Source organism: Gigantopelta aegis, chromosome 2 (assembly GCF_016097555.1).
Source record: "Gigantopelta aegis isolate Gae_Host chromosome 2, Gae_host_genome, whole genome shotgun sequence".
NCBI lineage: Eukaryota > Metazoa > Mollusca > Gastropoda > Neomphalida > Peltospiridae > Gigantopelta > Gigantopelta aegis.
In genome coordinates, this window is record NC_054700.1 from 28,107,784 (window position 1) to 28,251,962 (window position 144,179).

At 37.6% G+C, this 144,179-nt stretch overlaps 3 protein-coding genes across 4 annotated transcripts in view; 1 reads left to right on the forward strand and 2 right to left on the reverse strand.

The window, feature by feature from the left end:
• LOC121388011 (neuronal acetylcholine receptor subunit alpha-10-like) overlaps window positions 1–6,929 on the forward strand; it is a 38,302-nt gene extending 31,373 nt beyond the window's left edge. The window contains exons 5-6 of the mRNA XM_041519210.1: window positions 3,546–4,081; window positions 6,245–6,929. Coding sequence (XP_041375144.1) covers window positions 3,546–4,081; window positions 6,245–6,846 — 1,138 coding nt within the window. The 3' untranslated portion in view covers window positions 6,847–6,929. The remainder of the gene's footprint in view (window positions 1–3,545; window positions 4,082–6,244) is intronic.
• A 10,388-nt stretch (window positions 6,930–17,317) lies between these two features.
• LOC121383428 (cytosolic carboxypeptidase 1-like) lies at window positions 17,318–93,610 on the reverse strand. 2 transcript variants are annotated; one of them, XM_041513449.1, is made up of 25 exons: window positions 92,879–93,610; window positions 91,316–91,412; window positions 86,072–86,202; window positions 83,541–83,608; window positions 76,925–76,991; window positions 73,614–73,760; window positions 71,609–71,740; window positions 70,487–70,618; window positions 69,304–69,450; window positions 59,504–59,740; window positions 56,444–56,556; window positions 55,312–55,419; window positions 53,915–54,642; window positions 53,026–53,172; window positions 50,697–50,778; window positions 41,047–41,203; window positions 40,602–40,834; window positions 37,700–37,853; window positions 33,504–33,575; window positions 31,921–32,029; window positions 27,513–27,642; window positions 26,765–26,902; window positions 23,137–23,313; window positions 20,774–20,925; window positions 17,318–17,939 (listed from the first exon to the last, which is right to left on the reverse strand). In XM_041513449.1, the coding sequence occupies exons 2-25, from the start codon at window positions 91,357–91,359 to the stop codon at window positions 17,756–17,758; spliced, it is 3,789 nt and encodes a 1,262-aa protein (XP_041369383.1). In that variant the 5' UTR covers window positions 91,360–91,412; window positions 92,879–93,610; the 3' UTR covers window positions 17,318–17,755. The 2 variants fall into 2 exon arrangements, with proteins under 2 accessions (XP_041369383.1, XP_041369391.1); XM_041513457.1 differs by having other exon boundaries at window positions 92,755–92,887.
• A 13,404-nt stretch (window positions 93,611–107,014) lies between these two features.
• LOC121377584 lies at window positions 107,015–125,703 on the reverse strand. Its single transcript, XM_041505645.1, has 2 exons — window positions 125,612–125,703; window positions 107,015–108,508 (listed from the first exon to the last, which is right to left on the reverse strand). Exon 2 carries the CDS (start codon window positions 108,485–108,487, stop codon window positions 107,189–107,191), a length of 1,299 nt encoding a protein of 432 aa, XP_041361579.1. The 5' UTR covers window positions 108,488–108,508; window positions 125,612–125,703; the 3' UTR covers window positions 107,015–107,188.
• Window positions 125,704–144,179: the final 18,476 nt, after the last annotated feature.

The following is a 144,179-nucleotide window of genomic DNA, read 5'->3' on the forward strand; positions in this document are numbered from 1 at the left end:
ATATATATTTAATATATTTGATATTTATTCTGGCTGTATCGATCCTGAAGTTAAATTCCTTGCAAATTTTCGTATTTTTCTCACAGAGCCCTGGGAGAAAAAACCAACCTAGATAGTGCAAGCACAAACCAGTATTGATCTCGAAACTATATTCTTGGCAGAAATGTGATTTTTCTTCACTGACTTTCAAGCATTATCGATCCCAACGCTATATTCTTGGCAGATCCGAGATATTTCTTTCGGCTAGTTAGACTAAGGTTAATCGACACTGTCGATAGTTTTCGATCAAGCTTGTTATAATTTTCAAAATGTACAAACTGTGGTCCAGTTTTAATGACAAACAAACGCATCTCCTTATCAACATCCCCCTCTCTCTGTCTATCCCTTCCTTTCTTTTTTCTTCTCTCTCTCTGCCTCCATCTCTCTCGTTCTCTCTCCTTCTCTATCTCTCCTTTCTCTCTCTCTCTCTCTCTCTCTCTCTCTCTCTCTCTCTCTCTCTCTCTCTGTCCGTCTATCTCTCTCTCTCTCTCTCTCTCTCTCTCTCTCTCTCTCTCTCTCTCTCTCTCTCTCACACACACACACACACACACACACACACATACATTTCCTCTCCCTCCCTTTCATTAACATTACTGTATGAATCAAGAGGGTTTATTTTTCTTATCCTATTCTTTATTATTATAATCACAATTTATAACACAAACAAACAAATCCCATCAATAATGTTAAGAGTAGTGTATGTGCTGGGGGTTTTCCTCTTTGTTTTTACTGCGGGTATTCCCCCCCCCCCCCCCCCCCCCCCTGCTGTTTCGACTTTCTTCTTGGCCACTTTGACTGGTATTTTCAGGGCCATTTTGTCCAAGTGCCGTTGTGATTTGTTTCCATTTACAATGACAGCTAATTAATTACTTAATGCATAAACCGTAATTCCAATCATATAGCATTATTACACACACAGTCAATTACACTGCTGTCTTTGTAAAATATGTTTAGACAATTTGTTAGGTAATCATTTGTTTTAATACAATATTTTTTGGCATGGTGATACGAAAGTGTGTCTTTTTATCTATTGCCAATAAAGATGTTGTATTTTGTTGGGTGCCCAGCCATGTTGGTATCAGGGGTAATGAAAAGGCAGATTTTGCTGCCAAGTCTGCTTTGGATTTGCCTCATGCCAGGGTTGGTTTACCTTATACTGATTTAAACTTAATATCAACAAATTTATCTTTTCGACTTGGCAACGTGATTGGGACGGTGAGGTTGCGAACAAGCTTCATGCTATCAAGCCAGTCTTGAGAGAGTGGCAGTCCTCCTATAGACAGTGCAGGAAGGATGAAATAGTCTTGACCCATTCATTTATCTTAAAGAAAGATCCTCCGCCTCAGTGTGAGCATTGTCAGTGTCTTCTGACTGTGCGACACATTTTGGTGGAGTGTAAGCATTTGTCACAACTCAAAAAGATTTATTTGGACAAAGAAATGTGATAGAATCATTTCGATTCCATCCAGAACTTTTATTGCAGTTTTTACGCGATACTGAATTTTATTCTAAATTTTAATTATATCTATCTGTGATATTTCTAGTTTTACACAGTCCTTTACACTGTGTTTTTATTTAACTGTTCAATTTTTATATTGATGTTGATCATCACTTTGTTTTTCCCATTAACATAGTTTGACACCCACTAGCCGATGTATTTTTCGTGCTGGGGTGTCGTTAAACATTCATTCATTCATTCATTCATTAATACAATTTTATACTCTCTTTTTTTACATTAATTTTTGTCATTTCTGTAACCTTTTACTGTCTTGAAATATTTAATGTTTGAATATCTAATAATAGCCTTAACTGAAGCCTATTGAACAATATAAAAAAGTGTGTGTCCTTTCCTGAACACAAATGTTCAAATCCAGTACTCTGGTATATGCCATGCTAAATAACCAAAGCGTAGCCATACTTGAAGAAAACTACTCATAGTTATTCTACCATACCTATGCATTGTAGAAATGTGATTTGGTAATTAGTATGCACTGTAATTGTTTAACAAAATGCTAATGAAATCTGTCGGATCAAACAAATGTGTTTGGGAAAACTGCATTTTTGTTTGGACAAATTCACCTTGCTGAGATGCTTGTGAAACTGAAGTATATGCACAGCAGAGGAACTGTCAATATTATAATTTTAGAGCATTTAAAGTCATCTGCATAATATAAAATAAACAAAAAGGTTACTAATTTTTGGTTCACACTCTATGACTGTATCCAAATAGAATTCTACACAACAAAAAACATACAAGTGTTTAAGCGCCCATTTATACATTATTAAGTTTCTGTATATATGTATTAAATTCATAATCATTTTTCACCACAAAATTGCATTTGATTTTTTCACCCTCCTGAGACATTTTTACAACCTCTCCCGTGAAAATGCCCATCCGTTAAAACTTCCTGCAATACCCGAAGCAACAATTAAAATGCGTTGTATTTTGGTTGCTTGTACAATATTATTATTGCTCGACACTAATGGGTCTGATTGGCAGGGCTTTGTTTTACGAAACGATCTTAGCGCTACAATCACTTTAAGTGCATAAAGTAGCTATGCACTTAAGATGATCGTAGCGCTAAGATCGCTCGTAAAACGGGGTCCAGGTCAACATGTTAATGAATAGATGGCGGGCGTTAGATTACCAATTAACTACTTCCTACTGTACATGTAGATATGGATATACATGTATAAACTGTATCCTTACAAAGTTGAAAATGTAGCACTGTGATAATATTCAGAAATGCATTTGACTTTACTATAATCCAATTTCACTTGGTTCGAAGGGAAATGTTTTGAGGTCGGCATGTTTATACCGCATTTGAGCATGTTATTTTAAGTATGCTTATTTTGGACAAAGCGATTATCATCTTAACTTTGGTGCTAAAACCCTATATACAATTTAGAAAATATTTGATCTTTTACTGTAACATGACGGGGTTTTTTTCTTCCGGTTTTTGGGGTGGGTAGCTAGGCAGGTTCTCAACAGGTGGAGCAGGAACCAATTTTCATGACCAATCTATTCAGCTGTAACCTCACGTCTCGAACGTAACCCTAACTCTAACCCCTAACGGTAACCTACCATGTAAAGACGCCAAACGTTTTTATTTCTTCCGCAGTTATAAAAGTATGATGAATTAGAAACCTAGAGGTGAACTGTGTAGTGAGACCAACACATTAAACGCGATATATTCATTTTTAATTTTCAGTAAAAATGGGTTTTTTAATTGGCGTATATCGCGTTTTAATTTTTAAAAAAACCGGGATTTACCCAATACAATTTCATAAGGATCAATCACGTTTTGCAGAAAATTTAGATAAATGAATGAATGAATGGTTAACGACACCCCAGCACAAAAAATACATCGGCTATTGGGTGTCAAAGACCTATTTACAAATACGCACACGCGCACACACACACACACACACACACACACACACACACACACACACACACACATAAATGTACATGATGAGTTTCACGTTATTTTCTTTGATTGTAGTGCTGCTGGCTACACAGATGGGTTAATGGCTGCCAATGCTATGGTGGGCTCCAACGGCAACGTCTTCTGGCCCGTACCGGCGAAACTCCAAAGTTCTTGTAAAGTGGACGTGACATATTTTCCATTCGATATTCAAAAATGCAGACTAAAATTTGGTTCGTGGACATACGATGGATTTCAGGTTGACATCTTAAATCGAACCTCCGAGGTAGACATTTCTAATTACGTTAACAATGGTGAATGGGACCTCATAAGTATATCGATAGTGCGGAACGTCGTGTTCTACGCCTGCTGTGAGGAACCGTTCCCCGACGTGACGTTCTTCATCGTCATTCAGAGGCGGACGTTGTATTACATGTACAACGTGGTGTTTCCCTGCGTCATGATGTCGGCACTCACGCTGATGGTGTTCTGTCTGCCGCCAGACTCAGGAGAAAAGATTGCGCTAGGCATTACTGTCCTGCTAGCTTTCTCAGTCTTCATGCTGGCAGTGGCCGAAAACTTGCCAGAAACATCGGAATTTGTTCCGCTTATTAGTAAGTGATTCCACATTTTAAAACATAACGTACATTGAAATTGCCAAAATGACGGGATACACATAAGGTACATGGTCTTAAAGCAAACTTCTGTCAATAAATTGATAATACAGTGAAACCTCTCAAAACCGGACCCTTCGTAAACAGGAATTTACGAAAAAACTGACGTTTTTCGTCGTCCCATTTTATATCTCTGTGCACAAGAGAACCTCTGTAAACCGGATACCTCTTAAAACCGGACTTTTTAGTTGGTCCCGAGCGTGTGCGGTTTAGAAGAGTTTCACTGTATATAAGAGAGAAAACTGAAATGATATCTGAAATTATTTGCTTGCTGTTTCAAGTGATACATGTCCAACAATAATAGTTAATGATGTCCTTTGCAAGGATGGATTCAGGAAATTTCGAAATGGGTGCAAAACAGATTTCGATTGGGAGGAGGGAAACGCGGCTCCAGAAAAAAAAAAATATGAAGTTGTTTAGACGACTTCTGATATGTTTATGTCCGGAGTAAAATAATGCTTTCTATTCATATACGTAATAGTTTTAGAAATATTTTAATTTCTCCAATACCGATACTTCTCGATGAATAGGTACGATAAAGTCAACAATGCTTAACTTGAAATTTTCGTCTACAGATCATCAGAAAGAAAATACACCTTGAGCGTACAAGCTAGTCTTATGTATCATGTTATCGTAAATCTCCAAAACACTTTGTTTAAAAATGTGGTAACTATCACACTCTGCATTCACCGGTCTAGGTGGCGTTGTGGTTAGGCCATCGGTCTACAGGCTGGTAGGTACTGGGTTCGGATCCCAGTCGAGGCATGGGATTTTTAATCCAGATACCGACTCCAAAACCTGAGTGAGTGCTCCGCAAGGCTCAATGGGTAGGTGTAAGCCACTTGCACCGACCAGTGATCCATAACTGGTTCAACAAAGGCCATGGTTTGTGCTATCCTGTCTGTGGGAAGCGCAAATAAAAGATCCCTTGCTGCCTGTCGTAAAAGAGTAGCCTATGTGGCGACAGCGGGTTTCCTTTAAAAAACAGTGTCAGAATGACCATATGTTTGACGTCCAATAGCCGATGATAAGATAAGAAAATTAATGTGCTCTAGTGGCGTCGTTAAATAAAACAAACTTTACTTTACTTTCACTCTGCATTCATGATTTGTAGGGGCCCAGTGGTAAAGCGCTCGCTTGATGCGCGATCGGTTTGGGATCGATCCCCGTCGGTGGGTCCATTGGGCTATTTCTCGCTCCAGCCAGTGCACCACGACTGGTATATCAAAGGCCGTAGTATGTACTACCCTGTCTGTGGGATGGTGCATATAAAAGATCCCTTGCTGCTAATCGAAAAGAGTAGCTCATGAAGTGGCGACAGCGGGTTTCCTCTCTCAATATCTGCGTGGTCCGTACCATATATCCGACGCCATAAAAACCATAAATGTGTTGAGTGCGTCGTTAAATAAAACATTTCTTTCTTTCTCTCTTTCTTTCATGATTTGTATGGTAGTCAACCTTTCATTTATTTACCCAGGGAGAAATCATTATAGCATAAATCATTATAGCATAATAAATAAAAACGTTAAAGTTAAGTTTGTTCTGTCTAACGATACCAGTAGAACAAATTACTTCGATTAATCATCGGCTACTAGATGATAATTCTCACGAAGTCTTAGAGGAAACCCGCTACATCTTTTTATTAGAAACAAAAGGCACATACCACGACCGTTCATATGCCAGTCGTGGAACCCTGGTTGGGAATGGAAAACAAAGAGTAAGTGATGATACAATAACTGATTTGATCTGTAAAGAATAATTCATTTCTGGATTCTGCAGTTATTCAGTGATATTACAGTTCTTAGTGATGTAACAACTGTATATTGTCCCAACCAACCCAGCGACCCCTACCCCCCCCCCCACCTCCACCCACCACCCCCCAAAAAAGACCCCCCCCCCCCCCAAAAAAAAGCCCCAACACAAAGCAAAAAACCCAAACAAAACAAAAAACTATCCTGATAATAAAATAAAAGTGAGATGAATGTTCGGCTACTGCACCAAATTATTATGCTTATTTATCTCAACGTGATGCGCTCATCATAATACCCGCTGGGCATGTTTAGTGTGCTGCTGCTGCTGTTTAATTCATGTTCTCTTTTGTAGGTATTTACTTAACAATAGTGATGGCGTTGACGTCGCTGTCGGTGATAATGACTGTATTCGTCCTCAATCTTCACCACAGAGGACCGGACAAGAGAGCCATCCCGTCGACCATCCGAAAGCTGATGTTTGGCAGCAACTCCTCGCCTAGTGCGTTTCGGCAGCGCAACGACCGCTACAGGTCCGCAGAGGGAAACTTTATTAGGAATCTATCGCTAAAAATGACTTTAGAAAACATTGCACACGAACTTAGAGATGAAAGAAACAGAGAAAACGGCGTGCCGGAGACGCTTCCCAATGATACGCATGCACACACTTTACAAGGCCCCGAGAAGGAGATTAGGCACGTGTTTACGTCACCCGATTACAGTCATCAAAAACATATGAACTCCAGAGGTCGAAACAACCCACGTTCATACGAAGATGTTTTGTTATCACTCACACGGATATTAGACAAACACGAAAATGAGGAGAAGGACTACGAAATAATGCAAGAATGGAGACGTCTAGCTCAGACCGTCGATCGAATACTATTTTTTATTTTCCTCTTTGGGACTGTTATATCAACTTTTGCCGTTTTAGTAATAGCCCCCGCCACTCAGTAAATAATGTTTGTTTTACAAAATGAGCAACTTGGGAAGATTGTATATCTTACAGGCATTGGTAGTGGAGGGACGGAGCAGGGCAGTGTCCCGATCACTGAAGATTATACACTCCTTCCGCCTCTACCCCACTTGAAAGATGAACTAATATGTAAATCCCCTCATCTAGATGTGTATAGCTTCACACATGGCTATTAAGTGAAATATTATTTTGCAAACAATACAGTTATTTTGCATTTTATATATATATATATATATATATATATATATATATATATATATATATATATATATATATATATATATATATATATATATGCATGTTAATAATATAAATCATATAATATAAATATCGTACATTAAAAATAAGATATGGTATGAACAAATAGTTCCTTTTTTGAAACGGCCCTTGTTAACAATGCCAAAAACAATTGTAACGAGTTACTGTTTTGTAATAATGTAACTAATAATATGCATATTATTTTCTCTGTATTTGCATATAATTAAATGATAGTCCAACCGAAAAGTCTATTACATTTCCAGAATGGTGTTGTTGTTGGTTTAATACAAACAACCAGCAGCTGAATATTTCAGCTATGAGAAGTTCACACGAGTAGTACACCCTGTTACGGGTCATATTGGTCAGTTCACACGAGTAGTACACCCTGTTACGGGTCATATTGGTCAGTTCACACGAGTAGTACACCCTGTTACGGGTCATATTGGTCAGTTCACACGAGTAGTACACCCTGTAACCGTTCATATTGGTCAGTTCACACGAGTAGTACACCATGTAACCGTTCATATTGGTCAGTTCACACGAGTAGTACACCATGTAACGGGTCATATTGGTCAGTTCACACGAGTAGTACACCATGTAACGGGTCATATTGGTCAGTTCACACGAGTAGTACACCATGTAACGGGTCATATTGGTCAGTTCACACGAGTAGTACACCATGTAACGGGTCATATTGGTCAGTTCACACGAGTAGTACATCCTGTTAAGAGTCCACATTGGTCAGTTCACACGAGTAGTACAACCTGTAATGGGTCCACTTTTGTCACTTCAAACGAGTAGTACACCCTGTTACGAGTCCACATTGGTCAGTTCACACGAGTAGTACACCCTGTTACGAGTCCACATTGATCAGTTCACACAAGTAGTACACCCTGTTACGGGTTTACGTTCAGTTCACACGAGTAGTACACCCTGTTACGAGTCTACATTGGCCAGTTCACATGAATAGTACACCCTGTTAGGAGTCCACATTGAACAGTTATAATGCAGTGTTCGGTTTCATTAAAACGCAGAATAGGTTATATCCAGTAACAGACTTAACACACGAAAAATATATTTACCTGCTATTCACACACACACACACACACACACACACACACACACACACACACACACACACACACACACACACACACGAACGACAATGCAGGGTAACGCTCATGACTCGCTTATGTATTAGGTTGGTCTGAGATTACATCATAGGAAATTCAACATGGCCACCAGTACTGCCACCAATTTACGTTTGTAATATAACTATATAACTTGCTTTGCAATAAACCTGTAATACTACTTTTTTGTCTTGTCATAGATTTTAAAGGATAAGGTATTGATATAAATGATATAAAAGGTTGATAAGATTCAACGTTACCCGAAATTCAACTAACCAGTAAAATCTCTTTTTTTTCACATTCATAAACTACATGTACAATTGGTTGTTACAGGCACAGAATGCTGTACAGTTAAGTTATTTCTGCTACTGAGTGGTACACAGGTTGACACTGATGCACACACTATTAAGTGCATGATAGGTATCTGAGAGTACCACATATCACTGTACTGTGATTTCACGTATATATTATGGCATTTTGTCTATATAAAATCACAATACAGTGAAATTTAATAGTTTAAAAATAAAAAAAGCGCATTGCAATGAATACCAGCCTGTGACCATTCGCAGATGTATACCATTAGTACAGCAATGGCTGTCTTACGTGTCTACATATAATTATACTTTGAAAAACACTAACATTTATTTCATAATTAAACTGCAGCGTTTGATTTGTATGGTGCTATTGTTCGGTAAGCATGACCTTTGTGGCGCTAACGGATTTCCTATCTCACTATCTACACCAAATGTCAAACTAACCAAACAATGTTCCTTAAATGCGACAAGGTGTCTTCCTTTCTAGCCATTCCGTTCCTTCCTCGTACATTTATTTACAAACGTTGCGAGTCATCTTTGAAAAATATATGTAAATTCTTTGTCCAAACCAGATCTCTCCATTAGTATGCTCGTAAAATGTGTTAGGCACACACATTTTTGAAATAAGAAGGCGAGTATGTGAATAGGCTAGACAAATCGATGTGAACTGACAACCACTGGGGATGAATCGCAGGGATGAGGTGATGTTAGTTGGGACGAGCTCACTACTGTTCGTATCAAACGGACATCATTCCCTCATTACCTCGGTCCCAGCAGAATGGAAACCATAACAAACATCCGCATTGATCACACCACAAACATTCAAATAACGATAAATACACATTTAGTTGAATCTTCAGGAGTCGCTTCCAATCGTTATACCAACACAAACGATTGGCCAGCCTGAAGTTGAAATTGTCCATTACAAAGTAATGCATATAGGGAGACGAGACGGATAGAAAAATATGCCATTCTACTTATACTCGTAGAGAATCACGTTCAATTGGCCATACTCAGAGTAAGCACTTGAGATTTCTCTCACGCTATTCAAATAAAGGAGAACGAAGCGCCGGCAAATATCTTTCTCATTTAAATGTTAAAATCCAAATTTTTTTTGCTCGGCTTGACGTGTATTATGATGGTAATTAACCGACAAATGGAACTCTCCACAACAATGATTCATTTCATCTACGTGCTTATATAAAATTAAGGTTCAAGCAAGCTATCCTTGGAATTTTATTATAAATAAAATAAGTATTTATGACAATCTCGTATATAAAAAAGACCCCCAACCTCTTCTCCCGACCCCCTAAAAAAAACCTCAACCCCCCCCCACCCCCACCCCTCAACACAACACATGCAAAAATGTAACAGAAAAATAATGCATAAAGAAAAGTAAGATTTAAAAGGCACTTTATTTGTTTAGGTTTACATGTCCAACATCAAGCACATTTCATTCACATATTTAAACATATGCTCACAATATCAAGTAATTTTCCATCTGACGAACGTTGAAAATTACAACCAACAAACTGTTGAAGTTCATGTCCTTAACCACACAACTAATTCTACACACATTCACGGTAAACATAACTTTTCCTGCCCATTGATTAAGTCATGGGTGACATACACGTTTCTTACAGCACCATCACCAAAACAAAACCGGCAACTTGCTCAAAGAAAGAGTTAAATAATTACCAATCTATCCACATGGGTTAAAGATAATAGATTCAATCAAATAATAACCGGAAAAGGAAATGCCAAGTAATGAAAATACCAGGCACGTGGATAATAATAATGATAATAATAATAATAATAATAATAAATAAATAAATAAATAAGTAAATAAATAATGCATTATCACGTTTTCGTTTCTTAAGAGCAGAGGCATGCGACAGGATATTTTGTCATAAAGCTTATTTTGTTCATCTGGCTTCTACATGGAATTCCTGTAGTTTGATTTAAAACACTATCGGCGAACTATTGCCGCATTATTGCGATTGAAATAGATGCAGGGTACCATTATAATTGATACTTTTGGGGGGAACTGAAAGTGATGCCTGACCAAATGTTTCTACATTAATTTTCAATATAAATATAGCCCAGTTATCCTACAGGCTACCGACAGCAGCACAACAGAACTCTTCTGGCTGGCCTGTTAACCACAACTGTTGCAGCCTTCAAACTTTCATCATATTCAAACTGGGTACCACAAAAAAAAAAAAAAGACGTTCAATTTCCCGAACAGATAATAATACCATATGCTTGAGAACTTCAGCAGCATATTTACCTTCCTTGGTGAGAATCCTGTTGGCAACTCTTTGCTCCAATCTGATCAACTTCATGTTTTCTGGGGGTTATCGTTATGTAAATATGCAAACAAGAAGAGTTGTGTTATTGATAGGGCAGCTGTATGAAAGGACAATCTTTGTATCTCCTGCTCCCCATCACTTCCCTGAGACTAGGTCAAGCTGTTAGCTTCCCATAGCATGTCAATTTATATAGAATCAGCATGATAATATCTTAACGACTCCTCACAAATTAGGGGATCAAGTAATCACTCCCTTCAATTTGTTTTCACCGTGTTGTCTGTTATTTCACAAGTGTTTTCACCGTCTCCTAAATATACATTTTCTCTGAATTGCTTTAAATGCAAGTGGTTGTGGCATTTATATTTATGGTTAACAATGTTGATCAAAAAACGTTTTGTTGTAGCTTTTGCAAAATACATTACTATTGTCATCTAAGAGATTTAAACTGGGAGGTATCCACTGCTCTATTAAGTGACCGCAACCAATTCATATTACTAGATACTATGAAATAGAATTGTATAAGCACAAGATCTACATTGTACATATGCATTTTAAAAATATAATTGGATTTGTAGAGGCCTCGGGGAGAACAGTTTTGTACAGAGTTGTAATACTTTAAATAGAGGGGAGAACAGTTTTGTACAGAGTTGTAATACTTTAAATAGAGGGGAGAACAGTTTTGTACAGAGTTGTAATACTTTAAATAGAGGGGAGAACAGTTTTGTACAGAGTTGTAATACTTTAAATAGAGGGGAGGACGTAGCAGGGTGGTAAAACATTTGTTTTATGTGTGGTCGGTCTGGCATCGATCCCCGTCAGTGGGTCCATTGGGCAACAGCCAGGGCACCACTGCGGTATGCGGTATGTGCTATCCTGTCTGTGGGATAGTGCACATAAAAGATCCCTTGCTACCAATTGCTAATTACTAATTTTCTATCAAAGACCATATGTCAAAATCACCAAATGTTTGTCAACATACAGCCAATGATTAATAAATCATACATTAACCTTCTTTAAAATATAAATAAATAAATAAGTAAATAAATAATAAATAAATAAATAAATAAATAAATAGTAATAGCAATTATATTTATTATTATTATATGAAATACTGTTATGCCATTTTTCAGTGTTGTAAAAAATGTAGCTGCCAGTCACTAAAAAATTTCATTAACTTTTATTACACTATTTATTTGACAGTTTTAGTGGAAGACATGTACACAACAAGAACAGAGGGAGAGAGAAAAAGAAAAAAAGGAAAATTGAAAAAAAAAAAAAAAATCTGTAAAAACCCCCCATAAAACTGTAGATCACACTCAGAAATTCAAATCTAGATGGTACTTAAACAGGCATAAATAAATAGACTGACTACTGAAAACAAAAGAGAATGTAATTATTTTATGGCTCTTTGTACTGAGGCCATTTGACATGATACGGACATTATAAAAAGGGGAAAATGTGTGTTAGTCACTTTTATTTAAATCATAAATGGCTTGTACACCAAATACATAATATGTATGTTTAGATGTGTAACCTATTTACTCTTGAACATATCCTTTATTTTCTAAAAAAAAAAAAACACACACAAAATTATTTTAAAAAAAAGAACAAGGTTCTAGCAATTTAATAAACAACAGCTGCATATTTTTAATAAAGACATCTCCAAAATGTTAAGATTTAATTAATTTTTAAAATGTCCATTAGAAGAAAGAAATCCCATGCACAGAATGATTGAAATTAAAATTACTTCATCTTTCGGTTTTGTGTTTTTCATTTCAGTTATTAATATTCAACTTGAAACAACCCAAGGCAAGCATAACCTCTATGGCAGACTTTAATGTTTAAGGTGCGAGAGCTTGATTCCGTCTCTGCATGCCCCTAAATTAAATCAGAGGGATGCAAAATATTGTGCCCCTACTTTGATCAAACCATGTTTTCTTATCAGTGTGATAAACCTTGTTTGACTGTTACCTTTGTCTTTGTTGCAGAATTCATTTTAAAGAATTTACAATGGTAACAGTTACATGCATCAGAATAACATGAGTACCAGTGAGGTACATGATACACCCATCAGGAGTTTGATGGAAAACCATAGATATTAATGAATATGTTACGGGTATGATTCAATTCTAATTATGTGAAATCCTTGCAATGGGATGAATGAACAGTTTGTTTTGGACCAACTACTGATGATACTGTATCCATTGAAGAAGGTGCTGTCTGATTAATGAAGTCCTGACTTCATCAAAGGCTAAACAAGATTTTCCTATGATGTTCAGAATATAGACAAATTATTTGATTTATTTGTATCACAGTAACCTAGTAATTGTATGTGACACACCACCATCCCAAGTTGTTCCTACATGTGAGGTTTGATGGTCCTGTATGCAAGATATGATCCGGACAAGGATTTACTGTTTTTTGTTGTAAACTGTGAAAAGTAGGTCACAGTGACCTAGTAATAGTATGCTACACACCGCCATCCCAAGTTGTTCCTACATGTGAGGTTTGATGGTCCTGTATGCATCTGTATGCAAGATATGATCAGGACAAGGATTTACTGTTATATGCAGTAAACTGTGAAAAGTAGGTCACAGTGACCTAGTAATAGTACGCGACACACCGTCATCCCAAGCTGTTCCTACATATGAGGTTTGAGGTCCTGTATGCATGATATGGTCCGGACAAGAAAAAGTTAACAGACAGACGTACAGACAAACGGACAATGCCATACTATAATACGGCCCATCTATGATGAGTGTATAAAAATATGTATCTAGATTTGAACAGATTCTGGCTTTGATAGCAACATAATCTACATTATGATAAAACTACATTATAACAAATTAGTAAATATGAACTGTTCCTGGACCATTTGCTTGTGTGAGACTCATACGGCCAAGACAATCACTTGGACTGAACAATAAATTAATAATTCAATGTATTTATTCAGGAAGAAAAGCAAATTACTTTTAATCCATTTAATCAGAAGTGCAATTTCTTCCCCTTTCTAAGCATTCCAAGTGTGAATTTTCACAATCCTGCTTTTCTTAAAAATAGGCTTATATAAAAAAGACACTGAAGTGAATAACATGAACAGTAATTGTTCAGGCAGAAACATGTTTTTCTCCCATCAACTGGTTAGAAAATCAGGCACCAAGGGATCTTTTATGTGTAGAATAGAAATAACAGAACAGCACAGTACATAGAACAGTACAGTACAGTACATAGAACAGTACAGTACAGTACATAGAACAGTACAGTACAGTACATAGAACAGTACAGCACAGTACATAGAACAGTACATGTTACAACTGCCTTTGATTTACCAGTCTAAACACACTACATGGGTGTGGGGGGGGGGGGGGGGGGGGGGGGGGGGGGATGGCAAGTTTGTGACAAGTATATTATCACCGAGTTACATCCTGACTGAGAAAAGGAAAAAAGGAAATTTATTTATGACACACTTCCCCTGATTGTTTTATCATTTAGTGAACTTTCTTTTTAACTCAACATAAATGTAAACATTATTCAGTTAGAAATAAACATTAAAGTTACAAGAACTGCCACACATTACAAATATTACATGAATATATGGAACACATGTATACAGATTATTACATATTACACAACATTTAATAGATAATACATCATATAGTGTACATGTGTGTGCGTATTATGATCACTTATTTAGGTAATAAACCATGCTACGTTTAACCCTTTGTGGATACGTTAGTGCTGGTTTTACTCTTACAAAGTGAGCTTTACAAGCAATAGGAATCAGAGACTGTAAAACTTAAAATTATTTGTGACAGTAAAACCAACATAGATATCCCCATTCTAATTTTCTAATATCCCCATTCTAATTTCCTAATTTTTCAGAAAGAACAAACTGTTCACAAAAATCTATAGTCTGTCCAGTACTGGTACAATTTTGTTTTGTTTTTTTTGTTGTAAATAATTTCTGTTTGGTTTGATATAAGAAAAAAAGTAAAACTGTTTAAGAAATAACCACAAAATACTATTTTTGTGTGCAATTTAGAAAATAATCAGCTTAGAAATAAATAACTTGTAGTAAATTCTATAGTATGTAAAAAGGCCACTACTATTTTTTAAAATCATACATCTGATAAATAAAATACAAGCAAATATAAATGCAAATATATAAAAAAAATTATGCATTACAACGGCTTCTTCTAATTTTATTATTGTTTTAATAACCATAATGCAGATATTGAATTTTTGGACTTTGGTTTAGGATGCCGACAGCCGGAATTGTAAATTGATGTAATATAAATATTTTGTGATTCCAAGTCATAGTTACAATCTTATGTTTCCATCCCAAAATCTGGGATCTGCGGAAGCATGAAATCCTGTTAAATGCACAGCCTGTAATTTCAATCATAATTACTTATTTTACTTGTTCTGGCCTTACACTAGTATATTAACATTCTATATTGTTGTCATTCCTTTTAGCACCACAAACACACAACATAACAACATATACTACCACACACAAACCCTATTTATAGGCTGGTGAACAGAATTTTTGTAAAATCACAAATGTTTACAGATTTTGCCTATAATTGTTTTTTTTTTTTTTTTTTTTAATAATATATAATTTTGGTTGATTTGTTTATATTTTTAGTTTCACAAAGTCGTATCATGTTACCAGAGGTAGAAGTAAATGAAGCGAAGGCACAGCAGAATTATATAACCCGGGTTGTTTACTTGACAACACAGTGATATAACTCGGGTTATTTACTTGACAACACAGTGATATAACCCGGGTTATTTACTTGACAACACAGTGATATAACCCGGGTTATTTACTTGACAACACAGTGATATAACCCGGGTTATTTACTTGACAACACAGTGATATAACTCGGGTTATTTACTTGACAACACAGTGATATAACCCGGGTTATTTACTTGACAACACAGTGATATAACCCGGGTTATTTACTTGACAACACAGTGATATAACTCGGGTTATTTACTTGACAACACAGTGATATAACCCGGGTTATTTACTTGACAACACAGTGATATAACCCGGGTTATTTACTTGACAACACAGTGATATAACTCGGGTTATTTAACTGGAGGTAACCTAGATAAAAGCACAGCTTGGCCCTGGCATGACTGCAGTGATAAACAAAATACAGGTTTAACTTTTTGATCTGCAAATAACTCTATATTTTTCAACATCGAGATGCACAACCCATGTTAAAGAACCGTGTACATGTAGATTCTACAGAGTAAACCTTTAGTATCAATCACCACATACATAGATTGTATACTGGACTTGAACACAATGTCATATCCACACAAACTGTCATCACTTCTGGCCATTGCAAATTGAGCCCATATATGCCCTACTAAAGACACCCTGTCCACTCCATACAGGTGTGGATCCAGTTTGTGAGGGGGCACCAGGCATGGTAAAAGTTTTTTCCCCCCAACAGGCCTTTTTTTAAAAACTCTTTGATGGCAGAAAAAGGGGGGTGCATGCCCCTCAGTGCCTCCTCCTAGATCCGCGCCTGCCATAGATGGGCATTTAATATATTTGTTTTGTTGTGTACTGTAAAATATAGATCACAGTAATGAAATTATGCTATACTATACACTGTGTTCCGGGTACTACGAAATCAAGTTTGATGACTCTACATAAATGCTCCCTACACAGTATAAATTATTGCAGCAGGCAAGATATTTTAATTAATGCTCAGTGGTGCATGAAAACTAGGTCATAATGAGCCAGCCATAGTATGCGACTCTTCCTATAATATACTATTTTATTATCCATATGGTTCAACACAACCGAGTTAATAAAAACCATATGAAGCACATGTGTAATAACAAGTAATCAAATCATGCAATCAACAAATGACGTAATTTTAGGAAGCGACATCATGACATGTCATTGTTTTTCCAGTCTTAGCTCTGTGTATATGTGAAATTTGTAATTACATTTTATATTTCATGACTAAAATTACGTTCATTGTAACTGGATTTTGTTTTGTCATTGGTTGTTCATTAGATGTAATTTTCTATAATGATGTTGCTTACCAAAATTACTTCATTTCGTCACCAACTAGTCACATTTGAACTATCTTTACACGGTCTTTGATATTCATAAAAAAATAATAATAAGGACAATAAAGAAATTATTACACTCACGTGGGAGTCGTATGGACTTTATGAAACTCGTGTCAGGATTCATGCATTAATCAATCAATCAATCAATCAAAATCTCTCTATCTATCTATATATATATATATATATATATATATATATATATATAGATCTCTCTCTCTCTCTCTCTCTCTCTCTCTCTCTCTCTCTCTCTCTCTCTCTCTCTCTCTCTCTCTCTCTCTCAGACAATACAAGAATCCTGACACTTGTTTTGTCAAATCAGTATGACACATAAGCTCATATAATAATCTTTATATACATACGATATAGTTACACAGCAGTCATGGCTAATATTTGTAAAGAAATGAAAATCTGTAAAATAAAAGACAATAGAGACAGTCAGTAATCGTTCATTTGAACTCAAAAGAGTGTTGGATGTGAAGTTAAAAGGGTACAATTGGCCAACAATAAACACACTTTAGGATAGAGAGTATAATATAATATAACATGTATGTACACACCGATATATCACCAAATGTACAAGATCCGATTATAAAATTTAATATTAGAATTAAAATCACTATATGTATGTACATGTATGTCATCAGCATTATCACAGTATATTTGATGAGTTTCATCATCAGGACTTGAGCCCTCCTTTTGTACGTATTATCAACGCAAAGTACATTTCACGTGATGAGTATAATCTTTGCTGTAAATGCACCAGGTGGTCGTCTATGGCAAGTTTTCTTCATCATTAGCCTCTTCGTCATCTTCCGCATAATCTTCCTCGCTGTCTGAGCCATTGAGGTCCATATCGAAGAGACTAGTTGCCCCAAGATTTAATTCATCATCTTGATAGCTTCCACTGACAGTGGTAACACTTTCAAGAATGTCCTCATCATCTTCAATGTCAGTTCTGAAACAAAACAACGTAAACATAATATTAGTTTAATAATCACAGGCCTTGAACTTAACGACGGCACCGACGGCAATTGCCGTGGTTGAGGTATAAATTGCCAGAGGCCAGGAGCATCACTGATTGCACATAAGAGCCGTCGGTAACGCTCCTCAATAATTGCAAACAAATTTCCACCTGGTGTACATTACCTGCCAGTATATAACATTAGTACATTTAAAATATTTCTACATAGAGCAGAATAATCTTTCAGTCTTATTTATTTGCTGCAAAAGTCTTCTCTTTTTTTCAATTGCCATGGGCAGGCTTAATTTGCCGTCGGTAGTCCATTTCACTCATGGCAATTTTGCTTTAAATTGCCATGTTAGACAAATTCTTAAAGGAGAGGACAATTAAGGCATTTGGCCTGGTATGCATATTCAACGATATATAATGCACATTATTGCTTAATATCAACACGTATAATCGTATAGTTAATTAATAAAATGGTTAAATGTGATGGCTATTATATATAACGGGCGCAGCCATTTTGTACCATCTCAGTGAGTACGCCCTCTGGCGAGCTGGTGGTTACGTAATACTTAACACGTAACGTCAGGAATGAGCCTTAGAACTAGAGAAACACAATCTACGAATTTTTTGCGGGATGATAAATAGTCATACATTGCAATGTTCTGTAATAATACACATCCCAGTAAGCCAGCAATAAGTATATCCAGCACTATATATATTATTTTTCAATACAAAATAAAATACCATTATCAAAGTGGCTACACAACAAGTCGAAACAATTAACAATGTTTTGCCCATGCATTAACCTACATGTACATACTGAAATGATACACAGTTAATTGGTCTATGCTGTTAGTTGCTTCTACCTGTGATTCCTGATTGGCAGGTGTGTATTTGATTGGTAACCAGACGAGCCAATTAATTGACTCGGTCTAGACACAAAAATACATACCGGTATTGTGAAATATTACCTGTCGCCCCTAAAATTGTAATGGACGTGGTTTATTACTGTAAATAGTTCTGTAAAACTATTGATTAAGTAGACTTTTCCATCTAAAACCACAGAACTGACCAATTACGTAGTCCCAAAGAAAAGAAAATTATCACTTGGGTATCGTGGTTTGTCGTTTTTGCTCCAACGTAGCATATCAATAGGCCTAATAGTGTACATTTTTTCTTTGGATTATTAAACAGAGAAAAATACTATAACCCCATTTTGTTCCGTTAATGCAACTTGAAATATATTTGATTGATCAAAGAGAAGCGCCTTGTCGAAAATTACTGCTTTTGTTTACACTGTACATACAGGAGATGGTCAGGAGCTGACATCACTTCGCCCCAAGCTATCCCACCGGACGTCACAAAAACAAAACAAAATGGCTGCCCCCAGTTAGCAGGAATAATCATGTTTTTTTATTAACTAAAATTACACGTTTTTCATTTGCTAAAGTGTCAGTATGTGTTGGTGGTCCGGGTATGCATCTTTCCAACACATAAGGCTCTTGTTGGAGTTTAGTGTACCTTTAAAGTGTCAGTATGTGTTGGTGGTCCGGGTATGCATCTTTCCAACACATAAGGCTCTTGTTGGAGTTTAGTCTACCTTTAAAGTGTCAGTATGTGTTGGTGGTCCGGGTATGCATCTTTCCAACACATAAGGCTCTTGTTGGAGTTTAGTCTACCTTTAAAGTGTCAGTATGTGTTGGTGGTCCGGGTATGCATCTTTCCAACACATAAGGCTCTTGTTGGAGTTTAGTCTACCTTTAAAGGCATTAAAGACTACACTGATTCAGACATGTGTAACTTACATTAATTCAGACATGTATAACTACATTGATTCAGACATGTATAACTTACACTGATTCAGACATGTAGAACTACACTGATTCAGACATGTATAACTTACACTGATTCAAACATTTATAACTTACACTGATTCAGACATGTATAACTTACACTGATTCAGACATGTCTAACTTACACTGATTCAGACATTTATAACTTACACCGATTCAGACATGTATAACTTACACTGATTCAGACATTTATAACTACACTGATTCAGACATGTATAACTTACACTGATTCAGACATTTATAACTACACTGATTCAGACATGTATAACTTACACCGATTCAGCCATGTATAACTTACACCGATTCAGAAATGTATAACTTACACTGATTCAACATGTATAACTTACATTGATTCAGACATGTATAACTTACATTGATTCAGACATGTATAACTTACAATGATTCAGACATGTATAACTTACATTGATTCAGACATGTATAACTTACAATGATTCAGACATGTATAACTACACTGATTCAGACATGCATAACTTACACCAATTCAGACATTTATAACTTACACTGATTGAGACATGTATAACTTACACCGATTCAGACATTTATAACTTACACTGATTGAGACATGTATAACTTACACCGATTCAGACATTTATAACTTACACTGATTGAGACATGTATAACTTACATTGATTCAGACATTTATAACTACACTGATTCAGACATGTATAACTTACACTGATTCAGACATGTATAACGTACACTGATTCAGACATGTATAACTACACTGATTCAGAAATGTATAACTTACGCTCATTCAGACATGTATAACTTACGCTCATTCAGACATGTATAACTTACGCTCATTCAGACATGTATAACTTACACTGATTCGGACATTAGTAACTTACACTGATTCAGACATGTATAACTTACACTGATTCAGACATGTATATCTTACACTGATTCAGACATGTATAACTTACACTGATTCAGACATGTATAACTTACACTGATTCAGTTGTATGTGATTCTTGCAGTGATTGACTGTTTTTCAGGCTTCGACGTTTGTTGTATGTCAAAAAAGTTTTGGACATTCGAACGAGAGCTTCACAAAACTTTTGGCCCATTTCTTCCAAAATGCGTGTGTTCATGTGCTGATCCTGCAATATGGTAACCAATTAATAAATAGGAACTATAGTCCATCCCACAGGGAAAGCCTTTTTTCATACTATGTAATTTACTACAAGTTATTTATTTCTCAACTGATTGTTTTCAAAAATGCACACAAAAATAGTACACCAAAAAATGTGAAAAAATGGGCCAATCAACATGATAAAGTTATACACAAAATTTCAGCTCAATATCTTGAGGCATTATGAAAAAAAAAGAGTCTGGAAAACACATTTTCGTATCTCCTAGCTCAGTGCAAGGGCCATAACTCTGTCAAAGATGGATAAATCGCTTTGAAAGTCAAATGTCATCTCTAACAGTATACATGTATGATAAAGGTACAAACCAAATTTCAGCATTAAGAAGCATTATAACAAAAACATCCGGAAAACTGTTATGTGGAACAGACAGATGGATGGACATGCAGACAGAAGAACAACCTTTCTATGTACCCAAGCATGTAGCAGTGTAGAAAATAGATCCATGTCACTGGACCACATTTAAATGGACCTGTCAGTGTACATGCTGCATCAACCATGCATGCATGTTCTTCAAAATATTATTTTTTAAAATGACTGAGAATATGCAAGCAGTGAGATTGCCCAACAACCATCTATTGTCCGAACCAAATTGTTAACAACTACGAAAAATTACTCTCCTACCTTTAATTGCCGTTAGATTTCCTCCAAAGTTTGTCCAGACAGAAATCTTGAAAAAAACATTACAATGACACAGATTTCACATACCAGTTGATAACTATGTCACCTATATCGACTTCACTGAGAGCGCATAGGGCAAAAAGCATGTAATTTTGTGCCACCTGCCATTTTGACTTTTTGGGGAATATTCTTCAAGAGGGGCGAAAGGATAGGACTTAATCTAACAACGTCATAACATGTTATGATATAAAAGCAAACGTGATGACGTCATATTATTATTATTATTTTTTTTATTATTATTATTTTTTTTTAATGATACCACTAGAGATCATTGATTTCATATTAATTGTGTCACATACTTTGGAGGCTTTCACCCCTCGTGAAGAATATTCCATAAACAAGCAACATGGCAGACGGCAGAAAACTGCATGTATTTTTCCCTATGCAATCTCAGCAAAGACGATATCGGCGACATCGTTGCAGTTTCGTGTGTGAAATCTGTATATTTGTAGTGGGTTTTTTTGCGATTTGTGTCTGGACAAACTTTAGAGGAAATCTAACGGCAATTAAAGGTAGGAGAGTAATTTTTTGTAGTTGTTAACAATTTGGTTCGGACAATAAGAATGTTTTAATACCAGTGTACAGTGCACTCTTACAAATATACTGTTTCCAGCATGTGTAGAGTTATTAAATGCATTTATAATGATACTTATTAGGTGGTGTAAAATATTTAAAGTTATTACAACTTTATTAACGTTAAATTAAGACTTCATTGAAACCACTTTCTTAAATTAACATATTAAACAGAAAAAGAATGGCACACAAAGATCTTGTGAAAACACTGTAATTTAAATTAAAAGAAAACAAATTTCTAAACTGCACATGCACTTATGTTTGCAAGTGAATTAAGTGGGGTCAGGTCATGCAATGTATATACCGAGGGCTGAGTACTGGAACTGGCTGTGTCCACTATTTACAAACATTAGAGAAGTCAACAATTTTATAATTTATTCTTTCGGTGTAGTTACTTTTGGAAGACATGTGTAATAGACATTATGTCTAGCCATATAATTAGAAAAAATAAGTAACTTTGTTTTTCTTTTGAAAAATTTTAAATGTTAAAACTAGTTGGGCTAATGTTTAAAAAGTAAAGTTTATTTTATTTAACGACACCACTATAGCACATTGATTTTTTATCTTATTATCGGCTATTGGACGTCAAACATAAGGTAATTTTTTTTAGAGAAAACCCGCTGTTGCCACATAGGCTGCTCTTTTATGACAGGCAGCAAGGGATCTTTTATTTGCGCTTCCCACATGCAGGATAGGACAAACCATGGCCTACCCATTGAGCCTTGCGGAGCACTCACTTAGGGTTTGGAGTCAGTATCTGGATTTAAAATCCCATGCTCCGACTGGGATCTGAACACAGTACCTACCAGCCTGTAGACTGATGGCCTAACCACGATGCCATTGAGGCCGGTCCAGGGTTAATGTTTAATACCAGCTCTTGATGTGTACAGACAGATTTAAGTGGCTTACCCTGTATTTTCCCTGATCACATCCACAATAGCTGCTCTCCATGGTGTAACTCCGGACGATGCCAATATGCCTCCATACCACTACTCTGGCTGTTGTTTCTTTGGATCTCTCGACAACAAAACTACAGTTCTGAATCGAGAAGCCTGGAGCACTTGTTTGTAGAAGTCTCGGCAATGTCTAGATAAAATAACACGATTACAATGTAGAACAGATTTAAGAAGTAAAACGAAATAAGTAAAATTTAAAATATAGAGCATCACCCGTTATAATTATCAAGAAAATGACAGGAAGGCGAGTAAAAGCAACATCTACAATGTATAAATATAACTTCCAAATAATAATATTCTATTAGATAGTTAGGCTAGTATAATTAACCCCCCCCCCCCCCCCCCCGTATTTCATTATAATCCAAGGATAGGGGGTAGATGGGTGGCTCTGGATTGCTATTGATTACATTAGAATAGGGACTTAGGACAATAGGAACAACCTTAACACCAAACTAGGATTTACAAACAGACAGCATGCACAACTGCAACAGTGCATAGGGTGAATTGACTAATGATAACAATGCACCCGCCCCCATTTAATGGCCCAGCACGTACCATAATAAGGAGCTGGACAAAAGAAACCGGCTCCGAGTACACAAATTGCACTGCACCCAGGGGAAGGTGGACAAAAGAATACCAGCCTACCCTATCCCACCCCCAAATACTTGCTGCTGGTGGTCTACTTGGTACTTGGTGACACTGAAGAGGAGGACGTCATTAACTGCAACAACAAGATTTGGAAAAACCCCGGAACGACAGCACCTTGCCTACCGGTGTTTACACAATTGGACGAGTCTCCCCTGGGTTGTCATGCAATGACCAGAAGCAGTCAAGCCCTTTTAAGGGCCCTATGGGCAACCTAGGGAGACACAACAGCATCATAGAGGTCTAACTAACGAGCTACTCTCGATTCACTAATGTTATATTAGCTCCGGAACTTTCTTTTTGACCGACTGTTCAAAATTGTACCCAAATTCCTCAATCAAACTTGTGCACCTTTTCTCTTTTGGCATAATTCTCACTCCACTCAAAATTCCATAGCACCATTACCCCCCCACCCCCCTTTCCTGTCCTGGATGGAGGAGCCGGCCGAGGCCGGCTCTTGTGCCCAAGACAGGCGTGCGCTACAACAGCTTGCTCTGAATGTGCATGTAAAGCCCTATGACATGACCTAATAATATTCACAGTTTCATTTTAGTTGACTCACTAGTTTGATATTACAAAAATGTTGAAATATTACAAATTTATTTTCCATATGGGCTCAAATATATGGGGTATTATTTTATTTTTTATATCTGCACAATGTGCACATTGCTTCTACATGTACAGCCACTGATTGGTTGGTTTAAAAATGGTGATGTTTGGTTGGTTGGTGAATTTCACTTTCTTTCACATAATGCTTACATTCAAGAACCAGATTAATTACACAATCATACATTATACTATCTACAAAAATTTACAAAACATTTTTGACTCATCTGTTTCATAAATATGAAATGGTACATTTTCATAAGAAACATCCATTCGCCATTGGAGGAAGTCTTTCAACAGCCTTGTTCAACCCAAATAGGAAAGTTTGTAAATGGTTGTTGACTTGAAAGAGTAGTTTCAATAACCTCTCCAAGTCTCCAATTAAGTGAGCAGCACACTGACAATGGGCAGTGGGTGGCAGTCTGCCTTCACCAGAGTGGAAACAACCACTGAATGAAAAAGGAAGGTTGATCCAACAGTCTTATATGAAGATGAGGCCATGCACAACCACAGTTATCCGGTAACTAAAGCTGCTGGGTATACTCCTTGACCACAGCGCTCAATTTCCGTGGAGCTTCCGTCGGACTTGGTCACAATCAAAACCACGGACCACCTGGCGACTGAATCCCTCCTCTGGCGAAACACCTGCCAAATAGGGGACCTCATCGATCACTGAGCCTGGCATAGACACCTCCCCTGAACCGAAGTTCAACTCAGGGGGAAAAAACTCCTCTTCCGAAGAAGACTCCTTCCTCAAAAAGATCACGCTGTGCGCCGACCCCTGAGGAAGTGATCCTGCATGGGTATATCGATGCCTTGCACCCGAATCCACAAACTGCTCTACCCTAGGCCGCACCAGAAAACCAGGTTGCGTATATATGTGTATGTGTGGGGGGACTTGTGGCAATGCGACCGAAGTCGGTGCCTGAGAGATCAACATCATTTGAGATGATTCTCGCAGCAATGCCATGAACTCTCAAAAACAGCTTCTTGGGCCCCCCTTGACTGCTCCTGGAGTCGGCCAGTAGCCATCGGGTCCTGAGAACAAGTCTCAGCCCAGGGAGACGAGGGATACTTCCTTGAACCCCTACCCCGATCGCACAGGTTAGGATGGACCATCGGGGTAGGAACAAGAGCCCCTAAGAATGCCAAAGTCTCCCGTATCCCTGCAGAAGCAGAGAACGGGACTGGTGGGGCCGGCTCAACTGACTCTTTCGGATATTTATATAAATATGAACTGGAACATTTCACCAAGCCCTGGACCAAGTGCACCACATTAAGATTCATCAACACTGGTGACAAGACCTCAAGCATTTCACCCACAACAGAGCAGAAAACCTGTTGGCAACAGACAATCCTCCACCAGAAAATTGGCAGGCAGAACTGCGGTCCTAAACCGGTGGCATACTCGAACCGCCATGACCTTCCACAGAGGAACCGGCAACCCGGCATTCATCTCGATGATGGGAATCTGAACTGGAAGGAACTACACAACACTCAACAGAAACTCTCTCCGCCAACACCAGCGCCACAATGCATGCCACCTCCACCAGTGGAGGTAAACCAACATCCAAAGTAGGAGTCAACTCTGACCCAGGAAACAACTTCCCTGCTTCCAAAGCAGTTTACCGTTACAGGATTTGGATGCTAGTTCTCTGTAGCACCACCACCACAGCAGATCACAAAGGCACATTTCTCAGCAATATTATTGCAAGTGTTGTTCAAATAAAGTTGTAGAACTTTATATACATATTTAACTTTCTTCACGACTGCCATGCATCAGACATCACAAAGATGTCTTATGTATTGGTAATCCCTTAAAAAAAACAATTTGGGGCTACTCAGAAACCTCTGACATGACTCGCCTGAATGGCAAGTAAAAAAAACACAACCCAAGTGTACTGCCTGCATAAGGTTATTCCCAATATAATGTCATAATCTGGGGATCCTTGGTCTGTTGATTAACATTATGTCTATGGAGCATTTCCGAGCAGTGTCTGAAATATTCGATAAAGGATCCGACAAATAAATGTTATAGACATATTATGTGTCTTCGTTAAATCCACTGGCTTAAAACGATCCATTATCCTTTGTTTTTTACGGACGATAAATGGATATACAATATATACTACGTGTGTATATGGTGAGAACGGATTATCAGTATATATAACTGCTAGTTGTACATGTACATGTATGTATATTGCGTAAACGGCATGACTTGGGAACACAACTAAATGTAACTGACGTGAAATTTTGAATTTAAGCACATCTAACAATCTGCTGTATATATTACTGATAGTAAGATAAAATAAATAAAACTGAACACTGACCTTGAAAGCATAATCATCCATCTTGTTACCTGAGCTGGCTGGATTGTTTGTGTCATTCAAGATCCAAGACATATTTGGACTGCATCCATACATGAAAATATTTTTCTTGCGTGAATGACCATGGTAGTCACAAAAAACCTGAAAACATAATCATAATTATTGTTTATAAATACTGTAAATCTTGGAATAGGGGCCTGGTCTTAGAACATCTGGAAAACAATAGAGGCTAGCTGCCTTGAACAAAAGCCTGCCTGCAGCTTCTATAACAGCCAACTGTTGCATGTGTAGCTTTGTCAGGTTAACAACCATGTTATACTCGTCATTTTCATTGCATAACATCAAAAGCTTACAACCACATGGTGACAACAGGAAAGGAGAAGGGTTTTTCAATTCTCAGTGAGATAAGGTTTCTGTACAATCCACATAGCTCCTATACTGAGTTCTAAGGCTACCTATATGGCTCCAATACCGAGTTCTATGGTTCTCCATGTGGCTACCGAGTTCTAAGGCTACCCATATGGCTCCAATACCGAGTTCTAAGGCTACCTATATGGCTCCAATACCACGTTCTATGGTTCTCCATGTGGCTACCGAGTTCTAAGTCTAGCCATTAATAAACCATTCACATGAAACAATAATAGATTATAGTAAATCAAGTTAAATAAATGTCAGTAGAAAGACTTGTAGTTTAGAATTGTGTTACAATAAATTTAATATTACATGTAATTAGCATACAAAGCAAACTTACCAGTGGTGTCTTTTTCACCATGTTCATATACATGAGCAGACCCTTTGTGTGGTAGATTGTAGGGTGCAGCTTGGGACAGGGTCGATGCCATCGCCGGTTCAAATCCTCTGCAACTAGTGAACATCGATGACTGTCGAGAAATTTTTAAATTTTGCAATGATCTACCAAACTTAAGGAATGTTTTTCAAAAGACTTTTTAGTATTTTGTAATACTTCAAAATAGTATTGAAACAATCTCATTTCTTTTACAATAAAGGGACTAAATCATGATTCAGTATGTTATGCTATATTTTACAAGGAACTATCTCCACGCATACTTTTGTCAAACAAAACTGTTTTCAAATTCTTTCTTTCTGTCCACTGTAAACTGTGGAACAAAACATCAGGCATTCTTCATCACTAAATGGATTTAAAATTCAAATTAATTTTTGTTATCTGATTATACCATCTTGCTTTTATAAATGCCATAGAAAGCAGCAGATATTACACAGCCGACTCTTGTTTGGGTAATATTTATCTGGTTTAGACAGGATCTGGCGTTTAGAGAGTCGCATTTCAAAATTCAGAGTTATTTCCCGTGACATCGAATTTGTAACTGTGACAAATAATTGTGACTGGACTAATAATAATGTTGCTATATATCACAATTTTGTTATGTATCTTTCTTATATTTGAGCAAAAAATAAATCTGGTTTCAGAAATTAACAGGTTCCGGTTTTATTAGGTTTCTAATACATGGTTAAAGTAAGAACAAATTTAGGGACCATGAAATTTGGCCGGTTTTGACAGGATTTTGGTATGTTCAGGGTCCGGTTTAAACAGGTTTCACTGTAGTTATACTTAAGTGACAATCCATCTTGTGCTTGCGGAGACCTAATTGAAGACGCTGAACACTTCTTATGCTTTTGTTCACTATATAACATACATGTAGTTCGAAATACCCATTTGTCAGATTACCACAATCTTAATTGTAATATTTTACTGTTTAGTGACCCAAATCTTAGTCTCCTAGAAAATAATGCTATATTCAAATCTGTCCAGAACTTCATTACAAATAGCAAATGTTTTGAGATTAATTAACCAGTCACATTTGCTCTCTCTCCTCTGACATCTAATTCTAAATAATGTAAAATGCTTAAAGGTAAATCCCTGTTCATCCTCTTTACCTGTTCATCCTCTTTACCTTTTCTTTCTTCTATTTTCATTCTTTGTTAGTAAATTTGGAACACATTATATTCATTATGTTTTATTTTTACTGCTTGTAAAATATCCATATTGTAAAATGTTGGGAGAGGCCTTAATTTAGGCTAATGCCTGTTGGCCAATCCCCAGACCACTACTGTTTTTGAACAGCAATAAATATTGTTTCAACCAATGACATATTGTGGCCCAACCCTTCACTGTCTGGTGTGTGTTGGTGCATATGGGTCATGCCTAACTGTAGAGAATTTCAGCTACCTGGTCTCTCATTTCAATAAAAATTGCATGCTGAGTCAATATAAGAGAATCAAATTAGGGTACTTTTTGTTGTTATAGATTTCCATTTTCATTTTCACTGAAATCATCCCTCTGTTGTGAAGATGTATTGAATATGTTTTATGTTAAAGTGACAGTGATTTGCAGACAATTAAATTTTCTTTAAAAACAAGTTATTTTATAAAAATTGGTCATCAGGTTGTGAGATACCAAATCTACATGAGTTTCTTAAAAATGGTATGACAGTTCAATTAAATTATTTTATTTATCCCTAACTGACTGGAACCAAGCCATAAGCTGATCTGTCAAGACTATTACATGTACATGTAACTGTAATTTTTCTATGAATTGGACAGTAAATGATCTACATTGTGTATGTCATATGTCAAATTTAATGCAGTGACCAGACTGGAACATACAGCATGGTAGTGTTAATACACAGAATGCAGCAGAAGCAACTATTTAAACATATATGGGTAGGGGCATTATCTCACACCCTCTACGCATGGTGGTGTCAAAATAGGACTTGCCAATAATCTTGAGCTTGCTACAGACAAACATTTTCTTTTTAAAATTCCTAACCTAAGATGAAAATAATATTGGGTGAGTGCTATTTTCATTTTTAACACTTCGCTAGTTGTACTGAACCAGGGGTTCAAAAATGTTTTAAAAAATTACTTGCCACAGGGCAAGTGCCAATCAGATATTCACTTGCCCCATATATTTTTCCACTTGCCCATACTTCTTAAGGTAACCCAATTGTGTTACTTCTATTTAATTTTATACAGTGCTTAATAATGTAATAATCTTGAAAGTAATTGGCACAAATAAAGAATTTTGCTATTAGGTTACAACACTTACCCAGGAAGTACTAAATGTATATATGTCTGTCCAGCAGTAGCCACTGTCTTCTCTATTTGTTGATTTAAACTTTATTTTTTAAATAGTGTCCATTTGTTGGTTTAAACTTTGTTATTTGTTTGGTAGTGTCCACTTGTTCATCTAAATATAATTACCTGTATTGTGTCGATGTACATGTATGTCTTAGTAACCACTTGTATGGCCGTGGATGTGGTGAGAACCCTTTCCACTTGTGAGCCATTCTTTCATGGCTCGCATTGGTTCAAAAATGTTTAGGGATTTTGGTCCATGTGTCATTATTTTTAGTATATTATTTAACACTCTCTGCCACAAAACACTTCACTCAGATGTTTTTACCATGTTCATAGCTGAGAAAAGTCTCTTGCAAATAGCTATGGCTGGGCTCAAAGTAAACATGAGCTCTGTTACTCTGCAAATGTTTTTAAATAGTGCAGTTTGGTAAACAACAGCAGAAGGGCGTACATCGATTGCAGCCTTGTATTTTTAATTTATTGAGCATAATTTATTTGTTAAAAACTATTAATTAATAAAGCAGAAAAAATGAATATATTCACGTATTCTTAGAGGGCATCACACCATCACGATTATGGCGTAGGGCTAATGAAATCTAACTTGTCAGGATTATGACGTAGAGTTAATGAAATCTAACTTCACAATATCCATTCATTTTACATGAATGTACAAAAGTACTGAAAAACATTAAGTATGTTCTGCTACAAGGTTGATTATATCTAAACTAAATATCTTGCTACTTTTATAAGAATACAGTTCATAATATTTATGCTTTGTTCACGCGAACTCGGAAATTACAAACTTGCTTTACGCCCCCCTTCATTTGCCAAGAGCAGATTCCGGAACTGACTTAACGTCTAATTTAATTTGAATATGACAATTTTAAACTGTATCCCACCTCATATACCATGTTTGCAAGGATTAACATTTTGATTGCACACACAAGGCATGTATACTTTATTTTTATATAAGCTGTAAAGCTTACTGGACGCTATTTCCAAGTTTGAAGATCATTGAACTGATTACTTATACGAATTCAGTCAAACGTTCAGTGGCGGAAATTACTGATCTTAGTCGATAGTAAAAGGGGAATAACTCTAAAGTTGTTATCGAACTTTTTAACACATTGTTTTCCATTTTGGTGTGTTAATGCATTGGCAAGAGTTCCCATCATTCCAGCATTTATGGTTAGGGTTAGTTCTCCTTAGAGCTATGTAAATGCTCAGATGATCGGAACTCTTTCCAAAGGTCTTACCGAGATTTGTAACAAAATTAAAAAAAGTTTTAGGTGTTACATTAGTCACTTGTCATCGGGCATATGCAGTTAACATAATTACTTGCCCGGCATGCAAATTCCACTTGGCATGGGCGTTGGGCGATGGGATTTTTGATCCCCTGACTGAACCCCATGCAGGTGTGTGTGCAGGGGGTGGAACGTGGGCAGTGGGGAGATCTGGATATTGAACACCAACGTGCTACAAGCTAATTTTTTGTTTTAATGTATTTTATGGGGGAGCATGACCTGATTCCCCCTAAAAACATTGCTTGCCATAGTCCATACCCAATCCTTGCATAATTTACTGCACGTGCACCGGATCACCCATCCACATCCAGTACGTTCCGGTTACTGATAGATCGCAGCAGCTGTCCATTCCATCAACAGACCTGTACCATGCTGTTCCAGTCTACTCTCCCAAAATGAAGGAAGGAAATGTTTTATTTAACGACGCACTCAAAACATTTTATTTATGGCTATATGGCATCTGACATATGGTCAAGGACCACATAGATAATGAGGGAGGAAACCCGCTGTCACCATTTCATGGGCTTCTCTTTTCGATTAGCAGCAAGGGATCTTTTATATGCACCATTACATAGACAGGATAGCACACACCACAGACTTTGATGTACCAGTCGTGGTGCTCCCAAAATGGAACTGCCAGCTTCACAAGAACTAATTGTCAGCAATGTCATATGATACGTGGTCACATGTTCAAAAGTACATGTAGTTCTAACGAACTGCCTCAATATAACTTACTTGCCATTGATGACTCCATCGGGATTCAGCATTGGTACTATTTTGAAGATGAACAATTCTCTCAAATGCTGTGCCTGGGGCTTTTTACTCATCAGAAAATCAATTGTACCTTCAAGAAATAAAGAAAGGTAATACTAATTATAGACTTTAAAGCAAACAAAACTAAAATGTAAGATAAGAATTAAAATAGCAAAACAAATGTTGGAGTAATAGATTTTTTTAGGCAGGTCACGTCAGGTCAGTCATAGGGTTTAATGTGCACATTCAGAACAAGCTCTTGTAGTGCATGCCTGTTATGGGCACAGGTTCCGGCCTTGGCCGACTCCAGGACAGGTTTTGTAGTCAAGAAACGTTATTTTTAAACAGAAACAGGTGCGCTTCTGTTTGCTCCGTTTATTATCATGGGGTGTTACAGTGTGTTGGTCTGTTGCAGTCACATGTATTTTGTAATTGGCAGCTTGTAATCACAAAAATAATTTAACACATACACTAAAACATACACGCACACACACCCAAAACATGCACGCACACGCACACGCACACACACACACACACAATACATACACTAGTCCACCAGACAAATACATCTAGAAATCTAGTCCAAATAAATGGTTTGTTTCATTAAAGTACCAGAATGATGTTTTTGATTGCTCAAAATGAAACTGCATTGAACATTTGTCCACCCGACAACCACCAAAACACATATTGCTTGTCTGAATAGATTTTCACTTGTAGAGACAAACACACACGTGCTTATTTCGAACACTGTACACAATACACCCACATTGGTTCGTGTATTTGTTTGAAAATAACTGTCGGTTTTGCAGTTTTATAAATAAGTTGACAAAATGTTTTGCAACACCCAGAGCTAGCCCTAACACATACACAAACACCACAAACCTGTATACTGAACAGCAATAAAGATGTAAATAAGGGTTATGGTCAGCTTGTAATTATAACAGGTTTACTTCATTACACATTTCATGCTCATTTCTGTGAAATGATAAATGGTGTATATCAACCTGCAATTCTCAATGTGTTCATCGCTTCTTTAAAAAAACCTAAAAATAATGTCACCTGAAAATTATATTCATGGTTGCTTTGGTGTTTACGACAGTTTAACACACAATGTGTTTTTGTCTCTGGGTAGGATGTAGCTCAGTGGTAGAGCACTCATCTGAGTTGTGATGTCACAGGATTAGTCACACTGGGCCTCCCTCCCTCCCTCTCCTCTCTCTCTCTCTCTCTCTCTCTCTCTCTCCACATGACGACAACGACAAATGACAGGATTTAGAGAATAACTAACAAGCTATGAGGAATTATGAATAATCTGTCCTGAGTGAATGAATGTTGTAAACCCAAGCCTATAACGTATGTGTAATCGGACTCATGAATGGAAACATTAATATTATATGAATGAAAGTGAAGTTCCTGCCATGGCAAACAACCAACAAAACATCATAATGTTTAAGCCAGCCAATCAGTGGCTGTAGAAGCAATCTGCACAATGTGCAGAGATAAAAACAATATTACCCCATATACATATATATGAGCCCATATGGGTAACAATAAAAGGTTCCTACCTTTCATGACCCAGCTCGAGTTACTCTCTCCTGGGTGAACCCGACCTGACAGAAATATGTATGGCCGGCTTCCTATAACAAAACAAAATGTCCATGCTATTTAGAGATACAATGTAATCACTATAAATCCTTAGTCTTTTTGTTTTCAAGATATGTTACCACAAGTGAAATATTACAGGAAGTCCACCCTAAAACAGACAAGATGTCCATCTCAAGGTATGTTTTAAAAAAAAAGCACAAATTACATTAAACAAAAGTTCAATTAAAATTTTAATTTAATTAATTTTGTTTTGCCTTGTGATAAATGTGACATCCATACATGTACATGTAGGTACAATGAATGAATGAATGAATGAATGAATGTTTAACGACACCCCAGCATGAAAAATACATCGGCTATTGGGTGTCAAACTATGGTAATGCAAATAAATAAAGTGATGATCAACATCAATATAAAAATTCAAGGTTTAAACAAAAACAGTGTAAAGAACTGTGCAAAAATACAAATACAAATATCACAGAATTTTACGGACACCGAATTTTACTCTAAACTTCAATTTGTGCTGTATTGGCCATTCTCAAAGAGAATGTTACACCCCTACACCACGGTGAGGTTACAGCACGCGCAGGGGTTGTAGGTACAACTACATGACTGTATAAACCACGTTTCAAGGATGCAGGATTTTTAGTTTGTTAGAAATGGAACTAAATGAGAAACTTAAAGCAAATAATATATTATATTAATTGAAAATGTTAAATTAATTTTTTATTCTTTTCACAGGCATTGCTTTAAATATCCATTGGAATAATATAACAAGTTTCATCAATCCATAGGACTTATAGTTTGTGACAAACAGAGCTAAACGCAAACCTTCAGCATTATAAGCTACAAAAATGTACATGTAACTGAAAAATGTATTTTAATTAAGGATTGTCCGCTATTTCTGTTATATGTTCATCTGGGTGTGAACAAAAAGAAATCATTCACAGACTGTGTTAATCAGTAAAGCATATACATGTATGTGTACTAGCAATTTCAAACATACATGTACAGGGCTTCTAGATTATGGTAGCCTCACTCCCATGGCTAGTGATATTCAATATTGGGCTAGTAAATAACTACTATTGTCATGCCCGACGGCTAGTGAAAAATCAATTGTCAAATTCTGCAGTTAAGTCACTTTTGTAAATATGTATATCCTGCCCCCACTACCATCCACAAGTATTAGTGTTTTTAATCTGTATCTCCCTCTCTTAGCTGACATATCTGATTATTACTATTATTTAGTACAATTATATTAACTTAAAGTAAAGTAGGGCTAGTGAATTTTTAATCGTGGCTAATAAATTCTTAAAATCACTGATCCCATGACTAGTGGATTTTATAAAAATTGTAGAAGCCCTGAACATATTTACTAATGATAACACTAAAAGTTCATATTTTATTTATAATATGTTTTTTTTTGGTTTTCAACAACATTCAAAATGATAAAATACCAATATAATTTGATGTCATCAGATATATATGTATGACGTTCCCTAGCAACGTAATTTTTACATTCATCAAGAAATGAACACACTTACGGCTGGACGAATATGGGATGATGTTATATTGTAATGAATGTAAAAGAAATGTAATTATTTAAAATTGCCTAATTAATTAATTTTTAATGAACACCCACAGATGCAAGTATAACCAGGTTTCACTGACCTAGGGCTGACAGCTTGCACGAACATGATCTAAACCCGACTCTTTAACATTAAACTCTAATCCAAAAGCTGATGCTGTTGTTGCCACAACTGCCATCAGAAAAGTAATACCTATACTGATGGAAAGAAATAAAGGATCACACAGTAAAGTAAAGTTTGTTTTATTTAACAACGCCACTAGGTTTTTTATCTTATTATCGGCTATTGGATGTCAAACATATGGTCATTCTGACAGGTTTTTTAAAGAGAAAACCTGCTGTCGCCACATAGGCTACTCTTTTATGACAGGTGGCAAGGGATCTTTTATTTGCGCTTCTCACAGGCAGGATAGCACAAACAATGGCTTTTGTTGAACCAGTTATGGATCACTGGTCGGTGCAAGTGGTTTACACCTACCCATTGAACCTTGCGGAGCACTCACTCAGGGTTTGGAGTCGGCATCTGGATTAAAAATCCCATGCCTCGACTGGGATACAAACCCAGTACCTACCAGCATGAAGACTGATGGCCTAACCACGATGCCACTGAGGCCGGTAGGATCACACAGATAGCAACAAGAAATAATGACTGCATCAAAAATCAATTCATATTGTCAGAAGTTGACTGGGAACATATAGGCAGCACATTCAACACTACAGACATTCAATCCCACTTTACAACTTGGTATGAAATACAGACATTACTACGCTAGTAGTGAATTAAATTTGGTCTACAAATTGATGTGTTCCCTTATTTCTTTCCATCAGTATACATCTGACCTTTTGGCTTCGTTAAGGTGAGACAATAAGTAATATTCCAAGAAGTGATAAAGTAAAGGATGAAAATTAATGAACAAAGGTCAATTAGGACATACAGTAGCCTGAGTACTCTGACTGTAAGAGAGGTAGACAGACATTTGGACATAACTATGCTCTCATTACAGTCAGAGACCAAGCTATGTATATTTGTGGCAATTGCTGACAACCAAAAAGTTGTCAAAGATTTCTGCTCTAATACCACAACAATCCTATGTTTGACGTCAAATACACTTACATCGACCATTTTCAAGTTACTTGATTAAAAAAAATTCAGATATTAATCACTAATACACACACTACAGAAAGAAACCCGACAGCACCCACATTCAGCTAAGCTTCGGCAAACTCCGGACAGCAGAATTTTAAGTTCGCCGACCTATATCATGACGTTGCGTCACATGATCGCCCACTCAGCCATTTCGTCTTCCAGGGGCCGTCTCAAAATGACAAGTGCCCGACAATCATAAAAAAAAGTTTGTTTTGTGTAACGACACCACTAAAGCACATTGATTCATTAATCATCGGCTACTGGATGTCAAATATTTGGTAATTTTATCATAGTGTTAGAGAGGAAATCCGCTACATTTTATCATTAGCAGCAAGTGATCTAGCAAGCACATACCACAGCCTTTGATATACCAGTCGTGGTGCACTGGGTGAAGCGAGAAATAGCACAATAGACCCACCGATGGGGATCGAACCCAGACCGACAATGCATCAAGTGAGCGCTTTACCACTGGGCTGTGAACAATCACCAAAGCGACAGAGAGTGGTATACACACACACACACACGCACACACACACACACACACACAGAAACAAAAAAGTATTTCATTTGCTACTAATGATAAAATGTAGCGGGTTTCCTCTCTAACACTATGATAAAATTACCAAATATTTGACATCCAGTAGCCGATGATTAATGAATTAATGTGCTCTAGTGGTGTCGTTACACAAAACAAACATTTTTTGCGATTGTCGGGCACTTGTCGTTTTGAGACGGCCCCTGGAAGACGGAATGGCTGAGTGGGCGATCATGTGACGCAACGTCACGATATAGGTCGGCGAACTTAGAATTCTGCTGTCTGGAGTTTGCCGAAGCTTAGCTGAATGTGGGTGCTGTCAGATTTCTTTCTGTAGTGTGTGTATTAGTGATTAATATCTGAATTTTTTTTTAATCAAGTAACTCGAAAATGGTCGATGTAAATGTATTTGATGTCAAACATAGGATTGTTGTGATATTAGAGCGGACATCTTTGACAACTTTTTGGTTGTCGGCAATTGCCCAAAAAATACATACATGTAACTTGGTCTCTGATTGTAATGAGAGCATATTTATGTCCAAATGTCCGTCTAGCTCTCTTACAGTCAGAGTACTCGGGCTACTATCCGTCTAGCTCTCTTACAGTCAGAGTACTAGGGCTAGACATACAGTAAAATACTCTGATAACGAACCGGAAGGATCCATGATAGTTAGTTCATTATAGCAGTAGTTTGTTGTACATATTTGCATATGTTGGTCATTAATATAAAGGGAGATAAAATGGGACTTTATGATCAGTTCGTTCTATGCAATAGTTTGTTCTAAGCATGTTTGTTATACATGTAAGTGTTCTTTACTGTATTTAACATTGGTCCTGAAAGTCTAGGTGATGTAACTGAAAAACCATTATGATCGTGGTGACATACGGAATTCTTCAATGCTCTCTTGGTCCAGAGTCTTTGGCTGGGCAGTAATGGTGATTACAGGTAGTGCATTGCCAGAGATAGTCTCACAGAGGGTCTGACAGTTGTAGTAGATTGACCTCGGGTCACACTGCATGTCCCACATCTGAAGATGAACCTGAAAAAAACCCAAAAGGAGTTTTCTTTTAAAGACATCTCGGGCCCAACAATTTTTCGTATCTCCTAAGTTCAAGGGCCATAACTCTGAAAAGTGAGTAAATCACCACAAAAGTTCAAACTGATCTGTAAAACTATATACAAATGATAAAGCTATATACAAACTTTCATCTTGATATCTCCAGGCATTGCAAAAATCCGGAAAACAATTTTTCACATCTCCTAAGTTCATGGGCCATAACTCCATTAAAAATGGGTAAATCACCATGAAAGTCAAACTTTATCTGGAACAGTATGTGATAAACCTATATATAAAACTTCAGCTCAATATCTAAAGGCCTTCTAAAAAAAAAAGTCTGGAAAACAAATTCTCACATCTCCTAAGTTCAAGGGCAATAACTGCGTCAAACATACATGTACGCAAGTCGCCATAAAAGTCAAACTTGATGTGTAACAGTACATGATGAAACTATACACAAAATTTCAGCTCAATATCTCAAAGCCTTCTGCAAAAAACATCCAAAAAGCATATGTGGGACAGACGTACAGACAGACAGATGGACGGACGGACAGACGGACAGAGATGAAACCTATTGTCCTCTCTAGTTGGACCAGTAAGGGACTAATAAACTGAGACCAAACTGGTATTAAGATTGTGCCTGTATCGAACTGGACATTAGTTTCACAAGGCTCCAAACAAGTTGGGATTATTGGTTTGAAAGATAAATGAGAAGTCACAATGTTACTAGGCAGCACACCAGCCAGCGACCTTCTACCACCTCAAGTCTTTGACAGAGGTATCACAGACAAGTGCCACCCACACACACAGCCAATCACTGTAGTAATGAAGACAACATGCTCGACTACATACATGTGTATGTATTGATGTATGAAAATCTATATATTGTACATATGTTGAGGTTGACTGTTAATACATAGATATTAACGCACTGGTGCAGGGGATAATTAAATCCTTTCTGGCCTCACAAATTATCTAATTCTGTTGCTGGGACTCGAACCTATGGCACCGAATTGCCCACAATTTGCAGACTTACATGTGAAGGTACACAGAAAAATACTGGTGCCGTATACAAATAGTGTTAGGAAACAAGTAGGACCAGCACCTCCACAGAAGCTGATAGCTATCTTTGATGTGTTTGTGACTTGTAGGTGTGACAGTTTTTTAAAACAACAGTTCACCAACTGGTATGGCGATCAAGTGGGGACCAATTTGAAAACCAACATTGAAGACCTTCGTGTTGACTGAATGATTGGTGTCCTGACACTAATGCATTCCCCATGGATTAATTTGTGAATTGTTTCAATTCAATCCATAAAGACAAGGAGAGTGTAAAGTGTATTGTGAGACAGCGAAAGATTAAATGTTTCTTGATGACTTGTTTACTCGAGTGAAACACCGTTCTCGACTTTTCTTACATGTGGTAACCTCCCAGTAACCTGAACGACTTATTTCAATGCCTGTTGTGGAGCACTTGCTGGAACGAGAAATAAACCCAATGGGGCCACTGGTGTGGTTTAATGAATGCATCAAGTATCTACCTGCATTTTTTGCATTATTTTCTCTCACATATTAATTTCACGTTTTACAGTATACAATAATTACTGCAGGTTGCCTTATAGTAAATCAAGGACTACCATGTCAGAGTTGTGAGGTCATATATTGAATACTTACAGTTATACATGTACCAATTTCCATGAGTAACTTTATGTTAAACACAATATTTATTAATTGTACGAAAAGAATCCCTTGAAGTATACTCTTGTTACCAACATTTTACTGCACAAATATACAACACTAACTGATACAAGTATTCTTTATATACATGTAGCTAATTTTGATTTTGACATTGAATGTATTGATCCATGTGGTCACTGACTCTGGTGCTTCAGTCATTGTTGCATTATGTAATCTGGTGGGGAGACATTTTACAAGTCAGAGGCATTATTAGGAATAAATTGGATAGTTTTATATATGGCAGCACTGAAAGTCGATACCCGGTACATATCCACGGTAGATTTAATTTTTATTAATGCTTTTTAAAATTATTTGATCAAATAACAGAGTCTCCCATGGAATCCTGCGGGGGGAGGGATTGACAAGTCTGAATTTTCTTTTTTTAAATTGTTAAAATAATCATTTATCTGAACTAAATAAAACCTGTTCACTACTATCTCTGTTTCAAGTCATCCACCTTGTTAAATAATTAGAGCGCAAGCAGATTTTAAAAAAAGCTTTTATTTGTAATAAAACTGCTGCTCCTATCGTTTTTGTATTTTATTGTTTTATTAATGTTCAACAATACCAACCATATTATTACCGATTTCACTTATTCAAAAATCTCACCACGACAACTGGTGCTCAATAACGAAGATTCATAATTTTGGCATAGTTACCGTTATTTACTCCCGCATTGTTTTCAGCATCACGCACATGACGTCACACAAACACGTACATCATAAAATTTAGAGGAGCACACATTTTGCTTCAGAAAAGTATTCAATGCTGGTATTTTAAAAGTAAGTACATCCAACTAAACAGCGAGAAGTTGTGTATGAATATGCAAATAGGTTCTTGGGGGGAAATTAAGACTGAATGGTAATTCTATGCATACATTTTGTAATTCTGGGTGTTTTTTTTATTACGAAACATATTCAATAATTTCAATTTGTATTTGAAACAAAAAGTCCACAAAATGAATGTGTTGAAACAATTTCAATATTGGCATACCTTCAAAGTAGTATAGCTGTATGGATAGTGGTAGGCAAGGTAGCACACATCTCGATTGTATTTGAAAACCAGAGTGAAAGTGGCTGTATAGTACGACTTTCCTTTGACACCTCCTGTTGTGAGAGAACTTCGAATGAAGTGGTTCTTGTAGTAACAGATGTCAGTCCCACTGCGTTTCCACATGCCCCGACCCTCCATTGCTTCAGCGACAGAATAAAGCAACGGCTTCATTCCTGGAAACAAAAACAAACTGAAAACATAACGTTAATAGAAATGATTGTAATGATATGATCTTGTAGTTTTCCTTCGGTCTTATTATCATATTTTGTCTCTAGTTAAAGGCATTATTTCTTGAGATAGTCACAAGTGATCAAGTCAGCACAAATTCAGATTACATGTATGTCAAGTTATTGTTTGATTATTGTGAAAGAAAAGATGAAATTACCAAAGTTTAGCTGACTGTTGAGCTTTTCACAGTTGACAATGTTGAACCTGTATGGTACATCAGCGATCATGTTGCTCACTTCGAAGTAGAACCACTGGTGGTGGTGGTTGGTGTTCACGTCAGGATTCAGTATCAGGTCATACTCAAATTCCCTCACCTGCAAACCAAGAGAATTAAAGCAGTGTTTGTTAAACGACACCCCAGTACTGGGAATATTATTTTCCACATCGCACTGTGTACTATTAACTACACAAGTTTCAAAGATGACATGTACTACAACACAATTGTAAAATAATGACGGTAGTTGCTAATCAGTTTTAAGTCTTTTTTCTTCTTTTTTTAAATATACATACATGTATATACATGTGAAGAGTTCAGGCGCAAAACGCGATATATCCATTTTTCATTTTCAGTAAAAATGGATTTTGTAATTGGTGTATATCGCGTTTTGATGGAAAAAAACGGGATTTACCCAATACAATTTCATAAGGATCAATCACGTTTTGCAGCAAATCAGCGAGCCTATGATTAGCCCTTACTAACATACAATAATGGCTTTAACTAAAAACTAGAAAGAAAATGGTTTATATCGCGTTTTGCGCCTGAACTCTTCATGTATTCCCTGCATGGTGCAGTTTAATCAACACATATACATGTATGTACATGTATTCCCTGCATGGTGCAGTTTAATCAACACATATACATGTATGTACATGTATTCCCTGCATGGTGCAGTTTAATCAACACATATACATGTATGTACATGTATTCCCTGCATGGTGCAGTTTAATCAACATAACTATACATGTATGTACATGTACATGTATTCCCTGCATGGTACAGTTTAATCAACACATATACATGTATGTACATGTATTCCCTGCATGGTGCAGTTTAATCAACACATATACATGTATTCCCTGCATGGTGCAGTTTAATCAACACATATACATGTATGTACATGTACATGTATTCCCTGCATGGTACAGTTTAATCAACACATATACATGTATGTACATGTATTCCCTGCATGGTGCAGTTTAATCAACACATATACATGTATGTACATGTATTCCCTGCATGATGCAGTTTAATCAACACATATACATGTATGTACATGTATTCCCTGCATGGTGCAGTTTAATCAACACATATACATGTATGTACATGTTCATGTACATGTATTCCCTGCATGGTACAGTTTAATCAACACATATACATGTATGTACATGTATTCCCTGCATGGTGCAGTTTAATCAACACATATACATGTATGTACATGTATTCCCTGCATGATGCAGTTTAATCAACACATATACATGTATGTACATGTATTCCCTGCATGGTGCAGTTTAATCAACACATATACATGTATGTACATGTATTCCCTGCATGGTGCAGTTTAATCAACACATATACATGTATGTACATGTACATGTACATGTATTCCCTGCATGGTACAGTTTAATCAACACATATACATGTATGTACATGTATTCCCTGCATGGTGCAGTTTAATCAACACATATACATTTATGTACATGTATTCCCTGCATGATGCAGTTTAATCAACACATATACATGTATGTACATGTATTCCCTGCATGGTGCAGTTTAATCAATACATATACATGTATGTACATGTACATGTATTCCCTGCATGGTGCAGTTTAATCAACACATATACATGTAGGTACATGTATTCCCTGCATGGTGCAGTTTAATCAACACATATACATGTATTCCCTGCATGGTGCAGTTTAATCAACACATATACATGTATTCCCTGCATGGTGCAGTTTAATCAACACATATACATGTATGTACATGTATTCCCTGCATGGTGCAGTTTAATCAACATATATACATGTATTCCCTGCATGGTGCAGTTTAATCAACACATATACATGTATTCCCTGCATGGTGCAGTTTAATCAACACACATACATGTATGTACATGTATTCCCTGCATGGTGCAGCTTAATCAACACACATACATGTATGTACATGTATTCCCTGCATGGTGCAGTTTAATCAACACACATACATGTATGTACATGTATTCCCTGCATGGTGCAGTTTAATCAACACACATACATGTATGTACATTTATTCCCTGCATGGTGCAGTTTAATCAACACACATACATGTATGTACATGTACATATATTCCCTGCATGGTGCAGTTTAATCAACACACATACATGTATGTACATATATTCCCTGCATGGTGCAGTTTAATCAACACACATACATGTATGTACATATATTCCCTGCATGGTGCAGCTTAATCAACACACATACATGTATGTACATGTATTCCCTGCATGGTGCAGTTTAATCAACACACATACATGTATGTACATGTATTCCCTGCATGGTGCAGTTTAATCAACACACATACATTTATGTACATTTATTCCCTGCATGGTGCAGTTTAATCAACACACATACATGTATGTACATGTACATATATTCCCTGCATGGTGCAGTTTAATCAACACACATACATGTATGTACATATATTCCCTGCATGGTGCAGTTTAATCAACACACATACATGTATGTACATATATTCCCTGCATGGTGCAGTTTAATCAACACACATACATGTATGTACATGTACATATATTCCCTGCATGGTGCAGTTTAATCAACACACATACATGTATGTACATATATTCCCTGCATGGTGCAGTTTAATCAACACACATACATGTATGTACATATATTCCCTGCATGGTGCAGTTTAATCAACACACATACATGTATGTACATGTACATGTATTCCCTGCATGGTGCAGTTTAATCAACACACATACATTTATGTACATTTATTCCCTGCATGGTGCAGTTTAATCAACACACATACATGTATGTACATGTACATATATTCCCTGCATGGTGCAGTTTAATCAACACACATACATGTATGTACATATATTCCCTGCATGGTGCAGTTTAATCAACACACATACATGTATGTACATATATTCCCTGCATGGTGCAGTTGAATCAACACACATACATGTATGTACATGTACATATATTCCCTGCATGGTGCAGTTTAATCAACACATATACATGTAGGTACATGTATTCCCTGCATGGTGCAGTTTAATCAACACATATACATGTATTCCCTGCATGGTGCAGTTTAATCAACACATATACATGTATTCCCTGCATGGTGCAGTTTAATCAACACATATACATGTATGTACATGTATTCCCTGCATGGTGCAGTTTAATCAACATATATACATGTATTCCCTGCATGGTGCAGTTTAATCAACACATATACATGTATTCCCTGCATGGTGCAGTTTAATCAACACACATACATGTATGTACATGTATTCCCTGCATGGTGCAGCTTAATCAACACACATACATGTATGTACATGTATTCCCTGCATGGTGCAGTTTAATCAACACACATACATGTATGTACATGTATTCCCTGCATGGTGCAGTTTAATCAACACACATACATGTATGTACATTTATTCCCTGCATGGTGCAGTTTAATCAACACACATACATGTATGTACATGTACATATATTCCCTGCATGGTGCAGTTTAATCAACACACATACATGTATGTACATATATTCCCTGCATGGTGCAGTTTAATCAACACACATACATGTATGTACATATATTCCCTGCATGGTGCAGCTTAATCAACACACATACATGTATGTACATGTATTCCCTGCATGGTGCAGTTTAATCAACACACATACATGTATGTACATGTATTCCCTGCATGGTGCAGTTTAATCAACACACATACATTTATGTACATTTATTCCCTGCATGGTGCAGTTTAATCAACACACATACATGTATGTACATGTACATATATTCCCTGCATGGTGCAGTTTAATCAACACACATACATGTATGTACATATATTCCCTGCATGGTGCAGTTTAATCAACACACATACATGTATGTACATATATTCCCTGCATGGTGCAGTTTAATCAACACACATACATGTATGTACATGTACATATATTCCCTGCATGGTGCAGTTTAATCAACACACATACATGTATGTACATATATTCCCTGCATGGTGCAGTTTAATCAACACACATACATGTATGTACATATATTCCCTGCATGGTGCAGTTTAATCAACACACATACATGTATGTACATGTACATGTATTCCCTGCATGGTGCAGTTTAATCAACACACATACATTTATGTACATTTATTCCCTGCATGGTGCAGTTTAATCAACACACATACATGTATGTACATGTACATATATTCCCTGCATGGTGCAGTTTAATCAACACACATACATGTATGTACATATATTCCCTGCATGGTGCAGTTTAATCAACACACATACATGTATGTACATATATTCCCTGCATGGTGCAGTTGAATCAACACACATACATGTATGTACATGTACATATATTCCCTGCATGGTGCAGTTTAATCAACACATATACATGTATGTACATATATTCCCTGCATGGTGCGGTTTAATCAACACACATACATGTATGTACATGTACATATATTCCCTGCATGGTGCAGTTTAATCAACACACATACAGGTATGTACATATATTCCCTGCATGGTGCAGTTTAATCAACACACATACACGTATGTACATATATTCCCTGCATGGTGCAGTTTAATCAACACACATACACGTATGTACATATATTCCCTGCATGGTGCAGTTTAATCAACACACATACACGTATGTACATATATTCCCTACATGGTGCAGTTTAATCAACACATATACTGTGATATACATGTATGTACATGTATTAGACCTCGAAATAAGTCGCTAATGAAAGATGATCTCTTGTATCAGGTGGTGGGATTTAGCTCAGTCAGTCGAGTGCTCGTCTGAGGTGCTTGCATCTCAGGATCGAACCACCTCAGTGAATTTGTTCAACTGATTGGGTTTTTCCTCGTTCCAACCAGTGCACCACAACTGGATAAAGGCTGTGGTATGTGCTATCCTGGCTGTCGGAAAGTGCATATATAAAAGATCCTTTGCTGCATTAGGAAAAATGTAGCAGCTTTCCTCTATTGACTATGAGTCAGAACATCCAATAGTCGATTATTAATTAATCAATGTGCTTTAGTGGTGTTGTTAAACAAAACAAACTTCTTCTTCTCTTGTTTCAGTTCTATCGGTGTTTTCCTGTAACTGATGCATCGTTTGCAATCAAGCTTTTTTTCGCAGTGCATGGTTTTCTCAATTTTCTCAGGTGAAGAAGCTTAATAAATAATAACCCCCCAAAATAATGTTTCTAATTATGTTAAGTTTATCATATTTTTCATGGTACTGAAAATTCTTACCGACACCATTTTAATTGAATTAACATCAAACTGGATTTCGTTTAGTGGAATTAAATATGTCCTACTTAACATCCAAAACCACTGAAATTGACTGATCTAAAATGTCAATATTAAGTGCATGCATGATCCTTTAGAATGATCCATTTGTCTGGTGTAGACTTACAATCCATTCTGATCAGTAACATATTTTGTCTTCTAGTTGAAATTTCTAAACTAGAGTAGTGACCGAATTGGATACGACTGACAGATATCATGCAAAGTACTAATCGGTCACAAAGACTACATCTTATTTCAAGTGCTGAATGATGTTTTCATAGAAGAAACACTGTGCCCTTTATATTGGCTAGTACTCCTAACTAAGTGGAAAATATTTTTCTAACACTTTCCCAGCCTTGAATTACAAGTCGCAGCCCAAGTAATAGTAATAATAATGGAAAACAAACATTATGAGAATACTGCTAAAGCAATACATGTCCCATACAAAACTCAATTTTTATTTTTCGTATCTCCTAAATTCAAGAGCCATACTTCTGTGAAAAGTGGGTAAATCGCCATAAAAGTTAAACTTGATCAGTAACAGTATATGATAATGGTATATACAAAATTTCATATCAATATTTTCAGGCATTGCAAAACAAAAGTCTGGAAAACAAACTTTTATATAGATCTCCTAAGTTCAAGGGCCATAACTCCATAGAAAATAGGTAAATCGATCACCACAAAAGTCAAACTTGATCTGTAACAACACATGACAAAGCTATACACAAAATGTCAGTTCAGTATCTGTTTTCTTTAAAAAAAAAAAAACATCGGGAAAATTATATGTGTGACAGACGGACGGACGGACGGAGATGAAACCTATAGTCCCCTCCGGTTGGACCAGTGGGGGGCTAATAACCCAGTACATGGGTTCACTGAGGATGACTAACCCTGTACCATGTCAAAACATATCAATACTCTTATAGCACTGAGTTGTAGCAGCCTGTACATTCCATTAACTGTTCAGAAGGACAGTCCTATAGTCTTTGATACATAAACATCTGGCCCGACAAAACACTGTTATCACTTAAAAGTTACGGTCTTGGTTTTAAGTACCATATTATAACATTGTTTACTAATGGCAAATCCAAGCCCATGTGCACTTTTGAAAATTAGCCTGTGTCTTCGCTATTAATGCTCAGTTTGCTGAACCTCCCATCACTGCTGAACCTCCCATCATTGCTGAACATTGATATATTAAAGAAAGTCTGTAGTCAGTTTCAGACTGCATGTGTATTCGTGGATATATGCAGTTGTAGGGGTTGTCTCAAAAGTCATTGCAAGTACTATATGAAGAACATTCGGTTGAGAGTGGGGGCATTTCATTTTATCACAACAATTGATTAATGCATTATCAACAATCGATCATTTTCATAATGTTTTGTCATTTTGGAGAATACTGTATATCAGAAAATATTAGCGACCTTAAAATTTAGCGAAATCCATATCAGTGACATATTAGCAACATAAAACTTTAGCGAGGTCGGCATATCAAACATTAAAAAAAAAAAAACGTACGCCAGTTTTTGGGGGGTTTTGACGGCTGACTGGTCACAAGAACATTCGACACTTTTTGATGTTATGGAATGCACACTATTTCTGGTTCAAAATTTAGCCTCAAACTACCAAGTGACGCTGCTTGTCTCCAACTTAATTTTAATAAAAACATTACAGTGTTATACATCTAAACTAATTACTATTTTTTGCTGTTGTTGTTGTTGTCCAGTTAATCGCCAACGAAACAACCACACATAATCAGTCCAATGAAAACATGTTTTCGGAGTAGTCTATTGTGCATACAGGGGTCGTAAGCTGTTTTTCCACTGAGATGTACTAGTATTCTATGCTCTGGTACTGTTCTCACTTTGTCAAATAAAGAAAACAATGTTTTAGTGTTAATGACCGTTATACCGTTGTTAGTAAATGTGTACCAAGTTCCGACTACCTTTCTTCCATTTTACTGTTGAACAGCAAGTCGGCAAGATGTACAACTGGTTAAAACGTACTAACCCAATGATAAAATTTCCCGAATCGGGTCCAGGACTCCCAAGTCCTAACACCTGTCCGTCACAAGATGAAGCTAGAGAATGCGCTACTGTGAACGCCGAGATCGAAAAGGTCCTAAAACCATTAAATGGTGCTACAGGTAGAAAACGAAAGAGAGAAACTTATGAAAACTATGACGATGAGCAGAGGGCAAAAATTGCTCGTTATGCAATTGAAAACGGAAACACTAAAGCTGCCCGACATTTCTCTGGTGTACTGAATAAGAAGATTTCAGAAAGTACTGTAAGAAACATGAAACGTGTTTACTTAAAAGTGAAAAAGGCCAACCCAGAAGAAGAAATTGTAGCACTACCGAAAGCCAAATTGGGTCGTCCGCTAATGCTCCAGAACTTTGAACAAAAAATCATTGACAGAATCAGAGCTGTGCAACTGGCAGGTGGTATTGTCAATTGACAAATATTAATGGCGACAGCGAAAGGGGTGATTTCCCAACGAAAGAGGGGCCTGCTTAAAGAACATGGTGGAACTATAGAGGTAACACGAGGATGGGCCAATTCAATCTTATCACGTTTAGGACTAGTCAAACGCAAAGGAACGAAAGCAGCCAGAAAAGTGCCGACTGATTTCACAGAAATCAAAACAACGTTTCTGGATCAAATTGTTAAAGTTGTGACAGAAAAACAGATCCCCCAGGAGCTGATAGTGAATTTTTATCAAACAGGTGTTAGCATTGTTCCTGTATCGAACTGGACTTTAGAGCAAGAGGGGTCGAAGCAAGTTGAAATTGTTGGACTGGAAGACAAACGACAAATAACAGTTGTCATGGGATGTGCTATGGATGGGTCACTTGTTCCCCCTCAGTTGCTGTACCAGGGAAAGACAGAGAGATGTCATCCAAATTTTAATTTTCCCGACGACTGGGACATCTTCCACACTGCTAATCACTGGTCGAATACTGCATCAATGCTACAGTACTTAGACTTTGTAATTGATCTCTACCTACGAAAAGCACAGGAACAGCTTGGATTGCCAGTCGATTACCCTGCCTTGCTGATTTTTGACGTGTTCAAAGCCCACCGACAAGAGAGCGTAATTGACAAGGTGAGAGAAATTAACGCTAGTCCTGTTTTTGTCCCAGCTGGGTGCACAGGTGAATTAAGCCACTTGATCTGTCGGGAAATGGCGAGTTGAAGGAAAGTTTGAAAAACCATTTCTCAGACTGGTATGCCAGATGCGTTGAGAAAGATCTTGAGAGCGGGGTGGAAAAACCAAAGTTGGATTTGAAGCTATCAACTTTAAAACCACTACATGCAAACTGGTTGTTGCAAAGTTTCGACAAGCTGTGAAACAACAGAGATGCACTTCGTAGAGGTTGGATAAAAGCCGGTATTGTTGGTGTAGTTGAGCTTACCGGTGATCAGTAGTTACCAAGCCCGTAACAATTCGTTTTCATTGTTCAAATCGTTATTAAATATGTATACGTTTTAAGACTTGTTTGATTTTTGTTTTAATCTGACTTTAGTTTATATTTAGCGTCATGAAATATTAGCATTTTGTATGGCTTCGCTAAATTCGCGAATATTTTATGCTCGCCAACATTTTCTGATTTACAGTATTCCATAAAGTGTACATGTATGTACTTGAAGTTTCAAAATTTAGTTTGCATAAAACACTGATCATGTATTGGATGCTGTAATCTTAATGTTAGTGATTACATAATATATTATGACATCATGTATGGTTCTGTGTAATATGTATGTAACACTATTACATACTCCCACATCAAGTGCAGTATGTCCCGGAGTTATGGGCCACAGGCAGTTGAACTGTTACGGGTTCTAACTGGGTTATAAATGTCTTCTTGTGTTAAGAACACACCCAGTCCCTACGTCAGCTCCAAATGTAACAGATAAAAATCAACCTCCACTGAGGGGATTCGAACCACAGACTCTCAGTACGAGAGTCCAGCACTCTACCAACTGAGCTAATAGGGAAATTCCCACTAGCTACTGCCAGTAGGAGCACTTCCTACAAACACTACTACATGTACCTGTATACCTATGTACCTGTATGTGCTGTACATTGTCTGAAATAACAAGTTTAATTGTTTTGTTCAATGGTTTCGGAATCTCTTTTTTACATGCAGTCACACTGCTGAACAAGTCTGGAACCATATGCAGTATTATTGTGTTTGTTCCTCACCACAAATCTCTGCTGTTACAAAACCTGTAAATTAAACCAATATTCATCTACCTGTATCACCTTCCGAAGATTGCCACATTCAAACTGAGAGTTAAATCGCAGCACAGACGACGCAATATCTGGTCTGCCAACTCTGAAAATAAAACATTTAGAGTCAATTAAAGCAGGTAGTCTGTCTTTGCACAACTCTAAACATACCTGGTACTGGCGTAGGAAACGTGTGTGTGTGTGTGTGTGTGTGCAAGGAGGCATGTGTGCCCCCATTTTTCTTGATCCAGTAGCACCAGCAGCGATGGTTTATATATATTTATATATGTATACATGTATGTCTGTGTGTGCCCCCACCCCCCACCCCCCCATTTTTACACCTTCCTACACCACTGCCTGGGAAGCTGTAGGAGTGGCAAATCAAGCACCTTGCAATAAACTTTGTAACTTTATGCTCACAAAAATCAGTTGTCATATTTTGTTGTAATGAAGACATATTATCATTAATTGGTAAGCTGCATCATATACATACATGTATATACCCTGCTGATCTCTGGATTGAGAGCCCACAATCGTGAAATGTATTAGTACACGTATATAGGCTACATGTAGGACAAAACATCACTGAAATACATGTAATGTAAGCCTGAATACACTTTCTCCTAATATCTCATTCATTGTTTTCTTCTATAACAAATTCAAATACATGACATATTTTGTGAACAGACAACTAATCATTCTATGCCGAGTCTTAAGTTCAGTGATCAGTGACAATGAAAAACACAGCACCTAACAGAAATTTAACAATTCACTTTTAACAACAGTGGAGTTCTGCAGTAACTGCTGCGCTAGCTAGTCTTAAGCCTACATGTTGATGATGATAATCCACAGAAACTGATTTGCAAATTAAAGGCAAGACAATTAACTAATTGAAAGAAAGTAGACAGAATCCATTCCATATCAATCCAGGACTCGAACTTAAGAATAAAAAATATTTATTACATTGTGGTGGAAGAGATACCCATGTGATATTTACTTATCTTCACATGTGAAAATACATCTATTGTGAGGTCATTACCTCTGAACACGTGAGGAACAGTGTCACACAGTACATCTCCGCATGTGTGCACATAGTTCTTTTCATTCATATTTGTAAATTGCAAAAATTATACTTGCTGTCAATTCTTATCATTAAAGTTAGCAGCATAATTTAACAAAATATATATTTTAATAATTTAGTTTAGCCTTGAATATGTTTATAATATTGTTTGTGTAAACTTCATTGATAAATGTGTGGCATAGGAATGCAAACTTTCATTGATAAATAGCTAAAAGAAGTAGCCCCAACATGACGTCATTTATACAGGTGCATACATTTTGCCATTGTTAAGGAGCTTTAAAGGAACAAACCCTAGTTTCAGCCCACGGAAATGCACATTAAGTTTAGTTAATTTACAAACCTGTAACACATTTGAATAAAGTTACAATTGAGTGAAACATGATTCTGTGACATGGAAAAGGTGAAATACCCTCTAAAAATAGAGTAAATCTTTTTTGCGTTTTTTTTAATATGAGAAATGCATTTTGTGATATTAAAAACACCAAGATGACCAAAAACACTTTGAATGTACGGAAGTGGATAATCTAAACAATAAAATCTAAGTAAAGTATGATTTCAGTTATCAAAAACGGCTCTAATAGTAAAAAAAGTATGCCTTGGTGTTTAAAAACTAGGGTATGTCCCTTTAACGACTGCACAAATTTAGTACTGTCAGTGATGTTCTCTACCCAAGTACCTTCGGCAATTTATATCTCATTTCAGTGCCTCCGTTAAGTTTGAGCCCTGCAATCCAATTGAGGACAGGTTAGTCCTTACATTTACTGAGTTACACAAATTTAGTACTGTCAGTGATGTTCTCTACCCAAGTACCTTCGGCAATTTATATCTCATTTCAGTGCCTCCGTTAAGTTTGAGCCCTGCAATCCAATTGAGGACAGGTTAGTCCTTACATTTACTGAGTTACACAAATTTAGTACTGTCAGTGATGTTCTCTACCCAAGTACCTTCGGCAATTTATATCTCATTTCAGTGCCTCCGTTAAGTTTGAGCCCTGCAATCCAAATGAGGACAGGTTAATCCTTACATTTACGGAGTTACATAAATTTACAATGTTTAGTCAGGGCTAGCTCTGGCACTTGCCAAATTTGCCAATTATGAATTTCAAATAAAATTGGTGAATTTTATTTTGATTTGGCAAAATAATTTCATGAAATAAATGATATTTTGTTAGAAAATAACTGGATTTCTGTGATTTTTGAAGCTTAGTAGGTAATTTGGCGAACGTTTCTGCTAACCCAGAGCTAGCCCTTTTAGTGTGACTTTTAGTCCTACCTAACTTCATCCCTGTTGGACAGAGTGGCAGAGAGTCGATTGGAGACGTTTTCTGCCTGCACCACAATCTGATCCATGTCATACACAACTTTATCGATGATGTACTCGCAGTGGATCATTCGATCAATATCCTCAAATATCTTAGCTCTGAAAATTAAAGAAAATGTAAAAAAAAAAAAATTGATAATTTTCTCTTTCCGTGAACACTAATTAACCTAACCTATATAACCAATAGCATTTTCTCCTGGTACAAAACACTGGTGTCAGAACATAGTTAACAGCCAATGAAATGGCTTAGAATCTTCCAATGAGTCCTCTTGTTTCCTGTTCCAGTCATGTGACAGCATCTTCATTCTCTCCCCAAGCCTGGAAATATGCATCCTGCCATGGACATTAATTGTCCAGTACAAATTTATCATGCTTTGATATTAAAAAACTTAATATTACAGGTAGCTGTCATGTTTCTGTGATGAAGCAGTTTTCAGACCATATCAGACCATATGCAGTACATGTACATGTATGTACGTCCTTATTGAACTGTTGCTACATGTAGAATGCCTTCGTATTTGCCCAAGGAAAGGAAAAGGTTTTCCTTTTCTATTAATTAATAGACCTGCCAGGGCAGCCATCTTGGGTTTTGAATCGGCCCCCAAAATAATATTACTTGGTCAGAGCCATGAGAGGATTATTTGGAAAGCTGCCTGGTTGAACTGGAGAAGAAGTTGAAAATGAGAAACAGTTGATAACTGTTTTTTTGCTATTTTTTGAAGTTTAATAAACAATTTTGCTAAATTTTCTGCTTACCTAGAGGTAGCCTTGTAAACTCTAGAAGATACTTTTACATTTTCATTATTTCAGCAACAAATATTAAGAATTTAGTTTTGTTTACCTTTGCACACCAAACTTCCGATGGAAGAAATTCTCAGGTATTTCAGAGCCTTTAGCATTGTGCAGATCAGGATAAGCTAGCTTTTCAAACCTAAAGGCACTTTTTGTCTGTGTGGCACACTGGACATGGAGTCTGGAATCGTAGACCATTTCGTCATCCTCTCCCTCGTCAGTACTGCTGGATGAAGTGCCACATTCATATAGCTCATGCTGCACAGGGATCGGAGTAATGCACAGAGCCCCAGTGAACTCGGACTCAGGGCGAGACCGTCTGCATTTCTTATCTTTTGTTGGCTGCGACTTTTTGGGACTTTTTAACTTCTTGGAAGACATCTTCTGAGGAACCGAAGCAGATTTGCTAAAAGACTTTGCTGACTGTGAGAACTGATTGTCAAGTGAGAATACACTAGAACCAGTCTTCAAGTTCACAGCAGTAGCACCACTTTCCAGGTCTTTGGATTTCAAGCCTTCAATATCGCCATCACTTTCTGGTATTCCACAGTGATTTTTGTCGGGCTGAGATTCGTCACTATTCTTCTGTTTTAGGTGACCCGAATCACTTCTAGCAGAAAATATTCTTAATGGCTGCTGCTGCATTTCCCTGAGGTTTGATGAAGATTTTACGCGTCTGTGTGGCAAGGCTCTCTCTTGGTTTCCACCACTGGCTGCCACGAAGGATTCCAAGAGAGCTGTTGGGATATACACTGAATGCTTCTTGGTGCTTGGTGCCTGCAAATCATTAGCCATATCACTGTGAAATGCGACAAAAGTATAACTTGTCTAACATTCAGTAAAATGTCTGAAAATATCAGTAAAATAGTATAGTTATTACTTGTTAGTGAAAACAGCAGCCAAATGTTATTTTCACACAAGAAAGTTTTTTAGAAATTATTATTTTATTGACAGCAATACTTTTAAATGATCCTTTTTTAATGCAGGATTTTCAATAATTTTGTTTATAAAATTGAAATAGCTTTTACTGGAAATGAGAACAAACATAATGTAATCTCCTGCTAATTGGTATAGTTTTGAGGAATAAACTATAAACTTAATTTAAAATGATGAAAGTTACATAATAAATATGATTTACATGTATATCTTATCTTGTTTTGACTTCAATTTTTAGCATACTCACTGGCTTGACTCATGCAATACAATTGCAGTCTTCACTTGATGAAATATAAATTACATGACATGCACATTTAACAAAAACCCCATTAAATATCCTCAACATATTTAAAACTACTTTTAAGACTTTAAAGCATGAACAAAACTGATATTCTAAACAAGGAAAATGTATATAACTTGTAATTTGAGTTGTTAGAAAGACCCTATTACTTGGAAATGTGTTACGATATAGCATCAAACTGAAAACAGTCTGTTTAATGAATTACAAACCTCCAACATGAAGTCAAACATCTCGGGGAAAAACTTTTCATACTGATTCAACTCCACAGAGCTACGCTGTTCTGGTGCCTCTAAACCATCACCTTGCTCATCATCTTGCTAGTAAAAGAAATTTGACAAATTAAAAAGTGTTTTGTAAAAGAAAAAAACTCATCAATAAACAATATTATTAAAATCGTAACTTTAAAACAAAACAAACTGGTTACTTACAGGACCCTATATTTTGTGTTTTGTCTTGTCAATACAATGTAGTTCATTTTAGTGATTGAACTGGACATTTAATGACAATCCTAGCATAACAAGAATTCCTGGAATTAAACGTCTCGCCTACCATAAAGGTTTTCGGTGCACAGTGATGGACATCCATAGGTACAACTATAAACCAAGTTTGATTGACCTAGGACTTATAATAGTTTGTGAAAACGTGATCTAAAATTTAATGCAAAAGTTGACGCCATCACTGTCACCTTGTCCATCACCGTCAACTTAGTAAGACACATACATGTATCTCACCTGATTACCGGTACTTCAAAAATATTCAAAAAGACAAAAACTAAATTTAATGTTACATGTATAGTCAACTGTGGTAAACCTAAAATCAATCCCATGATGAGGATCAGCACTCACAGGACTATTAATAAGGAAGAAATATCTATCATAAAAGCCTCTGCTATCTGTTTTGTTTCTAAACACAGCTTATATACAGATCTGTGTTAAAAAAGGTGTAATCTCCTTGTAATGTTCATAATGCTAAATGTCACATAACATCTTCTGTAAACTTTATCCTGCTAAGATAATGTCAATATATTAATCCATCATTATCGGGTAGGTCCATGAAAATCATGCACATTGTAAATCATTGTTTAATATGTTTAGTATTAGTACTAATGACCATGATTTATAGTAGAGAATGAATAGCAACTCCATATTATAATTATACTGGTTAATGACTTTTTTTACCATTTGAGATCAAATCTGGTCTGATTTCTCAGATATTTGATAAAAAAAAAACAACGAACAAGCCACTTTACCAGATAAAAAGATAACAACGTTCATCCCTGCATTAAAGAACATGCATAGAATGAAAAAGATCAACAGAATGATAATGGAGAAAATAACAAACCTCATCAGAGTTGTCTGTTCGAAAACGTTCATCATCGCTGTCTATGTCATCATCATCATCCATAGAGCTGTGATCACTATCATCTGTGTTTGAAATTGGGCGTGCTGCCACAGCTACAATAGATGTAACATTGGTATAATTACTGAAACATTACAAGTCACTCTTTTTAGATTTTTAATTACATTTTCTAAACATTGTTATGAACAGATACATGGTGCATGTGCATGTAACTGTCTAATTCTAATGCTGCACCAATTGTCAGGGTAACGAGTTTTAATATAATTTTAATAGAGAACGCCTGAATAGCCTGGTGTTTGTCAACCACTTTCTCACTTTTCTAATTGTATCCATGTATCGTCAATGTCCCTAACTGTGTTATGTTTCAAACTCCATTTGGTTTGAATCTGCATGGTTCGCACAATATCAACATCTGATTTGTTGTCATCTGCTAGTCATTCATTTGTGAGGTTTTTCTTCACAGTTCAGGAACATTTCCATTAACAATAATGTTCAGACAAAATACCTAAAGGCCTAAATAAAAAAAACTTTACAAAACTCTAAAACCAATAATTTTACTACATACTTTTTGCTTATTCCTTAAAATTACTGATATCAGGTTCATCTGACTCGTAGAAATTGGAGAAGACTAATCAAACATTTGGTGCATGTCACATGACCTCACACATGCCAGATCAACAAGGCCAAATCATTTAATATGTATGATTTTTATGCCCCTTGTTAAAAAAATTTCCAAATATTATATTCCATTTGCAAAATGTATGCTGCATTTTTGTGCCCCTACTGTAGTGAGTAGTAGATATAGTTCATTTAGAACAATTGTAACTAATTTTGAGTGTATAAATTACTTTAATTAAGAATTAGTTCATTAGAAAAGTTATATTTTAAAAACTATTCACAGGTACAAAGGTATGAACGTACTGCCTGTCTGTACTGACATCGTGTTGTTATACTGATCATGGGGAAGAAACAGAAGTGAACTGACTCCTCTTTACGAACTGAAATTTTCCTTTAAAAAAAAAAAAAAATTGATCAAAGTGTTTGTCCACTGTGCATCTTCCAGAAACATATATTTTATCATGTAGTAGCTTTTAAATTTGAAAATGATGAACCGTGCATGCACAAAAAGGTAATTTTTTCCAAAAGCATGTGCCTGAACACAGTTAGAAACAACCACTCTTTACTGTTTACTGTATGCATAATGTTACACTTTTGTTTACTAGAATGGATTCGTTTTACGTCCATGTTGTTGATTTTTTTTTTTCCGTTAACTGATTGGAATATATTTTATTTCATATTATATACATGTATTATATTTGTACCATAACTGAAAAATATAGAATATTATTTCTGTATCGTATCGTATTTGTGTTTTTGTCATTAGCTGAATGAAGGTTTGGGACATCGATGGCACATAAATTATGCAGGCTCCAGTGGGTTTTTAAAACAAATTGTTTTGTTGCTTTCCCCCCTCCCGCCTCTTTTATTTGTTCCTCTTAACTGAATGCAATCTTTTGTGAGATGCTGTTTAAAATACAGTACTGTAAAGCTGTAAAATACAACATAACTGCAGTATTGTGCTATCCACAAACTGAAGCAGTGGCCAATCATGTTACCAAGAATTGCAGCTTAGATTTGTTGTTATTTTTATACCAGGCCCATGAAAATTGCGAGAATGATCATTTCGTTCCCGTGTCATTCACACAAATCTAGTTTTGCGTAACCTATTTTTTGTTCACACATGGAATTAAAAACATCACTTACATGCACATAAGTGGTTATGCAAAAAGAAAATTGGTTGCCTGGATTTGTTTTTGTGTCACACATAAATGTGTTATGCAAAAAGAAAATTGGTTGCCTGGATTTGTTTTTCTGTAACAGATAAATGTGTTATGCAAAAAGAAAATTGGTTGCCTGGATTTGTTTTTGTGTCACACATAAATGTGTTATGCAAATTTTCAATTCTCAGATACCTGTGATGTTTTAAAGCCGCACGCCCTAGTTCCATCCAGCGAAAATAAATTATAATTTTGGTTAATCTACAAACCTGTAAGACATTTAGATCACGTTTTTATCAAATGGAGTGAAAAAGCAGGTTTTATATCGATAAATACCATGGGAATCCCCATGTCCCAATTGCTTGAAATAATTTTGAAAGTTAGTATTTTGATGTCACCGGTAGATGTCGCTCGAAGCACAAAAATGCCTACATCACGACAAATTTCACAGAGTGCGCACAGACTTGGGGTGCGTTCCTTTCACCTCTCCTGGACATGTTCCAACTGTTCTGTCCTCTCCAGATATCGTAAGACTTATTGGTTTTAAGGGTTTGTAACGTTTTGTATTGAGATACTTACTTGTCTGAACTTTATTGTTAATGAAAATGTTCACAAACTGTGAAGACAAAACCTCACAAATGAACAACAAACAAACGGCAACAAATCGGATGTTGATTGCGCGAACCGTGCACGAGAAAACAAACCGAACCAAAATGATAATGGTCATGTGGTATACCAACGTCTGTGACATTGAAATGGGAATATCCCCTCTAAAAATAGATTAGACCTTGTCTGCTCAACGTTTTTTTCTCAGAGGCACGTGGCTTTTTAAGAAATACGAAAAATGCATATTGTGGTATTACAAACACCAGGATTACCAGGATTACCAAAAAACACTTCAGATGAATGGAAATGTATATTCTAAATAATAAACGGTAAGTAAAGTGCAATTTTATTTGTGGAAAAATGGGTTTAATAGCGAAAAACAACGGCGTAATGGTTAACAACTAGGGCGTGTCCCTTTAACATAGCAATAACCTAAATCATGAGAGAGGACATTTCAAATATGTACAATATGACCTCATGTCATTTTAATATTAGTAAGTACATCCATGTGCACATATTAATTTATGATCATCTATTACAAACTAAAACCCATATAAAATTAACTATATATCAACTCTAGTTGCAATGTACAGACTACACAGGTCTTTCATTGACAATCTATTGCTTAAATAATGTATCAGGGTGTGTATTAAGATACTTTGATCATCTGTGAGACAGCCGCAGTCCGGTATGTGGAAGTCTGATGCTGGTAGTGGGTAGACGATGGCACTCATCATGTCTTTGAGGGGCAGCTTGTTTCTGGGGCAGCACTTGCGCATTATCAGACTGGCCAGGAGGATGAGGCCCTCCATGTCCCGGCAGTCGATCAAGTCGTGGCATGTCTCGTACAGTATCCGAATACCCTCAGACTCGACAAACGACTTCCGGCCTGACCCTGTTAAGGAAGGAAGGAAGGAAATGGTTTATTTAGCGATGCACTCAACACATTTTATTTAAGGTTATATGGCGTATGACATATTATGGTTAAGGACCACACATATTGAGGGATGAAACCCGTTGTTGCCACTTCATGGGCTACTCTTTTTGATCCTGTTAAGGAATTATAAAAATATCTTACTCTAGCACTACTTACAGTAACAGGAAAGGAAGAATTGTTTAAAACGTATGGTAATTCTGACACTTGGTCAAGAAAGAGAATCCTACTGAAGCCACATAAGAGAAACTATTTACCAAATAAGTAGCAAGGAATCTTTTAATATACATGTACTTTCTAATAGACAGGACAGTACATACCATGGCCTTTGATATACCAGTTGTGGGGAATTGATTGGAATGGGAGAAAAAACACAAATCTATCGAGGGCAATCAATCCTACATGTATATATGGACTCGTCACACCTCAGGCAAACACATCACCATGGAACTACATGTATGTCCTCCCCCCACCATTAACAGTGCATCATCCTGCCCTCATCATTAACAGTGCATCATCCTGCCCTCATCATTAACAGTGCATCGTCCTGCCCTCACCATTAACAGTGCACCGTCCTGTCCCCACCATTAACAGTGCATCGTCCTGCCCCCACCATTAACAGTGCATCGTCCTGTTCTCACCATTAACAGTGCATCATCCTGCCCTCACCATTAAAAGTGCATCATCCTGTCCCAACCATTAACAGTGCATCATCTGGTCCCCACCATTAACAGTGCATCGTCCTCCCTCCACCATTAACAGTGCATCGTCCTGCTCCCACCATTAACAGTGCATCAATCTGCCCCCACCATTAACAGTGCATCGTCCTGCCCTCACCATTAACAGTGCATCGTCCTGCCCCCACCATTAACAGTGCATCGTTCTGTCCCCACCATTAACAGTGCATCATCTGGTCCCCACCATTAACAGTGCATCATCCTGCCCTCATCATTAACAGTGCATCATCCTGCCCTCATCATTAACAGTGCATCGTCCTGCCCTCACCATTAACAGTGCACCGTCCTGCCCCCACCATTAACAGTGCATCGTCCTGCCCCCACCATTAACAGTGCATCGTCCTGCCCCCACCATTAACAGTGCATCGTCCTGTTCTCACCATTAACAGTGCATCATCCTGGTCCCACCATTAACAGTGCATCGTCCTGGTCCCACCATTAACAGTGCATCATCCTGGTCCCACCATTAACAGTGCATCGTCCTGGTCCCACCATTAACAGTGCATCGTCCTGTTCTCACCATTAACAGTGCATCATCCTGCCCCCACCATTAAAAGTGCATCATCCTGTCCCAACCATTAACAGTGCATCGTTCTGTCCCCACCATTAACAGTGCATCGTCTGGTCCCTACCATTAACAGTGCATCGTCCTCCCTCCACCATTAACAGTGCATCATCCTGCCCCCACCATTAACAGTGCATCGTCCTGCCCCCACCATTAACAGTGCATTGTCCTGTTCTCACCATTAACGGTGCATCATCCTGGTTCCACCATTAACAGTGCATCGTCCTGGTCCCACCATTAACAGTGCATCATCCTGCCCCCACCATTAAAAGTGCATCATCCTGTCCCAACCATTAACAGTGCATCGTTCTGTCCCCACCATTAACTGTGCATCGTCTGGTCCCCACCATTAACACTGCATCGTCCTGTCCCCACCATTAACAGTGCATCGTCCTGTCCCCACCATTAACAGTGCATCGTCCTGCCCCAACCATTAACAGTGCATCATCCTGCCCCCACCATTAACAGTATATCATCCTGCCCTCACCATTAACAGTGCATCATCCTGCCCCCACCATTAACAGTATATCATTCTGCCCTCACCATTAACAGTCCATCATCCTGCCCTCACCATTAACAGTGCATCATCCTGCCCCCATCATTAACAATATATCATCCTGCCCTCATCATTAACAGTATATCATCCTGCCCTCACCATTAACAGTGCACTGTCCTGTCCCCACCATTAACAGTGCATCGTCCTGTTCTCACCATTAACAGTGCATCATCCTGCCCTCACCATTAAATGTGCATCATCCTGTCCCAACCATTAACAGTGCATCATCTGGTCCCCACCATTAACAGTGCATCGTCCTCCCTCCACCATTAACAGTGCATCGTCCTGCTCCCACCATTAACAGTGCATCATCCTGCCCCCACCATTAACAGTGCATCGTCCTGCCCTCACCATTAACAGTGCATCGTCCTGCCCCCACCATTAACAGTGCATCGTTCTGTCCCCACCATTAACAGTGCATCATCTGGTCCCCACCATTAACAGTGCATCGTCCTCCCTCCACCATTAACAGTGCACCGTCCTGTCCCCACCATTAACAGTGCATCGTCCTGCCCCCACCATTAACAGTGCATCGTCCTGTTCTCACCATTAACAGTGCATCATCCTGCCCTCACCATTAAAAGTGCATCATCCTGTCCCAACCATTAACAGTGCATCATCTGGTCCCCACCATTAACAGTGCATCTTCCTCCCTCCACCATTAACAGTGCATCGTCCTGCTCCCACCATTAACAGTGCATCATCCTGCCCCCACCATTAACAGTGCATCGTCCTGCCCTCACCATTAACAGTGCATCGTCCTGCCCCCACCATTAACAGTGCATCGTTCTGTCCCCACCATTAACAGTGCATCATCTGGTCCCCACCATTAACAGTGCATCGTCCTCCCTCCACCATTAACAGTGCATCGTCCTGCCCCCACCATTAACAGTGCATCGTCCTGCCTCCACCATTAACAGTGCATCGTCCTGCCCTCACCATTAACAGTGCATCATCCTGCCCCCACCATTAACAGTGCATCGTCCTGCCCCCACCATTAACAGTGCATCGTCCTGCCCCCACCATTAACAGTGCATCGTCTGGTCCCCACCATTAACAGTGCATTGTCTGGTCCCCACCATTAACAGTGCATCGTCCTGCCCCCACCATTAACAGTGCATCGTCCTGCCCCCACCATTAACAGTGCATCGTCCTGTTCTCACCATTAACAGTGCATCATCCTGGTCCCACCATTAACAGTGCATCGTCCTGGTCCCACCATTAACAGTGCATCGTCCTGGTCCCACCATTAACAGTGCATCATCCTGTTCTCACCATTAACAGTGCATCATCCTGCCCTCACCATTAAAAGTGCATCATCCTGTCCCAACCATTAACAGTGCATCGTTCTGTCCCCACCATTAACAGTGCATCGTCTGGTCCCTACCATTAACAGTGCATCGTCCTCCCTCCACCACTAACAGTGCATCATCCTGCCCCCACCATTAACAGTGCATCGTCCTGCCCCCACCATTAACAGTGCATCGTCCTGCCCCCACCATTAACAGTGCATCGTCCTGTTCTCACCATTAACAGTGCATCATCCTGGTTCCACCATTAACAGTGCATCGTCCTGGTCCCACCATTAACAGTGCATCGTCCTGTTCTCACCATTAACAGTGCATCATCCTGCCCCCACCATTAAAAGTGCATCATCCTGTCCCAACCATTAACAGTGCATCGTTCTGTCCCCACCATTAACAGTGCATCGTCTGGTCCCCACCATTAACACTGCATCGTCCTGCCCCCACCATTAACAGTGCATCGTCCTGTCCCCACCATTAACAGTGCATCGTCCTGCCCCAACCATTAACAGTGCATCATCCTGCCCCCACCATTAACAGTATATCATCCTGCCCTCACCATTAACAGTGCATCATCCTGCCCCCACCATTAACAGTATATCATCCTGCCCTCACCATTAACAGTCCATCATCCTGCCCTCACCATTAACAGTGCATCATCCTGCCCCCATCATTAACAATATATCATCCTGCCCTCACCATTAACAGTATATCATCCTGCCCTCACCATTAACAGTGCACCGTCCTGTCCCCACCATTAACAGTGCATCGTCCTGCCCCCACCATTAACAGTGCATCGTCCTGTTCTCACCATTAACAGTGCATCATCCTGCCCTCACCATTAAATGTGCATCATCCTGTCCCAACCATTAACAGTGCATCATCTGGTCCCCACCATTAACAGTGCATCGTCCTCCCTCCACCATTAACAGTGCATCGTCCTGCTCCCACCATTAACAGTGCATCATCCTGCCCCCACCATTAACAGTGCATCGTCCTGCCCTCACCATTAACAGTGCATCATCCTGCCTCCATCATTAACAATATATCATCCTGCCCTCACCATTAACAGTATATCATCCTGCCCTCACCATTAACAGTGCACCGTCCTGTCCCCACCATTAACAGTGCATCGTCCTGCCCCCACCATTAACAGTGCATCGTCCTGTTCTCACCATTAACAGTGCATCATCCTGCCCTCACCATTAAATGTGCATCATCCTGTCCCAACCATTAACAGTGCATCATCTGGTCCCCACCATTAACAGTGCATCGTCCTCCCTCCACCATTAACAGTGCATCGTCCTGCTCCCACCATTAACAGTGCATCATCCTGCCCCCACCATTAACAGTGCATCGTCCTGCCCTCACCATTAACAGTGCATCGTCCTGCCCCCACCATTAACAGTGCATCGTTCTGTCCCCACCATTAACAGTGCATCATCTGGTCCCCACCATTAACAGTGCATCGTCCTCCCTCCACCATTAACAGTGCATCGTCCTCCCTCCACCATTAACAGTGCATCGTCCTGCCCCCACCATTAACAGTGCATCGTCCTGCCCCCACCATTAACAGTGCATCGTCCTGCCTCCACCATTAACAGTGCATCGTCCTGCCCTCACCATTAACAGTGCATCGTCCTGCCCCCACCATTAACAGTGCATCGTGCATCGTCCTGCCCCCACCATTAACAGTGCATCATCCTGCCCCCACCATTAACAGTGCATCGTCCTGCCCCCACCATTAACAGTGCATCGTCTGGTCCCCACCATTAACAGTGCATCGTCTGGTCCCTACCATTAACAGTGCATCGTCCTGCCCCCACCATTAACAGTGCATCGTCCTGCCCCCACCATTAACAGTGCATCGTCCTGTTCTCACCATTAACAGTGCATCGTCCTGCCTCCACCATTAACAGTGCATCGTCCTGCCCTCACCATTAACAGTGCATCGTCCTGCCCCCACCATTAACAGTGCATCGTCCTGCCCCCACCATTAACAGTGCATCATCCTGCCCCCACCATTAACAGTGCATCGTCCTGCCCCCACCATTAACAGTGCATCGTCTGGTCCCCACCATTAACAGTGCATCGTCTGGTCCCCACCATTAACAGTGCATCGTCCTGCCCCCACCATTAACAGTGCATCGTCCTGCCCCCACCATTAACAGTGCATCGTCCTGTTCTCACCATTAACAGTGCATCGTCCTGGTCCCACCATTAACAGTGCATCGTCCTGGTCCCACCATTAACAGTGCATCGTCCTGGTCCCACCATTAACAGTGCATCGTCCTGTTCTCACCATTAACAGTGCATCATCCTGCCCTCACCATTAAAAGTGCATCATCCTGTCCCAACCATTAACAGTGCATCGTTCTGTCCCCACCATTAACAGTGCATCGTCTGGTCCCTACCATTAACAGTGCATTGTCCTCCCTCCACCATTAACAGTGCATCGTCCTGCCCCCACCATTAACAGTGCATCGTCCTGCCCCCACCATTAACAGTGCATCGTCCTGTTCTCACCATTAACAGTGCATCATCCTGGTTCCACCATTAACAGTGCATCGTCCTGGTCCCACCATTAAAAGTGCATCGTCCTGTTCTCACCATTAACAGTGCATCATCCTGCCCCCACCATTAAAAGTGCATCATCCTGTCCCAACCATTAACAGTGCATCGTTCTGTCCCCACCATTAACAGTGCATCGTCTGGTCCCCACCATTAACAGTGCATTGTCCTGCCCCCACCATTAACAGTGCATCATCCTGGCCCCCATCATTAACAGTGCATCATCCTGCCCCCATCATTAACAGTCCATCATCCTGCCCCCACCATTAACAGTGCATCATCCTGGCCCCCATCATTAACAGTGCATCATCCTGCCCCCATCATTAACAGTCCATCATCCTGCCCCCACCATTAACAGTGCATTATCCTGCCCTCACCATTAACAGTGTATCATCCTGCCCCCACCATTAACAGTGCATCATCCTGCCCAACCATTAACAGTCCATCATCCTGGCCCCCATCATTAACAGTCCATCATCCTGCCCTCACCATTAACAGTGCATCATCCTGCCCCCGTCATTAACAGTGCATCATCCTGCCCTCACCATTAACAGTATATCATCCTGCCCTCACCATTAACAGTCCATCATCCTGTCCAACCATTAACAATGCGTCGGGTAAAGTTATGACGTGTCATAACCGATTCTAGGATTAGGCGGGAAAGTGCATATAAAAATCCCTTTCTGCTAATATACATTCCAATGTACCAAATCAATTCCTATTGCAAATGTTTAACAAAAATTACTAATAAACTTAAGGTGCAGTGTGGTGAAGTGTATCAAAACAGCCGGGCAGTACACTAATTAAAAAAAGAGTGGCACCTCATATTCAATCTACCTGCAAGAAAACTGATCTGTAACAGTATGTGATAAAGCAATATTAAAAATTTCATCATGTTGTCTTCAGGCATTGCAATTTTTTTTTTTTAAAACATGATAAAGTTATACAAAATATTTCAGCTCAATATTTCAAAAACATCCGGAAAATTATATGGTGGACAGACAAACGGACAAAGAGACAGATAGACAGACAGAAGGACAGAGATGAAATCGATAGTCCCATCCGGTTGGACCAGCTGGAGACTATTAAAATGAATATAGTAAGGATTTGAAATATAGGCAAGGCGCACCTATTATCATGTTAACTGTGATAAACCCTACAAATTGCTAATTTTACCTTTAATAACTATCTAACATAAAAAAAAATTCACATACATATGAAAATAAACACCAATGCCAATATATTTACATCAATGACATCAAGAAATTGGGAATTTCAGTGCAACTTTCTTTTGGGAAGGGGCCCCATGTTCGGACCTACAGAATGCCTGGATAAATCCTAGCTTGTGGACCCACTACCATTTGGGCTTTAGGGTACACAATACATTGTATTTGATAATAGATTTCAATACTTGCTGTACAGTTGATTCCAGACATGATATAGCTAGACAAACCTTCTTAAAAAGACTATTACTGCTTGGAATTTTATAACTATATTGATCGTCTTTTGTCTTTCCCATTCTGGACTGTGATTAGTGGTATTTTTAGGAACATTGTCCCTAATACTATAAAAAACATACATGTATTTGCAACCGTGAAAGTGCGAGCGCTGAGAAAGGTTTTTAACAAAACATTGACTGTTTTCTAGGTTATGTCATTCAATACTGTGGAAACTAGTGCCACCATGTTTACCAAAACAATAATTTCATTTCTGGAAAGGTGAACAACAACACTGTCAGCATCATATCATTGTGTGTTAAAGGGGTCAGATACATCATTATTTCTCAAATGAGGGCCAACTGATGGCCTGGTGTACAAACATGTATCTCTGAAAGTAACTCAGTGACCATGTTCAATGACATCAGTTCCATGTTATCTTTCGTTTTTAAAACAAGTGATCCAAGATTGCCCACGCAGCCTTATACTCAGTATGAGTTCATTAAATGCAATGCAAGATTATCACTGTAGATATTAGTTCTCGTAAAAAAAAACATTTCCCTGGTATTATTGAACGGATCTTTCTATCAGCTACATAAGGTAAATAGTGGCAATCAATATACAAAATTATTTTATGTGCGCTGTTTGCTAAGTGTAACGTGCGTTATTTTTCATACTCGCCAGATTTAAATTACTTGCGCTGTACGAGCACGATCGCACCAGTGCACCTTAAAAGGCAAGGTCTGCTTGACCTTTTGCACAACCAGAAAAACATAAAATGTTATGTTCCAACATGGGTCATTGGCATTACATGTATCTTCAAAGGATCTCTTCTATAACAGTTTTTTTTTTTTTAATTGGAAGTACAACTGATATAATTCTATACTACTCATGCCAGGCTTTGTACTGCCTGCTTCTCCGTCTAGTCATGGCAGCTTTATTGCTTTCTGAATAAAACTCACATGATTATCATAACTGGTTTAGTAACTTGCTTGGCCATTCATGTTTTGTATGTGATATATAAACCCAAGTACATGTACCTACGAACCTTTGAATTATCTTCCAGGTCGCAAAATATTACATAATTGCCAGCCGATCGTTAATTTATACAGACTACAGATGAAAGCAAATTATATCCACCCAGTATATGAGACATACTGAAGCAGAAAAAGAAAGAAATGTTTTATTTAATGACATACTCAACACATTTTATTTATGGTTATATGGCGTCAGACATATGGTTAAGGACCACACAGATTTTGAGAGGAAACCCGCTGTCGCCACTACATGGGCTACTCTTTCCGATTAGCAGCAAGGGATCTTTTATTTGTGCTTCCCACAGGCAGGATAGCACAAACCATGGCCTTTGTTGAACCAGTTATGGATCACTGGTCGGTGCAAGTGGTTTACACCTACCCATTGAGCCTTGCTAAGCACTCACTCAGGGTTTGGAGTCAGTATCTGGATTAAAAATCCCATGCCTCGACTGGGATCCGAACCCAGTACCTACCAGCCTGTAGATTGATGGCCTAACCACTACACCACCGAGGCAGGTCATACTGAAGCAGATACATGTTAACAGAATGTACTGGCCATTGTATTAAACTTGCTTCTTTCCCTTAAAACATGTGAATTAGGAAGAAGACTGCATCGTCCTGGACAGTATTGGAGATCTTGAACAAGCCATACCCAAAGACAATTTGTAATGCCCCATGAACAGAATATGATAATGATGTATTGATAATTAATCACTTGTTTTAGATTTATTAAAGTTATTTGTTCGCAAACCGGACTATTATGATTTGATCATCACATCAGTAGAGCTAAACCATTAAATTGTTTATTATCATCAATCATTGGAACATCACTAGTTTTTACTCACTGACAGTAAATATTTTACAGTGCACCTCAAACTCGGACATGGAACTTTCTTGTTTAGTACAGGGCAATGTGTGGCAGGTTTCCTCTGGCTGCAGAAATGGTAGGGTCATCAAATGACTGACATCCCGTAAGTTAACTTATGATGAATTAATCAACATGTTCTAATGGTGTGATTAAATGGCTGACATCCCGTAAGCTAACTTATGATGAATTAATCAACATGTTCTAATGATGTCATCAAATGACTGACATCCCATAAGCTAACTTATGATGAATTAATCAACATGTTCTAATGATGTCATCAAATGACTGACATCCCGTAAGTTAACTTATGATGAATTAATCAATATATGTTCTAATGGTGTCATTAAATTAGACAAACTTCTAACTTTGATACAAGAAATGACTGAAAACATATGACAAAATTTAGTACATTTTCTTACTAAATATTCATAACATGTACATGTAACTCACTGAGATTTGTTATGTTTTTCAGTATATGGAGAAGCACCTTCCTCAGATTTATATGTCTGTGCTTGGTATCAGTTTGGTGCCAGTCCGAATAAAACGACAAAATTGTAGGCACCCCTCCCATGCCAATTGTTCTTGCAGAATTACTTTCTGAAAAAAAAAAAAAGAAGAGCACTGAAGATATGAATTAATTTTGTAACACAAAGAGTCAGCTAATGTTAAACAAAGAGGCCCAGAGACATAAAACGGTCACCTGGGTAAATTGTTAAACCCACCTACCAGACTCATGGAATGTACAACACACATGTTCCTCGCTAAGAGAATGACCAAATTCGTGATTTTGTTTTGCCATGCATTGGTGGTCGGGTACTGAGATTGGACCTAGGTTTCGGGTTGCACAATGGTGGCCCTATTCAGAATGTATGCAATGCATCAGCCGAAACCATACGTTATAGAGAATATGGAACATTTTCAATAAACACCAGAAATGCTGTATAGACAATAAAAAATCTGAAATTCCAGACTTTCATGTCCAATAAGGGGTCATTCATATATTACGTAACACTCAAGGTGGCGAGTGGATGTATATCCAAATGTTATGTAGCGTTACAGAGGGTGGGTGGGTGGGTTTGTGTACTGAACAGTGCAACGTAACACACTTTTTTTTTATTACTAATTAATTCCCCCCCATAAATGCTGTCACAGCGGCAATGTTTAACATACATGTAGGTAGTTATAGCTAGATGTAAACACACAATGATTATAAATCGAGTTGAAATGCGTATATCTGCGCTTTTTCAAATTGCAAAACAGTACACTAAAGTTATATTACACCCATAGAATGACTTGTTTGTGAATGGGGGTGTGTGTCTCCATGTGTTACATAATATTTTGGGGGTGTATGGGCGTTACAGGTTGTGGGAGGGTGTCTAATTTTTATAGCATTATGTAATATTTGAATGGCCCTAAACTGCAAGCATGAAAAGCAAGCAGCAGTAGTGACAACACTAGCTTCTGATAATCATGCCTGGCTGCTTAATGAACAGTGATAGAAATACATGACACTGTATGTATCACTGTTATCACACAAGTTATCAACTATAAAAGAATATGTCTATCAAATTAGGCATTTTGAAAGGTAAATATTGTTTGCTCACTTATGTAAATGTTTACGACTGAAACTTACTTGACTTTGTAAGATTGTTAAGGTTGTCCAGTGCCAGTTTTAGAACTGCTAAATGCTTCCGTCCACAAAGTGATATAACTCTAAAAAGTATATTGATGGAGTTGTGTTTCCCCAAATAGGATGCATTCACACCTGTAAAACACATCAATACAATCACATACATATCATATATGAATCTATTTCGTGATTTAGTTATATTTTTTCATAAAATAAAACAGAAAACATACATAAACAAGTAAAAGATCCAACAAACACATTTTCAACAGGAATCCCACGAAATGAATTATCTGGCATACCATAAAACTGATCAGTGAAAAAGAAACAACTAGTGATTAATCTAATTCTTAATAATAATAATAATAATAATAATTTTTTAAAATAAATGTTTGTGGCATCTGTGGATTTCTCTTCTTGATCAAGTGTTGAACTACGGCCCATATGTTTGACACCAAAAACAGTAGTTTCCCTGTATGTAAGAGATGCTGAGCTGTAAAAGAAATACAGGTATCCCTTTACTCTATACACTAAGTGTTGCATGCAATTATAATATTACGTCAGATTTCTAGCAAGCAAACTGTGAAGGGTCCTATTCATTATTTGTAAGGAAAAAAACAACCAAACACATACACATGTATCGTTGAATTTTAGAAGCTTTTGTACAGCTCATTCTAAATCTTAAAATCATATATAATTATTCAAATTAAAAACAAAAATATTTACTTGTCTCTAATTAATGTATGGTGCTAGTGCTAAATAACAGTAAATGACTTGATAAATTAACTTAATACTGAACATTTGAAAAGAACGAAGAAGGAAATGTTTTATTTAACGATGCACTCAACACATTTTATTTACAGTTATATGGCGTCGGACATATGGTTAAGGACCACACAGATATTGAGAGAGGAAACCCGCTGTCGCCACTTCATGGGCTACTTTTTTCGATTAGCAGCAAGGGATCTTTTATATGCACCATCCCACAGACAGGATAACATATACCACGGCCTTTGATATACCAGTCGTGATGCACTGGCTGGAGTGAGAAATAGCCCAATGGGCCCACCGACTGGGATCAATCCCAGACCAACCGCGCAATTTGAAAAGAATGAGAAACTGTCTTACTGTTATTTGTGTAGAGTTTGAAGACTTGGAGGAGGAACTGAAGGCTCTTTAGGTGGGACAGATTACTCTTGATCAGTCCAAGAGTCAGTGGCAATGCCTTGTTCAGCCGAGCCTTCACACCAAACTTGCGATCTGGAGACAGTTAAAACAAAACACTATTGTCATTTGTTAATCAGTTCTGAAACTGAATCAATCATAGAGGCAAGCAATGCATATGGTTAATGTAAATTAATAATTATTGTAATAAAAATAATTTTTCAAACAAGCTTTTAAGTAAAAAAAACTTTAAAACTTTTATCTTCAGATACTGAAGCCTGCATTCAGACCCGATATATGCATATACATATACATGTAACCAATTATGTAACACTGTGTAGATTTGTACACGGTAACACTAAATTTGTAAGAGTTATTATCATAAAAATATATTTGACCCAACATTAATGACATTAACAAAAACAATAAACCATCTATTGACTATACATACATGTACATTTGTATATGAAGACTATTTGATTATAGAATTTTTGGAAATAGACAAGATTTAATTTTAATAGCATGATTTCCCCCTTTGGGCCCCACCTTTCTGGCCTCTGTGGAGTAAGAATGACCAAATTAGTTTCTCCATGTGCCAAGGAAGCTTCCCACAAAATGTGGCTACAATTGCTCAAGTCGTTTTAGAGATGAAGTCGAAAATGTGAAATATCTACTCATGATGATGGCTGAAAACAGGCTGCAATATGGACTTGACTTACAATCGAGATTGACTTTCAGGCAAAGACATGGCCTCATGATGGACTGGAGAGAACAGTTTACCTTTATGGCTAATGCTACTGTGCACCAGATGGAAGCAAAGACACGGCCTCATGATGGACTGGAGAGAACAGTTTACATTTATGGCTAATGCTACTGTGCACCAGGTGGAAGCAAAGACACGGCCTCATGCTGGACTGGAGAGAACAGTTTATCTTTATGGAGGCAAAGACACGGCCTCATGATGGACTGGAGAGAACAGTTTACCTTTATGGAGGCATAGACATGGCCTCATGATGGACTGGAGAGAACAGTTTACCTTTATGGAGGCATAGACATGGCCTCATGATGGACTGGAGAGAACAGTTTACCTTTATGGAGGCATAGACATGGCCTCATGATGGACTGGAGAGAACAGTTTACCTTTATGGAGGCATAGACATGGCCTCATGATGGACTGGAGAGAACAGTTTACCTTTATGGAGGCATAGACACGGCCTCATGATGGACTGGAGAGAACAGTTTACCTTTATGGAGGCATAGACATGGCCTCATGATGGACTGCAGAGAACAGTTTACCTTTATGGAGGCAAAGACACGGCCTCATGATGGACTGGAGAGAACAGTTTACCTTTATGGAGGCATAGACATGGCCTCATGATGGACTGGAGAGAACAGTTTACCTTTATGGAGGCAAAGACACGGCCTCATGATGGACTGGAGAGAACAGTTTACCTTTATGGAGGCAAAGACACGGCCTCATGATGGACTGGAGAGAACAGTTTACCTTTATGGAGGCAAAGACATGGCTTCATGATGGGACCCCCCTCCCCCCCTCCATGCTTCAGTCACACTGAAGTTCCCAATATGATGGATGCCCCTCTTATATTTCTTCCCCATTTACTAAATAAACTTCCTGTGGTGGGTGCCCCTAATTCCTAGTGGAGAACCTCCCTACCAACTCCTAGGGCTAAATACCAAAGAGTTCTGTTTAAAAATAATTAAAATAAACTAAAATTGTTTACCGGTATATATTTTAGTATTCATTTAGGACAAGATGCAAATAAACTATAAAATCCCTTTTCCCCATTTGGATAAAGTCAAAATTGTCCCATTTAATTTCTGCCCCGAGTTGGGCCCCTGGTCTCCAGAGGCCGAACCCTGGGGCGGACATGCTCGAAACCCTCGTGGTATATGATTATGTTAAAATATTATCGCATTGCATCATGATGGACCAGAGAAAACAGTTTACCTTTATGGCCAATGCTGCTGAGCACCAGGTGGATGTCCATGAGGAGACCATCGGGCAGGGAGGGGCCGTTTGCAGAGTGCTTCAGCAAGTGGAAGAGAACTGTGCTCACACCACGGTTCACTAGCAAACTTGCCCGCTTTCCAACATCTGAAATAGTCATATTAGTGAACAATACCAAAAACAAACATATCAATTCACAGGTTTGCATTGCTGCTATAGGCATATGCTAAATAATGCTCAATTTAGAGATGAAACAACAATCTTTTGTTTACACAAATAAAAGTGTAAAATGGTTTTCCCCATCAAAAAAGGGCCACACTCAGTACAAGTTACAGTGACATTCTAATAGTTCAACAGTTACATTCAAAGTCCCATGTTCAACTGACAAATACAATGATTTCCTTTTAACGAAGGAGATGTGCTAAACAGGTCGGCTGGATGTTTCTGGAGAAAATGGTCATGATAAAGGGACATACCCTAGTTTTTAAACAATAAGGCATATTTTTCACTATTAGAGCCATTTATGATCACTGAAATCAAACATTACTTATATTTTATTGTTTAGATTATCCATTTCCATACAACTGAAGTGTTTCTGGTCATCCTATAATACCACAAAATGCATTTTTTATATTTTTAAAAATGCACATGCGTCTGAGAAGTAATGATTATTGAATCGTGTTTAATCAATTTTTAAGGGTATTTCAACATCACAGATTCTTGTTTCACTCTACTGTATCCAAATTTGCTGTAGGTTTGTAAATTAACCAAACTCAAGTGTCCATATTTACGGGTTGAAACTAGAGTCTAGGTGAAAAATATGCCGTAGTGTTTAAAAACTAGGGTCTGTCGCTTTAATGGATTCCTCAATACTGAAGATGCTTTCTTAATTAAGTTCTACCCGGCCCCTAGTCCATTTAAAGGATTCCTCAATACTGAAGATGCTTTCTTAATTAAGTTCTACCCGGCCCCTAGTCCCTTTAATGGATTCCTCAATACTGAAGATGCTTTCTTAATTAAGTTCTACCCGGCCCCTTCTGAAGAAAATTATTCATCCCACACCATAATAGACTACCAAATGTCAGCTAAAGTCCGAACCACACTTCCAACAACTAAGATAAATTGCTCTCCAACTTTTATTTACCATTAGATTTCCCCCACATTTTGTCCAAACAGAAATCTTGAAAAAAAGCCCATTACAATGACACAGATTCCAAATTCTAGATGATAACTACATGTATGTCACTTATATATTGACTTCGCTAAGTTTGCATAGGGCAAAAGGCATGTAATTTTGTGCTGGCTGCCATTTTGCCATTTTATGGAATATTCTTCAAAAGGGGTGACAGAATATAGCATAATCTAACAATGTCATAACGTGTTATGATATAAAAGTAATCGTGATGGCATCATATTAATTGTGTCACATACTTTGGAGGCTTCCACCCCTCTTGAAATGTATTCCATAAAAAAGTAAATTGGAAGACGGTGAGAAAATACATGCTTTTTGTCCTAGTTAAGATACATGTAGGTGCATGACATGTTTATCATTTGGTATGTGGAATTTGTATCACTGTAATGTTTTTTTTTCACAATTTCTGTCTGGACAACATGTGGGTAACATTTATCAGTAATTAAAGGTAGGAGAATATTTATTTCAGTTGTTAATTAACAATGTGGTTCAGACTTTAGGTTCCATGCAGGCTTGTCACTGCTGAAACAGTTTGAGTAGAGCAACAAAAAGCAAACCAAATGTTAAAATATATACAGCATATACTGCCAATACCACATTACCCATGTCATGCACATGCTCTACAGATTTGCCAATAAAATTAATCATTTGGTAAAAACAAATAATATTTTATGGTCATATAGTTCAAGGCATAATCTTTACATTTAAAAAAAAACCATATTGGCAAATATTTTGGGTGCGAAACTGTCATTATTCAACTTTGAGGGAGTTCCTTCTACAAACTCATACATTTTGACAAGTTAACCAGTTATAGACATCCTCAAATGTCTTGATGCTGCAAGTTTCATTATAACAAATGACTGCTAAAAGTAACTTCACATACTCTTAAAGACGTCAAATAAGATTTAGCTTTCGTTTAAATTTTGTGGAGATTTACAAACCTATAAATTTTTGAAAACTTCAAAGAATAACCAGATGTCAATATGGTGGCCATCTTGAATTTTTTAGTGACAACCTCAAAATGAGGATTTCCTAATATCTCAGCTTGTAGATTACCTAGTCATAATTCCAAATGATAAACATACTTTGTCAGGTCTAAGGAATCCAATAGTGCTGATTACAAAAAGAAGGTACAGATGTGTACCTTCAATTGTATAACACATAAAGGCTATGGTTGTTGACCAATCCCATCTATTAATATTAACATAAATAAATAGGACTGAATTTACAAAGCCTGTTTTGTCTTACACGTGCGTAACTAACTACATTTACAATGCTTAAACACCTGCGTTTAAGAAAAAACAGGCTTTGTAAATTCGGCTCATATTCCTGATTTCAACCAAATTCTGAAACTGGATGAGATTTACAAAAAGCAACACTGTGTATGATATGAAAGGAAGAATGGACCTTGGAAACAAATTATGACTCAGGGCTAATGATGCAAAATGTGTCTGCATGATTTGGTAAACTGAGTGTCTATAGACAGGAAAGTAATTTAATATATCCATGGATTATGTTGAGTAATATGTTATTTACAATACACAATAGTTCGGTGCTGGTATAGTTCTATTATTGACCTGTGTGTGGTGAAAAAATATCAGAATTTCAACCTGCATAGGCAAGTGTTTTACTTGTATTATTGTGCCCTGCACATATGAAGAAGACAAATATCGATCTCCATGATTCAAAGTAATATGTGGTGTTAGCCGATACCATAATAATTAGGATTGCATATTTTCACGAGGGCAAAAGAAAGCTACATGTATAAATACTGCACTGCAGACTTCAATTAGGAATAAGTGATCTAAATGGCCATAAATTCACATGCTTCATTGAATAAAATCCATATTGTACATGTGATCATTATGATGAAAATTCAGAACATTTACTGTTAATTTGCCTGGATATACAACAGAGTGCACCAAACCTACTTACATGTACATGAAGCTAATTTAAATCATGTAAATATCAAAACATTATTATTTGGCGCTCCCAATTTAACATTAGCAAATATAGCCTCATTTCCTTCTACTAATTTCATTTTATAATATTTTATTTTTTATTTTACTACATCTAGAAGGAAACGCACCATTTGTTATAAAGCAAAAAAATTACATACGTGATTTTCCAATCAGTTCTATGAACATGCTGACAACATTGTGCATAATAACTTCGTCTCCCGTGTTCTGGAAAAAATGAAAATAAAAAACTCCATGTATTGTAACAGTTGTTTTTCTCTGTTCAGGAATACTTAAGTTAACCTCTTACCCACGGTGTACAAACGTCTGTAGGAATGAAAGGAAAACAGAAAAAAAGGCATATTTATTTCATGACACCTCACCACATTTTAAAGTACAGTCTATATATTTACGAAGCTATCTTATGACACACCTCATCGGTTTTACGATATAAGATAGAAAGAAAGAAAGAAAGAAAGAAAGAAATGTTTCATTTAACAATGCACTCAACACATTTTATTTACGGTTACACATGGTGTCAGACATATGGTTAAGGACCACACAGATAATGAGAGAGGAAACCCGCTGTCGCTTCATGGGCTACACTTTCCGATTAGCAGCAAGGGATCTTTTATATGCACTATCCCACAGACAGGGTAGTACATACCACAGCCTTTGATATACCAGTCATGGTGCACTGGCTGGAATGAGAAATAGCCCAATGGGCCCACCGACGGGGATCGATCCCACACTGACCGTGCATCAAGCGAGCACTGTACCACTGGGCTACATCCCGTCCCATTTTATGATATTGTAGAACTAAGATAGCTTTGAAAATATGGGTCGAGCTACATGTATTTAGTCGAAATGTTTGGTATACTGGTATATTTTGATTCAAAGAGGAAATAATATATGTACATGTATGTATTACTACAGTAACCTTAGTTTGACACCCAACAGCCCATGTGTTTTTCATGCTGGTGAATTGTTAAACATCCGTTCATTCATTCATACATGTAATACATAATACATGTATCATTGTATATATTGTGATACAAACTGCATGTACTTGTTCTGATATACTTGGTAATGTCTGTATTTCAAGCCCCTTGTCATTATATAGCCCAATCTCTTAGATTTGACTGCTTTTCTTAACTGTATTCATACATGTACATATAAATGGGCAATTCCACGACGAAGCGGACAAAGATTAAAAATTTAAATATCAATTATTTTAATGAATGAATGTGTTTTGTGATCAACAATATGCTGAAGTTCATGGATGAAAAACACAAATTGCCATTGAGGTCTTTGCCACAAAGATATCGCATACTGAATAGGCACCTATTATTTTGACAAATAAATACAATAAAAGCATATTTTTTAAGGCCATAATACATAAATTATGCTTTATACAATCAAATACAGGTTGCATATATATGTAATAGCATATCTAATACCTACATATTACACCCACTGCAGTTACATAATATGATATGTTATGTTTGTAATTCTTGGTCAAATAGACCACCTAACACAATGTAACGCGAGTAACCAAAATAGCATTTTTTTCCTCTCTATAATTTATTTCTTGTTTCTAACAAACAACACTTGATATTTTCCTACACTAATACATACTACAGGTACTGAAACCACAGATTTTTCACAACAGTGATATGAAATATGTCTCGGATACATCAAAAATTGTAACGCTATTTGGTAATGGCTAAAAAAATAGATTATAAAGAAAAATAACAGTTTTTAAATGTCAAACTTTTACTGAAAAAAACATCAGAAAACCACACAAATTAACTGAGTAAATATTACCAACAAATTAAACTTACAATAAGTTAAACAATGAATAAATTAACCATTTTCAGCAATTAACGTAATTTTTTTAGAAAATTGAAATTTGAATTAAAACAAAACTTTTAAAAAAAGTAGAAAATTTGAGATGTCCATGACTGTTGGCAATATCATTCCACTCTGCACTGTCCTTTAAAAGGGTGAATGGCACGGATTTGGAATTGGTTGTTTTCATGTGGTGCACACATCAAATTCCAGGGACTGTAGTAGCACTTTTGAATGAGTATGCCATTCACCCTTTCAAAGGACAGTACAGAGTGCAATAGTCCCAATGCAGTACCAAATTTGCAAGATTCTGAAATCATGGGTGGTGACTGTTACATGTATGTTGTTGAATACAACAGGACATTGTTCCCAGGAAAAGTGATTGACATCGCCTTGCAGACCGTGTATCAGTGATGGAACCAGCAGGATGTTATTGGAAATGGCCAAACAAGAGAGACAGCATTAACTCTATGAGGAATAATAAAATGATTAAGGCTCTAGACAAACCTGATATTGCCAACAGTCGTGGACATTTCAAATTTTCTACTTCTTTTTAGAGTGTTGTTTTAATTCAAATTTCAATTTCCTAAAAATTCAAGTTAATTCCCGAAAGTGGTTAATTTATTAATTGTTTAACTTGTTGTAAGTTTAATTTGTTGGTAATATTTACCCAGTTGATTTGTGTGGCTTTCTGATGTTTCTTTCAATAAAAGTTTGACATTTAAAAACTGTTATGTTTCTTTAAAATCATTTTTTTTTAGCCATTACCAAAAAGCGGACAAATTGTAATGCGAGTAACCGACTATTTTGATAACCAAATATGAATTAATTAAACAATTTCAAAACTGTTACATAAAGATACCTAACAACATAGCTATACACCAATATATTCACTTTTATCATAACTGTTACAATATGAGGAGACTTTGGATTTTAAGTGTGTTCATTTTTTGTAATGCCGATGTTTACAAATTCACAGTATGAAAACTAATCATCATATTTCCTTTTTCTTTTCTTTATAATATACATTGATTATTTAACTATAAAATGTAATAAAGAAAATAAGTGTTGAATGTATAATTATTAATCCTGAGCAAATCAAATGAATTAGTATGGTAAAAATGTAACGTGAATAACCGTGGAATTGCCCAAATATAAAAAAGGAAATGTTTTAGTGAGAAACATTTATTAAAACAGCAAACTCAGGACAGTCCCTTTAAAAATCAGTTGACGTGCTGCAAGTAACAGGGCTCGAACTTAGCGACGGCACCGACGGCAATTGCCGTCTTTGAGATAATAAATTGCTGTGGGTTGGGAGCATCACAGACAGCACTTTTATGCCACTGGATAAAAATTACTGCCATCAGTAAAACTCCTCAACAGCAGAAAAATGAATATAATCTACTGTACATTATCTGCCAGTGTTTAACATTTGTACATTTAAAATATGTTTATATCAAACAAATTAACTGAAGTTACAGTCATATTTATTTGCTGTGAAAGTGACCTTTTAAAAAATTGCCATAGGCAGGTTCAAAATTGCCGTCATTAATTTGTGCCGTTTCACCCACGGCAGTTTAAAAAACAAAATGTTGTGGGTGACAAATGCTTATAAGGCCTGGTGCAAATAAAGAGTAATACTACTTGAAGCCAGTGTTGGGGCACTGATAAAAATATGAGTAATGGAAATATATTATTTTTCTTGATATTATCTACATGTACATCCCAAACCTACAGACAAAACATGTTTCAAATTTCAGAAGAATCAGTCAACAACTAGCAGAATTATCAACATGAACATCTTCATAAACTGCACCAAATATCACTATTTTTGAGTGACACACTTATAATTCATAATAGATTATTACTAATATTAGTGTTATCCTTTATAAAGCAACAGAATACAAATATTTATGATATAAATCACATACCTAACTTGAACAAATGTTTTGTTACCATGACAACAGCTATACCGGGATATTTTGACAGTATTTTCAGTTAAAATGGTCAAATGAAGCCAAAAATCACTAAATTGCTTATTTCTAACATTTATGGATCGGTACTTGAGAATTGAGAAGATATAATAAAGAAAAAGGCTTTATTGGATAATACTGGTCATAGACTACAATTTCCCAACATTACTAACCATCTTCTGTACATAACACTTGCACTTGCAAATGTGTCCCAACCATAACGGTACAGTTTCCAATCTACATTATGCCTCCTGCATGCAATATTATGTGGCTATACCTGTATGTGTTCATTTTAATTTTTCAGCTTTCCTTAATGCATGTTAATTTACCATCTTTTTATTTCAGAGACTCCGCTTTCTCAAGATATTACTCGTAGAGCATGCCGAAATCTACATGTCCCAACCATAATAAAATATGTCCCAACAATAATGGCTATATATTACTAACAAACATCAAGCTTGATGGCAGACAAATAAAAGTTTTTTTATAAAATAAAACATGTACCCCATCCAAAAATAGGCAGTGTTCGAGATTAAAAATTTTGGCCACTATCCCAGTTAGATACTAACGTTTCAAAATCTGGTATCCCTCCTGAGAATTTAGTATTATATGACATCCCGGTGGGATACTGGGTTCTTGAAATTCTGGTATCCTCGAGATATCGGGATACCGTTAATCTCGAACACTGATAGGTGATTTTTTTATTAGTAAATAGAGGATAATAAACGAGTTACCAGTTATTATCAAATTTATGTCCCGAGTGAAATAATTTTCACTTGTCACAAGCTTTAGCGAGTGATATAAGTGAAAATTATTTCACGAGGGACATAAATTTGATAATAACTGGTACCGAGTTTGTTATTCTATTTATTACCCCAGTTATTTGGGTTTTTTTTAAGCCTACTTGTATATCAGCTACACGTCCATGTATATAGAAACAACATAATCTACTTTACTATTCTGCCGCGACTGGGTATTGTTATAACTTTGTATTTTATTCACGGTTCACAGATAATTTTCAAAACCCAAACCCTAGCCCTGTAAAAAAAAAATCTGTAATGAATTGCATTAAACTACTATTTTATAACAATTTAACACTGAAACCAGAAAGACGTAAACACAAACGCTTTAAACTACTTGACGTCATTGTGTGTGCTTTGCCAAATTGTGATGACATCATATTTAGTACCAACAAGGTACTTGGTTTGTTGGCGTCAAATCGTCCAATAGTAGTGCAAGTTAAACCAATGCATGATAATTTCTCAGTGAGAAATTATTATTTTTATTTTCCCCATTATGAGTGTCTGCTGGGGTAATAATAATGGATCTTTTATATGCATCGTCCCACAGACAGGATATTATCTTATCTTTAGGTATATAACAGGGCAAGCTCTGGCACTCGCAAAATTCGCCAACTGTGAATTTTGAAAGCAGTTGGCGAATTTTATTTTAGTTTGGCGAAATAATTTCATGTAATAATATTAATTTTTTAGAAAATAACTGACTGTATGTCTGCAATTTTTTAAGTTTAATAGACAATTTGGCAAACTGTTTTGCTCACCCAGAGTTAGCCCTGTATATAAGACAGCTATCCCATGAAAGAAAGCTATATGACTTGTATAAAAGAAATTTCTATCTTTCATAGGATATCACATGCTTGCGCTCAACATTGTAATATATGACATCATATTAATGCAAGATGGTGATGTTAGGTCATTAGACAACAGAGAGAGAGAGAGAGAGAGAGAGAGAGAGAGAGAGAGAGAGAGAGAGAGAGAGAGAGAGAGAGAGAGAGAGAGAGAGAGAGAGAGAGAGAGAGAGACACATAGAGGCAGAGACAGACGAGAGAGAGAGAGAGAGAGAGAGAGAGAGAGAGAGAGAGAGAGAGAGAGAGAGAGAGAGAGAGAGAGAGAGAGAGAGAGAGAGAGAGACACACACACAGAGACACAGAGACAGAAGACAGACAGACAGAGAGAGAGACAGAGAGAGATGTCAACTTTTAAATCAAACAAAATATTCCCTACAAAATCAAAAATTTTGTAGTGGGGTTGTGGTATCAACAGGGTTCATACACTTGTAGCTTAACCAAATTCCAGGACATTTTTTTCAGAATTCCAGAACCATTACACATGGAGTAACACTGGATCATAATTCAAACAGATGAACAGTAAGTGAACTATTGAGTGGTTATGGGTTTGTTTAAACCTGCATGGAGCATGTCAGATTATTTATGTTTAAAGGTAAGAAAGAAAACAACAAACTAAAAAAAGAGGGGGGGGGGGGGGGGGGGGGGGTATTATAAAGCAAATAATGTCAACAATACCTGATAAAAAATATTTATTTGATATATTTAAGTGACACCTGCAATTAGTGGCAACATCATTCACAGGTCACCAGTTTTCGAGGGATTTTGGTGGGGAGTCCTTTTCTTGTCTTATCTGTTTTTTGCTCACACATAATCAGGCTGCTGTCACTGTATTAAAATTAGTTTAATGTTGGGCGTAAAATAAGAAAGAAAGGAAAAACAAAACAACTGCAAAACATTATTGAGTGCTTATTCTGCTAAACTCGGGTATGGCAATAATTAAAGTTAACCCACGCACGCGCACTACTGCATAGAAAAACTAAAGGAACTCTGTGATGATCGGATCCTGATTTGGGGCCAGATCAAATGTTCTAACCGTGACTACAGGAATGGGACAAGAAAGTTAAGAAACCTGTCAGCAGTCACCCCTTTAGACACAGATAACATATTTTCAAATTTGCAGTACATTTCCAGGATAAAGTGCAAAAATCCCAATTTTCCAGGACTTTCAAGTAATAGACAACAGCTTCCTAAAATTCAAAGATTTTCAAGGAATTTATGGGTGCGTACAAACCGTGTACCTAACAAAGACTATGGATAGCACACTGTGAATGGTCAAGAAGTAAATATGACAATAGAATTATCTACCTGCAGTGTGGCAACCAATGTGTCAACATTGTTTGATGTCTTCAGAAAAAGATCACGATGAAGTTTATCTGCAAGGAAAAAGATATTTATAATTAAGTAATCCAGGGTTTTATCAGCTATGTTTATAGAATCAGCACCTCTCCCCACCATTCCCCAAAGGCTATGTCATTTTTTATTCCCATTTTGGAGTAAATAATTCTGAATCTGAATGTAAATAGTTCCAATTTTTATTATTATATAGAGATATATTTTGAAAAAATACATACCACTAGACAAACACCCCTTCCCTCTCCTGTAACATTTAAAAGTGCAAAACAGATATATTAATTTGAATAAATACAAGTACATGATATTATATAATATTAAATTATAATGAAAATTCCCAATTGTTTTGTAAAACAATTACTTCGTAAGAACATTGGACGAAACAGCCCCTGGTTATTCAACAAGGATCAATAAGGTGGCAACATTTCACTTAAATGACTTGACACTAAACAAGTGTGGTGAACAGTCCAAATGGCAAAACCATCCACTCGCAATGGACCCCACACTTAAGGCGTAGTGGCCCACTATGCTACATTGTGTATTCCTCTGGGGAATCCCCTGCAATCTCCAGGTTGTACAACCGTCTTCATGTCCTGAACCATCAACATCTTGAATCAGGGTGGAAGATGTAGAAAATTCCTGTTGAAATACGCAAGATTGTGAATCATGCAAAGGCATTTCTTCAATTATATTAATACTTCTGAAGTTGCCTTCCTACATCGTCATCCCAACTGGTGTTGGTTTCCTTATATTTCGATGCTAACCAATGCAGATACTGTACGGCTATTATGCAAGCCAAGTGACACTAATCCGATGATTGCAGGTCACGTTCGGTTGACCAGTCCATAGTATTCTTCACAGGTTCTCAATGACATCTCTGCAGCGTTTGGGTTGAGAAACCAGAACTGAATCATCATCCGAAAAGTCCTTCAGTAGGTGAGCACCCACAAACCAATCGTAACAATTGACTGGTCCAGTGTACAGTCTTTAGGCCAATGGATCCACAATGGAATTCCGATAATCCAACAGAAAGATGAAGAGTACTGATGCTCTAACTTCTAGACATATGACAGCAGTGTGAATGACCCATGGTCGATCCCAGTAATTGGCTACATTTTGAAGACTCATGAAATGAGGAACACCAATTCGATGAAACCAAGACGAGAAGAATAATAATTTTTTTTTTTTTTTTTTAAAAGAGAAGTCTCTTGATCTACCGCCAGAACCCAATGCACCAGTGACCAGTCGATGTCACCAGATCCTCTGCTTGCTTTGTTTGAGCTGTTATGGTACCTGAGGTGGAAGCTGTAACTAAACCGTAACTAAAGTAGCAACCGGAAGTGAAATCATGATGGTAGTAATAGTATCTTCCTTTAACCTTGGAGATTGGCTGCATTCCGACGATCCATGTGGTGATCAGCATTGAACACCTAAGATCTGTCTTCTAACTTCTCGACCGATGCCGTCGATCCATGAATGACCGTGGTGAACGGCTACATTCCTGGGATTGATGATCTGAATCATAGCACCCTGTTGTTTGTCTTGATCTTCCCCTCAATCTGCACTCTGTACATCTAGAACAAGCCGACCCGGAAACCATCATGGGAGTCTTTACAGGAGCCGACATGGAGGCCATAACCAGAACTGTCACTGAAGTAGAAGCTGCAACCGTAGCTGGAACAGCCATCGGAGCCATAGCTGGGACTGAAGCAGCTCTCTGACCAGAACTTGATAGGATGGAATGGGTCCTGACGGGACCTTACTGGTTGAATCATCAGGTTGCTTGGACTGCTACGCAATGGTAGCCAAGACAGAAGTCTCAAAGGGAACCACCACAGGAGCTGGTATGGAAGCAGCCACGATGGTGTCTAGAAGACGCCGACCCTGGAGCCATCACAGAGGCCATAACTGGAACTGTCACTGAGGCGGAAGCTACAGCCGGAACCAACGCCATATAACTAGAATAGAGATCAGAGCCAAAGCTGAGACTGAAGCACTGATGGAAGTCAAAGACCAACGTGTCTTCCATCATGCGGAGAATGTCCGCAGCTGAGTTTGTGATCGAAGGCTGAATCTGAAACTGGTGGAACGATCAACCTGGAAGTCTCTGAAGCTCATCCTGATTCCTTGGCCTGTGAAGAAGAACCTTAAGTAATCTTCAACTGACATCAAATGTGATATTTTAGACAGCTGGTGGCTTCAAGGTTTACTTGATTGGTTTTATATGACAATGTAGTATACAAGAAAGTCATGCCAGTATGAAAGCTTTGAGCCAGCATATTATTTAACTTTTGTCTTGACCTCTATAATCGGGCTGTTCCATTTATATAAATTTGGCATTTGGCTCAAAATTTTAATTACGCCATTCCACTACACAGTACATGTACCTCAATTGTTGTTGTTACTGGTACTTAAAAAATAACAAAACAAAATACAATAATTTTCTAAAATGTCTGCTTAGCTACATGTAGTTTCTGCAACTGTACCTTGAGAAGTAATGATCTGGTAGAGTTTTGAAGTGATGTATTTTATTTGATGTATGTCTTCTGTACTTTGTTTCTTATAAGGTTTGGTCCCCGTTTTTTCCAACATCTGCATCAAGTTAGAAACACGAGTTCTAAAAAAAAAAAAAAAAGCAACATTTTATTAACAATTGAAAGGAAAAGAAAATCAGTCAAAAGTAAATAACATTTCACAATTATATGAATGTTAGAGATCAATGGATACATTGTTAAAAGAACATATTTCTAGCCCAAAATATACTGTCACCTCTGCACAAGAATTCATTCATATACATTTAAGTTTGTCTTTCATTGGACTTCCAAAAATAAAGAAAGCAGCAGTACAATTTTATTTTATAGCACATTAGATGTTTGCCATACCAGTACCGGTACATGCATGTGTGTACATGGATAGCAGCTGGGAAATGTTGTTGGGAACCAACCAATCAATTTTTGATTTTTAAATTATATTTTTTATCCCAGTGCCCCCTTTCCTTTCTCTCCTTTGAATTCCATCTGATTTCTTCCTGATCTGGCAACTCCTCCTATCTTTCAACTTCTTTCACTGTCCACCTCCACATCCCAGTCCCTCCAACCGTGACAGGTGCTTGTCTCTTGTGGCTATATGTGCCACACACCGGTTCCCCATCAGCTTTTAGCTGTGGGCTTAGTCTGACCACTTCAGGGAGTGTAAAGTAGTTACTTCTGGCATTGTTAAGAGGCACTTGTAACCACCTACTATGCACCCCTACTACCGGCAGTCGTTAGTGCCGTGGGTCAGACCAGCTTTATTAGCAGCAGAGGACAATGATGCCAGGTGGGTGCAGGGATATACACAGAGACTGCACCCGTGGAGGAAGTTCAGACAGGTAGGCGATGGTGTGGACAGCTCAGAAGACAGAGTCAGAGGAAATTGACAGAAATGGTTGAAACAGATTGAAATCGTGGGAGAAATTGGAAAGTTTTTTGTATTAAGATAATGAGAATGATTGGCAGAGGGTGATAGATGAGAAAGATGAATGAATGTGTGAGCCAGCTTTGACAGGATTTGAACCACTGTCGTCAGCTTGATTGTCCAGCAGCTTATCCATTAGACCACAGAGCTCGAGCATTTCAACTTTTGATTATACCTATTGGTAAAATTAGTACCGTAAGTTGTAGGGTCCATACTGATAAACATGATTGTAGGTACATGGTGTTTATAATTCAAATCCTTCTTATGTACATATACATATTTATAAATAATAATTCTAACTGATTGTGTAATTGAAAATTGATTGGTTAAACAGTTGGTGCAAAAGTCAATTTAACAGTTTAATATAATATATATTTATTATATACATAGCAATGAAATATATAGATTTACTGAAACCATAAATTTTAAGTGATAATTGGTGTATAATTTTAGTTACAGTGAAAATACAGAAATCTTATTTAAATATTTTTCTGAACAAATTCCTGATTCAATTATCTCCCTTGTAAAATATTACATTAATTATTGAGGTCAGTACTAGCTAGTGTCACTTCATAATTTTTAAGTTTGATGATTACCAAAGCATCTGATCGTATTTGAAAAAAAAAAAAAGTAATTTAAACAAATTAATGTACCTATAAGAAATGGATATGATGCTATTTAAACTTGATTGAGTACTATATAGCTAAATAATGACACATTGTTGTGTCGTCGAGTGTAGTTAAAGTTTAACTTGTTTGATACATGTTTTGTTTATGTGGGGTTTTGGGAGGATCGCTTTGTCAGCTGCAGGTATGTTTGCACAGCAGTATTATTAAATAAATATTAATTTAATAATTAAATAAAGATCATTTTTATTCTTTCTTTTTTTTAAAAGTCCATGGTTAAGTAAATTGAAAAGTTCCAATAGAACACAGATATCATGGTGTTACGTATTTTCGATAGGATAATCGAAAGATATTTTATATAATCGAAAGATATTGTCAACAATTAGGAAATATGTATATATATATTTATCCCGCAATCACTGTATTCATTGGCAAGATATGATGACTAGATAAATCTCTATATTTTTGGTCACTTTCCAAAAATATAGGTCACTCGACTCGAGTATTTCAGACTAGATTTTCAATAAACATACTATTTAAATCATTTATTTTAGTACAGTAAATACAAATAACTTTACGTTTTGAGATAACAAATTTGTATATGTATTTATGAATTAGAGTTTAGAAACGCTTTTTCAATGTGACGAATGTAGCCAGTGTCTTACAAAGAATGACGTCATGTATCTTGTATGACGTCATACTGCAAAAGCCATGCTAGGTTGACGATACTCGATTTGCGTACACAAAAATGGATTAAATAATGATTTTCTGAAAATTCCTGTAGCATTACAGGATAAAAGAAATAACTGGTTACTGTCTTAAGATATCGGCTTTATCCTGCTCAGGTTCTAACCTTCGCAGGATATAAAGCCGATATCTTAAGACAGTAACCAGTTATTCCCTATATATATAATAATAAATAGATCATTTCAGTGTTTTTTTCACTGTGTGAAAAACATATTTTCACTCATTGCTGAAAATATGGTTTTCACACATTACTCATCGACATAAACATTGTATTCGAAAAAGAAACATGAATACAAAGACCAACATATTTACATCAACCTGGAGGAATAATTACAGTTAACATTTTTATAATTGATCATCACATTTATCAAGCTAAACCATTAATGATTTTTTAATTATATAATTTTCGATTAGCAGCAAGGAGTCTTCCACATGTATATGTATGCATTGTAAGTTAACCTGAAACTGAATGCTCTGCAACACTTACGTTAACTGCAAGTGCAAGCACCGTAAATACATTTTATTTTATACCTGGTTTTTGGAGGGATACATGTATATAAGAAATAGACATGAGCATAGTAAGGTGCCAAAAAGTGGAGGGGGCACACACACACACATATGTATATAAATACAAGTATAAATATATAAAAAACATCACTGCTCTCACAAAGTGGGAGGCACATGCCCTCCTTGCCCCCCCCCCCCTCCCCCATACACTTTCTACGCCAGTGATACAATATTATATTTGTGTCCAGTAGACACCATTTACTGCGTCTTAAGTCTTAAAACTCATTTAAAAATGTAGTTTGCTTATTAGATACATCTAGAAACAACTCATTGAAATGTAAATGGTATCTAATATTTGCATGGCCACTCATGCATGTAGTAATATACATACATGTATTCTCACACTAATTTGGGCTCAACAGGTTTTCCGTCTATTCTATAGGCACACAAAGGTCTTTTAGTCTTTTTAATAATAGCTGGTTTACAAAGAGCTGTTACAGCACATGCCTGTACATGTATTTAGAAATGCATTTCAAGTTATTTTAATCTAATTACATTCCATTGATTTTGGGATGAACTGATGTGAGGTTAGCGAGTTTGTACTTAATTTTGCCTTAATTTGACCATACCTATTTTGGGCACACACTTTATCACCTTACCTTTGGTGCAATCTAAAGCTCTAGATAATATTGCAGATTAGTGCATTTCATATTTATTAGTTCCTGTGGGCTAACAGGACATTTTCATTTTAATAATAGTATTACATACGATAGTACATGTAAACTATTCAGTGGAATTTCATTTTGAGCAATCAAAAACATCATTCTGGTGCATTAATGAAACATACAATTTATCTGGACAAGTGAAAATATTGGTGGACAAGTAGATGTATTTGTCCAGTGGACTAGTAAAAAATTCTGCTTATTTCTATCACTGTAACATCCCCTGCGCATGCTGTAACCTCACTGTGGTGAAGGGGTGTAACATTCTCTTTGAGAATGGCCAATACAGCACAACTTGAAATTTATAGTAAAAGTCAGTATCTATCTGTGATATTTGTCTTTTTGCACAGTTCTTTACACTGTGTTTTTATTTAAATCTTGAATTTTTATATTGATGTTGATCATCACTTTATTTGTTTGCATTACCATAGTTTGACACCCAATAGCCGATGTATTTTTCGTGCTGGGGTGTCGTTAAACATTCATTCATTCATTCATTCATTCATTGTATACAACATTTTGTTCAGACAATTACTGTATTTAACCGGAAAATTTTATACGGGTACATAAGTACATGCATACTTGAAAATATCAAACCTTGAAAATATCAACAAATTCCACAACAATTTACCGTCCTACATGTACATGTACCATATTATGCAATTGCAATTGATAGCTCGGTTGTTTAACTTTAATAGCAGCGTTGAAATGGAAGCTGATGACATGAAACGTTTAATATTGATTATCAAAATTCTAAACCATGAAAATAAAAACACTCTGATTTTTATGTTTTTAGTCATCAAACCACAAAAATGTCCGGTTATAAATATATGGTATAACCTATTGGCATAAACTAACATATTACTGAATCACACTTACATGTATGTACATGTATATTTAAATTTATAATTTTGTTTCTGAAAAATGCACACATTTCTAGGATTCATTTTACGATGGTTAGTAAGAACTGAATCATGCAATAATTATTAGCATGGTACATGTACATTTAGCCAATAAGTGATATTTTTTCAGTAAAAAAATATGCAATCTAATTAAAATTAGCTCCACTGGTTAATTAATATTACCTGTGGATCTAACAGTATCCAATTGACCATTCATTCGACCAATCAAAACCTTACTTGCCAGTGATTTGAAAAGAATTTGAAAACATTCGGGATTATGCCGAAGGTAAAAGAAATGATTCGGGTGAATTACGAAGTATGCCGGAAACTAATTTCAATATAAAATTTGTTTCAAGACGAAAACAAAACCGTGATGGTACAGCCATAAAATCTGTTTATACTAGTATACAATCCAGAATTTATTACTGCACTTTTCCCCCTGCTTTTTAATGCTGAAATAGACCAACAAGTTTGCATATTGCATATAAATAGTCTTGCCCGATATTTTTATAATTTGTAACACTATAAAAGGTAAAGTGTAATTGGTCGATATTTAAATTGTTATTTATTGATGAAATGTCACCTGGACATGGGAGTCCACGCAATGCTGTTAGATCTACTGGTAGACCAGAAGAGCTAATTTTAATCAGATTGGAAAATATGATAAATCTTTTCCCTGCTGACATTGACCAATTGGGAAATGACACCCATAATGCAGCGGTCCACTGATGTTTGCATCTAGATCTCATAATGGTGATGACAGAACTTACCCGCTTGACTTGTCAGGACCTTTCAATTCGTCCACAGCAGACATTTTCTGGTTCTTTAGTCCAATGTCACATCATCAAATACACTGAAGGACATTGCCTGAAAACAAAAAAAATTAAACATGCTGTACCGGTATGTCATTTAAAATATAAGCAATTAATTTCTGCTTCTCACATTATCATCTGGAAGAAAAAAGTAGAAACTAAGAAAATGTTCTTGACTACATGTACTTCTAACTATAAAAACTTTAACATGCCAGCATATTTTAGAAGGCACAAAAATAGAATTCAACCACAAAGGATTATTTTGGGTACACAGAAATATGGATTGATCAGTTAACAATGTTATTTATAATGTAATTACATGCCAATTACAGGGTTTCTGCCAGAAAGAAATTTTGGGGTATGGCACTATGGAACTGAATATTTACAATGTGTGTGCTGAATGCAACCACAGTCAACAGTGGGTACGGGGGTCTCCCTCAGAAAGAAAATAGGTTAGGTTTAGGGTTAGAGTTTAAAAAATCATAATTGTGTCAAAAGATTTAACTGAAAAAAATTAAATCTACAAAAAATTTGGGTATGCCCCTTACCCGTTTTACCTTCTGGCAGAAACCCTGAATTAGTAGAGCTGGGCAGTGTTGAAATTTTAGGTTCGATATCGATATTAGTAAAAAAAAAAAAATTATTTACCTTGGGGTCAGTACAGTATTCAGTATTGACACATTAATTAATACCAATACCGAAATCAAGTAGTATTTTCAGTATACTTTGCTTTAAATGCAAAAATTAAATACAAGTGTATATTATACTGTACCGTTACCCAGCAGCGTACACTTGTTATATATATATATATATATATATATATATATATATATATATATATTATATATATATATATTATTGATGGAGGTGACTTTAGTACCGTGATTTACGAAAAATCTAATTAAAATGTTATTTTCGTAGTGTTATAGGATAAATAGAATTCACTACTCATGTTTATTAATACCAATATATGTAAAATGTCAACCGTGTCTAGTCAATCAGTGTTTGTCTCGGCTGAGCATCAACAAATACTGATTAACATGCCTCAGTTGACATTTTCTATATTAAAAAATACTTGTGACGAATCCTCTATTTACACTTAGTCTAGCAAATTATGATCATCAAACGAATGTTGTATCAATTGTTGAAAGTTACTTATTCTTTACTTTTCAGTTGATAGTTTTGATTTTTAAAAACCGTTTTGAAGACAATTTTTAATTGTAAAAATAAGAAATAAATTGTTGTAATTTTCGAACTAGTTTGATTTAGAGTATCGATATTGTAGGCAACACGGCATTCAACACATACTAATTCTGAAAAAAAAAGAGGTAAAGTTGTGAATTAAAAAAGTTTATTTCATTAAGTTTTCGTTTTATGTGGTTACTGTCTGAAGATACCTGCTTTGTCCATCTCAGGTCGAATGGCAAATGCTGCTCGGCAGAGCCTCGGGACATTCGCCATTCTAATGTTCGCAGGATAAAGCCTATATCTTTAGACACCAGTTATTCTTAATGAACTAACCAAATGTTGTCTTTCCAAATTCGAACTTGTTAACACCGAGCTGAATCCATCAACCAATTCCTAGCAGTCAATTACGCTAGCAACCATTTTTAGCAGATACACATGGCGATGTTCTAAACGCCGGACTAGTGTATGCCTCTAGATTATTACGTATTTTTTCCCACACATTCAAACTCGTCATTATTCACCATGTTCACTAAAGCGGGTGTTGGTAAAACGCGGACAGGACCGGAACGGAATAACAGTTTCTGGCACGAGTCCATTAAATTTGAAGATGGTTTTTTTCTGACACGAGTATTAAGAAAATCAATCCTTGTAGCGAGCTTCAGACTCGTGTCTGAAAAAAAAAAAAAAAAAAAAAAAAAAAAAAAAAAAAACAACCCATCTACAAAAGGACGAGAACGGAAATATTTTCTAGTTGAATTATTTTTATAATTTTAGTGTAATTATTATAAAATTCACTGCATTTTATTTTTGTACCGTGACGTCACTTCTTTACTCAGCTAAGCCTAATGTATATATTTAATATTACACTCAGTTTCGAATACTCTCGATTTTACAATACTTGACCATGCAGATATTAAAAATAATAAAAAATAAAGAAAACTGTAAAAATTTCTAAGCTACAGTGTGAATATTAATAATTTGCATAACTGTGAGTTTAAAAGTGTGAAAGAAAAAATACACGTATCTAATCGAGTACTAGTCCGGTGTTTAGAACGTCGCCATCTATGTCCGCTCAAAGTGGCTGGTAGTGTAATTGACTGCTAGGATTTTGCTGCTAGATTAAGTTCGGTCTTGTCAACAAACAAAACAAACACCAGGTGGCGTATATTAAAAGCTAGAGTTACCTTCCTTGCTCAACCACTGGTGCACCAAATGAATTTTCATATCCGATAAAGTTAACTTATTAGCAACGTATCAACATAAAGGCAGTACTCCACTAAACATTGTACCTCACATTTTTCTACTTGCAAGAAATTAGGGAGGTGTGTGTGTGTGGGGGGGGGGGGGGGGGGGGGTAAGGGTAGTTACATGGCATTTATATGAAATTTTAATAAATGTTTTTATTGGCAAACCTCATTGTAGTTGTTGTAGGTGTTGTAGTTGTAGTTATTATTGTTATAGTTGTAGTTGTAGCTATGTAGTCGTCGTCGTTGTAGTAGATGTAGTTGTTTTAGTTGTAGTTTTAGCTGTTGTAGTTTGAAAACGTTCTACTTGTAGTTATTTTAGTTGTAGTTATAGTTTTTGCAGTTGTAGCACAATTGCTAAACTAAAAGTAATAAACTAAAATTGATGAGCTGGAACAGCGACATTAAAACTGCTAAATTAAAACCTAAATGCCCTAAATTAAAACTGGTGAAGTAAACCAGCAATATCAGAAATCCTAAAATAAAACAGGTAAACTAAAACGTTCAATCAAAACTGCTAAACTAAAACTGCTCAATCGAAACTGCTAAACTAAAATTGCTGAATCAAAACTGCTAAACTAAAACTGCACGATCAAAACTGCTAAACTAAAACTGCACAACTGAAACTGCTAAGTAAAAGTGCTAAAGTTAAACAAAAACTGCTATACCAGAATTCCTAAAGCAAAACTAAATTGTTAAACTAAAACTGCTAAACTAAAAGAGCTAAACCAAAATCGCTTTATTAAAACTGTTAAACCATTATATATACTTAGCCAAAAACGTTTAGCAATTTGGTAAATGTGCTTAAATAAAAGAAATCTCGTGACCTACAAAATAAATTTAATTGAGACATCATTAGTAACAAGATATTTTCAATACAAAATTAAATGTGTGACTGTCGCGTCGTTAAATATAACCTATTTCCAATGATTCCCAGAGAATGCGTCTCTGCCTTTCATATAAAATGCATTCACAGAAAAAAATTGAATTGTTTTCAAAATAATATACACAACTACACGAGGAATCGGTGCTAATATAAGGCCAACTCGATATAAGTCTAATTTTAAATCACTACACCCATGTCTGAACTTGGTATGTAATACATTTTCTCTTCTGTTACCAAATGAATAGTATGGTTCAAAGAATTTTATTGTTTTTATGAATGAAGCTATGTGTTGACAATTTCAAATTTCAGCTCGTAGGTTGTTCCAAAGTTTCATTATCGAATGGATAACTGACGAACTCAGTTTGTTTTAGTAAAGGATAAAGAAATATCATTCCGATTTCTCGGCATGTAAGGGACTCTTTCTTCAACTGTTTGTGGGATATTGTATATAATAAAATAAGGAGCCATACCTTTTATTCGTGGTGCAGGGGTGTAACATTCTCTTTGAGAATGGCCAATACAGCACAAATTGAAGTTTAGAGTAAAATTCAGTATCCGTAAAATTCTGTGATATTTGTATTTGTATTTTTGCACAGTTCTTTACACTGTTTTTGTTTAAATCTTGAATTTTTATATTGATGTTGATCATCACTTTATTTATTTGCATTACCATAGTTTGACACCCAATAGCCGATGTATTTTTCGTGCCGGGGTATCGTTAAACATTCATTCATTCATTCATTCATTTATTTTATTATTTTAAACAACGTACATAGTTTTTTTAATTTACACTTTAAATTAAGTGATGCTAATCCAGTTTCGTAGTACAAAGACTTTCTAGATGCAAATTTAGACAAACCTGTGATTAATCTAACGGCTTCTAATTGTACTTTTTCAATATTGTCTCCCTTGATCAACGCGGGGCGGGACGTAGCCCTGCGGTAAAGCGCGCGGTTGATGCACGGTCGGTTTGGGATCGATCCCAGTCGGTGGGTCCATTGGGCTATTTCTCGTTTCAGCCAGTGCACCACAACTGGCATATCAAAGGCCGCGGTATGTGTTATTCTGTCTGTGGGATGGTGCATATAAAAGACCCCTTGTTACTAATGGAAAAATGTAGCGGGTTTCCTCTCTAAGACAAAATGTCAAAATTACCAAATGTTTGACATCCAATAGCTGATGATTAATCAATCAATTTGGTCTATCGGTGTCGTTAAACAAAACAAACCTTTTTCCCCCGACTAAAGAACACCCATCCCGTACTTCCGATGCCTATTCTAATACCGGGCGGATATATAGTTTTAATAATGTTTGTTGATTTAATAAATATGTTTCTTACACATCCATTGGTGAGAACACCATTCGTTATTTTTGATAACGCATAGTTGTTTACACATGTACGCATGCTAACAATTTCAAGACATGCGACTGGCTGCTCTTAGGTTATGATCAGGTCACCAATGCCATACATGTAATGAAACAAACAGCACGATCGAAATCGATTACACTGTGACGTATAGTTAACCTGACAATCATCTGTTTGTGACGCGTAAGTGCAAGGGCTGTAAATAACTTTTAGTCGAAAAAGATGTTAAAATGTGTTTAAAACCTGGTGATATGTATTGTCCGCTTGGCATTTGCTGAACATGTCAAACCTAAATGTTTATGCGTTTCTGTTATGTTTAATGTTTTAGTATCAAGTACAAGGCTAGGTTTTGGCTGTATGATTGATTTTGTAAAACGTACAACGCTAGTTTTATCTGGATTGAAGGATAAAAGCCATTGTTCTGATCATTCGTGAGTTTGAATTAAGGTTGTTTCAATGAAAGATTATTAGACGAAGATACAATCTAATTAAAATTAGCTCCACTCGAATTTATGAATTAATCTTTTGTGCCATACTCTATGAAATGCCTTTGATATATCACAGAATACAGAACAAAAGTGTTCCTTTTTGTCCAAAGAATCACAAATTTGGGTGTATAATTCTAATAATTGATGAACTATGATTAGGGCGATACGCGCACTGATATTTGTACAGGTCATTGGATATAAAATAATCATATAAATGTTTGAATACAATTCTTTTAAATACCTTTCCAATGCAACTTACTAACGATATCAGCCTGTAGTTAGTAGAATAACATTTGTCACCGTTTTTAACAGAGGCTTAACATGAGCTATTTTCCATCAGTTAGTGAATTTTGATGTACGTAAAGATTTGTTAAAAAGCAACTGAATAGGAACTTTGATTGAATGGATGATACGTTTAAGTAGTTTGTGACTAATCTCATCTGGACCCACTGCCGTATTTGGTGATATCTTTATAGTGTCTGATATTTCCTCTAAAGTTATTACTAATGACTCCAATCTATCCTTACGACGTGGTAGACAAGGAGGGTATACTTTAGTTGTATCATCTACTGAAGTAATAGAAACAAAAAATGTATTTAATGTTTCAGCTTTTTAAAAATCATTGAATACAATCGATAAATGCGTTGTTGGGTCTTTTAGTTGGGGAATTACCATCTGACTATTGTGTTTATTTAAAATATGTTTTAAATATTGCCAATATGTATTTATACTTTCTGAACACAATTCTATTAATTTACTGTGTAACGTATCTGCAAATTAGTCTTCAGCTTTTTTTTCATATTACATGTATTAAATTAATTCCTTTAGCGTTTATATGTTCTTTCATCGGCAACTCGTAGTTGTTTTCTGAGTTCACTTTTAAACCATGGTTTGTCATTTGGTCAAATAGTAACTGTTTGATTATATATACAGTTGTTAATATACTGTTAAATTATAGATTCAAAATTTTCGCAAGCGATATCAACATTTTCCGCGGAATTAATTGATTGAAACATATTTTATTGCATATAAGGTACAAACGGATTGGGCACAAGTTATCCAACTTACGAGGCCTTCTCCTAATAACATACAATAATGACAATATGACAATAACAGCGGAATTAATTATTTTTTGCAATGGTTTTTCAGTATTAAATTTTTTAGCTTTACAAAATCACCTTTATCATACTACAAATATGTATTTTCTAATGTTTTATTATTGCATAAACTCTTATTTAATATAACGTTCGTAGCTTTATAGTCGTTAGTATTCTCCGAAAACTGAATTACTTCACTTTCTTTGGTTTCTCATGTTTTCGAAACAAGAATAGGATCGATTAATGTATCAATATTGGCCGTCAAACGTGTTGGAGTTTTTATTATATGTGACAGAGTTTTACGCATGAGTTCGTGCAGAGCGTGTTGTTGTAGAGAGTAAATCTGGATGTAGGTCACTAGTAATGGCTGGAAGGAAATGTTTTATTTAACGACGCATTGAACACATTATATTTACGGTTATATGGCGCAGATATATGGTTAACGACCACACAGATATTGAGAGAGTAAGCCACTTCATGGGCTACTCTTTTCGATTAGCAGCAACGTATATTTTATATGCACCATCCCACAGACAGGATAGTACATACCACGGCCTTTGTTACACCAGTTGTGGAGCACTGGCTGGAACGAGAAATAGCCCAATGGGTCCACCGACGGGGATCGATCCTAGACCGACCGCGCATCAAGGAAACGCTTTACCACTGGGCTACGACCCGCCCTCATCACCAGTAATGATTGCGTTCTCACACAGGTTGAGAGTAAAGTTTGTTTTATTTAACGACACCACTAGAGTACATTGATTTTTTAACTTATCATCGGCTATTGGACGTCAAACATATGGTCATTATGACACTGTTTTTTTTTTAGAGGAAACCCGCTGTCGCCACATAGGCTACTCTTTTACGACAGACAGCAAGGGATCTTTTATTTGCGCTTCCCACAGGCAGGATAGCACAAACAATGGTCTTTGTTGAACCAGTTATGGATCACTGGTCGGTGCAAGTGGTCTTACACCTACCCATTGAGGCTTGCTGAGCACTCACTCAGGGTTTGGAGTCGGTATCTGGATTAAAAATCCCATGCCTCGACTGGGAACCGAACCCAGTACCTACCAGCCTGTAGACCGATGGCCTAACCACGACGCCACCGAGGCCGGTACACACAGGTTGAGAGCTTGATCGACAGAATGTTTAAATCTATCCCAAAATGATACAGAAGTTGTGTTTGGACGGTATACAATAAAGATAAGTAACGACTTTTGTTTCAAGATGATTCTAACCAGATAATCAATGGCGATTCTAAATCATACCGTATTTTCTGAGCTAACTGTTAGTCAACGTAGACTGTGACCCCCACCCCCGTGATTAGTTCTATCTCGTCTGTAAGGTGCGTCATAATGTTCAGTAATTATTTTATCATTAGATACAATGTCATCATCAACAATAAATAGCGCTATGAGTGATAAACTGGTCTCGGTACGCGTCGATCCCCGTCGGTGGGCCGATTGGGCTATTTCTCGCTCCAGCCAGTGCAAAGAGTTGTAAATGGACAGAATTTTTGAAAATAGCAATTAGTAAAAAAGTTAATAGAATAAAAAAAAAAAAAAAGGAAAAAAGTTACAAGCCAAAAATATAAAGAATCGACTGCTCGGCCGAATATTTATATAATTTGGAGCATTTTAGAAGGACGGTCTAAAATTAAATGAAAGAAGAGAGGATCGGACTATTTAATAATATTTAAAAAAAAGAAAGTAATTTCGACATAAAATTTTGAACGCAGATCTAAAAGTTTAAAGTACGATCGATATGCCATGCACTGAGGCACACCTTCTTGAAGTTCATGAAATAACCACAACACCAGTTTAATTAGATTTTTTTTAAAGCTGTATGCACATGCACAAAAGAAACTACGTCTATTACTCTGGAAAGAAAGAAAGAAATGTTTTATTTAACGACACGCAACTCAACACATTTTATTTACTGTTATATGGCGTCAGACATATGGTTAAGGACCACACATTGAGAGAGGAAACCCGCTGTCGCCACTTCATGGGCTACTCTTTTCGATTAGCAGCAAGTGATCTTTTATATGCACCATCACATAGATAGGATAGCACATACCACAGCCTTTGGTGTACCAGTCGTTTTGCACTGGCTGGAGTGAGAAGTAACCCAACGGGCCCACTGACGAGGATCGATCCTAAACCGACCGCGCATCAAGCGAGCGCTATACCACTGGGCTACGTCTTGCCCCCGAATAAGAGTGGATACAACAAGACCATCTCATTCAATTTGCTGACATGTTTACCTGCTGGAGCGGAGAACATGTACTCAGGCATCGAAATAAGTCGAGAACGGTCGTTCAGGTTACCGGGAGGTTACCACATGCAAGAAAAGTCGAGAACGGTCTTTCGTTCTCGATAAAAAATTTCAACGAATGATAGTTTCGTTTCCGAACGTAAACCAGGCAATGCATTCAGGACTTCTGCGTTTCATTTTCTCGTCAGGAATTGCATCGATGTTTGAGCGCATGTCACTCCGCGTTTAAGAAGCGTCCACTAAATGAATAAATTTATGTCCGCGTTTTGTTTTCTCGTACAAAATTGCACCGATGTTCGTGCGCACTTGTGCAATTGTAAAACAATTTTGGCAATCCGCGTTTAAGCAGCGCCCACTAGATAAATTTACTTCCGGATTTCGTTTCTCGTATCAATGTTCGCGCGCACCGTTACAATTTCAGAACGACCGCGTAGTAGTAACAGGAATTCAAGTCTAACTTTCATATAGTTGTGGAAACCTATAGGTTACCAGACTATATTTTGTGGTAACCTGTAAATGGGTTACCAAACACAATGCTGATTTCGATGCCTGTGTACTGTTCTCGGTGCAAGGCCATACATTGAGACACACGTTACAGTTCATGAAATAACCACAACGCCACTTTAATTAGTTGTAAGCTGTATGCACTTGCACAAAAGAAACTGCGTCTGTTACGCTTGAAAGCGCTATCATATACAGGTTTTAAAAATACCAGCGTAATTAGCATATCACATCACAAAACATTCTATCCTGCGCTCGATACATACGTAATAGTAACGTAAGTACCGCTAACTAAACCGGCTAGTGCTAACATCACACTGGACATAAAAACACAACAGAATGGATTTTTAAATCTTAAAGTCCATGTCCTAGCAACCGTCTAAATCATATTCTTAAAAAAAAAGTAAAGTTTGTTTTATTTAACGACGCCGCTAGAGCACATTGATTTTTTATCTTATCATCGGCTATTGGACGTCAAACATATGGTCATTCTGACACTGTTTTTAGAGGAAACCCGCTGTCGCCACATAGGCTACTCTTTTTACGACAGGCAGCAAGGGATCTTTTATTTGCGCTTCCCACAGGCAGGATAGCACAAACCATGGCCTTTGTTGAACCAGTTATGGATCACTGGTCGGTGCAAGTGGTTTACACCTACCCATTGAGCCTTGCGGAGCACTCACTCGGGGTTTGGAGTCGGTATCTGGATTAAAAATCCCATGCTTCGACTGAGATCCGAACCCAGTACCTACCAGCCTGTAGACCGATGGCCTGCCACGACGCCACCGAGGCCGGTTTTATGAATTAGGTGTGGACATTTTTATATTTCAACTGCATCATCGGTTGTTAGTGACTGTGACGTCAGATGCTGTTCCAATGCAAACATTCTTTGCAGGAAGTTACTTGCTTTTTAAATTTTTCGTTTAATTCAAAACGCTAGCTCGCTCCGAATGGAAGCGAAAAATAGAGAATAGAAAAATAAGAGGTGATGTGCAGTGTACATTTTATGTTTATTTATGCAGTTCAACAATTACTGCTGTAAATGGATGTTACAAACATGATGAAACGACCTACCTGAAAATTGAACAAACATACGTCATGCGCAGAACTCATTTCCTACCAACCCGGGGCGGGATTTAGCTCAGTCTGTTGAGCACTCGCTTGAGGTGCTTGCGTCGCAGGATCGAACCACCTCAGTGGATCCATTCAGCTGATTGTTTATCTCTCGTTCCAACCAGTGCACCACAACTGGTCAAAGGCCATGGTATGTGCTTTTCTGTCTGTAGAAATGTGCATATAAAAGATCTCTTGCTGCATTAGGAAAAATGTAGCAGGTTTTTCTGATGACTATGTGTTAGAATTACCAAATGTTTGATATCCAATAGCTGATGATTAATTATCAATGTGCTCTAGTGGTGTCATTAAGCAAAACAAACGTCTTCTTCCTACTAACCTGCTAACCGACTGTCATGCGCAGAATTAATTTCCTAGTGACTTGATAACACATAGCAACGCCAAGGTTATCATGCTAGCAACGGGTGTGTTATCAGGCAGTGACACTATAACACTTCGAGATATTATGTAGGGTTTATCGGGTCACAGGAAGAATGGTTGCATGATAAATTCCGATACTAGTACAGCCCTTGCACACAGGGAATAAAATTGCATCAAATTACTTTTACACGTGCGACACGGACAACTTGAAATGGGCAGTTTCAATACTCAATAATAAAATGCAAGGGTCACGTCTGGTCTACAGAAAGAAAAAGAAAGAAACGTTTTATTTAACGACGCACTTAACACATTTTATTTACGGTTATATGGCGTCAGACATATGGTTAAGGACCACACAGATTTTGAGAGGAAACCCGCTGTCGCCACTTCATTGGCTACGCTTTCCGATTAGCAGCAAGGGATCTTTTATTTGCGCTTCCCACAGGCAGGATAGCACAAACCATGGCCTTTGTTGAACCACTTATGGATCACTGGTCGGTGCAAGTGGTTTACACCTACCCATTGAGCCTTGCGGAGAACTCACTCAGGGTTTGGAGTCGGTATCTGGATTAAAAATCCCATGCCTCGACCGAACCCAGTACCTACCAGCCTGTTGACCGATGGCCTAACCACGACGCCACCGAGGCCGACGTCTGGTCCACGTTATTTTCGTTTCATTATTTACTACTTCTAGTTATTGATTCTATTTGCCATAGAACTGATATAGTAATTAACTCCACCTAAAGTGGGGTATAAGTCAGTTATACCCACACTTACTCGGTCTATCGGTGAATAGGCCTATGCCAACAGTTTTGAACGCGAGAACGTCCTCGGCTTCGCCTCGGAAGCCCCACGACCAAAACTGTAGGGATATTCACCGATACACCTTGTAAAGTGTGGGTATAACGATTACAGGTACGTACATGCAGTTTATTCACGTTTTCTTCATTTTGCTTATGTTATATTGCGTTTAACATTTTATCTTTCTCCATAGGCATCATCACCGAAAAACTCCAGAATGGCCTATTCCGGGTGCAGTTTCTCAATCCACACCAACGAATGAAAAAAAGTGTTGTTTACTCAGGCATCAAGAATTCAAAACATTGCACAAGATGTTATCAGATCAAGAATTGAAATCATTAAATTGCAATAGATATGGTGATCAAATCAAGAATTCAAAACGTTATTAAGAGTATAATACAATCTGGGCACCATGGAAACGACTCTTCAGTCAAGAAAGTAATTTGATGGAAGATAATAGAAACAATTATCAAACGAGCGCTTGACGTGAATTTTGACATTATTACTTATCACTATAATTAATTACTATAACTTTTCTTTTTAACAATCCTTCTTCTCTAAACTTATATATTTATTTTATATCCCCATTACATCAACCAGCCTATTTAAATACATTTCTATTAACTAGCCATTTATAATGTGTTATTAATACTACTATCTACATGTACATATTCATTAATATTAAATATATCACCGTCTACATTATTTGTATAACTATTACTATTACTATAATCAGCATACTACCACAAAGTGTATGTACTCCTAGTATTTAGCGTGTATAATTTAATTCATCTTCTGTGAGGCGATGAATCAGGGCACCCCAACCCTGGCATCGTCAAAATGAGCTGGGGACAATAAAATATTTAAAAAATAAATAAATAATAATAATAATAATAAAAACGTTGCACTAGACATGGTGATCAAACTAAGAATTCAAAACGTTGCATTAGATACTCGTATGGTGACCAAAACAAAAGTTGAATTGGTGCCGTGCTCAAGCACTTCCAGGGAATGGCAGATGGAGGGCTATTAAATGTTTTATAGATGCACTTTAGACTTTCTTTTTATTCCGATTTCATTACCTTTACGTCGGACACTGTCAAACATGGCTCGTTCCAGCCAGTGCACCACGACTGGTATATCAAAGGCCGTGGTATGTGCTATCCTGTCTGTGGTAAAGTGCATATAAAAGGTCCCTTGCTGGATTAGAACAATTGTAGCTGGTTTGCTCTGATGACTACGTGTCAGAATTACCAAATGTTTGACATCCAATAGCCGATGATTAATAAATCAATGTGCTCTAATGGTGTCGTTAAACAAAACAAAACACGAAACAAACAACAACAACAACTGTCAAGCATGGGGCAGACATAGCCCAATGGTAAAGCGCTCGCCTTCTGCGCGGTCGGTCTAGGATCGATCGTCGTCGATGGACCCATTGAGCTATTTCTCGTTCCAGGCAGTTCACCACGACTGGTATATCAAAGGCCGTGGTATGTGCTATGTTGTCTGTGGGATGGTGCATATCAAAGATCCGTTGCTGCTAACCGAAAAAGAGTAGCCCATGAAGTGGCGACAGCGGGTTTCCTCCCTCAATATATGTGTGGTCCTTAATCATATGTTCGACGCCATATAACCGTAAATAAAATGTGTTGAGTGCGTCGTTAAATAAAACATTTCCTTCCTTCCTGTCAAGCATGTACATATTCTGATGAAGTGTGCCAAACTCGGCGTCTAGCAAATGTGAAAATATAAAATTTCACTAGTTATAACTGAACATTATTGAAAGCAAATAGATCAGAAAGCTAACAAATGTTTCGGCAAGTCAAGAATATTGCTTTTATTAGTATCATTTGACATCTCTAAAATGTTGTTAACTATCTCAGAAATATTGTGTTACTGTTACTGGGAATTGTCAATTCAATGTCACATGCTATAGTTACGCTCTGGAAAAGTGTTTTCTATTTGCTATGTATACAGCTGCATTGACATGACCAACTGGTATTGTGTTCCAATACATGGTTGTGAATGTTTATGATAAATTAACCAGTCAAAATGCAATGATTTTGTATAAAATGTTTAAAGGGACATTCCTGAGTTTGCTGCAATTTCTAAGATGTTATCGACTAACAGAGACTTTTTAACGATTGTAATTACATATCAACTATATTTTTCTGCATAAAATATTAGTGTCGGTATGTTAAACGTGTTTCTGATCGTTGTAATAGTTGTACTAGGTTAAATTTGATTTTATTTCCTCAAATATATGTTTTCGTACGTACGAAATTATTTGAAGACAAAATCCAGTTTGGGCTTCTTGCAAATATTAAGACGACCAAAAACACATTGAATATACAGACACTGATATTCTAAACAAAAAAATATATTTAATATGCAAGTTTAATCGTAGAAACTTTTTATTAGTCGGAAACATATTACAATGCAGCAAACTCAAGAATGTTCCTTTAATGCAAGTGAAAATTGCTTTACAAATTACGGTGTTACAACATGTATACAGCTTCATTGGTATGACCAACTGGTAATGTGTTCCAATACATGGTTGTGAATGTATATGATAAATTAATGCAATGATTTCTTTTTGTATAAAATGTTTAATGCAAGTGAAAATTGCTTTACAAATTACGGTGTTACAACGAAAGAACCTTACGTAACAGACTTGATAAAAAAAGGTGAAATGCCAAACTCGTCACTACATACTTATAAGAAAATGTTCCGAGACTTCCACTTTGAAGTATTTTTATGAACGGGATTCTTCACCTATGCAGCATTTAAAAAACCCACAAATTAATCTGAACGACAAAACCGTTAACCGCAATCAAGACAGTATCTCTGCACGATGCAGAGTCGAATGGGTATTTGGCATAATAGTGGTTCATTCCATTAATCTCTGTCCAGTGTCTCGTCTATAGGAGGACAGCCACCCCAGAGGAGATCATTTACTGGACAACACGTTCTTGACCTACACAAGTAAACTGCCAGTCCTAGACTAGTTTACTAAATTAACACTAGTACAGGTCAGCTCATAGATGAATGCATGTCATCATACCTGTATGTATATAGTATAAGTACAGCTATGATGACATGCAGTCAACGATCACTGTCAAAAAAGTACTGCCACCACAGCTGTCAAGTGCGTCACTTCATCTAAAACGATGAACATAATGTGCAAGAGTTTCTCTAAAGAGTTTCCTGTATCCTGTCGCCACTAGCAAAAAACAACTCATGGGGTATCCCCAACATTTAAATGTTAATGCTCATTTAATACCGCAAATGTATGTTTGTATGTATGTATGTGTGTGTGTGTGTGTGTGTGTGTGTGTGTGTGTATGTGTGTATGTATGTGTCTGTATGTGTGTGTATATGTATGTGTGTATGTATGTATGTGTGTAGGTATGTGTGTATGTGTGTGTGTATGTCTGTATGTATGTATATGTGTGTGTGTGTGTGTGTGTGTATGTATGTATGTATGTATGTATGTATGTGTGTGTGTGTATGTATGTGTGTGTATGTGTGTGTATATGTATGTGTGTATGTATGTATGTGTGTATGTATGTGTGTATGTATGTCTGTATGTGTGTGTGTATGTGTGTATGTGTGTGTGTCTCTGTGTGTGTGTGTGTGTATGTATGTATGTATGTATGTATGTATCTATAAATATATGTATAATTATATGTATGGAAAAAACGAACATTCTTTGAAGTTAATGTCTCACAAATAAAGACATTTAAAATATCATTTTAACGTACATGGACTGTACTCTTCAATGGAAATGTTGTTATTGTATTGGGGGGGGGGGGGGTCGTCTAAATTTGAAAAACCGTAAAATAATATATTTCACTATTACTTATATTTGTTACCTATTTTTGTAAATAAACATCTGTGAGACTTAATTATAAAATTATTATAAACTGTCTGACATCGTCAATCTTCTGAATGTATTGCGACGTTAAATCTAATCTAATATTTTTAAAGGGACATACCCTAGTTTTTAAACACTAAGGCGCATTTTTTTAAACTATTAAGCCGTTTTTGATAACTGAAATCATACTTCACTTAGACTTTATGGTTTAGATTATCAGTTTCCGTATATTGGAAGTGTTTTTTGGTCATCCTGGTGTTTTTAATATCACAAAATGCATTTCTCCTAGTTTTAAAAACGCACGTGCGTCTGAGAAGCAACAGTTATGGAGTTGAGTTTTAGTCTATTTTAGAGGGTATTTCACCATTTCAGAGTTACAGACTATGTTTCACTCAATTGTAACTTTATCCAAATGTGTTACAGGTTTGTAGATTAAATAAACTTAGTGTTAATTTTTACGGGTTAAAACTAGGGTCTGTCCCTTTAAGAATAACGAGTCATTATAAACATATGACATTCCTGAGATGGTCAACGATATAAAAGTACTAGTATATGTACAATAAATGTAAATTGTTCAGAAGTCACTCTCATTGTTTATATTTGCGTTCATACTTCAGCAGAGGCAGCAAATGTCTTGTATCCTGATGTTCTTAGACTATCAAATAGTCGAATTTGTTCAGTTGCTAATGTTCGAATTCCCGATAGGTCAATGAGTTCATCGGGCACTCTTAAATACCTACACTTGTTCATGTCTGTCCACAAGTCAAGAAGTCTCTTACGGTATTCTTCTTCGGGTAAATATGTGGGTGTTTCATCGAAATCCACTCGAAGCCGTCTGGTTAGCAGCCTCCCGTTATCGGCAATTGTTTCCGTTTGAGAATCTACAGTTGCAGGCCGTTTGGAGTCTTGCTTCTGAAACAAATCTTTCGGTAAGAGTGTTGATGGGGCTACATGTAAATAATTGTCAACACTCTTTAAGAATCGATTTTTACGAATTTCAAGTTCAGCTGCTCTGGACAGCTCGTCTTCTAACAGTTCCTGTCGACGTTCCTCGTACAGATCATCCCCAAAATTGCTGTCAATCGACTCGTCACAGGGAAATGACTTCATTTCTCGCTGTGGTCTAAAGGGTTCTGTCATCAGTCTTGCCGCATCTTTTTCGGCTGCAGAATGAGAAGAAAATGGCGAGTGGGAATGTAGAGTGACGTATCCAGAGGTGCATGTATCTGGCCGTGACGATATTGATTTGTTCGGTTCAGTGTCTGTACTCGTGTAGCGTCGTGAAGGAGTATAGACTCTGTTAGTACTCTGTCGAACCCTGCTAGATACAGAACGTTGCCCGTCATTCAAAGTCGCGACTCTCGGTCTCGTTACACCTGTGGTGATAAAACCAAGATCGGAGGATTCCCTTCGTTGTAGTTTATTGAGTATCGGTGCATCAGTGAACACACCCGTTACAGAATTGCACCGACGTGTATTATTGGCAACTGGAGTTGATGCTAGGGGTTCCGATTGTCCATCTCGGCCGATTAAGCGCGAATCAGCACTGACTACCCTGTCTACCTTATGTCCAGACGGGAAACATTTTAATCTTTTTGCCGCAGCTGCTATTTTTAATGTTCCACTGAGATTCACAGAATTGCACGTTAGTTTTATTTTGCCTTCACTGTCTAATTTTCTTAGACTGTGGATTTCTTCCGCTGATAGATATGACTTAATTTTTGTGACCTTATCTTTGAGTCGTTTGTAATTGACCCTAATGACTCTGTGGTCAAGGTCGAGCAGTTTCAGTTGGTAGCAGTATTCCAAGTGAAGAGTCTTCATGGCTCTCTCCAAGCAGCGTTGTTCCTTTTGATTGAATGTCACGGCCGCCATCTCTCGGTCTCTTCCCGGACGCACGTTCATTGTCGTATTCAATTTATGCAGCTGAAAGAAAAGAGAAACATTATGGCATTAAATAATATTGCTTGGCGGTTTACTTGAACATACGTGTGTACTGAAAACATCTGTCCTGTTTGTGGGAAAGTGCATATGCAAGATCAATTACTTCTAAAGAAACACAAATGTAGTGGACATCTAGTAGCCAATGGTTAATTAATCAGTGTGTTCTAGTGGTGGCATTAAACGAAAAAAGGTCGCGGTATCTGCTATCCTGTCTGTGGGATGGTCATATAAAAGATCCCTTGCTACTATTGGAAAACTGTAGCTGGTTACCTCTCTAAGACAATATGTCGAAATTATCAAATGTTTGACATCCAGTAGACAATGATTAATCAATCAGTGTGCTCTAATGGTGTCATAAAACGCTAAAAAAAACCTTTAAAACTTCAAACGATAGGATAAGCTGTATAAATACTGTATTCCTCGCAGATAATTGTATACCAGGTCTTGGTGGTGTATTAGTTATGCTATAGGAATTACGACTCGTTCGCATGTTCGGATTGCGAGTAAGGCTACCACCCATCTTCTACTTCACTAACCGCTAACCCAGTGTCTTGGACAGTAGTGGTAAAACTACCGTTTCTGACGCACCTTTTCCCATTCACTTAGCATGAGCGATGTCACAACCCCTCGGCGTCAACACCCCCTTCCCACACCAAATGGAGATGGTGACGTTACAGCCCAGACCTCATTTCCATTGACTTCAAGGTATTTTCCCTTTATGAAGTATGATATGACCCCGCCCATGTGTTAAACAGGGTACACTAGTGTAAGAGAATACCACACCCCCAACCAAATGTGATTTGATAGCATTGTGTTAGATAAGATGGAATGGAATTTTTACAGGATTCCACTTGGACAAAGCAACAGTACCTCTAGTATAGGCAGTGACGTCTCGGTTTGTTGACAAACAAAGGATTCCGAACTTCGTAACAGGCTTAAAGATAGTCATTCATGTCTATATTGCCCATGGCGTAGCATTTTATAAGTTAGCGATTGTAAGAACGCATAGTAACTTTATAAACTTTCATTATATGCTTCAAGCATACCATTGCCGTTGTTTGAAAACAACATTATGTAGAAATAGACGGTGGAAGCGTATTATTAACTAGATAACAAAACACGAATCGGAACATAAATTATGTTTCGGATTTAAAAAACAGTACTGGCTCTGATGGCTTTACCGCAAACATTTCAGGAATAATATGGTTACTTTATTTTACGGTCAATTAATTACAGCTTTAATATATGAGAAATGTCAAATAAATAAACGTTAGGGGTGATCACATGTATACCAAAGCAGGGCTTCAGGAATTTTTATAAAATCCACTAGCCATGGGATCAGTGATTTAAAAAATTCACTAGCCCTACTTTATTAATACAATTTTCCTAAATAAGAGTAATAATCAAATATGTCACCTATAGAGTGAGATAGAGCTTAAAAACACTAACATTGGGGGGGGGGGGGGGGGGGGGGGGGCAGGATATTCATATTTACAAAAATAGACTTAACTGCAACATTTGACCAAAATATTTCACTAGCCATCGAGCGTGGCAATAGTAGTTATTTACTAGCCCAACACTGAATATCACTAACCATGGGAGTGGGGCTGCCATAATCTAGAAGCCCTGACCAAAGCCATATAAACAAAACATTTTCTTAAGAATTGGAAACCTATTACTCTCTTCACTTGTACATATTAAATCGAATCTGTGTTTATTGCAAACCGAATTAAAAAGGTATTAAGTACAACGATTGTAAAAAATAAAACGGGTTTCGTAAAAGGTAGATGTGTAGGGGAAAACATGAGATTAATATATGACATAATATATTACACAAACGAACAAAACATCAATGGGATGTTATTATTAATAGATTTTAAAAATGCTTTGACTCTCTCTCTCTCTCTCTCTCTCTCTCTCTCTCTCTCTCTCTCTCTCTCTCTCTCTCTCTCTCTCTCTGTGCGTGTCTCTCTGTATCTCTCTCCCTCCCTTTATCCCTCTATCGCTCTATCCCCCCCCCCCCTCTCTCTCTCTCTCTCTCTCTCTCTGTGCGTGTCTCTCTGTATCTCTCTCCCTCTATCCCCCCCTCTCTCTCTCTCCCAAATCCCATGAGAATACTTTGACAATCTTAGACTCGCATGTTAATGATTCTGGCTTTCAGATGAACTATTCGAAATCTGAACTATTTAAATAATATTCAAAAGTGTTTATCATCATGTACGATGGACATCATAATGGAGTGCAAACAATTTTGAAATGTTAGGGCCCTAGGGGTAAATGTTTCAATTGATATGAAACAAATTAGAACAATGAAACAAATTCACTGAAAAGAAACATTCCATAAAAATCTGGTCGAACAATATAAAGAATGGCTTTCGACTGTATGAAAAAGATCTGGTCGAACAATATAAAGAATGGCGTTCGACTGTATGAAAATTAATGTTTATGGTCTAATCTAAATAATTAAAAGATTCGAGATTGCAGATTTAGGCACCACAAAACCATTTGCTTACAAGTTATAGTAGCTTAATATAGTCCGATTTAGGATATCGATTTTCATTTTAAAATAATACAAAATACTGAAACGCCTTTTCAAACGTTCCTTTGATGATTACAAGTGGGTTGATCTCTGTAGTACTGAATTAACCCATTTGTTTGAAAGAAAGAAAGAAAGAAAGAAATGTTATATTTAACGACGCACTCAACACATTTTATTTACGGTTATATGGCGTCAGACATATGGTTAAGGACCACACAGATTTTGAGAGGAAACCCGCTGTCGCCACTACATGGGCTACTCTTCCGATTAGCAGCAAGGGATCTTTTATTTGCGCTTCCCACAGGCAGGATAGCACAAACCATGGCCTTTGTTGAACCAGTTATGGATCACTGGTTGGTGCAAGTGGTTTACACCTACCCATTGAGCCTTGCGGAGGACTCACTCAGGGTTTGGAGTCAGTATCTGGATTAAAAATCCCATGCCTCGACTGGGATCCGAACCCAGTACCTACCAGCCTGTAGACCGATGGCCTACCACGACGCCACCGAGGCCGGTCCATTTGTTTGAAGTCACTTGTCATTGTTGGTACTAAATAACAACTGTGTTGGTGAAATGCTGCCACTTGTATAACAGCAAAAATGAGGGTAGATAACTCAAAATGTTTCTGGAAAGCCAATGTTGGTTATGTTTTACCGGCCTCGGTGGTGTCGTGGTTAAGCCTTCGTACATAAGGCTGGTAGGTACTGGGTTCGCAGCCTGGTACCGGCTCCCACCAGAATCGAGTTTTAACGACTCAGTGGGTAGGTGTAAGACCACTACACCCTCTTCTCTCTCACTAACAACTAACAACTAACCCACTGTCCTGGACAGCAGCCCAGATAGCTGAGCAGTGTTCCCAGGACAGCGTGCTTGAACCTTAATTGGATATAAGCACGAAAATAAGTTGAAATGAAATGATTATGCTTTGCATAGAAGTTAGAAAGATAATGTACTTCCAAAATGTATCAGTAACGTAGCCCTTTCGGAATTGTCCTATTTTTGACAGAATATATTCTGACAGAAATTATATTGAAATGCATGCAAAAGTGAATTGTTGTATACAGTGTTTAACTAGTTTTAGCCCTGGTGAGATTACATGTCTATTAGTTACGGTATACTTGATGATAGCACGACTAATATCATTGTGTTGATGTTGCAGGTTAAGGTGTTCTCGGCGAGACAGAACATTAACTATTTATTCAAAGACAGGGCTTGCAGAATTTAGTGTTAATTAAAGTTTGTTTGCATTATACATGATGCGTTCATCCCGGTACTGGCAAGACCAGAAGACAGGAGTTTAATTACACTGGGACCGGTGCACAGCAGCGTTAGAAGAATATGTTTAAAAAAAACATAATTTGTAATATATACGTAAAAATATGATTGGCAATAAATACGTTAATTACAATACAAACAATAGACTACACACATGTTATTATACATACATTCATATATAATACAAACACATGATGGAGATTTACGGGTAGCCCAGTACTTGTATATAAACAAATATGTTACTGTGAAAAAACGAACAAATATAGTGTAGTCAATTAGTAAATGTACTTGGTGGGGTTTTGTTTGTTTGTTTTTGTTTTTGCTTTTGTTTTTGCCCTGCCCTGCCCTGCCCTGCCCTGCCCTGCCCTGCCCTGGCCCTTCCCTGCCCTGCCCTGCCTGTCCTATTTTGGTTTGGGTGGGGGTTGTGTTGTATTTTTTTTTCAGTGTTTTTTTCGGGGGGGGGGGGTTGGGGTGACCAATTACGTGGTTTAGTATGGCGTTTTGAAGTTCTGACGTATAGTAAACACACTTCCCATTCATCAAACATTAGTCTTTTAAGTAACTCGTCAGGATATTGTTTAACTTGCTACCTAGTTCCAGTAGACATTTACTTAAGTCTATCATCAATCGTAACTCAATGACTTATTAAGGATTTCACATTGGCGGGCCACCCACATTGAAAAAAAGACAATAATATATATTTTTTAAAATCGTGTAGGATATACAGATTGAAATGATAGTTCCGATTTGCACCGTGGACCACGCCAATAATGAGACAGATTAAAAACGAATGTTTTCCGACAAGTAACCTGCCGCCGCTACAGAAACTGCTTGAGTAAGACATACAGGACAGCACACACCACGTCTTTGGGGCCACCTACACTGTATATGAGTCTCATACTGAGCGACAGTGGCCTAGTTTTAAGGTAACTCGAACAAAAAGAAAAACTAAATAAATCGTCACATACTAGTCTGACAAGTTAAATCCTAGATCTGTATTGATTACGATCGTACAAAAAGGTACGAACTAATCAAAATATATAATAGACAAACCGCACACTTGTGATACACTATACAATTACAGTATGTAATACTATCCTTCAGCGAGACATACATTTATATAGGCCGATCCAATGCATTTATTAATGGACTAAGTACTGTTTACCAAACAACACGATCAAGTTGAGTGCGAGTTTGTCGATTTGAAACGATTTGGGTCATTAATTAGTAACAAGCATATGCATGTATAGCTTAGCTTTAGTCCCTTTTTGTGAAGCACTTTAACACAGATACTTTTTCAATTTCCATATCTTAACAGCATGTATTGTAGTTCGCCTTGTATTTAATGATCGGTAACTACAAACAGACGTGGATGGATGGAACGAAGGAAATGTTTTATTTAACGACGCACTAAAGACATTTTATTTACAGTTATATGGCGTCAGATATATGGTTAAGGACCATACAGACATAGAGATAGGAAACCCGCTTTCGCCACTTCATAACTCGTTTCGATTAGCAGCAAGGGATATTTTATATGCACCATCCCACAGATAGGATAGTACATGCCACGGTCTTTGTTACACCAGTTGTGAAGCACTGGCTGGAAAGAGAAAAAGCCCAATGGGGCCACCGACGGGGATCGATCCTAAACCGACCGCGCATCGAGCGAGCGCTTTACCACTGGGCTACATACCGCTCCCAGACGTGGATGGATGCCCATTAATGTATGAATGGACAGCCATTTTAGACTGGTACATTGGTACACAATGTAGGCCATAATAAATGGTTGTGATTCAACTTTTAAAATAAGTTAACTACTGGATCTAATAAAAAATTTAAAATTTAAAACAAAAAGAAAGTTAAAAGTTTGTTTTGTTTAACGACACTAGTAGAGCACATTGATTTATCAATCATCAGCTATTGGATGTCAAACATTTGGTAATGTTGACATATAGTCTTAGAGAGAAAACCCGCTACATGTTCCCATTAGTTGCAAGGGTTATTTTATATGTACCACCCCAGACAGGAGAACACATACCATGGCCTTTGATATACCATTCGTGGTGCACTGGCTGGAACAAGAAGTAGCCCAGGGGGTCCAGTGACGGGAATCGATCCAAAACCGACAGCGCATCAAGCGAGCGCTTTACCACTGGGCTACGTCCAGCCCTCCAAAACGAAAGCAATTTTATTAATTTAGTCAAATATATAGCTTTGATCACTCCTATTACATGTATACCCAAAACAAAATCTCAAAATAAATAACAACAATTTTTTTTTAAAAACAATAAAATTAAAAACGACTATTCTTGGGATAAATACTGAACATAACCAGATCTCAAAATGTCCCTCTTAACTCAATAAATTAAAAATAAACGTAAACATGCTCGAGTAAATCAAAGATTTTTATTAACTGCGTCGTTTGCGGAACACTAAATAGAAATAAAACTTTAGCAAAAGGAAGATAGACCGAAGAACTTGTACTAAATGGAAGTATTGTTTGATTGATTAGATACAATGTACGTTCCGCTACTTCAAGTTAAATAATAAAACAAAGGTATCCATGACAGAATATGGCAACATGCACAACTGTTTATGATACTGTCTATAAATGGCAAAAGTTACACGTCGATTCTGTCCATTCGTCCATCTGTCTGTTTGTCCGTCCATCCGTCTGTCTCATATATAGAGAAAAATCAAATTAATTAAGCTATTAAGTTATTTTTCAAATTAAAATTATTATACGACAAGACCTTTTTTCTTCTACTCAGAAAGCGATTTTGAAGTTCTGACGTGTAGTAAACAAACATTATTCGTTTTAAGTAGCTCGTCGGGATATTGTTTTACTTGCTACCTAGGTCCAGCAGTCATTGACTTAAGTCTATCATTAATCGTAACTCGTTGGCCTATTAAAGGCATACTGTCACAGACCACTGACCTATTTAATGGTCTAACAAAGTATTACCTGAACAAATATAATTTGATTTGTCCCTAAATGTATTTTATTCAACCATCTTCATAACCACCATACTCCATTTATTAATGACATTTTGTAAAAATAATTGCATTATGGAAATGGTCCATAATTCAAAAACTAAAATTGCCTAGAGAGATGACTTGGATTTCACTCCATCATGATTAAGTTAAGGTGATGCGATAGCTAGATTTGGTTTCCAACAATTAATGTAGTTTTTATTTATTATCCATTTTTAGAAAAATAAGGTCCTTAATTCTGTGACAGTATGCCTTTAAGGATTTCACATTGACGGGTCACCCATATTGAAAAAAAGATAATAATATTCAGAAAAATTGTGTAGGATATACAGACTGAAATGATAGTTCCGATTTGCGCTGTGAACCAAGCCAATAATGAAATAGATTCAAGTCGAATGTTTCTCCGACAAGTAACCTCCCGCCGCTACAGAAACTACTTGAGTAACACATACAGGACAGCACACAGCACGCCACTGGCATGTCATCATTTAAAACTAGTTTGAATAGGAGTATCGCTAAAGATCGAAAGGCGTCCTAAGTCAAGAAGCGTCCTATTTTACGTACGGCTTGTTTATTACGAATCTGCGCGCGCATGAACTTTGACAACACAATAATTCTGAACCAGGAAGTACTTGCTACCAATAAAGAAAACAAAATGAGGAAAAAACAGGTAAAAAGTTATTTTTATACAAAATGCATTATACACGATCGTTATTTTAAATAGTAGCATTGATTAAAATCATATGCTATATTAAATGATAAAACTGAATACCATCGAATAACAGTAACGTCACGCTTGTGTCAAGATAGATCGATATTTCTAATCATTCCATGTGTAGTATTTACGGTTCTTGTGGCAAGTAACTAGATATTCAGGACAATCGGGCGACAATAAACAAGTCACGAAGTTTTATTTATCCTTTATAAAGAATGGTTTATTGATTTTTGTTTCAAAAGTGAACTAGAGTACATATTATAGAAAGGAAAATACCTCGTTGATCAACCTTAAATTAGATTCTCTAGTATAATTCTGCTAATAAATAATTCGTATCTTGCGTCTGGATATTTTCTCGTGTTGACCAAACATTACCGACCGTTAGTTTACATGGGCGGATCCAGGAAATATTTTTTTTTTTGGGGGGGGGGGACCAAAAAAGAAGGGCACATTGACTCGTCAAAAGGGCACCTTACTACAAGTTTTGATATTTACAATTAATATGAATTCCTACAGTTCTACGTCATAATATACTAGCAATAATGAAGTAAATTGGCGTCACTCGCGTTAGAACCTCAATGGGGCCCCATTGAGACTCGATAACACAGACACATATCTGCAAGCTTGCGCATGTACACGAAAATCTTGATTTCATTTATCTACAATATAATTATTGTTAATTATTGTTTACTACTTGAGTTTGCTTTCATTGCCCTTTTACTTAAAGGGACCATTTGAATTTTGGAAAAATGTCAGTACCTTGGTGTTGATAATGAGTTTTATTATATTTGTACTTGTACTGACGAGCAAAATGAATATGAACCCAGATGCTATACACGTAGACCAACCGCATTTCAGGCACGGCGGAGCAGGGTGGGGTGGGGGCGCTGGGGGATCTACCCACCAATAATTCAGAATTAAAATATTATTGATAGTAAATCTGAACGCAGAGATTAATTTTACTTGCAGAATGCAGTAAATTGTATTTCGGGACATTTAGTTTTCAAAAGTGTACGGGAGAGCATACCCCCTAATCCCCTAGAAACTGTTTTGCGTATTGTGATGACCCGGGAATAAAGGTAGTGCGGGACCATGTACGGCAGGACAGACAAAGCCAGGTTTCTCATGTCAAACAGGTGCCTCAAGTGATTCACAAGATGTTTGTGTTACAGAATGATCGTTTCATTGAATATTACAGGAATCAATATGTCTAAAAATATTTGTTTTAATCACAAGCAGAAACAATTTCCTATAATTACAGTTACAACAAATATACCCTTCTATTAATTTTAATCGTAACTTTAAGAAAGGTCATATCCAGCAACAGAGTATGACGTATTATTTTTCAAGTCTTCATCGCATCACATGTATATGTAATAAATAACTACAAATTAAGCGATCCCGTATATACTTTTTACACAGTTAACTTAATAATATTAAAATTGTAATATGACGCAAACAATAATTTTTCGAGAACACTTGGATCCCAGTGACGCACGCATCCCCTTGGATCCACACCAGCTGAAATTCAGGTAGGTAACTACAGAGGTTGATGGCCTGTCGCTGCAATAGGGCCTATTTGAGCTTTTAAAGTTTGATTTGTTGAACGACACCACTAGAGCACATTCATTTATTAACCATCGGCTATTGAATGTCAAACAAATGATAATTCTGACATATTGTCTTAGAGAGGAAACCCGCTACATTTTTCCATTAGCAGCAAAGGATCTATGTAAAGATGTTATTCAAAGCATAAATTGAACACGTTTTTGTTGAAAGTCACTCTATTATCCACCTTTTAAAAAAGTAATTTATCTTTAATTCTAATTACAACTGGCATATAAGCCTTTTTTCTATTGGTTATTTTTCGTGATAAGTCAGACGATATATTATGTACGGTGTCGTGGGCAACCAGGATTTACCATGATGACAAAATTCCAAGAACGCGTGCGATATGTTGCCGCTTAGCCTCGTATGTGGCGTTTTCGTTAGTATGTTAAAGCCGCACACCCTAGTTCCATCCAGCGAAAATAAATTATAATTTGGTTAATCTACAAACCTGTAACACACTTAGATCACGTTTTTATCAAATGGAGTGAAAAAGCAGGTTTTATATCGATAAATACCATGGGAATCCCCATGTCCCAATTGCTTGAAATAATTTTGAAAGTTAGTATTCTGATATCACCGGTAGATGTCGCTCGAAGCACAACAATGCGTACCTCACGACAAATTTCACAGAGTGCGCACAGACTTGGGGTGCGTTCTTTTCACCTCTCCTGGACATGTTCCAACTGTTCTATCCTGGTTGTATCCCCTCTCCAGATATCGTAAGACTTAGCAAAATTATTGGTTTTAAGGGTTTGTAACGTTTTGTATTGAGACACTTACTTGTCTGAACTTTATGGTTACTGCCCCTGCGCGTGCTGTAACCTCACCGTGGTGCAGGGGTGTAACATTCTCTTTGAGAATGGCCAATACAGCACAAATTGAAGTTTAGAGTAAAATTCGGTGTCCGTAAAATTCTGTGATATCTGTATTTGTATTTTTGCACAGTTCTTTACACTGTTTTTGTTTAAACCTTGAATTTTTATATTGATGTTGATCATCACTTTATTTATTTGCATTACCATAGTTTGACACCCAATAGCCGATGTATTTTTCGTGCTGGGGTGTCGTTAAACATTCATTCATTCATTATGGTTACTGAAAATGTTCACGAACTGTGAAGAAAAATCTCACAAATTAACAACAACAAATCGGATGTTGATTGCGCGAACCGTGCACGAGAAAACAAACCGAACCAAAATGATAACGGTCACGTGGTATACCAACGTCTGTGACATTGAAATGGAAATGTCCCGTCTAAAAATAGATTAGACCTTGTCTGCTCAACGGTTTTTTCTCAAACGTGCGTCCGTTTTTAAGAAATACGAAAAATGCATTTTGTGGTATTACAAAAACCAGGATTACCAGGATTACCATAAAACACTTCAGGTGAATGGAAATGTATATTCTAAATAATAAACGGTAAGTAAAGTGCAATTTTATTTGTGAAAAATGGGTTTAATAGCGAAAAACAACGCCGTAATGGTTAACAACTAGCCGTAACTAGGGTGTGTCCCTTTAATTCTGCGTCTTCCGTTATATCTAAACGTCGATATAAATAATTTTCAAAAACATTACTAACTTCAGATGAAAATGATATGGTTGTTGTTACTTGACTATTATTTCATGCCACTGAAATTTTGAACACTTCGTTAGCAGCAAGTAAGCTTCGGTCACTGATCGATCGCAGCATTCTATTATGTGTCTTTGTCGCTTGCTCTTCTAGTCTGTGTTCTCAAAATGGCACAGGCAGGTTCATCAGAAATAATTGTATCACAATCTGAAGTACACCATTTTTGTTTAAAATATACTTTTGGGGACAATGAAATTGATAAAGAAGACAAGATAGAAAAGACTATCGATTTTGTAAACGCAATTTTAAACAACATTACCTGCTTTGACATATCGCAACATTTTGAAAAACGCGCGGAAATAAAATTTACCCTTTCGTAAATGAATATTATTTTATGTATTTCTAAAAAACAAAATTATGTGAAAATATGTTAGTAAAAGTTATAAACTTGTAGACCTACCCCATCAACGTGTTTTTAACGAAAAAAATATTTTTAAAAAGTATTATAAATAAACAGACTACAGTACTGATAAATTTGCCATTTGCTTCGCTTCTAAGTCAATGTAGGCTAGTCGTGTGAAGAGAAAGAAAAAACGCATTATGTGATACTGTTACTTATTACAAGCGTTTTCGTTGAATATTGTAAAGAGAATAGATAATTAAGTTTAAAAAAACACAATGAAATTTGTTACAGACACTCCTAATAGGTGTAGTATTAGAATAGGGATAATATCACTGTCTTTCGTTGTTAACTATATAGAAGGAAGGAAATGTTTTATTTAACGACGCACTCAACACATTTTATTTACGGTTATATGGCGTCGGTAACTATATAGAGTAAACAGTAGCGATCGAGTAATATACGTTTTGCGCACTATAAACGAGTATAATAAATAACAGGGAAACACAGCTGGCATGTGTTCTGTATTAATTACATTCCACCTTTGTATATTATGATTTACAAAATTTAATTAAATAACACAGTTTACTACACCTGGAAAATTGATAGCATTTTATGGAATTGACAAAACGCAGTGACGTTACGCACAATGTTCGTACCTCTTACAGTAACATCAACAACGCCAACATGACAGCATGACGTTGTTAAAACTAGCAAACCTGTTCAAGCGGCTACCTGTATTAAGCAGCCAACTGTTTTATAAGATCATCTTTGTCGGCTCCATGTGATGGCTGCTTTACAGATTGCATTGCAGGAAGCAGCTTTTTAATTGTAAAAACATTGGTTCGCTTAGAAAGTTGTGTAGATTTGTAACTATTATATACAAGCATTTCTTTTACTCCTACGACTTCTGTTGTGTACAGTTTATTAATTATTTTTCGAACCATGTCATCCTGATGCTGCTATATTATATACAAATATCTAAGTATAATTATATGTATTCCTCAAATGCCATCGAACTATGGCCTGAGCGTCATAGATTAAAGTTCTGTTCTGACAGTTCTGCCAATATTTGGCTGAATTTTATTTGTTTATTTTAATAGTATTTAAAAAAAAAAAAAAAAAAAAAAAAAAAAAAATCGCCACCAATAATAAGTCGCCTTGTAAATTAAATGTCCGACAATATCATACAGCTATACGATGCACCTTAAGTAAAACAATAACTTCATGTTGTGACTGGGACAGGCCAATACATATATATATATATATAGCTTGTGACCGTTATGGCAAGTTCAACTGTCCATTTTGGACAAAACATAGTGGTAAAAAAAGAATGGCCGCTGACCGCATTGAAAATGTGGCTGTAATATACAGATAAAGAAGAAAATGCATTGGGTGGTATGGACATGTGGCCTACTGGCCGTTATTAACAAGTATACAGGTGGCCGTTATATACCAAGATATGCCACATTGATTTTAGGTTACCTAGAACAAATATTAGAAACTAAAATTATAAATATATTTGGCTCAAACTTTCAGCTATATTTCAAGAAGAACTGAAAACGTTTTCTAGATGATTGTTTCATACTGTGGCCTTTGTCCAAAATTCATTTTCTAGACACTTTAGTAATCAAGTGTGGACGCATAATAGAAACTGATATATTTTACAAAGCAACTGATAGCAAACATATACAGTACCTTTCTTTGTCATCCTGTCATCCGACTCATACAAGAAGACGTACACCATATAACCTAGTACGGCGTATCTGTAATTGTGTTAAATATACAAACACGTGATCAACGTCTCTGGGAAATCATCGTGTACCTTAAAACACGAGGCTATCCAAAGCAGCTAATCTCTGATAGTATTGAAAAGGCGGTAGTATTAAAACTGGAAGTATTTTTAAAATATACTTATTAATTCATGAAATTTGTTAAATTCAGTAAAAAGTGCATTTCAGTTTTAATCATGTTTGGATATAAAGGGCAGTATCTTTATTATCTTGTTATATTATATCTTCCAGTTTTAATACTTCAATCATGTCAGCCTGGTTTTAGTTTTGTAATTGAAGAACATTTCTTGAGTAGCAAATTTAAATAAGTAGCTATTGTAAATATGCTATTATATAGGTTTCAAACACCCGGTAAGAATATCTCATTTCATCATAAATTTTAACATACATGTTCGTGTAATAATATCGGCATTTATTTGTGTACAGTAGAGCAAACACGTCCACACTGGGGGAGTACTTATTGAATTTTTACATATATACGAGCTGTTGAAAGCTAAAAGTGTGACGGTAACCAAACGACCGAGCTAGACATAAGTATGAACATGACACGAAGATTGAGATCGCATGTAAAGACGTTTTCCGCATACCTCTGTCGTCATATCTAGTGAACACGGGTAATGTCGGGGTAAGCTGGTACAGCATTAGAACATTCTAAAGCAGACAAACATGTGTAATCGTGTTGGCTGTCGCTTCCTCTGAAGATTTATAACAGGATTATTGAACTCAACGACAGATCTCAGGCCAGATATTTAGGCCACTTTCGCCATGTGTGAAAAGGAAAGGAATATCTAAGCACATTTGGTGTTATTTGATGCTTAAAGGAACTTTCCTGAGTTTGCTGCATTTTTAAAGATGTTATCGACTAACAGAGACTTTTTAACGTAACGACTGTAATTACATATCAAATATATTTTTCTGCATAAAATATTAGCGGCTGTATATTAAACGTGTTTCTGATCGTTCTAATATTTGTATTAGTTAAATTTCATTTTATTTCCTAAAATTAGGAATTTTTCGTACGTACGAAGAGAGAGAGAGAGAGAGAGAGAGAGAGAGAGAGAGAGAGAGAGAGAGAGAGAGAGAGAGACCGAGAGAGACCGAGAGAGAGAGACCGAGAAGGAGAGGGATATATAGTGTTTATAAAATTTGTTGCAACGTACCACACAAATTCCCATCCAAAATACAGCAGAAAATGGTTAAATTTAACACAAAAAGATTAACCTAATCTATTTATTGTTGTGTGTTACGCACATCTGAATTACTAGCATGCTCAGTTTTAAACGTAGTCTCACCATTGCAGGTTACTGGTCTATTAGTTTTCAAGTCTGGTGTCACTAAACGTAGTAACTAAAGAGTGACAGTACACACTTGTTTTATGTTCAGTGTTGTTTTTCTAACCGTTTTCTGTTGAAAAGTATCGCGTTAGGCTGCCACTAATCTTGTGGACATAGAGAATAATACATGAGTGTCCGTTAGATACCATTTATCTCACAACGAGTTGTTTTAAGTGCATCTAAAGCCAGATCCTATAGCGAAAGCCAGTTTGATACGTTTTAAAACAACGAGTTGTGAGATAAATGGTATCTAACGGACACGAATGTATTATTCTATTTCTTACATATCCTAAAAAAACACACCTGGTTTTAAAGGGGCATTCCTGAGTTTGCTACGTTGTAAGATGTTTCCGACTAATAAAATGTTTTTACGATTAAGCTTACATATTAAATATATTTTATTGTTTAGAATATTAGTGTTTGTATATTCAATGTGCTTCTGGTCGTCTTAATATTTGTAAGAAGCCCAAACTGGATTTTGTCTTCAAATAATTTCGAACGTACGAAATTTTTTATTTTAGGAAATAAAAGGAAATATAACCTAGTACAAATATTAGAACGATCAGAAACACGTTTAATATACAGCCACTAATATATTATGCAGAAAAATATATTTGATATGTAATTACAATCGTTAAAAAGTTTCTGCTAGTCGATAACATCTTAAAAATTGCAGCAAACTCAGGAATGTCCCTTTAAGCAATGTTTAACATCTTTTTTCACTAAAAGTTATTTACAGCCGTTGCACTTGTAGCTAGCTTACGCGTCACAGACACATGGTTAACTATACGTCACAGTGTAATCGATTTCCATCGCGTTGTTTTTTATTGGACGTATGACATTGGTGACCTGGTCATCACCTTGGAGCAGCCAGTCGTATGTCTTGAAATTGTTAACACACGTACTTGTGTAAACAATTATGTGTTATCAAACATAACACATGGTGTTCTCACCAACCGGTGTGTAAGAAAGTTTAAATAGCACTGTGTGCAGTTAATTCTGAATGTAATATACATCGGTCGGACAAAAATTAAAACAAACCTCGTTCTTGAAAATACTCATATCTCAATAACAGTAAGTGTTTGATCTTTAAGATGCACGGAGTAAGTCGATCTCGCTACAAGTATATCGGCCAGGCGATCTCGCACAATTACAGCATGTAACCGTCATGTAACGGCCATTGCTAATCACAATGAAGCGACCGTGTGACGTGCGATAGGATAGCTTGTGGGACATAACATAGTGTTAGCCATCGCAACATGCGTGCGACATGCGATCATTTCGGAATTCCAAAATAATCGAAGCCCACTTGGTAGACTCATTATCTGAGTGGTTTTTTCCCCGTCCCAGTCAGTGTCCCACGACTGGCATATTAAAGACCGTGGTATGTGCTGCACTTTCTATGGGAGAGTTAATATAAAAGATCCGTTGCTGCTAATGTAAAAATGTTGCGGGTTTCTTCTTAGACTACAAGTCAGAATTATAAAATAGTTGACACCTAATAGCCGACGATTAATAAATCAATATGCTCTAATTGTGTCGTTAAATAAAACAACATTTTAACTTGAAAAATTAAAAGCTGCGATTCATCATATGACGCAATAAGTGGTCTCCAAGCGAAGGTGCGTTTGGGAATCTAGCGCTCGATCGTTAAATGGAAGGCTGCCATTAAATGATTTCAATACTGATATCTCTCACACGACCCACTCTGTCAGACCACTTGTAGTCTTACAGACTCTACCGGGCTTTAGTATGACACCAGTGTTCGGTCCTTGCTTTCTCCTAGGAACGCGTTAGCTCTGTCAGATTAGTGTATCGTGTTGGTTTGTTGTTGATGTTGTTTTGGTTTTGGTTTTCTAGTTTTTGTTTTGTTTTATTGATTTTTGTTCGGGGGGGGGGGGGGGGGGGGGGTGTTAATTTATTTATTTATTTAATTATTATGTGTGTGGGTTTTTATCCGCTTGTTTATTCTTGCTGTTGAGTGGGGTTTTTTGGGGAGGCAGGGGCGTAGCGTGATCTGGACCTGGGGGGGTGGGTGGGTTCGTACATGTGTATATGAACCAAGTGGACCTTTTTCTATTTTGTTTTTGCACCACCAGAAACTCCATATGTATAAACTGTATGTTTTAGTTCTGAAAGCGGACCAATTTGCTTCAGCGCGGGGGGGGGGGGGGGGGGGGGGGGGGTCTCCGAACACACCCCAGCCCACGCCCCTGGGAGGGGTAGTTAGGTTGTTTGTTTGCTGTTTATTTTTGTGGTTGTTGCTGATGCTGTTGTTTCACATTGATTACTTTCACGTTTAGCACATTATATATGTGTGTGCGTGTGCGTGCGTGCGTGTGCGTGCGTGCGCGTGCGCGTGCGTGTGTGTGTGTATAAAGAAACAGTCCTGACTACTAAAATTACATATTAGATACTTTTTCTTGTTTAGAAATCAGTGGCTGTATATTCATTGTCTTTCTAGTTGTCTTAATGTTTGTCGTAACCCAAAATGGATTTTACCTACCAAAAATGTCGTACGTAACGAAAAACAATATATATATATATGAGAAAACTTGTAAAACGAAGTTTGTGTTACTACAAACATTAAGTCTATGAGAAACACATTGAGTATATAAAATTATATTCTAAAAACTAAATTTATTTCGAGTAATTTTAAAAACCCTATTACAGTCTGTTAGTGGAAACAATTTAATGAGATCATTCTGGGGTGTCTTTTAGCATCCATTCATTCAGTCATTCATTCAGAAAAGGCTCATTATTAAAACAACTATTGATGTTATTAACGTTACCTATTAATTATTCTTCAATACATTACACAACTGACAAGGTAAAAGACAGGTAAACTTACACAGAGTATATGGTAAAGTCCAAGACATCACCAATCTGCTTCCACGTGTAATATCCGCCAAGCTGGAGCGACAGGGAATAATCGGCCAATATCATTGACAATTTCACCTGCGAGGGCTTCAATCGATCTTTGTGATGGCTTAACCAATCAACCACTCCGCGTGTGAGGACGCCTGTTGTTTATGTGGGGATAATATCCTGTTTGGATAGCCATGTGATAAAGGAGACGACAGCAATCCTTAGCAACCCGCTATTAACATTATGCTTGTCTAATACATATTCAGTTTGACTTAGCGACCAGCGGGGCGACTGAAGCATTGTTGGTTAAGATGTTTTTTGTGCGGCCTGGCCCCACTGAACACCAGTTTTCAGTGAAAGCGGACACGATTTCTTTTGCCTATTCTCCAGTTTGACTATCACGGCCGTTTGTTTGCCTCAGTGCACAGTCCATTATAAAGTAATAACATTAAATCTGGTAATGTAGTTCCCGGACAGAGCCGTCTTTCAGTAAAGCGGTATTTGATTCATCGGGAACTCGCTGAATGTAGTTACAGAAAGACACTGAAACACTTCACTGGCCGCCTGCTTCAAGTGGTTTACTCATTCACATTAAGGGAATGGAAAGTCGAATATTTATTTAAAAGACTACAGTATATTTCGAAGTACGTACGGCTCTTTTGTGTCTTACAGTTTGAAAATAAAAAGGAATAATGATTCAACGACACCTCAACACATTCTAAACTACTGCTATTTATTGGCATATCCAAATGGACCCCTGCCCTACCCGACTCGACCTGCCCGTTTGAAGTGTCCTTTTAACTACGTACAACACTAAATTGGCCTGAAAATGTGTTTATGAGCATCTTTATTTGATATATGTCCGTGGAGCATGCCCCCCAAACCACCCTACAGATCTCGTTCTCCGTAGAAGCTAGGCTCGTTTGACTTGCCCTTTTTAGACCTTTGTGGATCCGCCCCTGCTGTTTGTTGTGTAAAATTACGATAATTAATTCAACACTTGATCAAGAGAGAAAGACAAAAACCCACCCTCTTCTGCAACGCAGGCTATATAAAGCCTCCCCGGAACCAATGGTGCCATAAGAAGTTAGGTTATAAAACAACTATTATCTTTTATTTTTATAAAGCTAATTACTTGCTATGGATAAAATAATTGAGCTGAACCATGAACACACACACACACACGCGCGCGCGCATACACACACACACACACACACACACAAACACGTACACGTATATACACACACGCACGCACACACACACGCGCGCGCGCACACACACACACACACACACACACACACAAAAGGACTGTTATCACTAGTCGTATTCAAACGAAGTTATACCTACCAGATTTTCGTAATCGAAGATGTTGAAGGTGAAGTTGACTTTTCGAAAATGTGTGTTGTTTTACGATCCAGCCACACGAAGCCGACCAACGCCAGGTGGCTGATTCGTGGACAGGAAGGAGTGTCGCTAAACAGAGATACGCCTGCGAGTGGGTTCCGCAAAGCCGGTCTTCTGGAAAGTAGTATCGATTGAAGCACGTTGTTTTCATAATAATTCTCTTTTGGGACATTAACGACATAACTTTGTCAGAAGCGGATCTAGGGGGCGGGGCATGGGCCCGGGACCCCTAAATTTTGCGATATTTATAATTTTATAATATATTAATTTTCATTTTTTTTACGATCCCCCTCCAAACCTCCCAGAAAGTTCCCTTGGCATTCCACGTGATGTCACTGGGGGCCCCTAAATGGATTTTCTGGATCCGCCACTGATTGTTCTTTGTTTTGAAGCAGTTGGTTGTGTTTTATATTTAATGTTTTAATGTACCGTGTTACCCTTGGCTTATTTGTTGTTGTTTTGGTTTGTGGTGTGGGTTTTTTTTTTTTGGTTTTTCTAAATGGATTTAAATTTGTTGATAGTAATTATTCGCGTAAACGTAATTTTCACGGTTAAAGTAAAAACGCGAAAAACGTAAAAATTACACACAGGTCAATACTACTCATTTTACAGTATTTGACACCCAATAACCGATGTATATATACTACTCAAACGAATTTAAGGGTCAGACGATATTTTCGACATTATTTTCTGAATGTCAGTTATATTAGCTAGACCATAATGTCACGCATGGTATTGTTCCATTTTGACGAAAGTGGGTCTAAGCAACCCATAAATGAATTAAAATCCACTGTCACTGACACTGTCGACTAGTTCTAATGGCGAAAACATGCTGACATTTGCACGTAAATTAGGGCGAAAGCGAAAGGTCTGCTAAGTGCCCATAACTTGCTTTTTCACAAAGCGCTTCATTTGCACGCTTTGCATGTGTATTCCATGTTCCCAATGCTGAATTTCTGTATAATTGGAGCTTGCGTTCGTGTACGGTGCACACTCCAAATTCGACAATGGTACGACGTCAATTGACTATCGAAGATCGAGGAAGGGCTATTGCTTGGCTTCAGGATGGCAATACGCAAAGAAATATTGCTCTGAGACTTGGTGTCAGTCAGAGTGTCGTTGGCCGACTGTGGCAACGGTACCAAGCAACGAATTCTGTTCGAAATCGTCCACGTTCGGGAAGACCCCGAAGCACTACAAATAGAGAGGACCGCTACATCACCAATATGGCTCTACGTCAACGCACAACCACTGCACGCCGATTACGTGACAATCTGCGGACTGCGAGTGTCTGATGAAACCATACGCAATCGTCTGAGAGCCAATAATCTACGCTGCCGTCGCCAGGCTGTTCGACCACCACTCCTACCACGTCACAGAACGGCCAGACGTCACTGGTGCACACTTCATCTGCGGTGGCAACGTGTTCAGTGGGGTCGAGTGATGTTCACTGATGAGTCCAGGTTTAGTCTCCAGTTCAACGACGGTCGGGTTCGTGTCTACAGACGTCCTGGGGAGCGCTTCGCTGACGTTAACGTTAGACAACGTCACCGGTTCGGTGGTGGCAGCGTCATGGTGTGGGGCGGCATCTCTATCCACCACAGGACCCTCCTCTATGTGGTGGATGGCAATCTGAATGGAATCCACTATCTGAATGAGATTATCCGGGCCGTTGGTTCTCCCAGGCCTTCAGCAGATTGGTGGCGGGGCAGTTCTGCAGGATGACAATGCCAGACCCCACCGCGCCAGGGTGGTAACGGACTTTCTCAGACAACAAGGTATCGCCAGGATGGATTGGCCAGCATATTCGCCTGACTTGGCCCCAATAGAGCACGCCTGGGACGAATTAGGCAGGAGAGTTCGGGATAACCATGCCCCTCCGGCCAACCTTCATGATCTGGGTCAACTTCTTATGGCAGAGTGGCAGGCCATTCCCCAAGAGTTCTTCAGACGTCTGATCAACAGCACGAGGCAACGATGTGTCGAGTGGATTCACACACTATTAAACGAATGTTCTAATGTGTAAAATCCATGTTTGACAACCTTCAACTTTGACAGCATGTCATGTGACTTTCTTATATACAGTGACGTTTATTTGTGTTTTTTTGTAAATATGGAACAATAAATTAAATTTTTGGTGTAGTTTACATCATCAGTCTAATACACTCTGAAACTTATTTGGTTATAAATTTTTGACCCTTAAATTCTTTTGAGTAGTATATTTTTCGTGCTGTGGTGTCATTAAACATTCATTCATTCATTCAAACATTCATTCATTCATTCATTCATTCATTCATTCATTCTTTCATTAATTTATTCATTCATTCATTTTACAGTAGTTTGGATTTAACATGGGATCAAATGTGAAACACCAACCACCAGCAGTTGTTGATGACCTTTTGGATTATGTAAATTTGCTTTACGAGTTAGATTAAGTGTAGACAGTCGATGGGTATTGATTATGGCATTTGTGTTGGGTTTCTTTTGTTGTTGTAGTGTCGATGGTCTTTACTTCCAAGAATCTTCACTAGTTTGCTATTTGCTTGGACAATGGTGTATACATATACATATACATATACATATATATTTTCATATATATATATATATATATATATATATATATATATATATATATATATATAGTAGGCATACATTCACATTTATAAATACAATAATATAATGTGCACATTGCGGGGGATGGTAAGTAGCAACGGAATAGACCTCTACCCTTAGTTTTACCATGGCCATCTTAAATATTTTATGTTTTAATATAGTCACCCTGTTAACAATTCCTTTGAAATATTGCCTTTGAGAAAAGGGTATAGGGTTGTCAAAATGGTCGTTACAAAGAAACACTTCCACAAAAACTTTATATATATAGGATGTAAATATTAACTGGATGTCAAAATAACCTTCTACTGCAAAAGCATATGTGTGCTTGTGAACCTAAAATTCATGTGAAATGTCTGATGAAAAATATAAATGTGCGAATAGTGTCTTGTAACGTTAAAGACAAAGTATTATTTGAGACCCTGACACTCGAATGATTTCAACATTGTTAATACATACGAATTGTCGAATCTAATAACTCCCTATCTGCCACCGACCTCGGTGGTGTAGTGGTTATTCCATCGGACTTCTGGCTGGTAGGTACTGGGTTCGTATCCCACCTGAGGCAATGAGGGATTTTTCATCCCAGTACTGGCTCCAACCCAGAGTGAGTGCACCTCTAGGCTCAATGGGTAGGTGTAAGGCCACATACACCGAGTTTCACCCACTTCACGGGTGCGAATATGGGTGTGTCTCTCGAGTGTATGACCCCACATGGGGGATGATTACCCGGCATGCACTGCAGGTTCCGTGTACCCCGGGCTCGGGTGATACCGAGATAGCTCAACTGACAGCAAGCGTGGAGCACGGACCTGTCAAGTAGTCCCATACCGAAATGGAAATACTGCAGCTTCACCATTCATCTCATCATCATCCATGTTTGTAATGTTAAAAAAAGAAAAAAAGTCTTTGTCTCTGTGTTAAATGTTTGTGGCGTTTGTTTTAAAAAAAACACGCACAAAAAAACAACAACAAACAAACAAACAAACAATAAAAAAATAAATATAATAGCTATATAAGCTAATAAGTCTTGCAATGCTATTGTGCTTTTTCACTATGAGCAAAATATGGCCTAAATTTTGAATCCTGGCTCACGGACTGAAGTGTAGGGTTTTTTAGAGGGTTTTTTTGTCATTGTTTTTGTTTTGTTTTGGGGTTGTTGATGGGTTTTCTTCTGGTGGTTTTTTGTTTTGTTTAGTGTTTTTTTGGGTTGGGGGGGGGGGGGGGGGTGGCGGTGCTTTGTGTTGGTTTTCTTGGGAGGGGTTGGGGTTGTTTTTAGGAGGTGGGTATTATTAAAAAGAAACAGGATATCGAATCAAAAGCTTTGATCACAATAAATCAACAGTAGTAGACCTGGAATGTCATTGATCTCAGAGTAAAACAAGATAACGTATATTAATCTGGTCTTTTCTCTTATATATCTATCCCGAATAAATCACGTTTGGTTTTTGTTAATTATTTTAATACTTATTTTTTCAATTCAGCTATAGCCATTTTGTAAGTACAATTTAGAAGTTTTGTAAATTAGTTAAACCCCCTTTACACAGGGTGGAGATCGTTGAGAGATCGTTGAGACATGAAAAAATGGCCAGATCTCTCAACGATCTTTCAATGAGCGTCCAGCGATCACCAAAATATCTCAATGACCTCTCAATGATCTTCCAGTGATCTCCACGGTCGCCACGGTCTCCTCAAAGTTTTGACTCAGTCCAAAACAATCTCTCAACGATCTCCAAGGGAAGCGATCTCTCAACGAACTCTCAACAATCTCTCAACGATCTGAATGAATGCTCAACAATCTCTCAACGATCTCAATGAATGATCAACAATCTCTCAACGATCTCATCGATCTCCCAATGATGATCTCTCAGCGATCTTTCAATGAACGCCAAATATTTCCACCCGAAAATCACACAACGAGCGCACAAGGATCTTCCAAACATTTACACAGAAACGGCTTGTTCGAGGCTTTAGGAGCTCGTTGAGAGATCGGACCAATTTGTGATCTTTCAATGGTCACCCAACGATCTCCGTGTGTGTAAAGGGGGCCTTAACTATTAACATCAAACATTATATTTATAATATGAAAATACAAAAACGAGTTAAATATCAATAGCATTAAGAATATTTTAGAAACAAAACTTGATATAAAAATATATATTCTTTCTAAAAACTGTAACTGAAACATTAAACAAAAACAATGGACCACGTGGACCTTTTTAATTGAATTTAAAATATAACAAAGCCACTTTTATTTCCAACAGCAAAAATATAGAAAAACCCAGTTTGTTTTGAAATTATTTAATTTAAAGATTCTTGTCTTGTCTTAGTTGCTTGACGTATGTTTGTAAAATGAATTAATGTAATGTGTAACAAGAAAACATACCATGTATTATCCGTGCATCTGAAAGCTTAGACATAATATGCCCCAACAGTAAAGATTGTGCATTCTCCATCGCCTCCAGTTGAAAAGGAAATTAATGTATTGCTGGTCACTCCAATTGCTGTCATCTTGTGACGCCTGTGGTTTACTGGGGTGGGTGAGTGGGGGGAGGGGTACTAAGTAATATAAATTATGCAGGAATGTTTTACTAGTAAGTGAACAGTTACGTGTTTTTTTTTTTTTGCGCACACACACACACACACACACACACACACACACACATATATATATACACACACACATATACACACACACACACACACACACACACACACACACACACACACACACACACACACACATATACATATATATATATATATATATATATATATATATATATATATACACACACACACAAAGAAGAAAGTTAAGCACCCCCACAAAATTTCTGACTGACGAATGAACCACTTTTAGGCATGCAATTACTGACGTAATGCAGTCATGGCAATGTATGTGAAAGGCAAGAACAACATTCTGACAATAGGAAAACACAAACAATTGTCAGCTGTGGTGAAGTTTTGATCACAATATGGTCGCAACCTCACCAGTCGTGTTTTCACCCCAAAACATACCCGTTATAAGTATGGATCTATAGTCCATACGATATTTGCAGATTGTCAGTTCTAGGTAAAAAGTTACGTTCGGTTACCTAGACGACACTGACAGTCCAAACGTTCAGTACTTTGTGTACCCTCCACGTGCTCGGATGACCGCCTCAAGCCTGCTCCTCACCCTCCCAGTCAAGTGTCGGATCTTCTGACGAGGCAGCAACAGCCACTCCCGATGCAAAGCAGCTTCCAATTCTCTCAGATTCTGTACGAGGGGGGGGGGGGGGGGGGGGGGGTCCAGTTTCTGTATTCGACGGCCAAGAATGTCCCAAATGTGCTCCAGGGGATTCAGATCGGGGCTCATGGCGGGCCAAGGCAAAGTCGTCACAGCGTTGTTCTGGAGATGCGCCGTCACAGCCCGGGAACGATGAGGCCTGGCGTTGTCATCCATGTACTGAGGCCTTGTAGCGAGTGGGTGGTTGTCGAAATGTGGCACGACAACTGGTTCCAGGACCTACGGATGTACTGGTCACATGTCAAGTTGCCCTGAATGGCGACCAGGTCCAGCTTGCAGTCATGGGAGATGCACCCCCAAATCATTACCGAGCCTCCTCCGTATGGGACAATAGGTTGGATGTTCTTGGGTGCATAAGCCATATTTTTCCGCCTCCAAACCCTCATTCGCCCATCCGTGACGTGGAGCAGGAACCGGCTTTCGTCGGACCAATGAATCCTTCTCCATGTTCTCAGATTCCACGCTCGCCGTGCTAGACACCATGCCAAACGTAAGCGTTTGTGTCGTGTGTGACAGTAAGGGACGCTTGATGACTCGTCTGGACGCCAATCCCAACAGTTTGAGGCGGTTCCTCACCGTTCTTGTAGAGAGCTGGCGATTGGGCAGCCAGTCACGTTTCAGCGCCGGTAGACGCCGTACCAGCCGCCCCAGTGCTACGTCTTCACGGTTTGATGTCACACGAAGTCTACCTGACCGTGGCAAATCCTTCACAGAGTTGGTCACGGCATGTTTCCTGACGAGTCTGCTAATATAATTACTGTGTAATGGTACCCCAGCTGACGGCCGATGGCTTTGAACGTCATTCCTGCGTTACGCATGCCGATTATTTGTGATCTTTGATCCACTGATATTCTCCTTCGATTCATCTTCACTGATAATGATCGAACAGTGCAAGACGGCCACGTTAAATACCCAATTTGGGCACGCACCCATACTGCACTTTGGAAAAGTCATGGGTGGCATGTTGCACGTGCACGTGATGATGAGATGTGACACCATTATCATGCTTGCACGATCTCATCCTTTCTGTCAGAATCGTCATTGCAATTTCAGTTGCAATGCATGCCAATATTATATAAGTAATCATATCTGGGGGTGCTTAACTTTTTTCTTTGTATATATAATAAATTATATATATATATATATATATATATATATATATATATATATATATATATATATATGTATGTATGTATGTATGTATGTATGTATGTATGTATGTATACATGTATACACACATACACACACACACACATACACACACACGTTACAGTCACAAACTAGTCTTGTTTTGGAAGTAAAGTTAGTTTTGTTTAACGACACGACTAGAGCACATCATCGGCTATTGGATGTCAACATTTGATAATTTTGACATATAGTCTTAGAGAGGAAACCCGCTAAAAAAAATTCCATTGGTAGCATGAAATCTTTTATATGCACCATCTCACAGACAGGATAGCACATAACACGACCTTTTTTCGTTTAATGACACCACTAGAGCACACTGATTAATTAATCATTGGCTACTGGATGTCCACTACATTTGTTTTTCTTTGACATGCAATTGACCTTGCATATGCACTTTCCCACAGACACGACAGATGTTTTCAGTACACACGTATCTCACAGACAGGATAGCACATAACACGACCTTTGATGTACCAGTCGTGGTGCACAGGCTGGAACGAGAAATAGCCCAATGGGGTCACCAATGGGGATCGATCTTTGGAAATAAATGACCAATACTGAATGTTCGCTAAAGAGACTAGACATTTTAAACTATAAAAATCACTTCGAAGATAACGGAATCTTACAAGCTATCGCCAATGCTAATCTTTTTCTTCTATGACCCTGAATGAGCCTGAATAAATTGAATTGTTATGATCTGTTATGGTATAGGGAGCCGTTTTGTGAAAAATGTCGCTCACATCTCTTGTTGGTACCATAAAGCTAAATTTGGTGTCAAAACAATAGGAACAATGAGTCTCGTGTTAATAATGAAGACATGTTGCAACAATGTGCAGCTAATGTTGACAAAAAATTATGAAACGTCCCCCAAAATCATTTCAGAAATTCCCAATATTTTTAAAGTTATATCTTGAATATCGTTATCTCAAATAACGACTCATTATTTCAAACAGAATTATAACATATGTTTTGAAAATGCTTTTATTGACCTCCAAAGAAGTACTTTAGATTTGCAGAGACAACATCAATATGGACACATTTTGTATGTATAGTCAAAACCGATTTAACTAGGTAATATTTGTCATTGAAATCCATTCATATTGAAGGAGAATAAATTGTGTTAAAAGGTCATTCGAGAGGCGGGTGGGCGGGTAAGGTTTCAAATACTGTAGCATTTTGGTGTGGTGATCAATGAGAAATCGATATATCATGTTAAAACATGGGTACGTCAAATGTATTTTCGACATCTCTTTGTTCATTCATTCATTCCATTCAACTTATTATCGAGCTGTCTAGCCTGTCTGTCCAGGACAGTGGGTTAGTGGTTAGTTGTTAGTGAGAAAGAAGTCCATGTAGCCATTGGGTCGTTAAAACTCGATCGCGGTACCGAGCTGCGATCCCAGTACCAAACAGTCTCAAGTCTGATGGCTTAACCACTACACCACCGAGGCCGGTATCTCACTGTCGATGATGGATCATATAAGACGCACACATTTGCTATGGTAAAATGTTGTGAAAGATCTGAATGGTCCCTGACCATGTGCGGACGTTTATGCTGATTTTACAGTCACAAATTGAGTTTTAGCGGCGACGTCTATATTAGACGATTTGGGAGAATATTCCTTTCATTTCAACTTATTTTTGTGCTCATATCCAATTAAGGTTCAAGCACACTGTCCTGGGCACACGCCTCAGCTATCTGGGCTGTCTGTCCAGGCCACTGGGTTAGTTGTTAGTGGTTATTGAGAGAAAAAAAAAAGGTGTGATGGTCTTACACCTACATGTACCCATTGAGTCGTTAAAACTCGCTCTGGGTGGGAGCCATTACAGGGTTGCGAATCCAGTACCTATCAGCCTTATGTCCGATGGCTTAATCACGACACAACCGAGGCTAGTTAGGGAGAATAAAAAATATGGCTGCTTAATATAGGTAGACGATAGAACAGGTTTGACTGTATCATAAGGTACGATTGTCGACAATGCGTTGTCAAGACCCCTCAATACTAGACCAAATAACTTTCGGCTGGGTCAAAGTTCGAGGTGTACCGAATTTTTTTTATAGAAAAGTTAACACCACAAGTCCTCTGTTTGGTGATAAATGTGTGTTGGTTGTAAAACAAAAATAGTTTCACCTGGGCAAAAAATGTATGCAATTTTATTTCATCTAGTACCACTGTGTCAAGTAGCCTTGTGCTTGAAACATGTATGGGGTACCTGTACTCAAATTTTGTGCGAAACTAGGGTAGTCATAGACGCTACCCGTTATCTCTGAAATGAGCAGCTTGACCCCTAATTGTTTCTGGTTCATTTTAAGGATGAGGTGTGGTAGTATTTATATCCGTGGTTTTTATGTCGATTGATATGCTGCAGGTAGGAGGTTTAGCCGCATATGTTACTACTGTCGTCATTGGGGTTTGATTTGGTTATACACTCTTTATCTCTATCCTGGCGTGTTTTCTGCTGTTTTCGAAGAATTTTTAAAACCAATGTGTTTAGTTTCGTCAACATTTATTTGACCCAGCCCGTGAAATAAACAGTGCAACCTTCTACTAACTTAATTGGGTCATGACTAATTTGTCCAACCAAGGAGTGTGTGCGCGGGCGTGAGTGTATTAAATCTAACATAATTGTTATGAGTATGACAACAACTAATACTGATAAACAATATATTCCACTGTAAGGCGAACTCAAGTTACTGGCAAACAGTAGGTCTATATCGTACTCGGACACATTAGCTAGGATTAGGGATGGGTATTGTGAGAATTTGTTTTGCGATATATCGCGATGTGGGTCCGTGTATCACGATATGCATCATCGTCTTTACAAGAGACCTGGTTGTGTTTAAACACTTTACATAAGTGTATTGTAGAAATACACAGTCGAGCTGCATTTTCCTCGGGTGGTGTTGGTCAAATAGCGTAACTACTTTGTCCAAATCTATCTTGTCGCCATATAGCCCGAGTACTCTGACTGTAAGAGAGCTAGACGGACATTTGGAGAGCGTCATACCCGTTCAAATGTCCGTCTAGATGTCTTAAATCAGAGTACTCGGGGTAGTCGCCATAATGAACCGTCATGAAAGAAAGAAAGAAATGTTTTATTTAACGATGCACTCAACACATTTTATTTACGGTTATATGGCGTCAGACATATGGTTAAGGACCACACAGATTTTGAGAGGAAACCCGCTGTCGTCACTACATGGGCTACTCTTTCCGATTAGCAGCAAGGGATCTTTTATTTGCGCTTCCCACAGGCAGGATAGCACAAACCATAGCTTTTATTAAACCAGTTATGGACCACTGGTCGGTGCAAGTGGTTTACACCTACCCATTGAGCCTTGCGGAGCACTCACTCAGGGTTTGGAGTCGGTATCTGGATTAAAAATCCCATGCCTCGACTGGGATCCGAACCCAGTACCTACCAGCCTGTAGACCGATGGCCTAACCACTACGCCACCGAGACCGGTGAACCGTCATGAGTGCCAAGCTGGACAGACGCTTTTGTCCCACAGAAGCACGGATATGTGCATGCAATTGACGGATCGTACAGAAAACCCAGCCCACACACGTATGGAGTAATCAGTAGTGTGCAAGCGAGCTTCAGTAAATCAGAGATGTTTAGAAACCTTGTTTCATCACAAGCTTTGATGACTGGTGTGAGGGAGAACTCTTAAATTTATGTCTCCATCGATCCAATTCTGTGTTTACAAGATGAAGTGTTGGTAAGTCATCTTGATACATCGCCACGTCTTCCAAGATATCAACGTTTTCATCGAGTAAATATGGAACAAGACTCAGTAATTTACTGGCTGTTTTCTGCAGCCCGGAAAACATGGCATCAAGTTCCTTTAAAATGTGGTCTGTGAACGATAGGTTTCGTTTGTAATATTCGTCCACGCTCTCTGCTGGTGTATTACACCTATGAACCTAACGTGCATTGACACATGGTTTGGATGGTACAACATTAAAAAAAAATTATCTGCTGTGTCGATTTCGTAAATATGTCGACCATGACTGAGTGAATGAATGAATGAATGGCTGTTTAACAACACCCCAGCACGAAAAATACATCGGCTATTGGGTGTCAAATATATCACTCCATTCATGTGATGTCTCCGCATCCTGAAATACTCTTTAAACTCGTCGACCATCTCAACCGATTTGAAAATATTCAACGCCAACTTTTGCAGTTTCACGGTGATGCCTTCCAGAGGCGCGAGAGAGTAGTGTACAATGCAAAAGGTGAACCCGAACGATGTTATGGATGCAAGGATGGAGACAGCCTCTTATTTGGATTTACAGTTTGCTCTAAATTCTTCATCCAACATATTTTCAGGTAATCCAGGTGCGGTAACTTCAAATGCCGTCACTAAGTGTGGATAGGAATCATTGGAATGGTTATATGCTTCATGGCTCTCTGCCTAACGGGATTTGCAGTAGCGGTTTACCTTTAAATGTTGGGTGCATTTTTCGAGGTAATATATTCCAGCAATTCTTTTTTGTTTTGCAATATATTTGAAATAGAGACATACAGCTTTAAATTGATCAATCATGTTGCGAACTTCCGTATTGGAGCATGCGTGACCAATAACTAAGTTCAAGTAGTGATTATTACAGTGCATGTACACTGTTTTGGGGACATCATCACGGATAATTGTGTGGACACCAATAAATTTACTGAATATTGTCGCCCCGCCATCATATCTTTGGCCGCACATATTGGTAATGTCAATCCCTAAATCAACGAGGACAGATCTGATTTCCTGTGCAATATGGTGGCCTGTTGTTTTGTTTAGTACTGAGGATCTCACAAACTCTTCTCTAATGTATTTTGTTTCATCCGCAAATCGAATACATAGCGAAAGCTGTTCTTTATTGCAACCACCGCTGGACCGTGATGGAAACTGGTAAGCGTCCGGCATTCTCACGTGGTGTTTTAGTGGATGCTATTTCTGTTCTCGATAACACACTATATAACAAACGGCCGAATTTATTTCACTGTCCATCCGCGAAAGAATCGCTTCCTCACCCACTGTATTTATCACATAATTTTTCAATGTTTGAAGAGAAATAAGTGGCATTTTTTTAGAATGGGTTAATCCAAGTGTTCTTCTAATATTGGGCTATGGTTTGCCATGAGTTTGATGAGGGCAAGGAAATTGCCGATATTTCCGTCGCTGTTTAGACTCTAGTCTCTTTGTCACCACGTAAACCAATATACTGTCTACTGCATCGCAGCACAGCTTCAACGATACATTTCACAATGTGGCGATTCCGATTGATGATTTCCATGACACGAATATCGTAGAGTGCAAGAATAGTTGATTCTGGAGTTTCATTACTGTGAACCAGAGTTTCAGCATCTTGCAAGGCACTTATGTGGTATGAACATTCAGCATGGTGATTGATAAGAAAGAAAGAAAGAAATGCTTTATTTAACGACGCACTCAACACATTTTATTTACGTTTATATGGCGTCAGACCACACATATTTTGAGAGGAAATCCGCTGTCACCACTTCATGGGCTACTCTTTCCGATTAGCAGCAAGGGATCTTTTATTTGCGCTTCCCACAGGCAGGATAGCACAAACCATGGCCTTTGTTGAACCAGTTATGGATCACTGGTCTGTGCAAGTGGTTTACACCTACCCATTGAGCCTTGCGGAGCACTCACTCAGGGTTTGGAGTCGGTATCTGGATTAAAAATCCCATACCTCGACTGGAATCCGAACCCAGTACCTAGCAGCCTGTAGATCGATGGCCTAACCACGACGCCACCGAGGCAGGTTGATAATTGATCGTATCCTTTTTGTTAATTTCATTGGCGAAATGGCTTGTTCACAAGAACACCAAATTGTTCCCATTTGCTGCCTACAAACAAGGCACATGGAAGGATTAAAGCAACATCTGTTGTTTACAGTACACAATCCAAGGGAAGTCATCGATCCATTTCTTGCTGAAGCGTCCATTGCAACTGTCGGTGTACCGTGATGGAAAGTGGTATGCGTCCAGCATTCCCACGTGGTGTTTCAGTATTGAAACGTATTTTATGGCTTTTTAAAGAACAAATGGATTAGCAACAAGTTATGCAACTTACTAGGCCTTCTCCATAATACATACACATTACGACAGCAATATATTTTTGCAATTTAAATATGAACAGAAATGAATATTATTGAAAAAGAGAAAGAAGAAAGAATAAAGGAAACAGAAAAAAGACGCAATAAAGTTTTCTATGTGTTCTATATTTAGACAGCAGGTTTGATAAAGGAAAACACAAAACACAAACAAAGCATCACAGTGATTACGTAATGGCTACAAAAATAATAATAGCAATTAAAATAAATAAATAAATAATAATAATTTTAAAGATCCATATTTTATTTACTAATTAGGTAAGGTGTTTCAGTAGATGATATCTCTGTTCTCGACTGAGATATCGAACTTTTTAACACATGTATGCACATTTACAGCAGATATACTATCCCAGTTTTCGCAATGTCCGTTAGTAAACCAGCGAGTAAATACTAAAACAGAGAGAAATGAACTCAAAACAACATTAAATAGATAATAACTAGTAAAAGGGAAATCTTACTATTCGGTCAAAATTCATTATACCTTCTTGAAATTTCCACATATTATAAAACATGTCTGAAAAATCCCCAAAATGCATAATTCACCAGACAAATGTTTTCGTTTTTTCCCCCGTATCTAGTCAAATCAATCATGCTTTATATCAGTTAACCATATGGAATTTAACCTTTTTTATAATGCAACAAAGAGAAAAATTGATTCCTCAAAATAAAATCCAGCGGACATATAAGTAGGCTTACATATCATCGATCTTTTAAATACATTGGAACTAAAGAAAAATGTGACCTTTTTAACCATTTACTGACTATTTACTCTACAGTTGAACACAGGTATCTAAAAGTCATTACACATTTTTCATGTTTGCACAGATAGTAATGCTGGGTGAGTAAATCAATATGAGATATTAAAACATATACTGTTTCCGACGAAACATGTTTTACATACCCCATGCATAGATAAAAATAATTCATTAAAATTCCACCATAAATCGGTTTAACACTTTTGAAAAACAATCCCCAGCTTTAATGATATTAGTTTCCATTAGATATTCCTTCATGCGTGTAGGTGGGCCTGGGTTCGGGGGTGGAGGATGGGAGGAGGGGGTCATTATATAGAGAATAATACATGAGTGGCCGTTACATACCATTTACCAAAGAGTTGTTTTTAAATGTATCGAATGAGCGAAAGCGAGTTAAATACGTTTTTAATCAACGAGTTGTAAGTTAAATGGTGTCTAACGAACACGAATGTATTATTCTATTTCTTATATGTTCTAAAAAATCAGGTTTTAGGCAAATTTTAAATTCTTTTTTGACTAAAAGGTATTTATAGCCATTGTGCTTATAACTAACTTAAGCGTCACATACAAATGATTGTCAGGTTAACTAGCAGCAGCCAGTCGTGTGTCTTAAAATTGTTAACAAACGTACATGTGTTCACAAGTCTGTAAATACTGATAGTGATGTCATAACATGACCTGCCTGCCAAACGTGATGAACTAGTCAAACAAATTAGTCATAGATATGTGATATTTTATTGAACAGGTAGCGAAAATGACAGTCCCGTGATTGCCGTCCAGTTTAGGACTAACATGGATGTACTTCACAGTTTCCTTTAATCATTCCATTGTTGACAGATTATTTAATTTCACAGAACATATGCCCATATATTTTTTTTCTTTTTGCCAAAACTATTTTCTTTTTCCCCTACATTGACACAAACAAAAATTATATATGAAAAACTTGTTTTGAAAACTAAAACCAAACTATGACGTTATTTTTATTATATTAAGTGTGTGTGTGTGTGTGGGTATGTGTGTGTGTGGGTGGGTGTGTGGATTGTTATTTCTGTTATTTTACCTACATTTAACGATGACCTAGAAGTCGAATGAACAATTTTATAATGGATGCGTGAGGTCAGTCATAATCTGCTAGTATACGTTTATGATTTTCCTTTCGTCAGTCATCATAATCGCCGAATAGAAACAGTGGTAGCAAGATAAATTATATTGTCGGTTATCGCTATGTTACTGTCTGGCTAACTAGTTTCGCTATATTACGTCAGAGCTAAAATTACGAATCCATGGGATGGGAACTCGTTTTACGTGCCTATATCCAATTAAGGTTCAGGCACGCCTATCCCGCTTAATCTCCGACTTCGCCAGTGACTGAATCTGTGGCAGAAGATGAAGGCAATAAGTTTGAAGTGGGCGGAATTTGGAATAAGAATTTATACAAGTTCAGAATGACATGTTTGGTCAAAATTAGAAGCCAAACAAAACATTTGAGTGCTTAACTAAAATTTGAAGGTGATTGGAGTAATTTAGGCTGACTGCCAAAAATAAAAGGTATCGCGAAGGTTGACAAAAGAGGGCACTACGGCGACTCAGGAAGCTCGCTGAGATGAAATTAGGTAGTGTATCACGGGTGAAGCTGGTGTTAGCTCGTGCCACTTATGAAGTTCGAATAGTCTTCCCTAAGTAGTAGCCGGTATAGGTGGTGGATGGTGTTGTTGTCCATTGATCCTTCAAGTCTCAGCTGTTGCTGAACATCTCCACGGCGTACTGTGGATACCAGTGCTCTCGTGTTGTCGGTGGGTGAACATCTCCACGGCGTACTTTGGATACCAGTGCTCTCGTGTTGTCAGTGGGTGAACATCTCCACGGCGTACTGTGGATACCAGTGCTCTCGTGTTGTCGGTGGGTGAACATCTCCACGGCGTACTGTGGATACCAGTGCTCTCGTGTTGTCGGTGGGTGAACATCTCCACGGCGTACTGTGGATACCAGTGTTCTCGTGTTTTTGATGGGTGAACATCTCCATGGCGTACTGTGGATACCAGTGCTCCCGAGTTGTCGGTGGGTGAACATCTCCACGGCGTACTGTGGATACCAGTGCTCTCGTGTTGTCGGTTGGAGAACGTCTCTACGGCGTACTGTGGATACAAGTGCTCTCGAGTTGTCGGTGGGAGAACATCTCCACGGCGTACTGTGGATACCAGTGCTCTCGAGTTGTCGGTGGGTGAACATCTCCACGGCGTACTGTGGATACAAGTGCTCTCGAGTTGTCGGTGGGAGAACATCTCCACGGCGTACTGTGAAGACCAGTGCTCTCGAGTTGTCGGTGGGAGAACGTCTCCACGGCGTACTTTGGATACCAGTGCTCTCGTGTTGTCGGTGGGTGAACATCTCCACGGCGTACTTTGGATACCAGTGCTCTCGTGTTGTCGGTGGGTGAACATCTCCACGGCGTACTGTGGATACCAGTGCTCTCGTGCTGTCGGTGGGTGAACATCTCCACGGCGTACTGTGGATACCAGTGCTCTCAAGTTGTCGGTTGGTGAACGTCTCCACGGCGGCGAACTGTGGATACCAGTGCTCTCGAGTTGTCGGTGGGTAAACGTCTCCACGGCGTACTGTGGATACCAGTGCTGTCGGGTTGTCGGGTTGTCGGCTGGTGAACATCTCCACGGCGTACTGTGGATACCAGTGTTCTCGTGTTTTTGGTGGGTGAACATCTCCATGGCGTACTGTGGATACCAGTGCTCCCGAGTTGTCGGTGGGTGAACATCTCCACGGCGTACTGTGGATACCAGTGCTCTCGTGTTGTCGGTTGGAGAACGTCTCTACGGCGTACTGTGGATACAAGTGCTCTCGAGTTGTCGGTGGGAGAACATCTCCACGGCGTACTGTGGATACCAGTGCTGTCGGTGGGTGAACATCTCCACGGCGTACTGGGATACCAGTGTCTCGTTGTCGGTGAACATCTCCATGGCGTACTGAACTCCCGAGTTGTCTCCACGGCGTACTGTGGATACCAGTGCTGGTTGTCGGTTGGATCTCCACGGCGTACTGTGGATACCAGTCTCTCGTGTTGTCGGTGGGTGAACATCTCCACGGCGTACTGTGGATACCAGTGCTCTCGAGTTGTCGGTGGGTGAACATCTCCACGGCGTACTGTGGATA

Coding starts and splice junctions, on each gene's coding strand:
- LOC121383428 (XM_041513449.1), bottom strand. CDS start 91,359: ATGTCTGCTGTGGACGAATTGAAAGGTCCTGACAAGTCAAGCGG. Junction 32,030..33,503: donor CTCGAGCTGGGTCATGAAAG/GTAGGAACCTTT, acceptor TATTTCTTGAAG/GTACAATTGATTTTCTGATG. Junction 23,314..26,764: donor TGGATGATTATGCTTTCAAG/GTCAGTGTTCAG, acceptor TATTTTATCTAG/ACATTGCCGAGACTTCTACA.
- LOC121377584 (XM_041505645.1), bottom strand. CDS start 108,487: ATGAACGTGCGTCCGGGAAGAGACCGAGAGATGGCGGCCGTGACATTC.